This window comes from Haemorhous mexicanus, chromosome 17 (genome assembly GCF_027477595.1).
Source record: "Haemorhous mexicanus isolate bHaeMex1 chromosome 17, bHaeMex1.pri, whole genome shotgun sequence".
Taxonomy (NCBI): domain Eukaryota; kingdom Metazoa; phylum Chordata; class Aves; order Passeriformes; family Fringillidae; genus Haemorhous; species Haemorhous mexicanus.
In genome coordinates this window covers 2840373-2955804 of record NC_082357.1, presented here as the reverse complement: position 1 = coordinate 2955804, position 115432 = coordinate 2840373, and the positions used below count along the sequence as shown (strand labels likewise).

At 49.0% G+C, this 115432-nt stretch overlaps 7 protein-coding genes across 15 annotated transcripts; 6 read left to right on the top strand and 1 right to left on the bottom strand.

Annotated features, from left to right (window-relative positions):
• The first annotated feature begins 11106 nt into the window (after nt 1-11106).
• Nucleotides 11107-24776, top strand: MPG (N-methylpurine DNA glycosylase). 4 transcript variants are annotated; one of them, XM_059862253.1, is made up of 6 exons: nt 11122-11201; nt 11540-11642; nt 15143-15290; nt 15880-16105; nt 19115-19319; nt 24256-24776. In XM_059862253.1, the coding sequence occupies exons 4-6, from the start codon at nt 15884-15886 to the stop codon at nt 24648-24650; spliced, it is 822 nt and encodes a 273-aa protein (XP_059718236.1). In that variant the 5' UTR covers nt 11122-11201; nt 11540-11642; nt 15143-15290; nt 15880-15883; the 3' UTR covers nt 24651-24776. The 4 variants fall into 4 exon arrangements, with proteins under 4 accessions (XP_059718237.1, XP_059718238.1, XP_059718236.1 ...); XM_059862252.1 differs by having other exon boundaries at nt 15140-15290; XM_059862254.1 differs by lacking the exon at nt 11540-11642 and having other exon boundaries at nt 11107-11201.
• A 1645-nt stretch (nt 24777-26421) lies between these two features.
• NPRL3 (NPR3 like, GATOR1 complex subunit) lies at nt 26422-68092 on the bottom strand. Of its 5 annotated transcripts, none has more exons than XM_059862247.1 (14): nt 67935-68092; nt 66228-66297; nt 61286-61324; nt 57751-57880; nt 54508-54582; nt 52322-52475; nt 51423-51504; nt 45217-45354; nt 44334-44490; nt 42376-42482; nt 41068-41197; nt 33299-33488; nt 31976-32168; nt 26422-27097 (listed from the first exon to the last, which is right to left on the bottom strand). In XM_059862247.1, exons 1-14 carry the CDS (start codon nt 68050-68052, stop codon nt 26932-26934), a joined length of 1749 nt encoding a protein of 582 aa, XP_059718230.1. In that variant the 5' UTR covers nt 68053-68092; the 3' UTR covers nt 26422-26931. The 5 variants fall into 5 exon arrangements, with proteins under 5 accessions (XP_059718230.1, XP_059718233.1, XP_059718232.1 ...); XM_059862250.1 differs by having other exon boundaries at nt 68017-68070; XM_059862249.1 differs by lacking the exon at nt 61286-61324 and having other exon boundaries at nt 68017-68076.
• A 5843-nt stretch (nt 68093-73935) lies between these two features.
• On the top strand, nt 73936-76084 carry LOC132335400 (hemoglobin subunit pi). Its single transcript, XM_059861928.1, has 3 exons — nt 73936-74156; nt 75094-75298; nt 75871-76084. The coding sequence occupies exons 1-3, from the start codon at nt 74062-74064 to the stop codon at nt 75997-75999; spliced, it is 429 nt and encodes a 142-aa protein (XP_059717911.1). The 5' UTR covers nt 73936-74061; the 3' UTR covers nt 76000-76084.
• Nucleotides 76085-78357: 2273 nt separating this feature from the next.
• On the top strand, nt 78358-79271 carry LOC132335231 (hemoglobin subunit alpha-D). Its single transcript, XM_059861527.1, has 3 exons — nt 78358-78517; nt 78632-78836; nt 79090-79271. Exons 1-3 carry the CDS (start codon nt 78426-78428, stop codon nt 79216-79218), a joined length of 426 nt encoding a protein of 141 aa, XP_059717510.1. The 5' UTR covers nt 78358-78425; the 3' UTR covers nt 79219-79271.
• Nucleotides 79272-81471: 2200 nt separating this feature from the next.
• LOC132335230 (hemoglobin subunit alpha-A) lies at nt 81472-82317 on the top strand. Its single transcript, XM_059861526.1, has 3 exons — nt 81472-81629; nt 81785-81989; nt 82091-82317. The coding sequence occupies exons 1-3, from the start codon at nt 81535-81537 to the stop codon at nt 82217-82219; spliced, it is 429 nt and encodes a 142-aa protein (XP_059717509.1). The 5' UTR covers nt 81472-81534; the 3' UTR covers nt 82220-82317.
• Nucleotides 82318-89677: 7360 nt separating this feature from the next.
• PGAP6 (post-GPI attachment to proteins 6) lies at nt 89678-107962 on the top strand. 2 transcript variants are annotated; one of them, XM_059862023.1, is made up of 13 exons: nt 89678-89811; nt 93826-94003; nt 95493-95700; nt 95812-95912; nt 96257-96522; nt 97868-98187; nt 98876-98969; nt 99543-99666; nt 100307-100443; nt 102918-103096; nt 103888-104034; nt 104386-104502; nt 105360-107962. In XM_059862023.1, the coding sequence occupies exons 1-13, from the start codon at nt 89715-89717 to the stop codon at nt 105654-105656; spliced, it is 2265 nt and encodes a 754-aa protein (XP_059718006.1). In that variant the 5' UTR covers nt 89678-89714; the 3' UTR covers nt 105657-107962. The 2 variants fall into 2 exon arrangements, with proteins under 2 accessions (XP_059718006.1, XP_059718005.1); XM_059862022.1 differs by having other exon boundaries at nt 95779-95912.
• Nucleotides 107963-108587: 625 nt separating this feature from the next.
• MRPL28 (mitochondrial ribosomal protein L28) lies at nt 108588-113685 on the top strand. Its single transcript, XM_059862024.1, has 5 exons — nt 108588-108931; nt 109016-109168; nt 111739-111873; nt 112729-112815; nt 113309-113685. Exons 1-5 carry the CDS (start codon nt 108644-108646, stop codon nt 113390-113392), a joined length of 747 nt encoding a protein of 248 aa, XP_059718007.1. The 5' UTR covers nt 108588-108643; the 3' UTR covers nt 113393-113685.
• The last annotated feature ends 1747 nt before the right edge of the window (nt 113686-115432 follow it).

Here is a 115432-nt window from a genome sequence, read left to right as displayed (position 1 = left end):
TCCCGCAGTGCCGTGGTGCTGGGCAGCTCAGCCAGCCTGGCAAAGCCATGGGCCTGCAGCCATCCACCACCATGGGGCTTCATCCTGGTTTGCTTTTCCTCAGCCACATAGAGACCTCCTGCATCAGGACCCTGCTGCCTAAACTACATCCTCATGCTCAGAAATTGAGGTTTGGCAAAAGCTCTGGGGAAAAAGAATCCCTTCTCCTCCCCAAAATATCACACATGGTCTACAGTGGGCTAGTCTGGCAAATCTCCCATTATGTGGGCACAGGTTTGGAAGGACTGGGGTTCAACTTAGCTCCAAATATACACAGAGTTTACATCTTATTTTAAAGCTGCAGGATGCCAGCCCAGTTTAAGTCTCAAAGCCCTTTCACTGCCCCACACCCTGTCCCTTTTCAGGTGGGGGTCTGGTGGTCCCCAGAGGGCACAGAGATGCAGCCAGCTCTGCAGCCAGTTGAGAGATGGCACCACACCAGCTGAAGGCCTGTGTCCAGTTTGGGATGCTGGATGAATTTTTTTTGGACAGATCATTGGGTATATGCCCATGCTGCTTCCCCAGGGACACCCAGCTGGCACTGGGGATCACTTGCACACAGGTTTCCAGAGCTGCTTGGGCAGAGAGGCTCCTTAAGAAAGACCCTGGGATGCCCAGCTGCAAAAGCCCACAGCAGACAGCTTCCAGGGGATGCATTTCACCAGTGTTAAACCTGTTTCACCTTGAGCACAGCTCTACACAGAAAACTGGGAACTGAAAAAAATATATTGTCCAGACAAGTGACCCTCACCTGCAAGGTAACATCCTCCTGTGCTGCCCATTTTCCAAACCTCTTAGAAAATACCTGCTGGCAAATGCAAGAGCAGCCCTGGAAAGCCCCCAGGCCAGGCCTGCTATGTGCACAGCTCATAGGGGGTCTCAGACATAAGGGATTTTTCTGAACACATCACAGTGTGCATGGACCAAGCAATTTTGACAGCACTGGGATAGTTAAAGAAAAAGCTTGGAGTTTTGGAGGGTTTTTTTGTTTTGCTCAGATTCTGTGGTCTGCAATGCCACTTTAGCACCTGCCTTTAGCTTTGGGAAGAACCATCCCATGGACACCACCTGGGTAAAATGTTGCTCAGCAGTTTCTTTAATGCCCCAGATTTTTGGTTACTCTAGCCCACTACGCCAGTGGCTCATTTGTTTCTCATCGTGGAATTTTTCCATATCCCAGGCTTGTCGCTGCAGTCCCCATCACTGGTCCCACCCCTCTCTGCTGGCATCCTGCTCTTTCCCCATAGTTCTGAAACTCCCTTGACCTTCCTCCCTGCAGTCCCTAAAATAGTTTAACTCCTTTCCCTTTTTAGAGGTCAGGCTCAAAATCTGTTGTGGATTCCAGCAGCAGAGACCCAGGTGCCAAAGCAGCCTCACTGGGAGCACCTCACAGTGCCATGGCCAGGAGACCACAGGAGAGGGCTGGCATGGAAGCTCAGCTTCTCTTGTTCCCACCCACAGCAAATCCCCAGAATATACATTATCCCAAAATAGTGGGATCAGCCACAAGGATGTACTTCTCCTGGGAAAGGGCAGACCAACAGCACGCTGTAGGGTGACAGGGCAGGACAGAGGAGTTACTCATTGAAGCATTTCCTTTCTCATGATCACTCAGTTTATCTCTGATTAGAGCAGGGGTTTTTTAAACTTCAATCAGTCAGCCTGGGAAAATAGGATGGCAGTTCCTCTAACTGTCCAGCAAATTGCTTGTGGAAAGCATTTGTGAGAGCTCAGCTAATCCACAGAAATTGCTCCAGACAGGCAGCATCGACTCCAAAAATTGGTTATACAACATTTAACTTCTAAACCTCTTAGTCAAAAAACTTAAACTCAGTTCCAATAGGAGCTGGGTTGTAATGAATTTGGTGAGGATGCCAGTGTGAGGTGTGTAAATAGCATGTGTAAATAACACCTCAGCTATTTGGCTGTAGTCACAGCAGCAAATACATCAGGCTATTGTGCTTCCCTTCCAAACCTGTCATAACATGCACCACCCCAGCTGCCAAAGCTTCTGCCTTTTTTTTTCCTCCCCAGATGTTTCAATCCCCAGTTTGAAGCTGACATCTGGAGAAGGGATGTTGTAGAAATGCTACACATCAGCAGGCCAAATATGGGATATGCTATGGAAATGAAAATGACAGAAGTGACAGAACAAAATTAATGAGCATCCAGATGCAAGTCAATAAGTGATAAAGTGGCTGTTAGGAGCCTCTTAATGCAAAAACAGGCAAGAAACCTTGTTGTACTGCAAGCCCTCCCAGGAGGGATGTGACATCTGGCCAGTCACAGTTTCTGGAAAAAAGGCACACTCTGCAATCTGAGTCCCCCAAGTCACTCAACATTTCCAGTGCCACTCTCACTCCCACATGCTTGTTAAACCACCCTGGTCCTCTCCCATCCTTTCCCCCTTTGCAGCCAGTTCTGCCAAGGCAAAAGGACATCTGAAATACCTCCTCCATGGTGTTTTGGGGCCTTAGCCATCCCACGAGATGAGACTGCAGGTAGGGGACATGGGGCATGGAGGTAGGAAGACCTCCTTTAAGGAACAGTTTCACAAAGAAGGGCTTAGAATAGTCCCTCAAGCAATAGGCAACTGCTCTTTGAGTTCCACCGTGGGCAGAAAGAGCAGATTTTCTTTGCATTCTTTGTAAGAAACCTGCATTCATCAGGCTCGTGAAAGATGAACATTTTTGCTGGAGCAGCAGCTGCCTTTTTGGTGAAATCAAGGAAACCACTGCTGGTGGGATTCTTGCAGCAAAGGGCCTGCAAACTGCAAATCTGTGTGCTTTGAGTTGGGTAAAGTGGTGATTGTGGTTGACTGCAGCAATGGACTGCTTGATCTTTAAGTCATACAAAAAATTTACTGAAGGAGCTCTGGAGGTCTCCTCTGCAACCTCTGGCTCCAAGCAGGACTGGCTGCAAAGCCAGAGCAAGTTGGTCAGTGCCTTGCCCAGTTGAGTTAAAAAGTCTCCAGGTATGGAGGTCCCACCACCATTCCAGGCCTTGTCTGGGGCATGGCAAGCAGAATTTCCTTGGTTACTACTAGTGGCTTCCTGCATTTATGAGGTCCTTGTATGCTCCAGGAACAGCTCAAGGTATGATTTGATCCCCCTCCCTCACCTCCTCCAGGGTGACCAAAACCACTCTCCCAGTGGCCACTGAACTCCTAATTTTGTCCTTGTCTCTCCAGTACTGGTTGGTTTACTGTTCAGAAAGGTGGAGAGAAAAGTGAAACAAATGTGTTGACTGCACTTAGGCAATTTTAAATTTTTCTTTTCCTCTGCAGACACACTGAAGAATTCTCCAGCAGTTCAGACCAAAAAAGAAAACCCCAAACCCCAACTCTGGTCATTTTATATACACAAGGAAGAATGCAGGAATTCTGACTTACTCCAAAGTATTTTTGGTTACTGTGTGTCACTACAAATTTGTTAAGAGTAGAACTAACCCACAATCCCACTAAAGACACAACTTCAAGCTTTGATTTAAATAGCTACTGCAACCCACAAAAGCAGCAAGTCACAGCTCCTGATGCACTTTCTGAAACACATCAGCAGAGAAAAAACAGGTAAGTAGGAAAAAGCCATAAGCTAGGCAAGTGTGATAAATTTTCAGGAAGCAGGAAGAAATAAATTGGGAGTTTAGCTCTTTTGAAAGTAATTCCTATTTTTTCAGTGAATATTTATATTGGCTCTGTGTTCCTATGTTTCCAGTCAAAATTCTGTTTCTCACCACGTGATGATGTATTTTAACATGAGGCCAAAAGGGATTCGTATTCCAACTAAAGCAACATGGATGTGCACGTTGTACACACAATTTGCCTTCAGTGAAGCTGCTCAGAGAAAGGCAAGAAAGTTTCAGATCATTGCAAGCAGATGTGGTATCGATCTCAATCAGCTCCTAGACCAGAAAGGGAAACCAAACTCTGATGGGCAGCAATCCACAGTAGGGAAAAGGGATTCCTGCTTGGAAAGAGAGCACAGTTTACATCCCTTATGGAAATTCACATATTCTACTATGGGAATAAAACCTGCTTCTGATGCCAGTTCTTACATGTCCTCTTTGGCCACCCATGACACTGAAGCAGATGGGGAAGCAGTAGATTCAGCAGAACTGGTTAAATTGGCTGCTTCACGTGTGTCAAGGCCTTTGGTTAGGGCAGACATGCCCCAGGGAATTGCTTATTTCAGTATAATCACCCCAAACTGCACAGGAATGCCAGGAGAGGCTGCCTTAGCCATAACTTTGCTTGGCAGAGAAGGTGCCTTGGGTTTAATCTTGGTAACTTAGACAAGGTCATCTGAAAGTTGGTTGCAGAGAGGCTTGGATGGCCCAAAAGAGCTGGAGCCCAGTCACCATCTTTGCCCAATTTCAGGAGAAATCTGAGCAGTGATGATTCCTTAGGCACTTGATTTACCTCTGAAGCTGGATACAATCCACTTACACAGAGATCAGGCTTATACTGCCAAGAAGCATTCCTGGTTACTTTGGAGGAATTAGTACCTCAAAGAGAGTAAGATCCCTTAGCAAAGGGACTCATTTTTCATTAGCAATTACATTTATGCTGGGACTTTACCAACATTGTTTTATTGGTAAGGATATGATCTTTTCTTTCTTATTTTTTTAAATTTATTTTTTACATTTCTAAAGTAAAAGATAGCTTTGCTGCCTTGCAAAGCCACAACAAAGACCCATCCTGACTGAAGCAGCGGGTGAGGATGGAGATGTTAAAATGAGTGAGCACTGCAGAAAGCATTAGTGATTTACATGCAAAAGCAAACTTTACCTATATTGTATTTATGTCCCTAGACCGTTTTTTCCCCCCCCTGGGAATATATGAGTTCCCATCTCTTCAAAAGAAGGAGTTTGTTTTCTGTGGCAGTTCTTGGAACTGGAACATTAAGTTTGATGCCAACTGAAAAATTGATATGCAGAGGGTGCACCCTGCTGCTTTCCAGTTACTTGAATTCTTACCCTGGAGCCCTGGCTGCCTGTGCTTTTCTGGGAAACAAATAATCACATCAAACCTAAGGGATTTGTTTGAAGACAGATTTGAGGGTTCAAGAACCCTTTTGTTTAAATGGGGCCTCAGACAGAAACTGGAGATCCTTCATGTTTAAGTTGCTCTTAGAGCAATGGAACAAAGTACAGTTTCCTAGGCTCCCCTGTACCATTTCCTTTCCCTTCCTTCCCACAATAATCTCTGTCTCTTCTTGCTTTCCTGAGGACCTGGTGATGCTGACAGCTCCTCGGTCCCCAGCCCTCCCACACCAACCACCTCCTGTGTCCCACAGGCTGCATGCCAATGCATGCACTAGCTGGCCAGTTCTGATCACCTAGAACACTTCAAACACTGTAGGGAACTGCTGAGCACATTCTTGTTTCTTTTTGGAAGGAGGGGATGATAACAGATCTTTTCCCTCTTATCCAGAAACCAGGTTTTATTACAGAAACTACAGGAACTCAACCTGCAGATTTAAAAGAGAAGGAGATAGACAAGGTGCGTGTGTAAATTTTCTTACCCTGAGAAATAAAGTTAACAGGGAAATGTAGCAACAATTTAAGTTACAACAACTAAACTTGAAATGCAGACCCCAAGAGAAGAGCTCTCTGTCTTTTGCTCTGCCTTGTGAGTTTAGATGAGCTTGTCTCTTGCAGCATTTTAATTTTTCTTTTAACCTAAGAGGACAAACAGGCTGGAGTTACAAATTACTCCAACTATAATTAACTTGCAGTGTATGCAGAGCTAATCTTTGCGTTGGCAGCACAGATACAGGCAGGAAAGCCTTTCTCAGACCAGGTCCTATGTGCCAACAGTTCTGGTCAATGATTATCCCTTACAAAAAGCCTGTGACATACTCCCTCCAGTCACCTGTTTACATCCCAAATGTTCTCAAGTTCTGCTATTTCAAGCTTAACTCTTGTGACCTTACTCAATGATATTCAATCCAAGTCTCTTTACAATATCCTGCAAGGCAAACAACTTCAGGTCAGTTTTAGTAACCAGTGCTATGTCATGCCTGTGGTCAATGACTCTAAGTATGCCCACGCCCATATGTTTCCTAAATCTGGATGTCAGTGATAGCAAACACCAGGGGCTGGGTGGGCAGTCCTGTTTCACCAAAGAAGAATTTGGGGCATTTTTGCTCTTTGAGCATTCTCTTTCACCTTCTGAGCATTTCCTGGATGAATTCAGATTTACTAGAAGATATCAGCTAAGCAGATGAGCAAACCAATTATGACTCCTGCAAAATGTTTCTAAGAGGGGGATGAGTCAGATAACAGATCCACAGAGCAGAAGATATCCACCCCCTACAGCAGCCAACTGTCAAAGCTTACAGACAGTATGAAAACAGATCATGTATGGAGTAATATTTCTCCTAAATACTCCACCAGACCCAGTGGTTTGTGGCTCGGGGACTTCCTGAAGCAGAGATGCTATGTCTGTGTGTAATAGCCTGGACAGACTTTTCTTCCTGGTATTTCTTCAATAGGTTCTTGAACCCAAACATTTTAGTACTCATAGCATCATGTGGAAAAATAAGCTCCTCAGTCTATATGTAAATTGTCCCTTTCTTTTTGATCCTGGCACTTTCTAGGCAACTTTCTTTCCTTTTCAGTCTTTGCCCACTCTCCATGCCAAGTTTTGTAATGAACCTCTGAGACAGAGAGTGAGCAAGTCCCACTCACTACTTAACTTCTGGTCTCCTTTGGAAAATGCTCTGACGTTTTATCCCAGGGGAGCCAGTAAGTATGTGACCAATTTTTATCCCAGTATACTCATACACATAAGTATCATCTTTGAAAGTTCCCTCCCAGCAGCATTTCTATATTGCAAAAGGTACAGGATTACTCCTGTAAAAACAAATTATCATCATCAGCTCAACTGCATCCTAATTTGCACAATTTTTGATCTGAGGCACTGCAGGAGCTTATCTGAACTGCTGCTGTCTGCTGGCATGCTGACATTGCACAGGACGCAGAAAAATGGTGATTCCTCAGTTCCTGACCTCAGCTTTGCACTCCATTGATGCCTGTTTCTGCTCTTACTGCTCCAGGCCACCCGTGTCAAAGGTGAGGTGCTGCTCAGTCCAGAGGGCACAGACACAGCAGCAGCAGCAGCACAGAGAAGGGATGCGACCCTCTTCCAGCTCAGGGACCTGGTTTAAGCACAGCTCTGCACGTCACTGTACTGGTACACTGGAGAGGAAACTCTTCTGAAGGAGAGGCAAGAATAAGTGGTTAGGGGCAAGGAGCCAGAGGAATTTCTTTAATTGGCTTTTTCCCTGCATCCAGCACATTCTGAGCACTGTCAGCAGAGGGGCAGAACTGGAGATGGCTAACAGCTCTCAGGCTTGCAATGCTTTGACTGGACAAACATTTACATATTTCTCCACAAATCCCTCCAACACTCTCATGTATACCCTTTCTCTGTTCTGACTGATTTATAAGCATGACTGCATCTTGATCTAGAAAATACTGAATGAACTGTCTTTAACCCCTTCAGAACAGGAAACTACCATATTTTAAAAAGCTTGGCTGATTGTTAGTACAGCTCCATCACATCATTCCTCACCTCCTGCTAGTTTAGCTGAGCCTTTGGTTTCACTCTCTGGCTTCCCATTGCTCCTGTGCAGCTAGGAGAGGCTCCCAGACATAGCTGTACTATGTAAGCTCTCAGTCCTATAGACATAGGAAGCAGAGCCCAGCAGCCCAGCAGTTTGCTCTGCTCACTTGGGTTTTTAGCTTTTGTTCTTTTTTAATGGTTTGGGTTGGAAGGAACCTTACAGCCCACCCAGTTCCACCTCTTCCACGGGCAGGAACAACTTCCACTATCCCAGGCTGCTCCAAGACCCGTCCAACCTGGCCTTGGACATTTCCAGGGACAGGACAGCCACAGCTTCTCTGGGCAACCTGTGCCAGGGCCTCCCCACCCTCACAGGGAAGAATTTCTTCCTAATATCTAACCTATTTGTTTCTCTGCATTGAGAAATCCTGTGAAGCCAACCATTTCTGTCTTGTTAGAGAACAAAAATGTCTTTCACACAAAGGAAACAAACAAATAAGACTGAGTAGAATCCATTAATAGGTTACTGAATGCTTGCCCTCTCTGATCCAGAGCCGAGGCTCCTAGAAGCTGTGTTGCTTTACTGGGTTTCCCCATTGCTTGCAGTGCACTTGGAAGGATTCCCTGCATCCTGAGTGCAAAGCGGGTGGACTGGTACCTACCATGGATATCCCCAAATTTAGGATAATACACACACATCCGCTTACATAACGAATTGAATGGGCTTGGTTTACAGAACTGGACATTTGATCTGTGGCTCAGCTTGGGTGTGGGAGATACCAAAGTAGCTACAAGCACCTCTCCCTCCTAGCACTGGGTTTTGGAGTGCTGTACATACCTCAGACGCTGGTTGGAAATAGCTCTGGATAAGACACACTGGCAGTTGCAGATAAGTAGGAAGCGGCAGCCAAGACTGGATGTCAGGAGAGGCCAGGAGGGGATGTCATAAAAACCCTGTGCTGCTTGGAGTGCTTTCATCCACGGGAATTCTTCAAGAATTGGCTCATGAAGAGTTGCAGCTGTCCTGTGCTCCTGGCAAGAGCAGCATGGCCACGTGAAGTGTCCAGGCGATGGCCGGTGGGGAATTCCATGTCTCTTCCTAACAGGACAGAGGAGGCTTTCAACAGACTGCTGAGCTTCATTTGGCACCTTACAAAGAGAAAACTTGAAAATCTGCCCCTACTGCTTTGTCCTGCTTCCATGCTGCTCTGCTGTGCTGGCTGTAAAAGGATGATAAGTCAGGGCTCTGCACAGCCTGGGAGCTGTAGGGAACCACTCTGCAAACAGTTTCTGCTCCAAGAAAAGCCTGGCGCGCTGTATGCAGCCGTTGTGCCACAGACCCCAGGGTCTCCACCAGCCAGATTTTCTAACCACAGATTCCAAGTCATTCCTCTCACATTAAAAAGTTTTTGCCCCACAGGGAGGGGAACTTTAATCTTCTCAAACAGATCTGCTTTTACAAGAGGCTATTTTAGGCATTGATGCTGTAACAGTGAAGTTATTGGACAAACGAAGAACATGGCATATGCTGTCACTTGGAGCAATCTGCATTCCTCAGGTGCTAAAAGCTTTAAATACTTCCTTTGGGCATGAAATAGATCTGCTGCCAAAGAAGCCAGCATCCTGAGAGTGCCTGTCCCACAGACTCCCACAGGGGAAATGTCTGCAGAGCTGAACTAGTCTGACCCCAGGAAATCCTCCTCACAGCTCTCATTATTGCTCAGCTTCTCCTTTAGGTTTCATAATTCGCTGAAAGATCAGTCTGATGTTTGGTTATCTTCCTTTTCACGCACTTTCTTGGTCTTCCTCTTTTATATTAATACCACATTAAAGCTGGGATGTGAACCATGCAAGTCAGGAAGTCCGAGATGCTCTTTCAAAGACACTCAGTCAACACTGTTAATCATTTTTAAATGATTGTTTTCTTTGCTAATACACAAATGGCTCGTTTCAGACTGGAGCTAAACACGTCTGTGCAGCCAGCAGGTAACCTCCCTCCAGGGGTTCCTCACTCTTGTGAGCTTATTTTTATCTATTTTAACTAAAACATCATACAGAGATCTCCAGTATCAATACCTTTAAGATTTATTCATGTTTCCTTCTCTTTTCATTTTTTTTACACCATTACAGTAGCAGTGCTATCATGCTTTACAATGATTTAAGGGCTTTTCAGTGCATTCTTGAAGTTGCTTTGGGTTCCAAAGTATATCAGCTGCTTTTTCACGGTCAAAAAGAATTAATATTGTGTAACAGACACTATGTTTGCTCCATTCATGGTTTGTTTGGGTATTTTTTTACACCTTCCTATTAAACTGGAATAGTAACATTTGGAAATTCTGGGCTCTGTTTGTGGTTTACAGGAATGTCAGTTTTTCCTCTGGCCTGCTCACATTCAAGCATGACTTCATGCTCAAATTAACTGGTCCCTATTTCTGCCTCCATAAAATCCTTTAGCTACTCATACTCCTGGCTGCACTTCCAAAGCTGTCAATGTCCCCTAAAATTATAGTCAGTAATTTATCCTTCTCCCTTCCAAATTCACAAAAGGGGTAGACAGTGAATGTCTATTCAATGCATCACTGGATCCTAGCTGGTGCTATCCTGGTATGAGTATTTTATTACAAAAATGGGAATAAACCCACTTGGATTCATCAGACTTTCCCTCATACGCTTTCTGCACTGTTTATGAATCAATGGCCCCAGCTTCATGTCCCCAGAATGTTGTGAGGAAAAATCGTATTTTGCCCCCATTTTTACCATATGCTCCATCTGGATAAAAGCTGAAGCCAAGAATTTTTTCTGCAGGCCAGATACTTGCTATTTGGGGAACTGAGGGAGTAATTAATGTAGCTCTCTGTAAAGCCAGCTTGTGACCATCCATGTTCATTGGAATGCATGCTCATGCCTTTTTGGACTAGAACCACTAAATAATTTGGGTCGGAAGGAACCTTAAAGATTACTCAGTTCCACCCCCTGAAATGGGCAGGGACATCTCCCGTTATTCCAGGTCCTGTCCAGCCTGGCCTTGGACACTTCCAGGGATGGGGCAGCCACAGCTTCTCTGGCACCCTGTCCCACAGCCTCTTCACCCCCACAAAGGAAGAATTCCTTCCTAATATCCCCTCTGTCAGATTGAAGCCATTCCCCCTTCTCCTGTCACTCCAGGCCCTTATCCAAAGTCTCTCTCCAGCTGTCTTGAAGGCCCTTTATAGCCACTGGAAGGGGCTCTGAGGTCTCCACGCGCCTTCTCTAACCCAGGCTGAGCACGCCCAATTCTCTCAGCCTTCGTACTGATGAATTAATAATTAACATGAAAAAACGAGGAGTGGATGCTGAAAACCAGCGAGAGTTCAAACGCTGTTTTACAGAGGATCTGTGCTCCACAAAGCAACACCCACAAGGAGACACCCCTGAGGAAGAGCAATCCATACATCGGGGCCGCAGCGCTCCCCACGCCGACAGAGGCTCTTCCCCGCCACGGCCGCGCCTCCGCCCCGGCCCGGCCCCTCCCGCCCCTCACGGCGGCTGCGGGGCTTCCGCGGGGCCGCGGCAGGGGCTGCGCGCGCCCCTCCCGCGGCGGGAACGGGCCCGGCAGGTGCGTGAGGGGGAGCCCGGGAACGGCCGGGAGCGACCGGGAATGGCCGGGAGCGACCGGGAATGGCCGGGAGCTGCCGGAAATGGCCGGGAGCGACCGGGGCGGGCGGAGGAGGGAGCTCGGATTCCTGGGGCTCGGCCGCGGTCACGGCGCCAGCAGCACTCGAACGGGCCTGGCCGGCCTTGCCCAGCACTGCCGGGCGCGCCCCCCGCTGCAGCCCCGGATTCCGCTCCAAATCACGAGTGTCCTCAACCAAAATGTAATTCTGCTGAGAAGGCTTTTTGTTTGCTTGTTTGTTTTTCGTCATTGCTCGTTGTTGCCTTCTTTATTCTTTACAGAAGGATGAGTTAGGTTTCATCCCAGAAAAGCTCAAGATGCCCGGTAGGGAGTAGGAGCGAGGGCTTGAATTGCAAGGAAATAAGATCCCCAGCACTTAATAAGGTGAATAAAAGCATCCCTTTTGGCTTATTTTTGCACTGTTAGGATTGCACGTGATGTCAGAATCTGTGGAGAAATTGACTCTATGTAGTTATATTAGCTATATGTTATATTAGCTCATGTTTGCAGTCTTTTTTCAGTGGTTTTTTTTTTTTTTTCCCAGTGTTTTCTCACACTGTTTTCCAGAAAACTATACATTATTAACTTACTTCTGGTTTACTAATAGGGTAGACTAGACAGGAAAGGCAGAGAGACATCATTCATGCTGAGAACTCATTGAAGGATCTGCCTTAAAATGTCTGTTTAAGAGGTTATGGAACAAAAAAGACAGGACTAACTGGCAGGAATAAGTTGCTAAACTGGCAGAAACAAGAATAAACTACCAAACCAGATGCAGCCCCCAAGGACATGTTGCTAGTGATGGTTTCAGCAGCAAATGTGTCACTAATTTTTAAAGAGGGTTCTAGGGCAAATCCAAGGACTGCAGACCTGGAAGTTTGACCACCAATAAGTGAATTAATAGCAAATGTAGCAAAGTAGGATTATTGGACAGCTGCATAAGTATCTAGGGGGGAAAATCAATGTGGTTTATAAGTCATGCCTTAAAAAAATGCTGGAATTTTCTGCGGGTCTAAATAAGTGTGTTGTGGTCTGCCTCACAGTCTGTACTCAGATTTCAGGAAGGTTTTAAACGGGAGCTCTTTACCTGGACATCATAAGGGAGTTCCCCTGCCATACATACACAGTTGTTGCAAAGATAGCAAAGAGGATGTGAGTAAATGGGCAGCTCTCCTGGTGGCTGGAGGTCACCATTGGGGTGCTGCAGGGATAGTTTGTGGAAGACATGGAAAATCAGTGTTTCCAGCTGGCTTTGCCTTATTGAAGGTGGTAAAGAGGGCTGAGGGTGGTGAAGTGCAGGTGTAAACTGATTCATATGGGTGGGGAGCAGTGCAAATTCCCCACACAAAATGAAGTTTTTGGAGCAGTAATAACTGATTCTGTGAAGTTTTCTTTCTTGGTCAATCTCCCTTTGGCTGGTGTTAGAGAGATTCAGGGAAGACTGTGCCTGGATCAGAAGGTTCCAGTCCACAGACGTGGAGGATGTGTGGAGGAGCCCTGGATGTTTATTCTGTTCTTCCCCAGGCTCCTGCTCTTGACCTGGGCAGGAGAGCAGGATCCAGGGAGAGGTATCCTTTGGTCTGACCTAGCATCTGTTCCCACTTAAAATCTGTACAACTGGGAATTGCTGTGAGGAATTGTCTCTCCAGAACTGGCAGTGTTTTATGTACTCTTCATTATTCTGTCACAAAAATTGATGTACCTGAGGAAGGTTGTGCAGGTATCTGAACCTGGGAGCCAAAAGTACATGCAAATTGCCAGTGGGATATATTTTTTTTCCTTCTTTTCATGAAAAGTCATTAAATACCTAACAAAATGCCTGCAAATGCAGTCTTGTTAGAAGGATTAAAGAATCCTCTGTAGACTCTGTTGTGCCTTGAGTACAGGGTGTCTCTGCTGCTGAGCTGGGTTTTGCACTGATTTGCAGTGTCTCTCCAATTCTGGCTTGCAGGCTTCTGAACCACTTGCCTGAGATTAGCGCAGCAGCCCTGAACACTCCAGGCACTTGTGCTGATTCTGCTCTTCATCTTCTTTTTCTGACTTCCATACCCTTTTTTTTGTATGTTTTTACCAGATGTGCTCAACAACTTGTAGTTAATTTGGTTACAACAGGATTAGTAAACAGTGATGATACCCATGGCTCATTATTTGAAGCCCAGGAGTGGGATTTGTTTATTTTACAAGCAGGAAAATCTAGATAGGAATGAAGAGCTGCAGAATTTGTATGTGGATTTACAGAAGAGGTTGAGCCTCTTGCTTCCCTAATACACAGGGCTTGGCTCCATGGTATGTGTTGCCTTCTACAGTGTGATTTTTCTTGGGCAAGAAGAGATTTGTATTTTCAAGCAACATCTTTCTAGAAAGTGTAGATAGGCTTTGAAGCACAGGGCTTTGTGTTTCAGATCTTGCTATGAACAAGCAGGGGGACAGAGCATTAGGAATGTGGGGTTTTTTCTGGGTTTCCAAGCTGGTGTTGCAGCCCCTCACTCTGCACTCACGTTTCTGTACTGACCCATTTCCCCTGGCTAGAAGGCAATTTCCTGCTGCTGTTTCTATTGAAGATGCTGAGATGTGTCAAGGATCAGCCCATAGCAATGAAGTTACAAGTGCCCTAAGGCTGCTGCTATAACGTGTCAGTAAGAGCACTTGCAGATTTGGGAATGATTTAATTGGAAGTGCTGTAGGTGCCAGGCAGCTCAGATCCTGTTTCTGGTGTCGCATTCCATAAGAGCACAAATTACCAAATGAGTTAATGCTCCCCTCGAGTCAGCCATGTTTGCAGCATGTCTTTATGTGTGGCTGATGAGCTGGAAGTTCCAGTTAATGCTGTCAGAGAAGTCTGGAGGTATTGTCTTCAGTGGGAAGTACTGCCTTGACTGAGTGTTTCAGGGGGTCAGTCTGAAACGGTGAGGTTTGCTCCTCTGCCCCTTCCTTCTTCCAGCTCTTTCTCCTAGACAGGACTCACTTGCCCAGGCCACCAGACAGTTCTGTCTGAGGCAGGCTGGTGAGTTCTAACAAAATTTTTAAGAATTCCTGCCAGCTAAAAGCCACAGTTCAGAGCAGAGTACCTGGCATGGAGCTGGTGGTTCTGTGACAAGTCTCTGACACCATTGAATTATTGCAATAAAGAGTTAGATGTCAAGAAAAAAATAAAACTCCTACCTCCCTGCCAGTCATGCCAATGTGATACGATTTTTTTCCTACCTATTTTTATATGTTTGTGTCTGGATTCTTCTGAGGTGAAACATGACACTGTTGGGGAATTGGCACTGGTGATTCAGATTGTAGCAATGCTGGATTTCACTGTAGTGAAAATAAACTGTTGCTGGTGGAACTTCATTGTGAGAATCATCAGATCAAGATAAAGATTGCTTTTGATATTGAAAGTTTTTGTAGTAATTTTTAAATGCTGATATCTGGTGAAAAAATGAGTGGCAGCAGTTCATTACTTATGTGCATACTTACTTCCAGGTTCAGCTATAGGATTCTTTCTCCATTGCTAAATCTGTTTGACGTTGGATCCTTAAATCTACATGGGGTCAAATTTAGAATTGGTGTCTTTGCATTCTCTTGTAAAAGTCCTTTTTTTGAGGCTGACACTTCCCAAATTTAGTGCCAGTGGGGGCATTTTAAAAAGTTTGGTTTCAGCTTCCTGTGTATTCAGTATAGGAAAAGTGTATTCCCCACTGAATAACAAAGGCTTAAGAGCATCTCCAGCACTGCCCGTCTGGGAGATGGGCTTTTTATGGGCCAGAAAAGCAGAAAACTGCAAGTTATTCTGGAGTTTGATCTAATGGTGCACTCTTGGTATCAGATCTCTGGAATCTCTTGGCCTGTTTCAAAGCACTTTATCCAGTGAATAAATGCTTGTACCTGTTCAGCAGGTGTAAGGACTGCAACACTGAAAAGGAAACACCACCTTTGTGGAGCTCACATGGAAAGTGGTGACAGACCAGGAGAACGATGGCACAATTGTGATGTAGCTGCCTCAGGTCCCTGCTCTTGGCTGGAACAGTAGGTTGACTCTTTCTGGTAAGTTGAGTCATTTTGGGGAGATTCTAGCACAAGCACTTTTACAGCACGATAAACAAGTTTGTGACTGAATAGGGCATCTCTGAATTTCCTGTGGAGGTTTAGATTCTGATCCAGTTACGTTACCTTTGAAAATGATTGATACACAGCTTCTGTGGGCTTTCTGAGGCAGCACAATTTTTGAAGTACTTGTTTTGTAGTTTTTCTGTCTGCTTAAAAGATTTTGTTAGCTTTAGGTAAAAAGTACAAAGTACTGGTTCATCTTTGCTTTTACTTTCTGAATTTTCAAACCTAACAGTAAACTTATTTCCAATGCTTAGTGGAGCAGAGTTGCTTTTATCTGCAGTCCTTAAAAGATAACTACTCAAACTGTTTTCTGTTTGCTCATCAGGAGAGCCCAATATTTGCCCAGACTGGTGCAAACACAGCTAAATCTGTCACCTGCTGCTGCAGTTTGCATAGGTTGTCCATGTAGTCATAGGTTTCAGATTCATTGTTGTGGAGAGATGTGTAAAAACAGAAGTTTGTGGAAATGAGTTGCTTTTAAATAAGCTTTATAATCCTAATGATACTTATATCCATCTTCTAGAACTATGCCAAGAAAAAGAAAGCTCTTGGCTCAATTAAGTGCTCTTCAAAACACCAGCAGTTCCCCTCAGATCAATGCTGTGGAGCAGCTGAACACTACACCTGGAGCAGACCCTTCTCCAAAAAGCAGCAAATATTTTGTGGTAGAGAAAAAAAATTCTCCTCAGCTACAAGAAGACTTTTTCAACCAGCCCTGTGTTAGTCTGGCCAAGTCCTTTCTGGGACAGGTAAGGCATGAGCACTGAGATTCTTGTACTGGATTATGTGCTAGCTAATGACTTAGTGTAGAAGGATGAAATTCTTTTTTTGCCATTTGACTCCTGGGCTTGGCTATTTTAGGAATACAGCTCTCATTCCTTCTCTTACTAAGAGAAGTGGAATTTTAAGACCAGTAGCTGAATCTATTCTGGATGAAGTCAGAGAAGAAATTTTTCAGATTTAGTCTGTCACATTTTTAATTGGGGTTTTTTTGGTGGAGTTTTCCTTCCTTTTTTCTGTTTACTAAAATGTACTTAGCTACTTGTGGTTTGAAGGCTGGTTCAGGCCCATTATCTTCCTTTCAGCAATTGTTTTACTTGTTTTTGTTTCTTGCTTAGCCCGGTGGAAAGCAATGCTTTTCAGTCAGCAACATCATCTTTGCCTCCATTTTACTGTCTTGTTATGCTAAGGATTGCACAGTCCCACAGTTAAGCTCTTTTCACTCCAAATATTTCTGTTCCTATCTTTTGTTTCTGAGTTTCCAAGTTATTACCTGTTCATGCAAGGACTTCTCCCTTAGCCCATTGCATAAACTTTGAGAAGTCTTTGGACCTTGCTGAAAGCCTTTGGAAATCAGAGTGGTGGAGATTGACTCTTCTGCTCAGTGAGTCCTTCAGAAAACTCTCTGGTTGTTTCCAGGGGAGGGAGTTCCTTAGCATTATTCCTATAAAAAAATTCCAGTCCTGGGCCTGCTAAACTCAACTGCAAAATCTGTGTTCAGTTTCACTGCTGTGCTCTTGCCTTCTCTGAGTCTTTTGTATACCTTTATTGTCTGCAGGGTGAGCAGACTCTCTGGGTTCTCATGGCTTTAGATAACTCCAGGAATTTGTTCCACAAACTGTTGATTTTGGCCTGTTTTGCTGCATCCAGCCTTTTTTTATTTTCTAAGGATATCTTGCTTGTAAGTGACGCCTTTGCTCTGCCTTTTAGCCCTGCTGGGTTTCTTGCTGGTGTGCCTTCACCTCTTTGTGATACTCCACACGTGTTGCTATCTTTGCAGACATCCTGCTAGAGGCTTGCCTTTCAGGCCTTAACCTTTGGCTGCCTCTAAAGCTCTTCCCAACAAGCTCCCTCGCTTTACATAGTCTCCTCTTTGTGCTGCTAGGCAAGACTCTGGTAGATTATTTTTGGACTTTAATGCTTGTGAAAAGACACTGAACTTTATCCTTCACGGTCATGGTACTGAGTTGTTTTTCAGGAGTAAGTCTTTGGAAAAAACTTTGTGTTTTGCTCCAGATCTGAGAACTGAGTCTTTTCTCATGAGGTTCCTGATTCCTCGCTCTGCATGACATTTTATGGTGTCTAAGCAAACATTGCACATGTCCTGCTGTATCTGAGGATGCCTGAAGTCTCCCATTACTGATATATTTATGTTGTCTTATTGGCCCCATCACCCTCATTCAGTTATTTTGGGCAGATGATTTTTGAGTCCTAATTCTGTATTTTTCCTATTTAGGTCTAGTATTCCAAACCACGTGATTTCTGTCTTAATTTTACATTTTCTTAAAAGTATAACCCCCAGTTTCCCATCACCCAGCTTATTCTCTCATAAAGGTAATTTAGTGTTTCCTTCATTACCTTCATTCTACCAAATTTTGGAGGCACCTGCTATATTACTCTTGCTTATCTTCATGATACCCGAGTTCTTGGAAACAAAAAAGGTACATGCAGTGAATGGCCTTTCAGAGGGAACTGCCATAACATCAAGATACATCCTCAATGAGAAAAATAACCTTTATGAAATGGCTTACTGTGAGGTGTTGGGAATTATCAGCATTTTAAAAATCTTTATTCAACAGAATATTTGGTGTGTCTGAAGACAGGGAAATGCCTGGATGCTTTTAAACCCATAAGCTAACCATTGCATTTCATCATACTGAGGGAGAAATGGGTCTGGTTTTGGGGTGTTCCCAGGCACTTGCTGAACACCAGTGCTTTTTTTTTCTCATAAAAAATAATAAACGGATTATTTTCAACAATTTGACAAAGACTGTAGGGAAACTGTGATATATTGGAGCTGCAGCTTTGGAAACCAACTCCTGGAGCATCCATTATGGATCAGATCAATATCTGCATTACCAATCCAGCACAAACATCTGTTAGGAATTAAGCTTTGTTTTCTGAAGGTCATTTTTGAACAGCTGCATAATTAAAGTGTTATAATTAAACTGATTGCTGGTGCCCAAACAAGACTGTGCTGCAGTATTTCATACACGTTAAGTAAAGCACAACATTTAGAAATAAGGTCAAACCACAAATTTCTTTGTACAAAGTTTAGTGGTTGCTTTATTTTTAAAGAGAATATTTTGACTCTCGTGTTTTGTTTCCCCTGCATCTGCTTTGTTTTATTTAAGGAGGTACCAGCAGCAAGAACACACTGTAATAACAAAGATCTGTTGTCTGCCTGAAGCCAATTCCCATCCCTCCTGCACTACCCTTCTCTTTGGTGCAGAAAATACTGAAATAGCATTGATGCCCTCTCTAGAGCTGATTATCTTTGTGATTTGGGACTGGGACTTGTTTGAAACATTTCTAGGGAGGGAAACTGTATAATCATAGCAGTTATTTAGTTGTGACACTGTCATATTTCTTCTGATCTAAAGATTATACAATCATGATGCTTCAAGGTTGATATCAGCAGCGATTTTTGCCTTAAACCTGATGGATTGGAGTGGAGAGTACAGAAAATAACCCCAAAAGCACCTCCGTGGGCTTTAGTATATGTAGGATCATAAATTGGTTCTGTTTCATACTTCCCCATCTAGACACTCCGGGCATTTTGTGGAGTGAGTGACAGTGGGAACTCCTTTTACTGGGCTGTGGAAGCTGAAAAAGTTGGTGTTAGCTTATAGACTGCTCACTGGAGAGGATTTAGTACCATCAGGTCCTTTCTTTCCAAGTTCTCTGTTTCCACAGCTCTTGCTGTGGTTATTTTGTACTGAGAGCTGGTAACTGATGCACTCTGACCTCTCTTTCAGATTTTAGTTCGCAAACTTCCTGATGGCAGAGAGCTCTGGGGCAGGATTGTTGAAACAGAAGCTTATCTGGGTGGGGAAGATGAAGCTTCCCACTCGAAAGGTGGGAAGCAAACACAACGGAATGCAGCAATGTTCATGAAACCAGGAACTCTGTACGTGTACCAGATCTATGGGATTTATTTCTGCATGAATGTTTCCAGCCAAGGTAAGCTGAGGCTGAAAGAGGTGGAATGCCAGCAGGATGGGGCTGACATTTCAAGCTACAGTGGTGTGCAAGTCACTTGTGAGCGCTCTGTGGGCTCTCTGATGGCAGTGACTTGCTGTCATCATCCTCCCTTGGGACCTGGGCTTTGCCACTGTGATCAGGGTGTCCCTGTGCACAGGCAGCACAGCAGGCAGGGCCCATCTCCAGCTGCCCTGTTTGTCCCAGCTGGAAGCTGTGGGAGCTGTTCAGGCACAGCAAGATTGAGAAATGAGGGAGAATCTGGATAGGATGGAGCTTTCAGTTTTGATGACCTGCACTGCTGCCTCAGTCATATGATTCAGTGAACCTTGTTCCTCAAAAGTGGTGATGTAGAGAAAAATTCAGAGTCATTAATGACAGCCTAAATCTTGGTGTCTGTTGCCATGGCAAGAAACTCCTCTGACTCCTGCCTTTTTCTTCAGAGGCTGAATGAAATGTTGGGGAAAACAAAAAGTCTGAGATGTCCTAAGCTTAAGCAAGGAGTCAGTAGAAGCATTTTAGCTGTCTAGCTGTATCTAAAAGCCAAAAAAACCCACCCAAATCAAAATACCCAGACTGTTACAGAATCTTGAATCTTCTTTTATTATTCTCAAGAAAAAATAATCAAGCTCTAATTAAATTATTCTGTAATTTACTGAAACTGTCTTTCACATTTCAGGACTCTTGACAAGCATTACTGAAAACTTCCCTCTTTTTCCTGTCCTGTAAGAATGACAGTATTTGCCTTGCAATGAATCTCTTGTTTAATTAGACACCTTGAAATGACAGCAAGTGTTTCCTAGGTAACTACTCATTCTGTTAGAAAAAATCTCAAACCCAATTTATTTCTTTTTCACTATTTCAATGCTAAAGGTTAAAAAGCTTGTGTATTCCTAAGTGGAGAGCAAATGTAACTGTGACCATGAATGCTCAGGTTTTGGCCTTTGGACAGAAGTCAAGCAGAAAAATAGTGCCACATTATAGTGTGGGGGAAGAGCCTGAATTTCCAGCTGAGGATCTGAGTCTGGTGGATGAACACACACATGTGACCTTCATTACATTGGCTCTGCCACATCTGTTCAGATTATGAAAGCACATGGTTCATTTGTCAGGATGGGATTCGTGGTAATTAAAATATTAAGAATAATACTTTTTATTTTAAAAAATCTGTTTAGCCTTTGAATTCTAGAAAGATTTCTTTGAAATACACACTTCGGGAAAATTTTCCTTATATACCTGTTTTTAGTTTTGTAGCAAAGCAGTTAAAGGGCTCCCCGTGGTGATGGAATTCATTGCAATTTTGTTACAAACTCCCTCCCCATTGCCCTGTCCCACAGGAGTGACACCAGGCAGAGCTGTCGCTGCCAGCTTTGTCAGATCGCTGCAGTCAGTGCCCTGGCTGTGCACCTTGTGCACCCCTGATGCAGCTACACAAACTGGAACTGCCCTTTCTGTGTATTTGCCCACATGCAGAAGTGTTGAAAGAGAGAATGTGGGGAGGAATCACACCCGAGATGTTTTTCTCCAGTTAGGGGGAGGAGGAATTGTTTATTGTGCTGTGGTTTAGTCTGAGGGAAGGATTGAGGGAGTCATCTTCTCAATGGCATCTCACTAGAGGGCAAAAGCATTTCATTCTCTGGATATGGGATTTTCAGAACTTTGGTTTGACTCTAGCTGCGAAAAAACACAAACCCTGAAAAAAAAGAAAAAAAAAAAAACCTCTTATGGCACAGCATGGTCCTTTTTCATAGCTTGCTCTGAAGGCAAACAGCTCCAAGAGACAAGTGTATCCTCTGAACCAGTGGAGTTCTGACTCTTTAGGGATCACTTGTTTTGATACACAACCTCACAGCCTCTTACTCCAGGTGGAATAAACCTTCTCTGTTTATTGGTTGATGCTGAGGTTTAGGTTCCAGTATCCCATCCATTCAGGGATGGGAAGATTGTGTCACCCATAGCCCTGTGTTCATGAAATCATAATGAAATGGGGAGGGGATCCAGTATTCTTTGTCAGAGAGGAAGGGGAAATCTTCATGCACATCACTGAGATAAAGCTTCATTGTGGGAAATTTTACTGTGAGAGGTCCTCCCATCCCTGAGTGAAATACTGCAACTGCCTGAAGCCACAGCAGGCATCACTACATTTGGAGAAATCATGGGTGGTAGAGGAGAAGAGCTTATAGAAAACATAGCCAAAGTCTTTTACTGTGCATGAATCCTGCAGTATATCCTGAGCTGCACAATAATCTCAGTGCTAAGGGCGTTCCCTAGAGTTAAGAGAGATGTGGGGCTTCTCTTGCCTCAGGAAGAGGATAAATGCCAGTCATGCCTCTCTTTGACTTAGCTGTGATCTGTTTCTCTGGAATTTGCCACAGTCTGTATTTTGCTGCCAGATCTGAAAGAATAGCTTGTAAAATGGAGAGCCTGGTGATGTTCAGCCCAGGGTCACACTGCAGGGACTTCTCCCTAACTTTCAGCTCCTAGACTAGGATTTTGGAGGAAGTATTGGGGAGCACTGAGTCAGGTGGGTGAATGGAGGAGAAAATTCTCTTCTCTCCCGTGGCCAAGAGCTGTTTCCAAGCCTGAGAGCTGGAGCTGTTTCGGGGAAGGAGCAGAAAACTGTGCTGTGGGGGTGTGGGACTCTACTGTCATGTTATGAATTCTGGCTGCTCAGGGAGAGAATTGGCCTCTGCAGTGTTGTTAGATCCCAGCTTTTAGCCCTGAATGCTGCTCATTATATGGAGTGACTCTTAACAGGAGAGATAAATATTCAGCATCTCCAGCTGGCCCTGCTGCTGCTGTGTGCACACTGGGCAGATGCTGAACTCAGGTGACCCTTGAGAGTGAGCTGCTGCAGGCTGAGAGGGGGAAGAAGCCAGGCTGAAGCACTCTGGAGTTGACTCAGCCACTCTTTGGGAATTTAAATTAAATTTCTGATGTGGAGGTTTTCTCAGGAGGAGCCAGAGGTGTGAGGGGAAGAAGGCAATAGCTCCTCACGGTATCCCTGCACTCATGTCCTGCCCTGCTGTCTCCACCTCTTCTCAAAGCTTTCTCTGGGCAGAGTGGGGTGTGTGTTTCACACAGTTAGAAGGAACCTGGAAACTTCCAGCTGGAAATGCAGAGAGAGCAGCCAGAGACAGAAATTTTCAGTCCCCCCTGGCTGGGCTCTGTGCTGCTCTGGGAGCACCTGCAGATTTACAAGTGCTCGTCTCTCTTCATGTGAACTCCCAAGGACTCAGTTCAAGTGTGACTGCAGTTTCCACTTGCAGTTGAGATGGGTGAAAGCAAGCAGTGTAATGAGAGATTGCTCAGAATCCTGCAGTTGTTCCTGGCAAGGGAGGCAGCAACATGATGGGAAGGATGTTTCTTTGTGCATTGATAAAAAGCAGAATTAGGACATGGAACATGTTCTTAAAACTCTGAAATGACCTTTGAGCTCTAAATCACTGTTAGGCCAGGGAAGCGGCTTTTGGCTGCCAGATTATCATCAGTCCCCCTCCTTGGAGAAGGGAGTGCCTGGGAACAGATTGCTGACAGCTGTTGGAATCCAGGCTGACTTCACTGAGCTGTAGTCAGGGCAGCAGGGGTTCTGAGATGGTTCAGGGCAGCAGGCACACCTCAGAGAGCCAGGAACCAGGACTTCACTGGGAGCCCAGAGGGGTAATTTAGTGTGGGATTTGTACAAAAAATGAGAGGGATCCTATTTTGGGAAATCACAGGTCCTTAGGGATCTGCCAGTGCCTGCAAAAAAAGCCTTTGCCAGGCATGAGCATGGCTCCAGATGTTTGAGGCTGGAGAGGGAGAGGGGACTCTGGGGAGCAGCACTGTGCAGATGCTGGTGGGAGGAAAGCTGTGGGTGGCCAGCACAGGGGGAGCTGTGTAGGGCTGCACACAGGCCCTGTGCCAGTGCTCTCCTCACCCACGCAGGAGGAGACCTGGGCCCCTGCTGGCCCCTGGAAAATACCAGGAAAAGGTTTCTGTTCCACTTAGGCTGGAGATCCTTGTCTGACAGGGAATGTCTGCTCAGAGCTGCATCTTTGCTTTGCTGTCACCTGGCTGCAACAGCTGGGAGGGCAGGGGACCTAAGGCTTCTGACAGGGTGGCAAATCACATTTGAGAAAAGAATTTGTCCATTTTGTTCAGTTTTTGTCATAGAAAGGTCTCTTCTGCTAAGTGCTGCTCCCAGGGCTGTGCATCGCACAGCCAGACTGAGCAGCCCTGTCCTGCCCCAGGTCCCTGCCTTGGGAGAGCTTCCCTGGCACATGTGTCCAGATCACACTCTGCTGGAGCTTGCAGTGACCCAAGGCCTTGCTCATCCCAGCTGTTACACCTCCAGAGGGAGTTTGGATTGGTACCAGCCCTGGCTCCCTCAGCAGTGACTGCTCCCAGTGCCTGCAGCTCCTTCCCAGGTTTCTCTTTGTGCAGCCTCACTCTGCAAGCTGCCTCTTTCTGTTGGCAGCATCCACACTCATTCCTCCTTGCCTTTGTTAGCTGGAGTTCTTGTAATCAGAGTTTATTAGAAATCCACTGGCTTTGGGAGCAGAGCTTTGGATACCTCTGCCAAAACTGAGCCAGATATATATTTATTCCTGAACATTGTGCTGACATAAGAAAAAGCTCTTGCCCTCTGGCAAGCCTTGGAGCAGCAGCCAGACTTAGCAACATCAGGTGGAGCTGGGAAGAGCAAGTCAGCACTGCAGAATGAAGGGCACAGAGCTACAGGACACTGGAGATTCACAGGAGGAAGGGAGTGTCCTTGGAGCAAAGGACAGTCCCCATGGTTGGGTGCCCCAGGCCATTCCTTCTCCATCGGGCTGAGCCACAGGCTCAGAGCTGAAGTGCTGCTGGCAGTGGGCTGAAAGGTGAAGCATTCCCAGAAAACAGCCCCATACTAACACCCAGCTCTTGTTCTGCACAGGAGAAGGGGCTGCAGTGCTGCTGCGTTCCTTGGAACCTCTGCAGGGCCTGGATGCCATGAGGGAGCTGCGCAGGGCCTCCAGGAAAGCACCCAGCAGGCTGCTCAAGGACTGGCAGCTCTGCAATGGGCCCTCCAAGCTCTGCCAGGCGTTTGGCATCGACAAGGCTTTTGACCAAAGGGACCTGACTCAGGATGCTGCCATCTGGATGGTGCCAGGACAGGACTCGCCGGGGGAGCAGGACGTGGTGGCCACCACCAGGATTGGCATTGGCAGCAGGGGAGAGTGGGCACAGAAACCACTCAGGTTTTATTTACGAGGAAACAGATTTGTGAGTGTTGTAGACAAGAAAATAGAGAGAGAGATGGCAGCAAGGGGACACTCCCCTAGCAGCTGACAAGTCCTGCAAGTGTCCCGGGGACCAGGACTTGAGCTGTGCTCTGTACAATGGCCTCAAGCTGTATCATTGCAGATAAAGGGACCTGGGGGGTTTTTAACAATAAATGTACTTTGTCACAATGAATGGGGCAAGGTGAAGCTTTATTTGCAGGAGACTGGCCAGGGCCTCCCAGCCAGAACTGAGGCTGGGTTTGGACACTTTGGACACTGAGGGCCACTTTCTCCCTTGCCAACGGATCCAGGCTTAATTAGGGTGGGTGAGAGGAGAAGGGTCGCAGCTCTGGGCTGCTCCCATCACTTCAGCCCTCAGCAGAGGCCAGTGCTTGGCTGCTGCAGGGAAATATTTTAAAAATTGGGTGGCAGCAGAGCAGACTGAAAGGATGGGAGCTGGGAGAGAAGGATGTAAAGGGAGGATCTTACTGTTGTCTGCAGCTACCTCAGGGGAGGGGATAGAGAAGACAGCCAGGCTGCTCTCAGACAGGATGAGAGGCAACAGGCCACCAGCTGGAAAACAGGAAGTTCTCATTAGCTCTACGGAAAAAAAATTTCCCCATGAGGGTGGTCAAACACTGGAACAGGGGCCCAGAGAAGCTGTGGGCCATTCACACTTCCACAGACAGGGTCCTGAGTGACCTGAGCTAACAACTTCCCTTTGAGCAGACCCCTTCCAACCTCTACCAGTCTTTAATGTCCAGCTTGGAGAACAAGAATGGGGTTTTGTTCATTTTCCCAGCTGCTTTTGAAACCAGTTCAGAACTTAGCACTGTGTGAACCCCCACTGGTGCAGCAGCCTGGCTTGAGGTACAGAGAGGAAAAACCTCCAGGATTCAGGGCAGGACCTGCAGGACTGCAGCCACACTGGGTGGCCACACGCCCCACCTCCACCCCCACCTTAAGGTTCATATGCAATATAAAAGCTCAAGTTTCTTTTTAAATACTCTTCTCCCCATCCCATGAAAGAATTTGGTTTAGCCCCTTCTGGGCAGCTTTTTTTCTGATTGCAGTAGCTCACCTTGATGCTCAGGTCCTGGGGCTGGTTTAGACAGGGCCTGCAGTGGTGTTGATCTGACTTTTAGGGCAGATATGTTTTTTTGCTCTTCCCTACCATCCCTGTTGCAGCTGCAGGGGTGGACTCACTGAAGGGACCCCAAAGAAGCTCCCCCAGTGGCTGCTGGAAGGTAAGTCAGCTAAAGCTCCCAGTTTCATCCAGTTGGTGTGAGCAGGTGCAGGTGTGGGTTGGTGTGCTCCTGAGAGCCTGCAGCTCTGGGAAAAGCTCCAGCCTCACACAAGCAGGGATGAGCTGGCACAAGCTCCTGCTGTCCCCAGGCCCTGGCATGTCCCAGGGCTCTTGCCTCTTGTTCTGGCCCTGGCATGGCTGGAGGAGCAGTCCCAAACCAGAGCAGGAAACGCAGCCCTGTATCTCACTTTCCTGCTGGATAACATTAACCCAGGCCAGGATCCCTGTCTGGTTCCCTGCAGCCCCAGCCATGCTTGTGGGAGAGGGACTGGAGGGACAAAACAAGCCCTGGGGGACAAGCCTGAGTGCCCTCAGCACCAGTCTGTGGGTGGAACAGGTCCCTGAACTTGCAGCTTGGCCAGCACCTTTCAGTCCTGCTCAACAAGCAAGGTCCCACCCCCAGGCACAAACTGGGAAACATGGAAACACAGGAATACAGAGGCTGCTTGGTGACAGCCCTGCTCCAACAGACACTTGGGAATAAGGATATTGGAGTGAGGAAAGAATGAGCTGTGACGCAGTGACAGAGTCATTCATTCATGATTTCATGTTTACTTGTGATACTTTGCCTTCCCACCTGTCCTCGCTGTTGCGAGATCAAACAATTCCTGGGTCCCCAGGGTCAGTCCCTAGGAGCCAGGCCAGCTCCCCTGTGCCCTGGAGCAAGGCCATGCATGCTGTGCCATGGGGACAGGCTCTCATGGCTGAGTGTCCCATGCTGGAGAGCACAGGAAGCACTCCCAGTGTCCCCCTCAAAGTTCTGCCAGCAGCATCACAGCAGAACCTTTTGTCCCTCTCTGAGGATCCCTGGGAAGGGCTGAGAGTGTGGCAGGGCAGGAATCCAGGCTGAGCAAGCACGCGCTGTCCTGCAGCAGCCCCGGAGCCTTGGAGAGCAGCTGGGACATCGAGGCACGGATGGGGACAACCTACTGTGTGTCACACAGCGAGAAGGAACTGAAACTACCTCCTGCAGTTTTTAGGCATCCTTTAGACTCTCAGATGGAGAGCATGGCAGGCTCCTCCCTCCTCTGTGCCAGCAGAGTCACTTGAGGAGTGACTGGAAGACGGAGATGACGGGGTCCTCGTGGCTGGTGACCACCAGCACGCTGCGGAACTTGTCGAACAGCATCAGCAGCTGCGAGCGCCGCATGTTCTCGTTGTACATGATCTCCTCCAAGTGGTGCCGCCCTCGGAAGTAGTGCAGCAGCCTGCAGGGAGCAGAGCAGGGAGCACGTGGGCCAAAAGCAGCTCAAACTCATACTGCAGCCCCAAGGTCTCCTCTCCCATGGGATGCAAATCATAAGGTTGTTTGGGTTATGTCCCTCATTTGCATGAAAAGGGAATTAAATCATGCCTAGCACAGAAATCCCCTGGCAGAGGATGGGCCTCGCCCACTGTGGGGCTTTGCCAAGGTCCTCCTTGGATCAAGAGGTTTCCTAGTCTCAGGCATTTCCCAAGACTGTCAATTTTCAACTTAGTTATAATTCCAGAAAGTGAACAAACACAAGTGCCAATGAGCCTTGAGAAGTCAGGACATGGCAGATTTATTCTGTGCTCTCTTAGCTAAGCCTACAACTGCCCTTTGTCACAGCTCCGCATCAAGGGCCAGGGTACCTGCACTGCCTTTTAGAATTAAGAGCTATTTTCCCTCACAGCAGCCCAAGGGGCTTTGTAACTACAGGTTCTGCACTCAGGGTTTGAGCAGCTTGGGTTGGGTGGAGCAGTCACAACAGAGAGATGGAAATTTTGGTGCTAGGCACCACAGAGAAGCTGTGGGAGTTACAAACCCCCTTAAGCTCGAGCTTAAGCCACGCTAGCTTCTTAAATGCCCTATTCTCTTTAAACAAAGACAGCAGAGGTACCCCTTTGCTGGCCACTGACACGCTACAGCCATCAGAAAACCATGGCCCTGCATAGTCAGTCACAGTAGGTCCATGACAAGCAGCAGAACTCCCCAGTGGCTGAGGGCCCCTCCCCAGAGTTCCCTCTGAGCCATAACAGGCAGCCCCCCACATGAAGCCTGAGTTCACTGCTCAGTCTCTTGTCTCAACACCTTCCCAAATGTCACAGCCATGCTGTGATTCAAATAGTCCCCACCCCGTGAGGGCCCAAAGGCCAAGAGTCCCTTCCCAGCTCCACAGCCAGCCGTGCCTGCACACGTGTTCCACATCACACTGTGCTCCAGCAGCCTTTGCTCATATTCCATTACCCATCTGCAACTTCATGCCAGCTGACTGTAAAACGAGTGGAGATGACATGATGTGTTTTCCAATCCATTCATACAGCCCCCACGCAGGAACAGCCCTCAAAATACACCCAGTATCCACTGGAGCACTCCAGCCTGTTTTGGAGGATGTTGGTCCTGATTTCCGTGCAGGACCAACACCTGCCTGGCTCCTCCTGCTGCTCAGGTTGGACACCCCTGTCACCGCCACCCTCACAGGTGACTGGAAAGGAGTCACCATGCAACAATTGTCCCTCCATCACATGTCCCACTGCAGAATTTTCACCTCTGGCCCAGTGCCACGTGTGTTTCTCTGCTTCCCAAATTGCCACATCCCTCCTCTCCCCCATGAGCTGTCTGTGGGCTCAGAGCAGGATCCTCACTGGCAGCCTGGGGCTGGGCAGCCCCAGCTCGCTGCCAGCTCTTCCTGCTGTTCCTCTACAGGCTCTCAAGCTGGCACCAGTGTGGAGAAGGTCACTGCTGCCTCTCTGTACCTGCAGCACAAGCAAACAGAGACAAGCTCCAGTCTTTCCTGTGTCTGGGCCGCATCTCTGCCTTTTGCACTGTCTCCCACTGGGTACTGACGTGAGGCTCGCTGGCCACCCCCCTGGGCCAGTGGCAACTGTGTGCACTGAGAAGTGGTCACTCACAGGGACAGTGTCAGTTCTGGCTATGTGAAAGCCAGACTGTTCCTGCAGGTGTGAACAGAAACATTTGTATTTTACAGCTCATGTCACAGTTCACAAAGTGATTTTGGGGATCCCCTCTGCCAGGCTCTTGTGCCCTTGTGCTCATAGCCTGGCTCAGCTCTCTCCCATGCAAATGGTACAACCTGGCTTTCCACAGCAGCACAGACTGAGCAGTTTGCCAATAAATAAATCCATCTTATATTCAGAAAGAGTCTGGATTTGTAACTGGTCAAGACTAAATACTTTCCACTCCAATAAAAGCTAGAGAGGATATTAAAGAATATCACAAAAATTCTAGCTGGAAGACACCCCCTAAGTCTAGCCCAGCATCCTGCTCCAGTAGAAGTATTGCTGCTGCTGTGGAGCTTTTTCAAACCCTTCCAAGATGGAGATCCCTCCAGATGCTAGGGCAATCTGTCTTGGGCTGCACCATGCTCCCAGGGAGGAGGTTTTCCCAAAAGTCCAATTACAATCTACAAGGCTGTCCTTGGGGCTCACAGCTCCAGAGAAGGTGGGCACTGCCTTTGCCTTTTTGGGCAATGAACATTTATGGGACACAATCAGCATGAGATGGCATTTCTTGGGGCACTAGCACTGTGTTTGAGTCCCTCCGAAGCTGCACAGGTGTGTCTGCTGACAGATGTGCACATCCAGATGCAGTGATGAAAGATTATTGCTTTCCATTGCTCAACACTGTTTTCCCGTCCTCAAGTTGCAAGAGCTGCCCCTCTAACTAGCTGCACTGCAGTGTTCCTAGACACTAAAAAGAAAAGAATTCTCTCAGACTAGCAATTCAAATAGAATTAGCTTTTCTGGCCAAGGAGATGTCCCTGCCACAGCACTGCTTGAAACCAGAGCAGAAGTGTCTAGAGCTCAGTGCTGCCAATGAGCATTCCTCAGTGGAGGGAAGGATCTCACCTCCCAATCTCAGAGCAAGACAAATAAGCCCTGAAAGCAACTCCACACCCATGGATTGGGAGAGAAGCCATGAGTGAAGCCTCCAGCTTCTTCAGGCTTCAAAAGCATTGCTTAATGTGCAGGGAGGAAGGCTTGGTGTACATTACTGAGGATCTAGCTCAAAAAGAACTTGTCTCCTTCTCAAGCTTCCTCCTGGATGGACATGCCAACCCTCCTGTAATTGCTCCTTAGAAAAGCACTCGGATTTAAATTCCCATTCAGTGTTAGGAGAGTTAATACAGCCAATGCTGGAGCCAAGCTTTAGTAATTCCTTATTTCCCCTTAAGGTTTCTGCCTTCAAACACAGGCTGTGCACAGCCCTGGACAGGCACCAGCACTCTGGGCTGTCTGTGTAACAAGGGACAGGCACTCAGAGGCACAAGCACAGGAAAATGTGCCAGGCTGAGCTTTATTGCTGCGCTGGAAATAGCCCATCCCTCTGTGTGCACACAGCATCCTGGGAAGGGCAAATACCACAGGATATTTGGGGCACCAGTTGTGCATTTACAGCACTTTGCTCTGGAGGCAGCTGTGAGAGCAGAGCTGTTGGCAGGGCTGGAGCAGTACCTGCATGAGGGTAATAAGGGAGATCAGCTCCTTCAGGCAGCTTCAACATGGCTTTTTCTCTTTCATTGAGAGCATCAGATTTACTCACTCATCTCTGATGGTTATGACACAAAAAGAGAGAAAATACACCTACAGGTTGTGGTGTATAAAAGCAGCAATAACCAAGAGGCTCTGGCATGAACATTCCTACATGTGCACTGCAGCATCTGCCCACAGGACCCATCTGTTTATTGTTTATTTATTGTTTAATCTGTTTGTTCCTCCCTGTTGCCTCAGAGCACTCTGCACTTGTCAATTCAATCTGTAGTAGACTGGAAATTCTGACCTGGTAAGGCCTGGGGATCTGCAGAAGAACCTGGGGCAGGAGCAAACTGCACAATAAACATCACTCAGCTGGTTTCACAAAGAAATCAGAGTCATTTCTTGCATCTGCAATTCCAAAGCTTCCAAATGGCTCTTTTACCCAGCTGAGGGTATGACAGGGGAGCAATCACATCCTTTCCTCTCACCAGGATAACTAAGAACCTGCATCACTGCTGAACTGGTCCAAGGAGTCCCCACAAATTCTATCTTAAGATATTAAATATGATTTTGTTGTTACTTTCCTTCCTCAGTGGTTTTGTAATTACTTAGCTGGTAATAAAAACACTTCAGAGTTCTCAAGTGGCCAATGTTGCCTCCCAGTCAGAGCATATTCTCTGAAGAGTTGCAGAAGATGAAGGAGACGAGTAATTCAGAGAGCAGACCCACAAGTTTTCAGAGCTCTGTCAAAGTCCCTCAGCTGTACTCTGCCACAGACAAGGAAAGCATCTTCCTGCTATTACAATTTCCCTGGACTACCTCTCTATCCACCCTAGGGCAAGAACCAGGTTTCAGGGTATCACCAACTGAATCCAAAATATGGAACAGCTGCAGTCCTTGCCTCAGGTGGTTTTCTGCTCCACAAGTATGAAAACCAGTGGAAGTTGCATTCCAGTGATGCCACTGACTTTTGAAATCCTTTGGAAGAAAAAGTGTTTCCCCCTCTCCCTGCTTCCCAGATGGCTGCTTAGGAAGTCATTCTGCCTTTACCACGTGCAGAACCACATAGTGCCTGGTTTTGTTGAGTGCAAATGTGTAACAACAAAATGTGTGCTACTGATCACACATCCTAGTGCCTTTAGCTTAGCTAAGATAAGCAGTGGGCTCTCATCACTGCTAAACACACCTTGGGACACTCTGTAAAAGTATTCAGGCTGGCTCTGTGTCTCGTTTCCATGGAGTTTACAAACCATAAAATTAAGGAGAGCTGGCTTAGAAATACCAGTGGACACAGAATGGCAGCATCAGCATCACTGAGTCTCTGCTTTGCCTGCTTAGATGGGTTTTTTACGCTGTGCAGTTTTGTGTCTGCCATGTGGACAAGGAAAACTGGCAGGACAGTGAAGTCCACCCATACTCCCTGATGCTCCTTCACACACCCAGGACTCTTTTTTACCAAGTGTTCTTGTGCCACCAATATTAGTTTATATTACAGATGAAATACAGGAGCAAACCCAAAAGAATTTCTCCTCCAAATGCCCAGGCTAACAGGATTTGCTCAGACTCCACTCCAATCCTTCCATAAAGCAGGAGGATAAGGAACAATGGCTGCATCCTGCCCTGCTCACCTTGCAAACATGCGGAGATCCTCTGGATTCTGGGCAGCTGGGACATTCAGGATGGCTTCCCTCTCGTGCTCCAACAGGCTTGCCAGGAGATTCTCTGTCATCCTCTTATTTAGGGGTGAGTCCCCACCAGGTATCAGCTCAGCACTGGAGTTATCCATGCTAGGGCTTGTCAGAGTCATGTCATCACTGCTGGCTATCAGGACAAGAGAGAGACACACATTCACATTAAATTTTTGTATTCCTCAGCAGAAGGGTGCAAAGTTTATCAATTCAGGCTGTTTTATGCAGCCTTTCCAACTAATCCCTCTTCTCTGGAGAGCAGAGAAAGTGGCTCTCCAAGTGCTCCATGAATCTGCAATTAGTCATATGACAACACAGCGATTTCCTCAATAGGAAATTCAAATGTTTCAACAGAGTCATCAATTTGTGTGGAAAACTGTACTTCTAGAGACCATAAACAGTCCATAAAAAACATTTGAAAAGAGAATTCCCACACAGCTGTGCTGGAATACCGTGAAGTGGTAACATGAAAAGCCTAACAGCACAGAAGGTGGGAGCAGGCAGAGGCCAAGAAGCAATATCCTCCTGTGAGGGAGCCAGAAAAAGCAGATCACACACTCATCTGACTCACGTTCCAAGATTTCTGCCCTAATTCATGACTCCTGTAAAGCTCAAAGTTGTACAGAGGATCTCTCCCCATATCCAAGCCCAGTGGTGTTCTGAGAAGGCTGCTCAGAACAGCCCAAGCAGGAAAGTTTGGTGATTTCAGCATTATATCTGACTCATCCTCTTGAAAGAATGCTTTCCTGGAATCACCCTGAAGAATGGCACTGGGGAGATTAAAGAAATCAGAGGACACAAACAGAAATCAATCATGTGTAAGAACAAAGCCAGCTTTGTCTCCTCAGGTGGCTCTAATGGCTCTACAGCCCACAGAAACCAATGCTGTTTGAACAAATTCTCTCATTTTCTTTCTGTCCTGAAAACCAAAATCTGCCAGAGGAACACAGGGGATATTTCTGAGTGCAGCGAGGGAGGACAAAGTTACTTTTAAAAACAAAGAGGTACCTCTCATAAAAATCTTTTACACCACCAGATGAGAATTTGGCAAATTACAAAGCATTACTTCTTTCTAAAAAGAAGTCCAATAGCCCCTAGGAATTTCACCAGTGCCCAGCTCTAAATTTAGGAAAGGCTGGACCAAATTAGCAAGTACTGCAGCAAGAGATGTCTCACTAGCAAGGCCTGATGGCCCTTGGCAGCACTAAGGGAAGCTCTAGAAGTGAGGTGGAGTCTGAAGAGCAGAGAAAAGTGTGCTCATACTTGGAGAGCCAAAGCTGAGAGCATTGGGGGTGCTCAAACTTCGTCCCCCAACCCTGGCAGTGAAGGGCATGTCCTCATCCTGGGCTCGGAGCTCCTCCTCGTTCGGGGGCACCATCAGGCACACGTAGGTGTGCAGCTGGATCAGGAGCCGGTGCTGCAGCATCCAGATCACCATCTGGATCAGCTGGGTCTGCAGGGCAGAAACAAGGGGTTAAACATCTGGGAAATGAGATACAGGAGGAAAACAACACACAAAGGGTACACTTGGTGAGTAATGAGTCACGTGGATTCTAGCCCCACACAAGAGTTTATCTCTTTTCCAGTCACAAAAAGGTGACCAGACACAAACCTTCACCACACCCAGAGCCTCTCTGGGTGCTGAGGGTGCACTGGAGCCTTTCATCATCCACATCTTTATGCAGCACTGACCAGCACAGCCTGAAGGAACCTGCCCTGCCCCTGCCTCAGCTCCAGACCACTTTGTGGTTCTACACAAGGGCCACTAAAATAAATCACCAAAGGGTTAATCCCACATGGTCAGATTGAAGTGCAGGCTCCTCTAGAGAGCCAGAGAGAGGGCAAGGTGATGGGGCAGAGCTGAAGCAACCAGGGCATGTGGCCAGGAGCCCTTTGCTGTCAGGTGGGAGACTGCTGATTAGCTATGGGAGAGCTCTGGAGATCAGAGCCTGACAGGGCTGGGCAATACAGAAACAGCAGCAGCAGCAGCACAAGCCCTGGCAGGCTGAGCTGCCAAGGAGTCCCCTCTCCATGCAGAGTCACCACCCCTCATTTCACCTCCCTCTGCTATGTAGGGCCAAGCTAATAAAGGCACCTGGGTTTTCAGGCAGGCAGAGACTCAAAAGCAATGAGATGTATTAAACGTTGCCCAGCACCTGCACCACGGGCAGAGTGAGGGGCAAGGGCTTGTAGGGTCTGCTTTCAGAAATCTGGGAGGAGCCTTCAAAAATGCATCATTGTGTCTTGATTTCTGAATAAAAAGCCTTTTCATATCACTGCAGGCAACTCTCATAGCAAAGGGCTCAGAAGACAATCACTGACAAGGCTGCTTGGGGATTTCATAGCAACCACCACTGTTTTGGTGAGACAAACACATGCAGCATGAGCTCAGGCTCAGAAGGAAGCTCACCCTGCTGCATTAATCATCAGGGTAACCCGCCAAATGGCAGTAAAAGCCCCAAACCCAAGTTCATCAGCCCACATAATTTTCCTTTTTCCATAAATCTGGTAATTCTCAGTTCCTCCTCTGCTATCAAATCACAAAAGAAATCTCTCTGTTTGCAGACAGACCCACACCCTGTCTTTTCAGAGATTACCACTTCTGGGGGCTCAGTGGATTTTAATCTTAAAACTTTTTATCTGGAATCACCTTCAAACATCTATTTTTTGGAAAAGCCATAATTCATTTTACATGTTTAACAGAAAATCTACAGAAGAGGAAGGTTGGCAAAAGACACCAAAGACATCATGCTTTGCTAACATCTGAAGCCAGCCTGGAAGAGTGAGGTTTACTCCAGCAATTATGTTGCTGAAATCCTTCCTTCCAGATGCAGGCCTGGATGGAAAGATGGCTCATTTATTTTACTTAAATTTCCAACCTGTTGGCACGCAGCGATGTCTGATTAGCAAATGAAAGAGGTCTGCACGTTTCAGAGCACAAAACAACCCTGGAAAAATCCAAGGAGACAGGAAGACAGGCTCTACCAGATCTACAGAAGCAGTGGGTAGGGCCTGACCCAGACCAGCCTCCCTGGGCACTCTGGTGGTTCCATGAATTACAAAAATAGCCAATTTCTTTTGTTGCAGCTCCATGTGCATGGAGAGTCTAATCCTGCACATGCACCATCACCTCCACACCCCTGTGGAAATACCTAGAAAGCCACCCCAGCAGCTATGGCCCAGTGGAACAAGAAGCCAGGCAGCAGTGGTGTCACAGCTCTACAGCCACAACCTTGTGCAAACAACCCCTGCCAAACACCTTTGTGCCATCTCTGGGTGGGAGAGCAGGAGATCTGGGGCTACCCTGAGAACCAGAGGAAACTCTTCTTCCATCCTGAAGTAAACTTGAGCATTCATCCCTAGACCAGAGACTGATGATCCCTGACATTTTTCTGTACTAGCCAAACTTCAGCAGGAATTTGGTACCTCTGAAAACCCAGTCCTAGAAAAAGCCCAAGTGCTGCAGCATCCTGCACTGGTCCCTGCCCATGTGATGAGCTTTGTGCCACCACTGCAGTGCCTCACACCATTCCCACTTCCTCGAGGTTTAGACCCATTTCTTACCAAAGGCTGAAGAGTTTTCCCAGATCAGCTCTAGCAGAGGCTTTTCTAACACATTCTGCTGCCTGTGCTTCTGGACACCAGCACTGCATTTCCATCCCTTCTCCATCTGCTGCTCCCAAGCTGCCATGGAGCTCACCCAGGGCTGCAGGAGCAGAGGCTTCCCTGCACCATGTGTGCTGTGCTGGCTGAAATGCTGCTCTTCCCCAGAGGTGCAGGGTTCTCCCTGTGCCTGCTCTCAGGGCACTTCATTGGAGCTGGGCTCCTTGCTGAAGCCACATGGGCTGGGAGCAGCTTTCCAGGCAGGGATATACTTCATCCCAGGAGTGCTTGCCTCAGTCATGCTCTGGCACAGCAGGAATCCAGAGCCAGCCTTTTTTGGCTGAAACACCAGGACTGTGATGGAAATATAAAGTGAAACATTTTCTGTTGCTTAATTTAACTACCAATTCAGTCTAAATTTTATCCATGTTCCTTTCATGCTTCCTGTCTGCCCGTGCTGCCTCTTTCCAGCCTACTCAGAGGGGGTCCTGTCTGCTGCAGCAACCACATCTGGCTTGTTCCTGCTGGCACAGAGCAGCCCAGGGCCATTCCCAGAGCAGTGCCAGGGTGTTGTCATGCAAGGCACTGGTACAGTGCCCTGCTCCGTGCTCACTGGCACAAGCAGAGATGTTGCAGTGGCTTCCAAAAACACAGCACTGCACATCAGCCCAGCTGGGCACTTCAGGATGGCCAGAGGAAAGCTCAGCCCCAAGTCTTAGAGGGACAAGATCCAGCATTCCTTATTCTCTGGGGCCATTTGTAAAACTCTTGACAAATGTGTTAAATTTCCTGCAAGGATTTTTTAAGGCTTTCCCAGGCCTAAAAAGTTAAGGATAACTGGGAGTAGCAGCAGGTTCAGGACAGGGAAGGGAAAACAGCAGCCTGGAAGCACGCAATCCCAGTTTGTTTCTCACCATGTGAGGAGACAGTGAAAATACAGCTTGTTTTGCCTACTGAAGCACACAAGCCCCCTTTCTGCAGCCTGGATTATCCAGTTATTTGATACAAATCCTCTTCAAGGTCTGACTGGAGAACTGAGGGCTGCCTTGGCTCAGGATGATGACATCTTCAAAGCCACTGGGGTGCAGGGATGTTTGCTGAAATGTATTACCTTCCTTTAGCATTCAAACCATGCTGTTCCATGGAAAATACATAAGCTATGAAAACTTCTCCTTGTTTTACAGGAAATGGACTCTGCAAACTCCTGCTGATGCAGGATGAAACATTTACTGTCTAATATTGCCATTTTAATCATAAGCTGTAAATTCTCAGCTTAACCATTCCCTCCATTCAGGCCTAGCATGACACATTCTTTTAACTTACTGTGCTAAACCCCTGATTTTACACCCAGTCCAACTGAATATAAATGCATCTTAATCCCACTTCCCTACTTCTGCCAACAAAAGCTCCCTGATGTCTTGCAGCAAAGCAGCCCCACGTACAGCATGGCTCCCTGAAGACACAGCTGCCCATTCAGGGTGTGCAGGCAGCTCAGCTCCCCTCCCACTCCATCTTCTGACACATTTTCCTGCCTCATTTTCCATCAGCCCTGCACAAAGCTTGACATGTTTTCAGCAAGCACAAGGCAGAGGCCTCACGTCCCTGTGCCTGACTCCCAGCAGGATGGCCCAGACTGACTGAAACAAAAGTGAAAAGTTAAACAGATTTTGTTCAGCAGCAGCTGACTTTGCTTTCCCATCTGCTGGGGTTTTTTTCTGCATTATCCACATCCCCTCAAGGGAGAGTTAAAGAACCACAATAGTAATGACAATGTGCATTATGATAAAGGAGATGCAGGAAGGAAATGGGATGCCTAATTCACCTAGGAACACTACTTACAGGTGAGAAGATCCCTCCTGCTAGTCCATGTTTGTTCAAGGCAGGGCAGAGAGGTGTTCCAGCTTCTGAAGCAGATAAATTGGCTGAGGTTACAGTGCAGAGGAGGAGAAGCCACAATCATCATCCCTAACTCTTGGTTTGCAAAGCACCTTCATGCACAGTAGCTGGGTAAAGAAATTTGATGCTGGACAAAGAAATCCTTATCCTGAACAGCAGGTGAAAGACTCCCCCTGCACCAGCAGCAGTGCCTGGGACAGATCCTGCCAGTGAACATGTGCTGACCTTAAGGCTTTGGGTCACCAGGTGCTCCTGTGCTTTCCCAGGAAGGGAAAGCACAGGAGCACCTGGTGGAAGGCTTGGAAGGGGTATGCAGCCCCAGAGCTCCAGCCCAGTGTGCCCTGCACTCCCAGCAAGGCTGTGCAACTCACAGGAAGAGAAGAGCACAAGGGCACGAGCCAACAGCCACAGGCAGCAGAACAAGGACAGCTTCTTTGGGCTCGGGGTAGAGGAGATGCAAACTGTTTCTCTTCCAGCAAAAACACCAAAAGGCAAGGTGAGTTCCCTTTGGTGTGAGCTCACAGGACCTCCCCACCCCGTGGCTGCACCTTGGTGAGATCCAGGACAAACCCAGGCACTGCAGCAAGCCCTGGTGACATGACAGGTCACTATGGAGCTAAGGGCCAACTCCCTGTGAGATGGGGAGAACAGCTTCTGCTTCCCTCAGCCCCAGCTGCACAAGCTCTGCAGAAATCACCTCCCTCACTCTGTGCCAGCCCTGGAGCTCACTGGATCTCCTCCAGTGAATTCCACCTGCTCACCTGGCAGAACACTTCTGCAGCTGAAACAGGTTAAATGAACAGAGGCCAGAGCTCTAGGAAAGGGAAGAGGGAAGGGAGGAAGGCTCACGTGTGCACACACCTGGGAGGGAGAAGGAAAAGCAGGGCCTCAGCTCAACAGCACCAAAATCTCTTGAGGTCAGCTGAGCTGAGGGCATGGGCTCACCCTCACCCTGCTGTCCAAGGGAAACACAGAGAAAGGGAAGCAGCAGGGAGCACTGCAAGGATACCAAAATCTTCTCAACTAACAGATACACACTGACCAGGGTTCCACTGCAATACACTGCTCGTCACCTCAGGCAAGAAGAGATCAAGATGACACAATCAAGACTTTCAGTCTGTGGCACAGGGCACACTGAGAGCACTGGCAGGCCTGGCACACACCTCTCACCTGACACCTCCCACCTACCTGACAGGCAGACAGCAAAAGCAGCACACAGCCATGCACTCCCAAGGCAGTCCTGTCCTTGCTCAGGTTGTTCATATCTCCTACCAGACAAAAAATACCTCAGCACACCAAGTAGAAAAATGAGTTCCTTTCCTACCCAAAGGAACAGAGGAATTCCACTCATGTAATGGTAATTGAACAAAAATAACTTTGTCCCCTTTCAAATCAAGCAATATTTTTGTATAAAAGCAGGAAGGGCTCTGAGAACTCTCCTATTTCCTATGGAGGACTTTAATAATGCCTCCTGTATTCTTTACCCATCCAGAAGCACATGCCAAAAGCAGGGAGACAATCCCATGCTGAAGAGAAGAATCAAATGGGATGGATGCCATGGATGCCATGAGGCCCTAGCAGTTTCTGCAGAAGATACACCCCCTCCCACAGTACTGACCCTCAGCACAGTGACCTTCAGGAGCACAAACAGTGCCCTCAGCCTGATGAAAAGCATGAGATAACAGAAAACCACTGGAAATCTTTAAAGCTAAAAAAAACCTCACATCCCCTCCTGTGCACACAAAGAGAGAAGTCCCACCTTTGCTATTTTTTTTTCAAAGGCAAAGCTAATACATTTTGACAATATTTACAGTTCAGAGTACAACATCTTTTATCACAGCACAGCGGAACAAAAACCCACCCACATTTCATTAGATTAATTGCTGTATTGATTAGATCTTTTGTAATTACAACTGGAGCCTGACCACTTCAGGGCAGGAATTGGAATCACATCTGTTAAAAGACTGAAGAACAAAAAAATAACACAAGAAGTCCTACATAGGTAAATCAGAGTAGAAGAAAATGTACTGATACAAAAATACATAAAAACTCTCTCTAATCTAAACTCCCCTAAGAACTGTCACACTTTGCTTTATCAAAAAAGCCACAGCTTTTCACAGCATCATCCTCCATCCTTCCAATAAGGCTGAAAGGAGGATGAAAGCAAGCTGGGCTGGTGATCTTTAGGGACCCCACCACAGACAGGTGAGCAGCAGGGGGAAGGTACACACTCTAAAAAACACTTGAGCACTCCATCAGCTCTGCTAGGCATTTACTGCACCCTTGTTTCAAGGCATAACTGCAGCAGTAAGTGACAGACGCTTATTTATGTATTTTAAACAAAAGTAGGACGTCTGAGAACAACCAGAACTATTGAAGGAGAAGTATTAAGGCAAGTAATTAATTTTAAAAGGATTACTGAGAATGTCTCCTGAAGCTACTGCAGCTATAATAAAATTAATGCTATGACTTCAGCTTCAATTTTCAGGATACTTATTTGTCTGCAACTAGAGTGGAGTCCTGCTCTTCCCCTGCCTCCCAAGGTTGCAGCTGACCAGTACATGCTACTGGAATTAGACCTACATCATTACTTATTTTTATCTCTGATCATCATCTCTGTGAACCTGTAATTACAGCCAATTCTTCCCTCCCAGCTGTGCTGGAGTGCACAGGTGATGGTAATCTTCTCTCTATCTGATGATGGTAATCTTCTCTCTATCTGAGCAGGGGCTAAAGCCATGGAGCCACCAAGGCACCCAAGTCTGAAGGCCAGAAACAAACACCAGGAGAAGGGAGCCAAAGAACTCTGCCTGTGCTTCCTTTGCCACACTGAGGCACGGCCAAAGGTCCAGACTCCTCCATCTGGGAACAGAACAGAGTCAGCCAGGAGACCTCATGGCTCCTGAGCTCCTTCCTATGTTCCACCAGTTCCCAGAAATGCCACAAGCCATGATCGATGCACAAGCAAACCAGCTCACAAATCCCAAATCCATATTTTATTAACACAGTTAATAAAATAACTCTCAGAAGCTAATTCAGTGACACATGGACTTCTGCTGACCCCATGCTGAGCCCACTTCCTCCAAAAGCCTTTTAACAATTCCAGTTTTACAGCAAAACCAAGTGAACAGACAGATTGCTTTTAAAAACAGATTGTGAGCTTGGAGGAGATGGAATAGAATAAAATCAAATGTGATTGTGAGGAATTCACAAACTTGATTCAGCCCTACCAACTGGTAACAGCTTGGGACAGACCAAATGGGGTTTCAGTTTTCCCTACTACATCACACCATGAAAAGAAACATTCTAATACTTCTTTTAGGACTGTGCTTTTCCAGCACAGAGCATCCTCTCACCTTGAACCTCCCCACAGCTTTTTGGCACCAGGACATGAAAGAATAAATCACAAGGCTGGAAACACAGTAACTGGGAACTTGTACATGTGCAACAGCAGGTTCCTGAGCCAGTGCTCCAGGAGCAGCACCATCCTGTGAGCAGCAGAACAAGGAGCCCCTGGGCAGTGCCCAGCTCACCTCCTGCACAGGCGGTGCCAGAGGGTTCTTGAACTCGGCCAGGGACACCGGGAGGGAGAACTTGGCCAGCATGGAGGGCAGGTTGTGACCCCGGAACTGACAGGAGAAGGCATCTGCCAGGGGAGAGTACCTGCAGCAGAGAGGCAAAGGCACAGGTCAGCTCTGCAGTGCTGCTCAGGGTAACTGGGATCCCATTAGGCACTGCAGAAGTGCCAATTCCCAAATGTAATATTCCCTGTGATCTAGAAAACCCCTAAGCATAGTTGATGGCATGTTGTGTCCTGCAGAAGCCAGCCAGGAGCTCATGCACTTTCACCTCAGCCTTACATTCACCACCAACCTTTCATTCACGGCTGGAGGGGATCCAGAGGAGAAAAATGAAAGTGATAAAAAGTCCAGACCTGTGCAGCCTCTGGTGAAAGGAACAGAGCTTGGGCAGGGCTGGGCAGGATACACACATGACCTCTGAATGTGCCAACTGCAGCTGCAGATGTGGCTGTGCCCCCTCCCCGTGCTGACAGGTCAAGAAATAGGACTGAACAGAAGTGAAGGATAGTCAGGTTTAATATCAGGAAAACTGTCTGTCTTAGCATTTCCATCTCCAAAGGTCTTCAGGAACAGCACTGCCATATTTGACACAGGCACAGTTGTTGCTGAATGACCTCAAGGTCCCTTCCAGCCCTATTTTTATACTTCCATCACCAAAGTTTTGATTTAAAACTATTTTCCTATAACTGAGTTCCAAGACAGAGTCTAAAAGCATCTCAAAATCCGACAGAGGAAGGGTTGCCAATCTTCAGCAGAGCAAAAATACCCACCCCTGACTCCACATCTTCCTTGCAGTGGCTCTGCCTCTCTCCAAATGGCCATGGTGCCTCCTGTCTGTGACAAGGCACACAGTATGGAATGCCACCACGTGAAACAACAGAATGGCAACTTCTGCTACTTCTGATTCATGTCAGAGAGCCCTATAAACCACTCCTCTAACTTAATCATAAAGGATTTTGGTTTGTAAATGTTCCCATATTGGACATTCAGTGAGCAGGACTACTAAAAATACTGACAGCAGCTCCACTGGGTAAATATTGCTTCCAGGGCCCTCACCACCACAGAGGAATATTGATCTGCTCTGCTGTTCCTTCCTGCCCACACTGGCTGTGCAGGTTCAGGCTCATGTAATGGTTGGTGTTTTGCACAGTCTCAACAAATTAATGAAGAAAGATGCCACTCTGTATCCAGTCAGGGAAGGAAAGTGCACCGGCACTTCACAGCACTGTGCTGCCACCAACACATTTTCCTTCTACTTACAGGCAGACACTGGCATTTGGAGAAAGCATGTAGACATTGTTTTCACAAAGAGGATAAATAATAATTGCTTTGCCCCAGTAAACAAGATGTGCTGCAAGCTGGAAAACCTGTATTGAGAAAACAGGGAAAAATTAGAGGAGCAATATCACTATACAAACTCTCAGCAAGTGTTGCATACAACAAAAAAAAAAAGTCTCGTTTGAGTTGAAATGAAAGAAGAATGTTCCATCCTTTCACCCAGCCTTCAGAATAAAGTCTTGTTTTAATATAACATGTGGCAGATCAAAAAGCATTTGACAAGGTTATGAATTTCCAGCGATTTGCTTCACATTTCTAAGCAACTTAGTATTTCCTGCCTCAAAGGAATTCCTTCAAACTGTATCAATACAAGTTTAGTTTCTTTTCATGCCCCCAAAAACTATTTTTCTTTATGCACAAAATGCATTGTGTTATACATGAAAAATAAAACAAAAGAATCAGCTTCTACTATGACAGAAACATAAAGGAAACCAACACTGCCTTTTTACTGCACGGAGGTATTTCAGTAATGAGCTACATAAAGTATTTTAATGTGTTAAACAAGTCAGTGGTTGCTAATGGCTCTGGAAAAGCCACATAAATAGTGTCTACAAGACATAAAATCCAGCCTGTATCATTAGATGCATTTAACTGCTTTTTTGTGGAGAACAAAACTACAGAAGCAGTAGGGAATTTCCAGAGTTCATCCCATAGCCAAGTAACACCACAGACCACTGCAGGCAGACCTGGAGTTTTATTACAAAGCAGGACCTTTCCCTTGGAACAGAAGCAGGCACTGACCTATGACCAGGAGAACATGTGATGATGAGCTTTGTCTCCCCTGTCACACAGAGCACAGGTTGTGTCCCTGGGTTTGGATCATCCCTTAGGAGCATGGAGCAGCCCTTCCCTCTCTGGTATCAGCTCATGTGATCATCCCAAATGATCACAGTCATCCACAGGGGTCTCTCAGTGGCCTCACAACTCATGTGAGAGCCAGAGTCTCATCCCTCCACTGGCACAAACCTCCCTTTCCAAGGGCTCATCACATCACCTCCAGCAATTCAGATTTGAGAGCTGGTTGTCACTACTGGAAGGGCATTTGGAAAGAGCTGCTGGCTTGGGGACACTGGCTCAACATCTTTGCCCAAGCCTAAAATAAATCTTCCAATGACTGCTAAGTCTGTGCACTAATGGACTAAGGGAAATGGATGGGAAGGTTTGTACAGGCATTCACAAGTCTTTGGTAGGAAAGATCTTAGCAGCTCCAGGGGTGTTTGGCCATGGCAGCTGTAAGCCTGCACCTGCATTTTGGGTGCTTCATTTGCATGCAGACATCAACCTGGCAGGACCAAGACAGGCCACTGTGGTGTCAGTCAGGAGTACAGCCTGCTCTGGTTTTAGGAGGCACAGAGCAGAAAGAGCCACTCTACTCAGAGGGACACAGGGACAGGTCCTGAGGCAACATACACAAAGAGAACAATGGGAAATTCCTGTTAGATAAGGGGAGAGGTTTCACTGATGCTGGTCAGATGCTGGACCAGAGAGGGTGAGGGAGGCAGCCCTGGCGGTGCTCACAATTTGAAGAGAAGTTTTTCATCAGCCTGCTTTAATGGACTTGTGGTGAGGACTAGTGCCCTGGGATGGGGACCAGAGACCCTGGGATGGGGACTAGAGACCCCCGGGATGGGGACTAGAGAGACCAGGGATGGGGACTCTCATCCAAGACTGTGGCTGCAGGGCTGCCCAGCACTGTCCCTGCACCCCTGCCCTTTGTTTCTCCAGCCTCCCCCCAGGCTCCAGGGCTGGTACCTTCTCCCTGCTCTCTGCTCACACTGAGGGAGCTGCCATGCTCCTGCCCCACACAAGCCCAGGGGCACACAGGAGAAAACACCTCGTGATTTAAAAAGCTCTCAGCAGCTGCTGACAGCTCCCCATACCTGCAGCAATGCCAAGTCAGCATCTTGAGCCAGTTGCTGCAAATTCTTCACAGCAGAGGTAGTTTTAATTACTCTCACCAGGGCAGGAGAGCAGTCCAACGGGAGCTCATTAAGCAATGACTTCTCATCATTTAAAAGTAATAAGGCATGGTAAGGCCTGCAGGAAAATAGAATACATTTGCACAGTAAACTGCAGCTTTTCCTGAAGCCTTTGTTATTCTTACCCCACGATACCTGGGGTCAATGTAATGGTAAAAAAAGAATTTCTAATATCATCCTTTTGCTCTAACTGGGTTCAAAATCAGCTTATTTTTATGTTACAGCATAAGAGGCTCCCTGGGAAAATGAGACAGGGTTATATGATAACTGGATACCCCAGTGACAAGGAAAAAAGACTGCACTGCATTGGCACACAATTGAGAAAAAGTCTGAAAACTGCTCATCTGCAATACTGAAACACAGAATGGAGTAGAAGGAAGGAAGAAAGCAGAAGTTAATTACTTTTTCAGGTAAACAAACACAGGAAATAAGCTATCACAGGACCTGGGCTCTCTTTCTTCCAAAAGCAGAATTACTTCTGGGCCAACAGATTAAAATGAACACACAATTCCTGGCTGCAAACAGTGCAGGCCACTCTTGCAGCATCCCCTCAATACAAACACCTAAAGTGAACACCAAGGCCGTGGCTTCCAACCACCATGAATCCAACAGCACCACAGAGCCACAGCAGCAGCTCCAGGCAGCCCAGTCTGAGCCCAGGGCCCCCTCCTCCACAGCCCAGTCACACCATGCCCCTGCCTGAGCCACCTCAGGCATCTGCAGCATCACCCTTGGAACAGGAGCAAGGACTGGCCACACTCTGAGGGGCAGAGCTTGCTCTTACCTGATGGATTTCAGACTTCTCTCAATTGCTTCTGGGGGTATGAAGTTGGTGGCAACATAGTGGATTTTGTGAGGAAGGCAGAAGCTCACTTCCAGCCAGTTGTTGATGTGTAAACGAACCACCCCTGTGGTGCAGAGACTAAAACAGGAAGGCAATCAATCCATACTGCATTTACCCTCAATCACAAATGGAAACTGTGGTCCAGGGTCACCCCTGCACAGAAATCAGATCAGGACAGGAAAAGACTGAATGCACTCTGTCTGTTCCCAGGCTGGCTGAGAACCAGCTGACTCCTGCAAGGGCCTCCTACAGCTGGACACACAGGGCACCTAGAGGATTGTGAGGGAGATTTGAAAAACTTCACCACTGACCTTCTGCTCCCTCTGCCCTTAACATTGCAGCAGTGTCTCAAGTTAAATAAGTTTATTCAAGATCTACTGCAAGGCAAAGGAAAATTCTCTAGGCCAAAGCTGCAAAGAGCAAAGATGAACTGGGCACACTGTTTGCACCTCCGATTTCCATCTTCCCCTCCAAGCAAAAAGAAAAGAGGATGTCTGTACTGGGCAAGGGCTGTTCCAAGCAGCACATTTCCACAATAACAGCCTCCTTGTGTTCTGCTTAGGTTGTTTGTTTCCTTACTAACCTGTTCCTGCTTGTCACATGAAATCACAAACGTGCCTGTTATGTGGTTTCCTCACTCTAGGAAACCACAGGGACTGAGCTAAGCCCTTCAGCTGACTCCAGACAACAGGACTGGAGTGGAAGCAATGGATGTCCCAGGAATAATAAAGACAATAAAGTCAGACCCTTGCACTCACCCTGAAAGCAACAATAAGCCTCTTTTACTGAAAAAAAAAAAACAGAAAAGCTGGAGATTAGAGCCAGGATCATCATTCAGGTGCTTTTACAGAAGTCTGCAAATCTAGACAAGAGGTGGAATCCACCTCAGGAGGGAACTATATTTACTTAAAATGGGGAATGTACCATAAGGAGCTAAGGCAGCACCACCCTGCAAACCCTCCATATTCCCATTCCACAGGCAGGGCATGCTGGCCTGGGAACAGCTGTGCTGGGAGGAAGCAGTAAGGCCCACCACACCTTTTCATGAGTTAGGAACACATAAACTTATCAATCTCAAGCTCTACACCTGAGAACTGAATTTGTCAACGCCCTTCAATTTTAAACTTTCTTTCCAAACAACGTTTTTGGCTTAAAATCAAATTTCAAAGTTTGCACTCTGAAAACTCCAGCCTGAATTTTAAATTCAAAGTGTGTTGAGACTCACAATTTGACTTTTGTGTCAATAACTGCCATGAGTTTTCCCCCTCTACACAAACAGATTAAAAAACACGCCAGGAACAGGCCAGGAGCAAATACACTTCTAGAAAAATCTTTATGTGGTGATTTAACCATTTATAACCATCATTCAAACTAACATGCAGGTCACAAACTAACATGCTCATTTTCAAGCTCTTCTGGCTGTGTCGAGGGTTTGGAGAGAACAGAAATTTCAGCTTTAAACAAAAACATTGGGGAGCTTTGGCTGCTGGTGCAACTACTCACCAAACCACCACAGAGTGGTGAGAGAGCAAACAGCATCTCCTCCCACCTCACACATGATCAGACTCATTGGGAACATCTCACTGCAGACAACACTTCTCAAAAGGGTTTGTTCTCAAATCTTGCATGGAACTCTGGAAAATGCTGATTTTTTTAAGCTGCAAAGGGAGCACAGACTGTGTGTTTTCCTCCTTTAAAAAGGCACTGAGAGGGTGAATCCAGTGTCTCTCTGGCCCCACCAGCTCGGATCTGCTCAGAGGCTCACATGCAAGGCACAAACACCTCTGGTTTAGTTCATTAAATGATGCAGCTCCAGTAACACTGCTTATCCCACCACAAAGAACTGACAGATAAAGCTGGATTCCTCCAAAATACATCAGGGAAAAGGGCTGAAGCTGTGGTTATCCACACCACCTCCCAGGCCAAATCCTCACAAGAGGAAACATGGCAATAAAGGAATGGGACAAGCAAGTTCAGAGACCACCTGAAAGCTCTTGGGGTTGTAAAAAAAGATTACCCAAGAGCAGCAGAGACACATGAAAGCATGAAACACTAGCAAGGACATTTTCCCTGCAGAGTTTAACATTCAGACAAAGATCCAGTTGGTTCCTTTCATTGTTTAGTCCAAGTGCACTAAGGCAAAAGCTTTAATTACATAATTACACTCTCCACAGCATAATTTTGTCTGCAGTGCACTACACAACAAGAGCCTAGAATTAAAGACAACCAGAAAACCAGATTTTCAGTTCTGATCTGGATCTTAATTTTATTCTTCTGCATTTGCATTCAGCTGTACAATTTCCAGCCCTCATTATAGCTTTATGAACACAATTTCTCTTTCACCTGCCCCTCCTTGGATGCAAAATAATTAAGTGTCTGTAATTTGAGAAGGCACAAGCTGCACCCTCCAGCAGCAACACTTGCAACTGCCCTGGGCCAGTCAGCAGAGTTAAATAATGTCCCCAGTATAGACACAAACATTCAGGGCAATACCCTCCAAGACATTTTATTCCATAAAAACTATGTTTCAACTTTTTTTTTTTAATCTCTGGTTGGTAACACCTGATGAGTGATCTGAGGGATACATGGCCAAGGATCAGGATGATCACATAACAGAGTTTAAAATTGAGACAGGGAGAGGCAAACAGGAAAAAGCTGTTTTATGTCTCTCCACCATAAGGCCCATGAGACATCTCATGCTACAAGAAGGAGCAAAGTTCAGAAGAAATAGAAAGAAACACAAAAAGTAGTTAAAACCATGGACCTCCTTATCTGAGGATGCTGTGGTTGCTCAATATTTACCCTGGCTCACAGGACTGTGGGCTAATCCTGGGAAGTGAGATCAGCTGAAAGCTGCTGAATGTACAGAAACCCCTCCAGAGCTACAGGAAGCTGGGAAATATTTTAGGGACTGTCACTGATTTTTTGCTCTATTCTGCTGTGTTCTGAACTGTGAGCTACTGCCCCAAAATGAGAACATGAAAGTTTGCCAGCATCTCCCAGAACTGCAGCCTTTTCCGTAACTGTTGACAAAACAAAGAAATCCCACTTCACATTTATAAAAGAGTTATGAATTTTTACATATACACACCTCATATCACATCTGTCCTGTTTATATCAGAAATTAGCCCCATGTTTTGAGTGTGGTGGAGGTGAGCTTGTAGCTTTGGAGTTTGTTTTTCATAGAAGTTGTGACTACTCAGAGCTTTGAAATTATTTCACATTTCCTTATAAAGGACCAAAGGCTGTCCTTTGATAAATAACTGTAGTTGGATTATATTTTCCAGCACAGCCACAGAAATAACATTAAGTCTCATAGAATTATTCCCTGAGCTGAGATGGGCTAGATCTACCACACAGCTGAGTCCCACTGGCTAAAAATTTATAAAGGCTCTTTCTGTATGAAAAAGAAGAAACAAACAATCCAAACCTCCCCAAAAACCTCTCCATACTTTCACTTTTATTCCAATGCAAAGCTAAGAGAAATTTGCTAGAATCAGACAGGCAGTTAGTAACTATTAAATCACATATTATCTGCAGTTGCAGATAAAACTATGTGAAAGCTCCTCAAAAGAGACACATACTATAACACCAGTAAGTTTTTCAGCACTGAAAACTTTCTGGGCCTAGAAACCATTGCTTTCTGTTCCACACCAATGCTTCAGTTTGAGGACAAGATGAATGAAGACTCTCAATTTTCTGAATTAATCAAAAAGAAACATTCTAGTTCTCTCCATTAGAGACAAAATGTCCCAGGAAGTAGAAGCTGAAAGCCTCTGAGCTGTCAGTGTAATACCACTCCATTACTAGTCAAGATGCCCTGGGTACTGATCCTGCCTTATGGAACACAGGCATCTCATTCAAAACCAAGGAACACTTTGAACAACAGAAATATTCTTCTGCTTGTGGTTTTGCACAAACCAACTTGCTCAGGGACATGCTGGGTCTTGCCTGAAATACCTCAGCACCATCTACAGGAAGGCAAGGGCTCGACAGCACCTCTGGAGCAACCCTGCAAATTGGGCTGGAATTGCAGAAATCAGCAGGCACTTGGAAATGCTGGTTGGAGCAAATCTCAGAGAGCTGGGCTCCATCTGCAATTCAAAGTGCTCTCTCCACTCCACTGGCTGTTCTCCCACAGCCAAGGGCTATGCCAGAAGTCTCTGTAAATTTAGAACAGCACTTTGTCACTGCATGCATCCAAAGGTTTACCCTTCCCAGCACTCCCTTCTCCTTTAAAAGCAACAGAGCAAATCTTTCCATCTTCCCTCTGAGGTCATTCACACTCCTCCACACTCTCTAGGTGGCCTAAATCCCTCTTGAAATGTGATGTCCAAACTGGATAAAATATTCATTACAGCAGGAGTTTTACAACTGTGAGCAGGATTGATGCCTACCTTACAGACAAGACTTATTTCCTGCATTCTTGTCTATCTGGGTTTTTTTGTAACCCCATGACACTTATGACTAACCCTCACTTCACAGAAGACCACACAGACTTCACTCCAGAGCTGCTGCCACCCAGGAATAATTAATTCATCCTGGAGAAAATTGTATTTCTAGAACCCTTTTTCTACCTTTTTAAAAAATAATTTTAAATCTATGCCTGCCTGCACGGTGCTGTAGCTCCTCTCAGCTGATCTGACTGCAGGTATTACAAGCATATTTCCTATGCTCTCATATGAAGTATTAATAGAAAAACCCTGCAGAACATCTCCTTATCACCCAACAACACTGTCAGCTCCTTTTCAAGTACAACCTTCCAATCAAGCACACAGGCACTTCAGATTTTTACCAACACCAATAAGGTCTTGCATTTGCTTTTGACAGTGTCATACCAAAGTGTCAAAATCCAATTTGCACCACTTCTTCCCCACTCACAATGCCTAAATGAGGGAGAAACTGCCTTGTTTTACAGCTGGGGGCAGCACCAAAGTGCATTTCTCCATCGTCTGTCTATTCCTCCTTATCTCAGGGAAGGCTCACACCAGCACAGTCCATGAGCTCAGGCTCAGTGTTGCTACAGTCACAGCTAAATGCCACAAGATGTCACTGTGTCCCTAAAATATTTGGAAGCACGATCAGGGTTTTGCCCAGTCATACATACATAGCCCTAGAGGAACAGAAAAATATAATTGAAATATTAGAATTACAGGCTGCATAAAAACTGCCTTCCTTAAAAGTTTAGGACTTAAACTTTAGTACTTAGGTTTTGTGCAAGGTGTGTGGAGCCACATACCACATTTCTTCAAACAAGATGAAATTCACAGCTCTGGAACACAAAGAGCAGCTTAGCAGTTTTCTGATGCTCTCTGCAACTATTATATTATTTAGCCTCCCAGTGCTTTCCTTACAGGGCTCTGATTCCCTTTGTACATGAGAAGCCACAACCCAGTGAGGATAAAGGGTTCCCTGAGGAACTCCAGCCTGATTCCCTGAATCCCTGACAAACACCCCAAGCAAGGGGCACAGCATCTTCCCCCCCACATAGAGGTTCTATATCCCTCTGTCCAGTCCCTTCTCCAAGCACAATCCTGGCTGCAGGAGCCTCTGGGCCCCAGGAGGCAGCACTGACAGGCACAGGCTCCTGCTAAAGTTCAACAACAGCCCCACACTGCTTTGAAACCTTTGCCAGAACTTCTAACCCAGTCAAGAAACAGCATGCTACACTTTCCATTCTGCTGGAAGTCTCAGCATCTCATCCAAATTTGCTGTCCAGACATGCACAAATGGGCCCAGGGCAGTACCTGACTTGCCATCAGTGCTCCTGCAGCACTTTCCCCTTAGCTGCAGGTTTAGAGCACTTCCCCAGGGCTATGATGCCCCTGTTATGGCACTTGTCAGTTCTACACTTCACTTGTCAATAGGTGGCCCTGCTCTAAGGAAGAAAATAATAACTCTTAAAGCTGTGACAGACATCATCAGCTTTTAAGAACAAGACACCAAAGACAGACCAAGGTAATGATTAGGATAGCAGTTCTGCAAACATTTCACCTGACTTCCAGGCTTCACATTGCTCTGCCTGGTTTAAAACCCAAATCCCAATAATTAACAGCACAAGAAAGTGGATAATATCCTTAGGAACAAAGCAAAGAGATTTCAATGAGAAACAGCATACTATGAGCTAAGACTAAAATCCCCCTTACCTGTCATATGTCTCTTTGAGATCTCTGGCCAGTTTGCACTTGGGTAGGATGTGATGAAAAGGTGACTGGGGCCCTTCTGTGGCTATAGAAAGATTCAAAACAAGAAAGCAAATAACTGACTTCAAATCAAAGAGTTTCCTCTTCCCCCACTGGGTACCGACTTGTATCTTAGGGACAAAATTTGTATAATTTTAATCTGCAATTATCTTTCAAATCTTTTACAATAACTCAAGTTACATGTTAAGATGGCAATAGTGAATTATTGCCAACTTCTGCTAAACCTCAACTCAGTTAAGCACATGTAACCAAATTTGACAAATGATGACTTTAAATGCTTTGTTTTTCTAGATGTTAACTTTAATTTTTAATGCTTGCAGTAAGATAATGCATCACTGTCGGAGTTCACCTTAAATAGTACATATTGATATGAGCATTACAGTTACAGAGCATTTTCCAAGTTCAGTCTATAAAAATGCTCTGTAACTGTTTGCTAGCCAGGTAACAGCACAAAAAAGTGAAGCTTCCACATAAGGATTCTGGTGACTCAGCAGAGAGATTAAAGCATGCAAAACTTGCTCTAGGTTGGGTGAAGCAGGTCACACAGGAGCTCTTCCATGTCAGCCTAACAGGGAGAGACAAACATGATGGCTCAGTGCAGAGTCCCCAGGGATTGTGCTGAACTTCCCTAGCAAAGAAATCCAAGAAACTACTTCATCTCTAAAACTCACATCTCTGCATAGGGACAGTGAACTTGGCTGAGGCAAAATGCAGGGAAAAGCCATCAGAATGCTACAGAGCACCAACACTTGTTCTCAGGCACAAGAGAAGCAAGAAGGCACAACAAGCACCTCCCTGGAAGAGAGCTCCAGTTCAGAGCCCCTGCTGCTGAAAGCACTCACTCTCTGCCATGGCAGACACCTCGTCCTGGATGGCCAGGATGAGCTTGGCCTCTCGGGTGAGGTACTGGCAGCGGCGCTCCTCGTGCTGCAGGACGATGGCGATCCTGCGCGACAGGTTGTGCAGGCAGCTGATCACCGACGGGTCCGCGTTGGCCTGCGGGGAGCACCACAGCCACTGAGCCAGGGAACTACAGGCACCATGGGGAACAGGCAAATGGTTTCCCACTGAGACCAAAAATCAGCCTCTAGACTGGAAAATGAACAGAATTTTCTCTACCTGCAGCCAAGCGGAAGCTCAGAGGTGTCCAAATGTAATTTGGATTTCTAAGCTCATCTAAGTGCACGAAAGGAGCACCACACCTGGACAGGGATAGCTCTATCTTGTTTGTTTTTCCAGTTGTTAACAGGCCTTCTACCAGCAGACAGCAAAGACCTTGACTTCACACAGTGAGACAAGAAAGTGTCAAGCTTTTTGAAAAGGCAGAATATCCCAATGTTCAGGTTAAACTCCCTGGCAGCACAAGGGCTGCAGTGCCTTTAACATGTCCCACTAACTCCATGTTGCCACACTGGTGTTTGTCCTATGTACTGACAAGGCAGTAACTAGGTAACAATTACCAGCTCATGACCAATATTTTCATCCCAAATCTGGATTAATTTGGATCTATGCTCCCAAAAAATTCACAAATATAGCTTATTACTAACACTGCATTTATGAAAGTCCCAGAAAGAAAGTGCTGGAAAAATCTATCACATCAGTACAGCTGCCAAGGGGGGGTGAGGGGGAATTCACTAACTCCAGCATGAGTCAGCAGCTGCTTCATGTTTGTTAAGACATTTAAAGGACTTTAAAGTTCTGGCAAGTGACCACTTGGCACAGAAACTAGCAAACCATGACTCATCCGTTTTTTGACTCTGCTGTTCTTGCTGAGTCACACCACGCTGGTAGCCCTGAAGCTCAAACACAGAAGGATCAGTGCTGATTATCACACTTGGGCCTTTGCCTGCTCTGTCTGCCCATTGCAGATGGACACTCATCTTTATCTCTGAGGGCCTCCACCCACCTCCTGCACTGCACTGCTCCATCCCAGGAAAAAATTTCCACTTGCTTCTTGCCCAACACTTTGCAGAATCCTGACTGCTCCCTGTGAACTAAGAGTGTCTCATTTGGCAAATGGATTTTGTGCTGCATCACACACAATTACATCAGTATCATCTCATAGCTGAAGGAAAAAGAAAGCAAGTTTTCCTAGAAGCACTAGAAATTAGATTCCAGAAAAATGTGGGCTAGCTTTCACTGTGAATAAAGGAGCATTGGTTTCAACACTTCTGCTGCCACATGGCTCAGAGTGCATCAGTGTGTGTTTGCAGCAAAGCACAGGGCTTTAACAAATCACCAAAACAACATCTCTTAACATGAGAAATCTAAAATCAATTCCTCCATTGCAAATTCAGCACTCCCTGACCCAGGAGTGTCCTTAAGCACAGGAACATTGGATTCCTAGCAGAGCTCTGTAAACAATTTCTGGCTTGATTCAGGTACTTGTCCTGTGTGAAACCTTGCTCCTCATCTGAGGACAAGCCATGCAAGCTGGGGCCATGTCCATGTCACCACTGCAAAGCCAGTGGTAAGAAAAGTACTAGTGCTAAGAGAAAAAAAATTCCTTTCATAAGCAGGGAGCTGGAGGTTTTAAAATTATGACATTACATCCAGTTGAGCACAAATCAACCATTTCCACAAAGATGACTATTCCAGCTCCCTCTTTTATTTTTAAACAACCTGTGGACTGGGAAAAGAAAGCCAGAGCTCAGAAATCAAGTAATGCTTGAACATAATGAAATTTCTAGGGCTTTATACACCTAATTAGCCAAGCCAGGATCCCTTAACACAAGCATCTAGTTAATAGAGGAAGCCTGAAAAAAATTCCAGGCAGAAACTATGTATTTGTTCTAGGTTTTTGCTGAGCATTGAAACCTCTTTATTCTTCACTTGTACCTTCTTCTCATTTAGCTGCTCAGCTGCTGCTCCCTGGCACTCTCCCTTTACAGTGACCTCACTGCTGAGAGGAGGCAGCTTTCAAACACTGGCCATTAATCACAAAACAAGCCTGCAGTGTGAGCCTACTGCATTGTCTCATGCATGCAAGGCACATCCCACTGTCAGATGGAATGGAGACAGTCCTTACCCTTAGTGCAAACACCACGTTGAACAGAATCATGGTGGGCATCTCTCTCTTTGGTGAGGGGTCAGTTTTGGATACCTGAAAAATATTTTTTAGAAAATCCCATTGGCTAGTGTCAGCTGGAGACAGTAAAAAAGTAATTAGAAAAAATTTAAAAATTAGTTAAATAACAAGCTGAGAAAAAAGAGCAGAGAAATCAATATATAACATCAAATATGACTGGCAAAATATAGAACTATGCTTTTGTTTTTAATTGGAGTGTCACAGTTGCTCTACAACACTGCCTTTGCTGAGCAGCTGTGAAGACTTAAACCAAAGCCAAAATTTTAGTCACAAGCACGGAAATGAGTGTCAGTTAAGACAGCACTCTTACTTAGTGTCTCTGTTATTACATTTAGCATCATTAGGGACCTTAGGTTTAATACTTTAGCACAACTGTCAGATATACTGGCAACAGAATTCCACAGATCTCAGGCCACACCTATTCCTTCCTTTCCTAAATCCCCATTCAAATTTCATCCTGTTACAAGCTGCAGCTTTTATCACACAAAATATGCTCTAGAACAGCAGTACTAAAATAAAAGGTTTGATTTTTCCCTTCCTGCAGGAGTTCAAACACATTACCCAGCCCCTCTATTCTCTTTGTAGCAGAGAGCTCCATTCCTAAGGCAGATTCAAACTTCCCAGTGAGAAGAAAGAGCTGGAGCTGAGACAATCAAGTGGAATTTGCACAGCCAGACCAGCTCCAAAGGGAGCACGTGTCACCACAAGATGGAGCACAAAATGCAGAGGACATTCCCATCTCCCCTGCAGCTCCCGGCTCAACACCCACTCCATCCCCAGTGCAAACAGCTGGAACCTGCCAGGCCAAACAATGGTTGGTCTCTACCCAAAGTATGTGCAGCACCTGAGCCAGGGCAAACAGAGCAGCATCTGCCCTTCCCCACAGGTTCCAAGCACCAGCAGTTAAATGCTTGGGACTGAATTCCAAAATCTGTCTGCTTTTACTCAGGAGTCTCAACATTTAGAAAACGAGGGGATTATACATATTTTGGGCTTTTTTTTGTCCTAAAGTGAAAATTACATTCTGTCAGAAAGGCAGTGATGGGAGAGTGGTAAATGCAGTTTACTGTGTTTATCTGTTCTGGAGTTCCAGGTTCCAGGAGATCTAGTGAATTTCCAAGTGTAAGGACTGATCCTGTTCCTTCCTTAAAATCAGAGAAACTACCACCACTAACATCAGGTGGGATGCAGGCTAGATTTCATATCAATTCATGTCCAGAAAAAAAGAAGACTGAGCTGGGAAAGAAAATGCTGAAGGAATTTGAAGAATTCAGAACATTGCTACAAAAAAAGCAATCTGACATAGGATTAAACGTTTGTGCTCTTGTAACTCCTGAATCTCATTGGAGTAAAAATTTGCTGAGCTATCCTGTGGATTAATTTACTGCATGAACTTTGAGGAACTCAAAGCAGAGGCTGCTGGGTTACTCCAGACACTGCCTGAGCTCCATGGAAAAGCAGCTCCATCTGGTTTGCTCCTAACTGCAGGAGGGTCCCAGATTTAGACTGACACAAACCAGCAGAGATGGCTGCCACATCTAGAAGATTCTGGACTCTAGAAAGTTCTGGGGTGCCTCCTAGGGTGATAAGACACACCCAAAAAGAAGTTCCTTCAGAAGCAACAAAAAAGTGTTTACGGCTCCTTATAACTTTATTTGCCCAGATGCAATTTTATTTACACAAACTGAAATTAAGTAATATTTCATGCAATTAGGATTAAACGGATTGGAAAAAATGTACAATAACAAGTGGTGAAAAAAAAATGAAAAGACAAATTTTCAACTATGTGTAGAGCACATTTAGGAAGCTGAACCTTTTAGATGAGATTAATAAAAGAAAGAAAAATTATCTGAGGGAGAACAGGCCACTGCTGTCAGAGCCTTGAGGGCACCAAAAGGTCTTAATGGCCCTGGCCAGGACCTGTTCCCACACAACTTCCCTCGAGAGTCCATGACCTAGGAACGCCATTTAAGCTCAGCCCAGAGCCTGGAGCTGTGCCTGTGTCCAGGATGGACCTTGGATCTGTGCCTGTCTCCTGGACAGACCCTTGGTTTAGTACATCCCACCCTTGTCCTGTCCCCTTCTGCTCCTGGCTGGGGTCCCAATAGAGACCCTGGGCCTGGTTCCCCACTTGCCTTGTCTGGGGCTGCTGATGGATTTGCACAGCGTGGGGACACTTGAATCCTGTCCTCTAAGACAGTTTAACCTTTCAGGACTGAGTCTTGGTGATCCTCCATGACATTTCCAGCAGACTCACAACTGAGTTCCCAAAGTAGCATCTTTTGATGCTTTAGGGCAGCTCCTCACTGAGATTAAAGCACTCTGGTCCTCTAAATATCATGCAGCAGTTACCAACAAGCTGTTTCCACCTCTAATTATAGCTAGAAAGCAGGATAGAATTGGCAAGCAGAGTTCTTTTTCCTCTGAAAAAAAGGAATGACTTAGCAAATTTGATGAAAAATGAGACCAAAGCAGCTCAGTGACAGGGATCAGCATTGGATTCAGAAATTACCAAAACCTAGTTCGTTCCTACAGTTGAGCAGGAAGAAGGAACAGGACAGGGAATATTAGGAACACAGAAACAGGTGAATTCTTTCCTGGATTTAAGCAGGGCCTTTTGCATAGCCCAGACAGCAAACTGCTCACATTTTAAGCACCTAAAACACAGGCCATGGAGGAAGGTCTCAATGCAAACAGCAGCCTGACTTGGTCCACAAGAAAATTCTAGATCTCTTTCAACACCCTACATATTCCATCTAAGTCTTGTGGTTTATCTTCAGCCTCAGGAAAAGTTAAAAGCCAAACAAGGCTGACGCAGCTTTTAGCTTTTGTGAAGGTTTTTGGTGGTGCTTTTTTAACTGCCATACTAATTAGAGGTGCTAAAAGCTAAGTTGCAGTAACTAAAATAGTGAGAAACAGCTTTGTGAGTTGGAGTGACCAGTTTTACTTCTCTTTACTCACACTGCTTCCCTAGAGTAACCAGAAGAGTTTCTGTGATCACTGACAGCTCCCTCAGTTTGCCACTCACTCCACTGACCCAGAAGTAAGTAAAAGAGAGCTTGGAGCACCAGGAAGTAAAAGCAGGATCAAAAGCCAACATGGCCATTCTGAATTGCAGGTTTCCTCCCTAAAGCCAGGCAGTTTGTGAGGAAGGCAGGTCCCCAGAGGGGATCTCACACCTACCTGCCCAAGGGCATGCTGAAGCAAGGTGGGATGGCCAACAAAGCGAACGTTATCAATCTTCAGTTCAAACTTTTTGCCACACATATCTGACTTGGTAGCCAAAATTGTTGCCAGGATGACATCTGAAAACCTTGAAGAGCAGAAGCAGAAGTTATTACAGTTTTCAAAAAGCACACCCCCAAAATAGTCCTCCAAATACAGATATATTTAACTCTGAAGTTTTTAAGGCATTGTAAATTGTGACTAGATTGCTGTACCTGGAGTACCACCAATTATGTAAAATTAAGGACCCCTAAATTACATCCCTCAGATCATCACAATTATAAAACAGGAAGCATTCACAACAAAGACTGCAGGGTCATGCTCATTTAATTACATGCTCAGCAAAATACATTGAAAAGATTAGATGCGGTTTGCTTAACTATAAAAAGAGCTGGAGTTAGCCATTGCCTGGATTTAGCTGCAGGTTAATGAACTTACTAAGCAATTACATATTGACACAGCCTGTCACTCAAGCACAACAGAGATCTTTAAGCCACCAGTATGGCAGAGGGGAAGGCAAGAAAGCGGATTCAATTAAAAGAAACATAGCCAATGCTTGTCCTTCCTTTCCCAAAGCTCATCAGTGACATTCCAAATTCCTCATTTAACAGATCTCAACCTGTGCTCAGAAGACCACTGGCACCTTCCAAGAGCTGCCTGGCCTCACCTGGGCTTTCTCATTTGATAAACCACATCCATGACAGGCCAGGCCCTTCCCAATGCCCAGCCATGGGGTTACTGAATTGCTCTGGACTGGTGAGGGCAAGGCAGCAGCTCTGAGACAGGAGGGCAAGTACCCACAAGGGGTCTGCCCTGTGAAACACAGCCACCGCTGCAAAACCAGCTAAAAATCCTGTGTGACAAGGGAGGGATTCCACAACTGCTCTCTCTGATGGCCTCACAGCATTGGTCTGGTCTCTACAACACTTGTTTTCCTCAAGCTGTCCCCTGGGACAATGAAGCCCAAACCCACAGGGAAGAGGACCTCAGCTGCTAGAGTATACTTGTTGCTCTAGAATAGGAGCAGTGCAAGGCTTATTATTAACAAGTTCTCTCCTCATCTGTTTTACAGACTCTCCTACTTGACCAAATGAATTTCAGACCACTTTCTGATGAGAGTTGGTTTTTAAGAATGAAAATGTTTATTGCATTTTGTGTATTTACACCCCCAGGGATGTGTGCCCCTGCCAGACCATCCCCCTAGAGCAGGCAGGTATCCCAGATAACCCAGTATCACTCAGAGAGGAGGGCAGGCATGGGTGTGTGCTGTGCTCACCTTATCTCTTAGCCACAAGTGAGCCCTCTGTGCCCAGAGAAGCAATTAATGTACCTTACTCCTGCTTCCCTCTGAGTCATGGAGAACTACAGAAATTAAGACAAATGCACTCAAGGCACAGGGGGAATTCCTTTTATTTACAAATACTGGAGAAGAAGGACCACACAGGTCCAAACTGCCAAAGCCCCTGAAGCTTGTACAAACAGGTCACTCTGACCACAGCACGCTGCTTCTGTTTGGTTTATGGAAGGAGCAGCTGTGTACAAACTTCCAAATCCCTGACTGCTCTGCTCCAAACTCCAAGCTAAGGGCAAGTAGAGGCTAGCCAGAGACTTCTGGGGCCACTGAGCCCATGCTCCTCAGCCACTGGGCTGCACAACTTGGGTAGTCTGGGAGGAAAGGGCAAAGCACTGGAACAGGGCCTCCACTGACAGTCCCTGGAGAGCACATTCAAAATAGGAAAAAAAGTCACCATGACAGCAGTGAGTTTCTCCTCCTCTTTTTGCCCTGTTCAGCAGCTCGTTAATAGGCTCATCATGGAGCCAGGAAGATGGGAACAGCAGTGGATCCAAAAGGAGCATATGTTTTGGGGGGTGAAGGGAGAAGGAGGGCAAACTAGAAAATGTCGGCTTCCTGGTAAGAAATTAGTTACCCTTCCCTCCTCCAGCCTTGGCAAAGGATACCTGGGAGCTGATAAACTGATCATTCTGGTAACTTCCACAACGAATTACACCAGCAGATCCTTTAACAGATAAATATGGTGCTAAAGGTGGGAATTCAGCAGTTTCCCAGGGGAGCTCTTGACACCAACGGCCCTGTCTGCCCTACCTCGCATGTGGCTCTTTGGGGAGGAAGAGATTAAAAGGCTGATTTTGGAAAGTCCTCAGGATCTTCTCACTAGCAGGGTCTTCTGTGTCTGGGAGAGTACTGAACTGCAGCCAGAGGACATGCTCAGGGACAGAATCCTGACACAGGTGCACCTCCTATCACCACAGGCTCTCCCAAGGGTCACCTGAACTCCAGCCCCATTCTCCTCCTCTGACAGCCTGGATTTGTAGTTTTGCTGTCTGGGTTTTTTCCCACCCTCAGTGCTCTACATAATTTTGACATTTCTTAGGCCTAAGGACAACAGGGAAATCGAGAAACAGCAGATGTGTTATTCCCATTATTTCAATTAGTCACCTCATCTTAGAAAATGACACCTCTACTTTAAATGTTTCAACACACATTTTCCCATCTTTGCAGTATGTTAAGATGACCTAAAACCACTGACTTCTAAGAGCCCAAGAGTTTGTTAGAAGCAGATTAGGTTTTTGCAGTTGGGCAGTAACCCCTTCTCCTTTTATGAGATTAGTCTGAACATTGTGAATTCCAGGGGGAAGCAAACCTCTTCTGTACTAAGGAATTCAGCAGGCAGAAAGAATATACAATAAACAAAAGCTGTGATTTGTCCAAAATATTCTACCACTCTTCTCCAGAGCACCACATAGCAACAGCACATTGAAAAGAAGGGAGGAAGATTCAAACATGAATTCATTTTTTCCCCCAAGAATGGATTGTAACTTTTTATATGCCACAGGAATTCAAAGCAAGGCTTTTATTAAGAATTTTTCTTTGAAGTAGTTCAGAACAGGACCTGAGTATGTAGGTGAGGTTTATGTTAAGCAGGGACTAGGGATGCTTTTTTTTTTTTCCTTCTGGGGCCCCGACTTAAGCACTTTTCCCTCTCTGTGTGCAATCATTCCATTCAGCTGAATGGGGCACCAAGAACATGCAACCAGCACAGCTGCTCAAACCTGGCTCCTCTAAAGAGTTCTCCATCATTACCCTGGGATTAGATTACTCACTGATCTGTACTTTCAAGCCATTTCTCCTCAGAAAAAAGTTTGATTCAGGGCTCCTTGTTGGAATAACTACAATGCTAAGGCTATACTTGTTGCATTCGCAGAGCCTCCCAGCTTTTCCCAATTCACAGAGGGGACAGTGCCACACCCGTTCTGGATTCCCTACAGGAAGCACAGAAATGTTAGTAGGACCTTGGTAATTATCCTGGCACAAACCTTTAGCAATACATTTCCTACAGACACTGTGATTTAGCATATGATTTTCTCATCATTCAGTGTAAAACAGAAACCAGAAACAAAAGCACAATTAAAAGGATGGTGAGAAAGAAAGCCATTCTAGACAAAGGTGATTGTTTAGAATGTTTGGTCTTACCCTGAAACCAATTGCTCATCAGTTAGAGGACATTGGTCTCTGAAATGGGAACATGGCCATAAACACAAAACAAAACACAACAAAAGAAAATAAACGAGGCAAGTACACAAAATACAAAAGAGAAAAAAAAGAGATCATATTAAAAACTAGGATGAACTATTAAGGGTTAAACTCCTGTAAAGGAAATATAACTGTTGAGGACAGACTAAAGTTAATGGAAGGTGAATTCCAGGGATATACTGCAGGCTGTTTGACAACATGGAGAAAACAGGCTAAGGTAATTTAGTCCTTGCACTAGCAGTGGCTGCTACCATGTGTTTTCCCACAGTACACAGCATTTATGGAGCTGATTTCCATGACACTTTTAATTCATGCTTACCTTAAGAGAAATAGAAGAGGTTGGAGGCTGATTTAGAGCAGATTCTAAACCTCAGTTTCCTTCCTAGACTATTGCTATCACTTCCACCAAAGAACCTCCCATGCAGCCCCAAATGACCACAGCTCTTCCCAGCTGGCTCTAGGGCTTCCATACCCACAAGACTTAGGAAAAGAAGATGCCAAGTGTTTGTTGTTGCAGGATTCTGTGAAGGGCCTGGCAAACACAGCCACCACTGCTCCTGCAGGGACCCACACAGCAGGCACAAGGCTGGCCAAACTCACAGCACACTGAAATCCTTCTCTGCCCCTCTCTGTGCCCCAGGCAATAAGCACAATTTAGGAATAGGAGATTGAAAAAGCTTTCAAGGCAAAGAATCCTAAACCCTTCTTTACAACAGGTGTACAGAGCAGGACTGAATTAGCACCTGTACTCACTTTTACATCAGAAACACCTGTTTCCATTTTAACATTCCAAATGCCACTTCTTCCCCCAATTAAGATTAAGAAAGGACTTGTTTCCTGAAACAACTCCATAACAGTACTGAAAAATGAATCTGATAAAAACTTTATACTAACCCACATGAGAAAGGGGAGGCAAAGTGAAAACCTCCAACAATTACTTAATACAAAACACAGCAGATTTCTGCCAGTGATGATGAAAAGAGAACCTAGAGAGCCCAAATGACAAACTACACAATGAGGTGACATTACAGGAAGGGTGTTTCAAGGAATGGGTGCATGAATGGAAACGCACAGGCTTACAGAAAGGAAGCCTTTCAGAACAAATACAAGAAAGAACACTGGAGTCCAGTGAAAGAGGGACAGAGGAAACAAATGTTATCACAGGAGAACTACTGTTTGTTAGACAGGGACATTTAAACCCTTGTTTGTCAGTAACTTGGGGTTTTTATAACAGAAGTGTTTGCTAAATTTGCTAAAACTCCTCCAGTTAGTCAGCTCTGCTACAAAAAATGCAAAGTCTGCTGTAACATATGTTACTATAAGTGCCTCCTCATTAGAATATTTGCTTGCTGGCTATACCGCCTTCAGAAAAACTACAAAAAAAACTATTCCAAACCAATTTAACATAGCATTATTTTATGGCTTCAAAGGAGTAATTGCCTCATATTTTTTCAGGGGAAAGAAAGAAGACTGGCAGGCCTCTCCATAAACATTGGGAGGGGGTGTATTCCTGGTAAAATTCTCAGAAACTGAAGGATGTTTTTGAAAATGATGAAAGGCTGAGAAGAAGCCAACAAAGAGAGACACTTGACAAGCAATTTGTTTTGACAGTGACAGTCTTCTGAATACCTTTTTGTTGCATGGCCACCATCAACACACCTCAAACACTTCTGCTGCTCAACTTGCTTTCAGCAGGAAATAAAATATGTACTCTGAAGACCCAAACACAGCTCCGTGGAGCAGAAATGAATACAAACAAACACACCCCAGGAACCTGGAGGAAGGATTATCATGAATAGGCTGCCATTGTCTATAAAAAAACCAAAAGCATAACAATGACCAGGAAATTGAGCCTGGAGGCTAAAAGAAATCCAATTATCTATACAAATATGCTACATGGAAATGGAGTTAAGGCACCTAAACTGATCCAATTTTGTCCCTCTTGAGAGCATTAAAAAACACATGCACCTCAACTGCTCTAGGAAAGGTCAGCTCCGAAGTCATTGATCTGGCTTCCAATAGCTCAGGGGAAAAAGGAACAGTAAATCTTACCTAGGACACAATTGGTGCTAGATTACTAATAAATTAAAGACAGCCATCCAGTATAAAAAAGGATGACTCCAGCCCTCTTAGGAACTATTGCAGCTACAAGATAAATCTGAAATAACCTTTGTACTGAGCATGCAGTGGGAAAACCCCAACCCTACAACATTATCAAACTTGCCATACACCACCAACTCAACCTAGCAGTCTGCCCACTCCACAGCTTCAGTTTGCGCCACCAAAAACACTCATAGGTGCTCCTGACATGCAGGGATTGAAAAGAACCTTTTAGCAACTCTTCCTCAATGAAATGTTCCAAAAATAATACAAAACCATTTCATAAATTATTTTTATTGTGGACAATTTCAGACAGAAAATCATCACCACCAGAAAACAGACTGGACTTCATGCTGATGACCTCTCTCCATGGACTGAGTGCACTGAATGTCCAGGAAGGGAACTGCTGCACTGCAGAAGAAGGACCTTACAGGGATGGAGCTGCCACCGAAGGAATGGCTCTCACAAAACCAGCTGCTCTATTCCTGGTCTCTACAACCTGATCTTCAATGGAAACACACAAACTGAAGCAAAAATTCATAATGTTGGTGAGGAAAAAAAATCAATGATGATATTGGTTTCATGGCATATGAAAGTTAAACTCCTTTCCTTTCCCACTTCACAAAGCAGGTGCATCTCTCTCCCTCCAGGGGATCTGCATTTTTCTGCCTCCTCTCTCCCCTTGGAATCTCTTCTATTCCAAGGCACCAACCTCTGTTACTCCTAAAATTGCCTGATACAAATCAAAGTTGGAGCAAGCTGCTGCACAGTTTTGAAGATACCTTTTTGTCTTCTGCTGGATTAAAACTTGCATATTTTTTCCACCTGTACCAGTCAGTGAAAAATATGAACTTTGCCAACAAAGCTCCTCTTGTCTAATTTAAATTAACAGCACTAAGTACATAAAGAGCATCAGCATGTTCTTCTACTAGCAGGTACCACTGAAGAGGACACATTTAACTGCTACATCAGCTGTGCGGGATGCAGGGGACTTAAGAGTGATGATTACACTGCTGCTGGGAAAAAGCTTTCAGTAATCAAACTGGAAACAAACACAATATTGAAAAGGACTTTGAATTTCAGAAAGCAGATGCCCAGCCACATAAGCAGAACCAGCAGTGTGCTAGACTGCAACATCCAGCATCTAGAAGAAATAAACTTTCAGAGCAGGAGAAATGCTGCTGCTCTTCTATTTCCCTTTTCATATGCATGGGAGATATAGACAGATCTGAAAAAATTCTTTTATTAGTAACAAATATCTGACCAGGAGATTAAGCATGAACTTTCATGCCCAGTGTTCTGGATATCACTACAATGAAACAATCTAAATATTTGTTTAGTGTACGTTACATGCCAGCACATTCAATTTAAAAATCTGCTTCAGGAAAACACCTGCAGTTTTCTCACCTGACCATCATTTGAAATTATAAAAGCTTTTCCTACATCTCTGCAGTAACCACATATTGTCTCACACTAATTCAGCAACACAGGCAACATATAATAAACACGGCCACACATTAAGTGCTTTGTCCAACCTGCCTAAACAGCAGAGGCAACAAGAATCAGTGTCAGACAGAAGTTGGTATCATTCCAACACCTTCTTAATCTGCCTAGGGAACTTTTAGAGCCAGGGGTTTGAACAGCCACCAACAAAACCCCTGGGATAACCAGCAAACGTGAGCACTGGACTGTCCACAGCCCAGCCTGAAAAGCCAGTCACCAGTTCCCAACCATACAAATGGTCTGCTCCCCCTGCAGCTGTGCCCTGTCCATGCTGCACTCACTGGACACCAAAGGTTGTGTGTGAAGGTTTCAAAGGCATCAAAAGAGGCAGCAGATACAAATTACCTCAAGCAAAATGTGTTTTCGTAAGATCCCAGTCCTGGAAAATGAAATTAACCGATGATGTTTACAGTCATGTGGGTGATTTTAATTTCAGCTAAATCATTCTCTGTCATAACATTAACAACAATCTTACATTTATAAAGTGATGATTACTTCTTTAGTCCTCTTATAAAAGAGAAAAGCAGCAAATACCTCTTTTTTATTAATATTGGAGATTAAAATACTTATCAGAAAAAAGATCTGCAAGTGAACTATTGGCCAACAGACAAAAAAACTTTTTCTCTCCCAGATTTCTATCCTATCTAGTAGTGATAAATTTAGAACTATGCAGCAGATTTCCAATGTTCAGCAAAACTAATTAGAGGGTCCATAAATACATACATACATGCTGAACACCACACTCCCTATTTTCAGTGCATTTGTTACCCTCTGATTTCCTGTACTTAAAAAACTCTCTTCAAGTGTCAGTTTCCTTTGGAGCCACTGTGTTACTCCACTGACACAACAGCAGCTCTGTCTGGAGAAACAAAATTAATTATTCATTAGTGCACAGCAATTCCATAAGACCACTACATGAGCTAGGGAAGAAGTTGAGACAACTGAAAAATAAATCCAGTTGGGAGTAGGCAGGTAAAGAAAAGTGGGATTTTGCCAGAGGATTAATACTCCTACTTTTGAAAGGGCAACATTGCCTTTCTAACCAGCACAGAATAGCTGACCTTGCCCAGGAAACAACAGATTCAGCAGCATTCCCTGGTGAGACAGTCCTCTTTACTAAGCACTAAGTTGCTCATAACTTGATATTAAAGCATTTTTTGGCCAGGTTGTCTTCTATAGAGTCCAAGAGAATGTGCTTAGGAACTAGGAGGCAAGAGAGCAGGAGGCTGTCTCTCCTCCATTTCAACCTCTTAGGCAGAAGAAATGTTTTCCCTCCTACCTGGAGTCCCCATCTTGATCTTCTGTGGTGTCACCAGAGCCATTCACAGCATATCGACTCCTTGGTTTGTCTGAAGCAAAGAATAAAGATAAATTTACCCAGGAAAAATCTGCTTAATGTGTTTGTATGTTTTTCTTTTCTCACTCAAAAGAACATTAAAAAAATAAGAGACAATTTTTATCATTCAGGGGATGACAAGGAGAAAGTGAAACATTCACAGAAACTGACAGAGGTAACAGCTTGTAGTGCAAGAGTGAAAAGTAAAAGTCTGACCAATGCAATTTCCCTCCTTATTGCTCAGGTTTTGGGACAATTACAATGCTCTCACAGTCACAGGAAGGGAAATCCTTTATCAACAAAAAGCAGGAGGGGGTGGTGGCAGGGAAACAGTCAGCAAAATAAACAACTTTTCATATTCCACCTATAAAAGTGGAAAGGGAATTAGAGATGAATCTGTCTTTATAAACTGACTCACAACCTAAGCAGGGGTTGTGAGCCACTAGCACAGAACCCAGACCACACAGCTCCACCACCCTGCAGCACCTTTAGGCCCTGCTCTGATACTGGTCCCAGGCAGCCACAGGCATTATCCCAAATCACGTGCCTCAAAGCAAGAGGTGCAAGCAGTGCTGGCACCTGAATAATCCCATACTCCTGTTTTCCAGGAGAAATTAAACCTCCTCCAGCACAAAATTCAAGACCACAGACTAAAATTTTTTAATTCCTACTCATTATTGGTTAAAGCTGATAGTGTTTACTGAATCACTTCTTCCAAATCAGTGCCTTCCTTCTCATCCTGCCTCCTCCTTCCCCTGCAGCTCCCAAAACCCTGGTGAATCCCAGGGATTTACCTGCCCCAGGGACAGAGGTAAGGTACCAGGTGGACAGTGACACCTGGCACTAATGTGGTTCAACTGATGGATGAGAGGGATCCCAGGGCACCTGGGGGGAGTGAGGGCACTGCAGGGCAAGGGCTGAGAGGTGCAGAGTCCCATGGGGAGCTGTGAGGGGGGCCAGGTCCTCATGGACAGGGGGAGTGAGGGGAGCCAGGTATAGATAGAGAGTGTGAGGGGTGTCTGGGGGGGATGACAGGTACCCACAGTGTGAGGGGTGTGTGTGGGGGATGACAGATACACATAGACAGTGTGAGGGGTGCGTGGGGCATGACAGGTACCCACAGAGTGTGAGTGGTGTGTGTGGGGGATGACAGATACACAGGGACAGTGTGAGGGGTTGTCTGGGGGGCATGACAGGTACCCAGAGAGTGTGAAGGGTGTGGGGGGGGATGACAGGTACCCAGAGAGTGTGAGGGGTGTGTGTGGGGGATGACAGATACACACAGACAGTGTGAGGGGTGAGTGGGGGAGATGACAGGTACCCAGAGAGTGTGAGGGGTGAGTGGGGGATGACAGGTACCCACAGACAATGTGAGGGTGTGGGGGGGTGGTGGCAGGTACACACAGACAGTGTGAGGGGTGGGGGGGGCAGGGATGACAGATACACACAGACAATGTGAGGGGTGCGGAGTGCCTGGTGAGGAGTGCCAGGCCCCATGGACAATGTGAAGGACGTGAGGGGGGGTTCCGGGCCCCCATGGGGGGTGTGAGGGGTCCGTGTGGGGTGCCAGCCCCCCAGGGGAGGATGGCAGGCCCCGGCGGAGGCTGCTGCGGGCCCGGGGCAGCAGCAGCTCCCGGCGGCGGCACTTACTGTCCTGCGCGGCGGGGTGCTCGGCGCCGCGCTGGAACGGGAAGCGGAACAGCAGCTTGTTGCCGCGGCTGCCCGAGCTCACCAGGATCACGCTGATGGGGCTGGTGCTCTCGCCCATGCCGGCTCGGGCTTCCCGCAGGAAGGGCCCGGCCGCTGTGCCTTCCGCTTCCGCCGGTACACGGTGCGGTCGCCGCTACCGGCACCGGCGGCACGGCGCGGCTGGGGCGGCTGTGCCCGGGGCCGCCTGTGCCCGGGCCCTCCGCCCCACGGCCCGTGCCCAGTGCAGCCAGTGCCTCCAGTTCAGACCAGCACCTCACACACAGCCCCATCCCCAATATAGGCAAGTGCCCCCAGTTCTGTCTAGCATCTCATGCCCCCACAGCTTGTTCCCAGTACAGCCCAGTGCTCCCAGTTCATACCAGCACCTCTGCACGCTCATAGCCACAGCGACATCCCCAGTTATCACCAGTACCTCACACACAGCCCTGTTCCCAGTACAACCCAGTGCCCCCAGTTCAGACCAGCACCTCACACACAGCCCTGTTCCCAGTACAGCCCAGTGCCTCCAGTTCAGACCAGGACCTCACACACAGCCCCATTCCCAGTACAGCCCAGTGCCTTCAGTTCAGACCAGGACCTCACACACAGCCCCATTCCCAGTACAGCCCAGTGCCTCCAACTCGCACACAGCCCCATTCCCAGTACAGCCCAGTGCCCCCAGTTCTGACCAGCACCTGACACTTGACTTTCTCTCAACCACCCCAGTGTCCCATGGACACCACTCCCTGTCCCACACACTCCCAGTTTATTCCCGTGCTTGACATGCCTGCAGCCAGCATCTTCCAGCTCAGCCCAGTGGCCCCAGCATGGCCCAGCACCCCCAGCTCAGCCTCGTACCCAGAGAGCGTATGGTGGCCCCAGCCCTGGATCCCTCCACAGGGGCTGCAGGATCCTGGACCACTCAGTGCTGTTATTTGGCCACTTTGGGTCATTTGTGGGCTTTCAGATGGTTCAGTCATTAACTCCAAAACTTTCCTGAGAGCTGGTAACAAAGAGCAGTGAGAGCTTATTATGTCCCCCACATCCAGACCCCCCCAGGTTATCATCCTCATGGAAAATTGGACAGGTGCTGGAACTGCCTGGGGCTGTGGTGGAATCACAACCCCTGGAAGACTTCAAAAAACATGTAAGTGTGGCACTTTGGAAGGTGGTTTAGTGGTGGGCTTGACAGTGCTGGTTTAACCTAACACCTTGGAGTGTGTGTGTGTATAGGGATTTTTCAAAGTGCACTCAGTCTGTCATGACTCTTCTCATGACACTTTCCCTCTTTTTTTTTTTTTTCCACATCAGCAACTTTCTAGTAGCAACAGGAAAGAAAAGAAGCGGTCCATAAAACAGTATTAAGTAGGGTGGCTCATTGATAATTAGAGTGGGAATGGAAATAAAGGAACACTGGGTAAAGCCTGCTGCAATGCCTCTTTGGGACATTTCAATCAGTTTTTTGAAATAACATTTCTGCCTTTCTGGAGCTAATTACACATGTGCTGCACACTGAGCAGAAGGATAAATTAATTGTGAGAACAAAGGTAATTTGTTGTGGGTTGGAATGAGGCCATGGACGCTTTTTCCCTAGTGAGAGAGGAACTGATGATCTCTCCTGGGTTTGCCATGGACAAAAGATGGGATGCAGGAGCTGAATGTGCATCTCCACCCTCCCTGTGCCAGCCTGGGTGCCACTGAGGTGGATTTGCTGGTGGAGAATCCCTCTGTCTTCCCTTCCAGTCCCTCTCCATTCTTCCACCATCTGGCAGTAGATTGCTTCCATCAGAGCTGCCAAATCCAGTGTGTCAATATTGCAGATGAATGATTGCAGAGGGCTTTTCCAACCTTAATGATTCTGTGACACCAGGGTTCCTGCAGGGGGGCAGCTGTGGAAGTCAGACCTGTGGGCTCCCCATGACCATGGAAAGGCTGGCTTGGCCTTGTTGTCCATGTTTACTTCACTACTCTGATACACCCTGCCTGCCTCATGGTTCCTGTGCTTTTACTCCCGCCTCTGTATTAGGAAGGGTGACATTACCCCCCTGGCAGCAGTCTTAGTGCCTTCATATTTTTTTGTGTCTAAGCAAGATCAGAAGTTATCAGCAATTATATTTGAGGATGCCCTGGGATTTTATGCACATTCTTCTGTATTTCATTGCATTACTTAGATGCTTGGACACTCTGAGATATCCCCACTCTGGGTTTTGCTCTGCAGTCCCCCCAGGGACAGAGGACAGAGGTGGGTGGCTGAAGAGGGAGATGAGCAGCCCCAGCAGGGTATAATCTGCAGGGCCATTCTGCACAAGGCCAGTGATAACAATTGAGCAGGAGAAGTCAATGCTGAGGGGAGAGAGTTGTCCTGGGGTGATTAAAGACCAGTCGTGTTATCACAGCAGAGCACTCCTTGTACACCAGCACCCGGCTGTCATGTTAAAATTTCAGTGTGCCTACTTCAAAATATAATTTTACTTTCTCAAATAATAAATTATAGGCCTATCTGTCATTCCCAGCTCTTGGAAATTTAGTTGTAGTTAGCCTTGTCAATTAAAGCAATGATTGCTAGTTCTTCAAGCCCTGGTAGAAAATTGAAGAGTAAAGCCAGGATTTAGACTCTACTTTCCTGGCTTTCAAAATGTAATATGCCTCAAATATTTCAGAGTTAGAGCAGATATATGTCCCCCCCCTTATCCACAGCATTCTCCTTGAGGGGAAGGCAATTCCTGTGGATAATACAGGCCCGTGGGGAAAGTTATCCCTGATCTCACAGTGATGCCATTCAATTGGATTTACAGTCAGGGCTGTTGGAAATTAGAATCCCGCTTTTACAATTAGCTAACAGGTCTGTTGCTTACTTCTGCTATTTAAAATGAGAAATTCTGGTAGCTGGCTTTTGGAACAGATTTTGGATTTAAAGAGACCTACATTAATTTAAAATAAAAATCCCCTTTGGTGATTTCCTGACAAAGATTCATGACCTGTCCAAAGGCTGACATTCTGCAGTAGAGCTGTGGATCATCATGAGAAGCAGCAGCAAGAGAGGAAGGCAGGGTTGGTGGGGTTTCCCAGAGGACATGTCTTCCCTACTGGCCCTGTGACAGAGGAACAGCAGCAGTCATGTTGTCCAGCTCTTTGCATTCCTGAGGCCAGGACCCCCTTGTCTCACTACCCCATGGGTAGCTGGAGCACTGGAATGAGGAATTTGGCTGAGAGGTTCATGCAAAGTCAGGTCATTTTCCATGTCACGTTGTGTTGAGGAGCAGACTTCTCCCACCAGGCTTGTTCCCACAACAATCCCCAGCACAGCCCTGGTCCTGACTGAGCAATGAGCTTCTTCTAGCAAACCACTGTCACGTTTTGGCTGCTCTGGCATTTGAGATAGTGCAGGAGTAACTCTCAGAAAAATAATTCAAATTCCCTAATGATTTCAGTGATGATGAATTCTCCTGTGCAGACATCACTCTGTGTGCACACAAACCTGCAGCCACAGAGAAGCAATGCCCAGGTTACACAGAATAGGAAGGGATCCTCATGGTCTGTGCCTTATCCCTGTGTTTATCTGGGTCACAGCTTGGTTGAGTAACCCCTGATTAAAAGCACTCTCACTGAGGAGAGCTTGGAGCACTGCTATGCAACACAGCGCATAAGAGGCAGCACTTTGGGGAGGAGACAAAAACATTATGTAAATGGATATTTCACAACAGCATCTATTTTTTCAAAGTAAATTTTCTATGAGAAAACTGCAGGTTTTGGAAATGTGTGTAGCAAGGGATGATGACCAGAGCCTCTCTTGGTACTGCCATCCATTTAAGTTGTATAAACTGAATACCATGTTGTCCTTGCCTTGGCTCTGCCCATGCTGTCAGTGGCACTTTGAACTGGAGACTGCACAGCTCTGCACCTGTGTAGCCAGAGTGAGCTCTGGGTTTTCAGGGGATGTGTATGGCACTGTCAAAGGGAAGGTATACAAAGAGCCCTCTGATAATATTCCCTGTGGTAAAACAATTGTCCTCCTTGTGTCTCAGATGAGTCTGCTTTCATATCCCCTCTTAAAGTGAGTGAATTACCCAGCCCGTGGTCAGGAGGACTAAGGAGGAGCTGTGGCACTGAACACAATCTGAAAATAAATCCCAGAGGAGTTGTTGGTCTCCACGGAGGGGATGATAACTCAAGATCCCCAAACCCAGCCAGGCTTGCAGACTCAGAGGCCCCAAGTGCTTTGTGCCTGCCTTTTGGGAAAGCCCAAGGTTTATTCTAATTTGTGTGACAGATGGCATGCAGAGAAGCTTAAATTAGAGCCCAGTGCAGAGTACAAGGGGTGGGTCAGAGTGCCACTTGCCCCAGCTAAGTGGGGGCACCAGAGGATACAGAAGTTGCTGTCTGACCCCGTCCCTGGTTCTGACCCTACCACTGGTTCATTCCCTCTGAGCCCAGAATGCAGTGGCAGAGGCACAGCCCCAGGAAATGAGTGTCTCTTTGTAGTGTATGGATCAACTCCTACAGGTATGGACACTACCCAGAGAGGAGAGACCTGCCCATGTGACAGCACAGAAGAGATCCCTGCCATAAACACACACAGTGGTGCCACCTCAAACCCAGCACCTTTCCAGCAGCACAGCACAGCTCCCTGTGGCTCCTGAGGGGCTCCAGGGCACGCTCCTGTGTGACACCTGTGCTCTGGTACAGGTCTCCATAGGCTGGGCATGCCCCAGTCCATGCACCACCTAGGGATCATTATCCCTAGAAGGGCTTTCCCGTTAGCAGGATGACCATGGCTGGGGAACACCCTCTGTGGCAGTGGGTAGTGCTGCTGTCAAATGCAGACACAACTCTGCCTGACACACACCAACCTTGTCCACAGGGCTGCTTGGGCAGAGAACATTATCTGACCCCTCTGACTGTACCAGCCAGTGCTCTTTGCACAGCTGCCAGCTCTCAGTGGTGTCTGATGTCTGAGGCTGCTGCAGTTTATCAGCATGGCAAAGAGATTTACCTCAGCTTTATGTGCTGGCAGGATATTTAGTCCCAAAGGTTCTGCAGCAGCCATCTCCAGGAGGGTATTTCTTTGACACTTTGCCCACTTATCTGTGATTACAGATCTGTGCTGGTCTTTGTTTTGCTTGTCGTGTCCTTCACCCAGCCAGGGCCCGTGCCCTGATGGTACCAGCCATCTGCTGTGAGACCAGGAGCTCTTGTGCATGTCCAGCACACAGCATAACACAGCCAGCACTAACTGGAGTGCTGAGGGCTATTTTACAGTGCAGGGAACAACTAACAGTAAGATCACACAGTTAGAAATCAAAGATGTGCAGTTTGAAGATTATAAAAAAGGAAATCTGACTGGGCTTTCTCACACACACTTTTTTCTAGCACCATACTCAATTTCACAAACTCTCTATTCCCGTATCCAAAGTAATCCTCAGGCAGCAATTGTAAAGTGAGTACCTAATTCTTTGCAAGAGGCTGGCAAAGTGAAGTCCTGAAGCAAATGGCAAAATCTGCACTTACTCTTAAAAAATCAGGATTTCATTTCTCCTCTGGGCTGCACTACAGACCTCCCAGCCTGTCCCTACCACTACCTACAAAGCATTTTATGTGAAATATTGCACATATGCTGGAATTGGCTGGGTCAGAAAGGCCCAGAGTCTTGTGTTCACGCCTGTGACCCTAGGGGGAAAATGCAGATTCCTCTCCAGGCTCCTTAGTGTGCTGGAGCCCACTGCTTCTCAGCCTAGAGATGTGTCCTAATGCTCATCAATGGAATTTTGCAGCATTATCTCTCTGCTCATGTATCAATACGTGTCCAGACAATTTCTTTGGACCACACAGCTGTTAGGTTAAGAAGCAAGAAGCTGATAAGGCCAGCAGGCAGGGAGGACAGTGTGCTGGCCCTTGCCAAGGTAGCCATTGCCTCTCGGGAGATAAGTGACCCCCAGTCCACAGTGAGCCTCTGGAGTGACCAATGAGTGTGGACAGGCACCAAGGTCCTCTCCCCCCTTCCCCTTTATAACCAGGGCTGCCAGGGGCGTGAGTCCAAACCTGCTCTGAGCGGTCACTGCAAGGAGACAGAGCCAGCAGCTCCTGCACAATGACGCTGACCCAAGCCGAGAAAGCCGCCGTGGTCACCATCTGGGCCAAGGTGGCCACCCAGGCTGATGCCATTGGGGCAGAATCACTGGAGAGGTAAGGCCCCAGCAGGCCTCCAAAGAGGGCTTTGCTGTTGGGATGCATCTCCTGTAGAACTTCAGAGAGTGAGAGCAGGCTGGGACCAGGGAGACTTGATGAAGAGTTGTGCTGTTTGATATGTTATCTTCAGGAGTTATATCCGTGCTACTAAATGCTTCACAACCTAGCAGTAAACCGTGATTTTTTAACAATTTAATAGGTTTATTTTTTCTTTATAGCCATACAGAAGAATTCATAGCCAGAAGCACTGGTGAGGAATTGAAAGTCGTTCATACTCAGTGTCCTAAACACCATTATCCCTGTTAGGGGATAAACTTGAAGTGGTTTATTGTACAAGTGATGTACTTTCTCTTACAGTTTTTATGCATTAAGAGAATAGCTGTCCACTAAATTCACTGGATGCTCAGTTTCCATTGTTACAGTTGTTAAGTAACAAACTGTTAGGAAACAAGACAGCTGGACCCCCTGCATGAAGCATGGCACAGTAACTCAAAAGTCCATACCAATTAAGCAAGCTGACATAAAAGGATCTGGAAATTATCAGATACTTTTATGTTATTCAAAGTGATTTAAATGCTATTTACAGCTCAGTATAAAGTATTGTGGTCCTCCTTTCAGGATTCTGAGTACCATTCATATAAATTCTTGTTTTTCCATTTTCGTTTGAAGGTCCTAGAAACTTCGTTGTAATATAATACAGGAAATTTGGTGACAAGTTGGGGCTTTATTTCTTAAAAACAAAACCAAACAAAATCAAACCCAAAACTACATTAAGTTTTAAATAATTTTTAACACTTAATTCTTCTCTAGTACATACAGATAAACCTGCTGTCTAATCTGCATGTGCTGCAAAAGGTTTACACTGCACTTGTTCTGATGTTTTACCTCCTCATACCATTTTTCTGCTGACCCTCTTCCTCATGTTCTCCTCCAGGCTTTTCTTCAGCTACCCCCCAACAAAAACCTACTTCCCTCACTTTGATCTGAGCCAAGGCTCAGCTCAGCTCCGTGGCCATGGCTCCAAGGTCATGAGTGCCATCGGGGAGGCTGTGAAGAACATCGATGACATCCGCAAGGCTTTGGCCAAGCTCAGCGAGCTGCATGCTTACATCCTCAGGGTGGACCCCGTGAACTTCAAGGTGAGTGAGCACAGAGACTTTCAGGGGTGGAAAGGTGGTCCTGCCATCACAAAGATGGTCCTGCCATCACAAAATTAGAGACCACAAGTCATGTGGGCTAATGGCAGTTTGATCCCTGACTGTGCTGCACAGCTGGTTTCTCATATCACTTTTAACCTGAGATTGAGTCTTTTAATGAAAGTTCTGGCCCAGTACAGGCAAAGACCTCCTCAGGGAGTTCCTGTGGTTTGTGTTAGATTAGAATCTCTGCTGGTTTTGCTGTAATTCATGAATCTGCTTCATACATCAAGCTCCATCACCTGTCTTGAACAAAATTTTAATAAATTATAAACAGTCCCACTTTGTTGCACTTGAGGAAGGAAAGGGCACATGGAAGAGGGAGTGGGATCAAGCAGTGCCTTTTGCCCTATAAAAAAGACAACTGTTCTTCACTCCCATCTCAGGAAGCAGCACTGCCTGGTTGGGACATGTAGCTGTCATCCCCAAGCACACTGAGCCCAATGTCCATTGCAGACCCCTACACTGATACCTGGCACTCATTGTGATGGATTTCATGCTGCTTTCCCTTACAGCTGCTTTCCCACTGTATCCTGTGCTCCGTGGCTGCCCACTATCCCAGTGACTTCACCCCAGAGGTTCATGCTGCGTGGGACAAGTTCCTGTCCAGTATTTCCTCTGTTCTGACAGAGAAGTACAGATAAATGGCCTCAACAGAGGATGAGGGAGACCCATCCACAGCCCAGCCCTGCTGCCAGGCTCTGGGATATCACCCCTTCCTGGGCAGCTCTTTAAATCCCTGCTGTGGGGGCTCAGTCATTTGCAAAACCAATAAATAATTCAAATGTGAGCTATGGCTCTGTGCTTTCTTCTCAGTATGTTCTGCCCACACCTGACTATTCAGGCAGGGGTGTTCTGAAATGTCTACACAATATGGAAGGGGAAATATTAAACTTTCTAAACTCATGTAGTAATTTATATACTAATGAACTCATACTAATTCATGTGCCAGTTCAGTGGGGATAACATAACATTCAGTGGGAGCAACATAGCATTGAGCAGAAGACCAGAATGGGCTGGAGCCCTGTGACTGCAGCTGCTCACCAAGGTATATCCTCCACAGACTGTCTCCAGGCTGACCAGGAAAGAGTCTTTTACCCTGCTAGGACCTATCCAAAACCCATCCCAGCCTATTGGGACCAAACCTGCATTGCAATGCAGGGCATTGTCCTCTCATTGTGCCTCTCTCCATGGGGTAGGGATGTGGTATCTGATGTGTTTCTTCTGTGGGTTAACCCCACTGTGCAGCCACTGCACCCCAGCTGCCCACTCACCTCCCCCCTGCAATGGGATGAGGTGAAGGGCAAAGGAAGATAAAAGCAAGAAAAATTTGGGTCAAGATCAAACAAACAGAAATAATTGTTTAGTATGTGAAGACTAAGTGGAAGCACAAGGAAGAAAACAAAACAGGGGATGCAAAGGCAATCCCTCACCACATCCCATGGGTAGGCTGATGTTCAGCCAGTTCATGAGCAAAAACCATAAATAACCCCCCTAAAACTCCCTCAAACCCCTTCTTTTCCCTTTCATTGCTGAGCAGGGTGTTATATGGTATGAAATACCTCTTTGATTAGTTGGGCCTATCTGCTTGGCTGTGTCCTCTCCCAGCACCTCAAAATCTATTCCCTGGGTGGGGGCAGGTGAGAAGCAGAGACAGTCTTGATGCTGTGCAATGCTGCTCAACAAAATCTGGAATATCAGCCTTTTACTGGAGCAGTTTGGCCAAAAAACTGAAGCACAGGACCGTGTCAGCTCCTGTCTCAGAGATTTCTGGCATGAAACAGTGGGTGCAAAGCCTTCAGCCTGCTCTGATGGCCACCCTGAGCCAGCACTGCAAGTGGCAGTCCTCATCTCATCCATGGAATTTAGGGACTGTGCTTAGACAAGGGGGAGAAACGTGATGTAGAAGCTCTCAGGCCAGCAAATAGCTCTGAACATCTAAATGTCACCACAGCAGCTTTTAAACATTCTGCATCCATTGCTGTCAGGTAACCTGGAGGTTTAAATCCATGACTTATGTGCTAGGTCAGCATCTGGCGTGTCCCTTACCCTGTGTTTGCACCAACTCCCTCCTGCAGAGGCTGAGAGATGGATGTGAGAGTCAGAGGAAATGGCCTCAAGTTGTGCCAGGAGAGGCTTAGGCTGGATATTAGGAGAAATTTCTCCACTGAAAGCCTTGTCAGGCACTGGCACAGGCTGTCCAGGGCAGTGGTGGAGTCCCTGTCCCTGGAGGGATTTAGCAGATGTGAAGATGTGGCTCCTGGGGACCTGGTTTAGTGTTGGCCTTGGCAGTGCTGGGGGAATGGTTGGGCTCAAGGATCCTAGACACCTTTTCCAACATTAATAATTTGATTATTCTAACATTCTGTTATTGTATGACCAGACACCATGGGGCCTGAGGGATTTCCCAGCATTTCTGGGGAGAGGCAGGAGCACACATTGGGGTGGGAAGAAGGGAAGGAGTCCAAGACTGACAAGCATCACAGGATGGACTTTGGGAAGACCATGAACCCAAAGGGGAGGCTGTTCCTTGCCTGCATTTCTCTGGAAGGGCTTGTCCATGGCTCCTACTCAGAGGCTATGGGGCTCTTGGGGCAGAGAGGGGCTGGATGTGCCAAAGTCTGGAGGGGACATGGGACACTTGTGGGACCTATCTCAACACCTACAGAGCCAAGGAGGACCCTAGCCTATCCATGGAGAATGATGATCACAACAGCAGGTTTGGGGACATGCCAGCCAGGATGGACAAGGCTGTGGCACCCCTGAGACATGCCTGGGGCTGCTGCTGTCCAAGAGGTAGCCTGGTAAGGTGCTGCCCCCTGCCCCATTCTGGTGTTGAGCTGGTGCAGTGGGGCAGGACAGGCAGCTGGGACCCCCAGGGGCCTCCTTAGGGCAGGGCCCCCCGAGGCATCTGGGGCCCCCCAGGCAGTGCTGCAGCTGCTCCCAGGGCCCGGCCATCCCCCCGCCCCTCGGTGTGATAAGATAAGGTTGGGGGAGGTGCTAGGAGCTATAAAAGGCGTCCCTGCAGTGCTGCTGCCACCAATCCCTGCCCACTCTTACAGCCGCCACCATGCTGACCGCCGAGGACAAGAAGCTGATCCAGCAGATATGGGGAAAGCTGGGTGGCGCCGAGGAGGAAATTGGAGCTGATGCTCTGAACAGGTACAGGCCTGGGGACTCCTTGGGAGAGTGGGACCAGGGGATGGGAGCCCCACGGAGGGGCCAGTGTGGTGGGTCTGGCTGGGGTCAGCATCACTGACTGTCCCACTTCCCCAGGATGTTCCACTCCTACCCTCCAACCAAGACCTACTTCCCCCACTTCGACCTGTCACCGGGCTCTGACCAGATCCGTGGCCATGGCAAGAAAGTGGTGGCTGCCCTGAGCACTGCCATCAAGAACATGGACAACCTCAGCCAGGCTCTGTCTGAGCTCAGCAACCTGCACGCCTACAACCTGCGTGTGGACCCCGTCAACTTCAAGGCAGGCAGGGGGAATGGGGGTGGAGTCTGGGGACAGGGATCAGAATGGGGGGACAGGGAGGAGGGGATGGGGAATGGAGACTGAGGGACAGGGAAGGGGGGACAGGCATCGGGATGGGAGCCGGGGGATGGAGGACAGGAGATGGGGGATCAGGGTGGACGGCAGGGGATGGGGTACAGGAGGTGTGAGACAGGGCCCGGGATGGGGACACGGGGGCTGGAGTAGCGGTGCTAAGCCCCGTTTTTCCTTGCAGTTCCTGTCGCAGTGCTTGCAGGTGTCTCTGGCTACCCGCCTGGGTAAGGACTACACCCCCGAGGTGCACTCTGCCGTCGACAAGTTCATGTCGGCCGTGGCCAGCGTGCTGGCTGAGAAGTACAGATGAGCTGCCAGCCGTGCCTGTGTACCATCAATAAAAAAAAATATTCTTTTGCTGCAGCAACGCGTCCGTTTGTGCCGGGCCCGGGGGCTGGGCTGGGGTGGGCTGGGGGGTGGTAGTGTTCCTGCTGGAGGGAGGGGGCTGTGGATGGGATGGATGAGGTACGGGAAGGGCAGCACCAGCCCTGGGCTCCCTGGGTGTCCCCCAGGGCCCTGCTTGCTTCCAACCCTCCCCAGCAAGGGATGCAGCTGATGGCAGGACCCAGGGAATGAAGCTGTGCCTGCATCCCTGCAGGGAGCAGGGCGAAGGCTGTGCCAAGACAAATGTGATCCTTGCATTCCCCTGAAGGATTCCTGGGGGGTGATGGGGGTGTAGGATAAATCCTGCCAGTCTCTATCTATCAAGATGGATTTTTAAGACTTTATTAGGAGTGCTGCAGGAGCTAAGTGCTTGCATGAGCTCCAGAAGCAATCTGAGAATTCATGGAGTGAAAAAGTCCACCGCAGTACATTAAGCACAAAGACTGTTCTGGGATTCAATCTCCTGAACCACAAATCCCAGTCAACTGCCAGGGAAGAATTTCCACACCTGACCCAGGTGTCTGCTCTCCCCCTGGGACCTGGGCAGGGTAGGAATGGGATGGGCAAAGCTGCAGTCCAGTATAGGGACACTGGTGTCAGGACTTTGGAGCCTGAATTTTAAAAGAATCATTGATCACAGGTGGCGGGCTATGAGATACTAAATTAGCCCTGGGTTTGCTCTGTGCTGTGACACCAGAGGAAGGAGATGAGAAGCTGCAGGAGTGAGGTGCCTGAGTGTCCAGGTGTGGGCAGGAGGCAGGTGGGGGCATGCAGGGACCCTGCCTGCTCACAAACAGGCCTGGCAGCCCCTGAGCGTGGCAGCACCTACGGGGGTGAACCCACAGCACTTCTGCTCCATCCTCAAACACACCCCAGTCCACATCCCAGTGGGCTCATGTGCATTTACACCTGCTTGTTTTTGTGCCACCAGTCTGAAGGGCACTGCTGCCTTGGCATCTCTCCCCACGCACACACATGCAGCAGACACTGCCCTGCTGCTGCTTTCCAGAAAAACCAGCCCCCCCAGCCCTCCCTCCCCACTCTGAAATGGTGCCAGACCAAGCTAATCTCCCCCAAACACAAATGATAAGCACCTCAGCCATGGAGGAAACACGGGTGTGAACTGTCACTGCTAGTCTGCGCCACCTGCCGAACCCACTGTGAGCTCCGCGATCCCCCTCACCCTCCTTTTCTTCCTCACCACCTTCATTTTCCTTGTCCTTGTTACATTCATCATTTGGAGCACACAGGGCTCACCAAAGACCACAGTGATCTTCCCGAAGCTCTTCCAGCAGTGCCCAGTGCCCATCCCGTGGCTCTGCCCAGTGTGCCCCCTGCTCAGAAGTCAGGGTCCCCCAGTGCCCCAGAGCAGCAGGGCCAGCACACCCAGTGCCCCAGAGCAGCAGGGCAGTGCAGGGCAGGGGGCTGGGGCAGGGCAGCTTCGGGCTCTGCTGGCAAACAGACCTGACAGTGGCTCAAGGAGCTGGGGCTGCAGAGGACACGCACTGTGGGGTGGTGTGGGGTACACGGGTGTGGGGTGTGCTGAGGAACGAGAGCAGGGGGTGCAGCAGGGCAGCCGTGGACACGGATGGGTTGGATGGCAGAGGGCTGAACAGGGACAGCACACGCGTGTGCAAGGACGTGTAGATGGCAGCTGGCAGTGCGTGTAGGGGCAGTGTGTGTCCTGGGGCAGCTCGGGGTGCGTGTGCAGGCTGTTGGATGGTCAGTCTGTGCATGCAGGAGCACACGGAGCCCCGTGTGGGGGCGTGGGGCACAGACGCTGCTGTCCCAGAGAAAATCCAGGCTGTGCCAGTCCCATGCCAGGGGACAAACACGGGCTCCTCTGCCAGTGCCAGTGCAGACCCTAACGACAACCCATGCCAGCCCTGGCGCTACAGCTAAACCTAAACCGCATCCTAACCCCAGGCCAACCTCAAGCCTAACCCTGCTGTTATGTCAGCCTGTGTCCGCGGGGCAGAGACCACCCACCCGCTCTGGAATAAGTCCTGACCTTAACCTCGAGCCGGCGCCCCCGAGGCAGAGCCGCCCCGCCGGTGCCGGTGCCCGGACGGAGCGGGGCGGGGGAGGGCGGGCGGCGGCCCCTCCTGGCCCGGGTCCAGCACCCCTGGGCCGGGCCGGGCCGGGGCCGGGCGGGGGCGGGCGGAGCTCCAGCACCGCATATAAGGGCGGCGGCGGGCAGCGGGGGCACCTGTGCTGGCGCTGCCGACTCGGAGGTGACATCATGGTGCTGTCCGCCGCCGACAAGACCAACGTCAAGAACGTTTTCGCCAAAATCGGCGGCCAGGCCGATGAATATGGCGCCGATGCCCTGGAGAGGTATCGCGGGTGTCCCCTGTGTGACCCTCTGTCTCTCTCTCCTCTCCAGCCCCGACTCCCTCGCATCTGCCCCCTCTTCTCCCCATCCGCAACTGTCGCTGTCCTTTGCCACCCTGTCCCTGTCTCACCTGTCTCTGAACCCCTCTGTTCTGCAGGATGTTTGTCACCTACCCCCAGACCAAGACCTACTTCCCCCACTTCGACCTAGCAAAGGGCTCTGCTCAGGTCAAGGGGCACGGCAAGAAGGTGGCGGGTGCACTGGTCGAAGCTGTCAACCACATCGATGACCTTTCTGGTGCCCTCTCCAAGCTCAGCGACCTCCACGCCCAAAAACTCCGTGTGGACCCTGTCAACTTCAAAGTGAGTGTCTGGGAAGGGGTGACCAGCCCTGCTTCCCTCCTGCACCTCTTGGCTGCTCCCTTGCCTCATTCCCTTGCTCACCACATCGTTTTGCCTTTCAGCTGCTGGGCCAGTGCTTCCTGGTGGTGGTGGCCACCCGCAACCCCGCTCTCCTGACCCCAGAGGTCCACGCTTCCCTGGACAAGTTCCTGTGTGCCGTGGGCACCGTGCTGACTGCCAAGTACCGTTAAGGCGTGTGCTGTGGCCAGAGCTGGAGCCAACACCCACCAGCCCTCTGACAGCAAGCAGTCAAATGTTCTGAAATAAAATCTCTTGCATTTGTGCTGCAGCTCTGGTGTCCTGCTCTGTGTGCTGCCTGCGGGAAGGGAGCGGGAGGGATGTGCTCTGGGGGTCTGAACTGGAGGTCTCCCCATCAGGTGGGTACATGGAGGAAATGGGCTCTGGTTTTGCTGTTGCTGAGAGGAGGCAGCATCTTGGGAGGTCGTGTCCAGCAAGCAGACACTGCCTTGCTGCCGTGGAGCTCTGGGAGGAAAAAGAACATTTCTAGGCACCAGTGGAGGGGAGAGACTCATGGAAGATCTGGGGTTCCCTACAGCCCCAGGCTGTCCCAACAGAATTCCATGCTGGGACCCCCTCTTGCACCACCAACCCCATGCACCCTTGTTCAGGACAGAGCTGGAGGACATCTCCTCCTGAAAATTTTGCAGGGGACACAGGAGTACAGAGGCTCCGGGCACCTGTGACCCTCTGCCTGGTGGCAGAGTGGGAATAGCCTGAGGACCTCCCTGTGCCAGGATATCGTTCCTTGCACACCCAGCACACAGGGCTGTGCAGGGGTGTAAGATCTCTTCTGCTTCCACCAAATTGCCCATTGCTGGGTGTCACTGTGGAGGGGTCCTGGGGAGCTGCAAGGGGAGCAGATGGGACTCAGCTCCAGATCCAGCAGTGTGGGGCAGTGTCAGGGCCCCAAAAAAAGGAGCCCAGGAGTTGTGCTGGTGTCTGCACCCCCCAGCCCTTATCACAGCCCACAGCAGGGTGGCCATGGTGGGGGCTGATAAAGGAATGTGTGTACTCTCCTCCACCTGTGGGCGTGGTGGGAGACTGGGCAACAGATATTCCCAGGAGGCTACAAACCTGCCAGGTGCTGAGTAAGGGCTGGGAGGTCCTTAGTGAGGAGGGGAAGGTTCAAGGAAGCCCCAGGGTGGCTCATGAAGCCAGCCAAGATTGCCACAGGCTCCTCTGATCCTTGGCACTGGAACGGATGGCCTCTTCCATAATCCCACGGCCTCCAGGCACTGTCAGTGAACACACAGAGACAGGAGAAACTCCAATAACTCCAAAGAGAGGAGGAGACCCTTCAGGGTCTCTTCTGCAGAGCACCACAGGTGTCTTGAGCCCACGCACCCTCTGTTCCTGAGCACAGTGAGGAAGGGAGGAAAAAGCCAGTCAGGGCATCACTGGCCAATCTGATCTACCTTAATATGGACCAGGTGTTGGAGCAGGTTCCACCCTCCCAGCCAGGAACATCACCCAGGCAGAGCTCTAGGCACAGCTTCCTGGGGACCTCGTGGAGAACCAGGATATGCTGGGGACTCAGGGCACACAGGTGTGCAAGGAGGTGTGAACTGGTGTGGAAAGCATTGGGAAGGGCCAGCATCAAACCCAGCACGGACTTGGGCTCCTCCAAATACAGCCACTAAGGGCCCTCATGGTCCCCAGCATGGTGGGTACAGGAGAGAAGGTCTAAGAGCAATGTGGGGACAGTGTGTATGTGAGCAGTGAGAGTTGTTCCCAGCTTGCTTTATCTTCTGACTGCTCCCGAGCCGTGCTGTGACCTCAGGCAGGACACTCGGGTGGCAGTGGGCAGTGTCCTGCCTCTGCAGCACTTTGCCAGGGCTCTGCCTGGCCGGAGAACTGCTGAGCTCGTGTTGTCCCAGCCGTTTGTCCCTGCTGCCACAAGATGGGGACCTCAAGCCGTGGTGCTTTATCGGGGCCAGGCAGAGGGCTGGGAGAAGCGGGGCTTCCAGCCAGGGCTTCCAGGCAGGCCCAGATCCCGAGGGCTTTGGGGACGCTGGTGCCAGCTCGGGGGTGGGTGCAGGACCCCTCCCCATCAGCCCGTGTGCTCTGCTGAGAGTTCCAGCCCCGAGCCCCCCGTGCCTCTGGCTCGGAGCACAGGGGTCCCTTCACTGGGCATCCCTTGGTGGCCGTGGCTGGGCGTGCCTCGGGACACAGCCAGCCCCGAGGAACAGACACACTGACCACAGCTTGGCACCTCCTCAGCTGGCATCCCTGCCCAGCTGCCTCGGGACCCACCAGCCACACAGCAGCCATGCTCTGGAGCAGATATTTGCCCCAGTGCTGGCCCAGGCTGGTTTTGCAGCTGGCATTGCTGCAGCTCCAGGGCTGAGGAGAGAGTTGGAGGCAACTTCTGCCTTGCCACAGCAGCAGCAGCAGCCTGAAACAGCCCCAGGTGACACTGAGGAGGTGGATTTGGACACAAAGCCCTCTGACCCAGGCATGGCAGCACTCAGGAAGCTGAATCACGCCGAGAAGCTTCAGCAGAAGAAAGAGGATGAGTATGTCCAGGTTATGCCTGTTTTGATGTGTCCACTCTCTGCAGGCCTTTCTCAGCTCTCATTTATTCTTGATGGACAAAGCACCCAGGGTTCAGATCTGTTCTGTGGTGACACCAAGGCAAGTGCCATCTCAGAGCTCATTTTTATTGAAAGAGGAGTTAAACAACATCAGGAAATGAGCTTGATGGTAATGACTTACCCAAACACAGGACTTCCACCAGTCTCTTGAGGGGCTGCCAACAGCATTGTCCAGATAGGTTGGATTCTAATCTTATTATGTTGGCTAGATAGTCATGTCCCTAGGGAGTGTGTCCTGGAGAGCGACATAGAAACACGCACTCCTGGAGGAGGTAAAGCATCCTAGGGGAGTTTAACAGGAATTCTCCTTGAATTTTCTATCTTCCCAGCAGCAAGGGGGATTTAGCAAACAAGCTGTGGGAAGACAGAGAATTAATTCCTCACTGGAAGCTGATCTTAGTGAGAGACCAGTTGAGGGATCCTCTTGCTGGAATGAGGAGGGAAAACATCATGTGTTTTACAGACTGTTCTTGTTTATGCATCCCATATTGGAATTCAATATGGCAATAGTGTAACCCATGAGTGGTGCAGCCAATAGGTCTTCTGCTTCTTTGCTGTGTGTTTGGACAGCCACTCTTTCCTAAATGTCAGATTTTTCCTGCTGAAAAAAGATTTTCCCTCCCTGATTTGTCTGAATCCTTTTGAATTTTAAGCCAGTGCTTGCAGGCCCTCCAGCTCAGGAACATCTGAGAACTTAATAAGGATGTTCCCCACTACAAAAGAAGTAATTGATGACAGAACAGTAAATAATAATGGTAAACAAAGAACTGGAATCCGTCACGGAAGGAAAACAGACTCATCTCAAAGGATTCATTCTTGGCAATGGCCATGATTATTACTCATCTCTTTCTTTGATTAAAAGTCCCACTGTTTGTTTTGTTGGTTTTTTTTTTACTTGAACCCAACTGGTTTGTAGTTCCTTGGTTTCCTACTTTTACCCTGCTAACAATAAGAGACACAATGGTCTTGTTTCTGTGACCCCATCCCCCTCTCTCTTTTCCCAGAGATATTGAGTGTTTGGAAGTGGCTTCCATCAGTTTTTGAGGTAGAAAGTATTTTTTTCCCCAGGCAAGCAGTCTGAAAATAAGGAATGATTGAAATATACTTTAATTCAAACTTTTTGGAATCCTCCCACCTCCTCCACTGGCTGTTTTGCCAATGGAAAAAGGAAAAGTGGTAGAAGACAGAAAATGAGCATTGATTAGATTTTCACTACAGAGATGGAAATTGAATAGAAATGCAAAATCTTTCTTCCTGCTGGTTGCTCTGTCTTCCTACCACACAGCAACCACCTGGGAGATCTGATTTTGCTTGGAGCTGAGATGGTAGGCAGTGCTCTGCTGGTGACATCAGTGCTTCCTCTCTCCTTGTGTTGTTTTTCTGCATTTTTGAGCAGCAGGAGATGCCATCTGGGGAGGGCCTAGCTTGGGTTGTGTTCCTCCAGCTCCCACACAAGCAGTAATAGCAATTCCAGAGGCTACATTCCTGCCTGGTACCTTCAGCATCTGTCTGTTGACCTGCTGTCGCTCATGAATTTGCTCTACCTTTTATAAACCTGCTGATCCTATTTGTTTCCACAACCTCCTGTGGCAGTGAGTTCCAGAAGTTCATTCTCCCACCTGCTCCAAATAAAGTCCTTTTTATCCATTTTAAATCAATCTACCAGACTGATGGATGGCTCTAACTCTCATCAAGCACCAGGCCCATGTTCTCTTTATGATTTTGTAGGGCTGGCATGTTTTTCTGCCCCTTCTGCAGAGAAAAATCCCAGCCTCCCCAGAACCCCTTTGTGTTGCAGCTACCCCATCCCCTTGATCTCAGTTGCCCTGCTCAGGGCTGTAAATCCACAATGTCCTTACGTCCTAAGATGTCCCGTTGCCATAGGACAAGGGGTGATGATTTCAAACAAAGAGGTTTGATTTAGATTTGTTGTAAGGAAGAAGTTTTTACAGTGGAGGTGGTAAAACATTGCCACAGGTTACTCAGAGAGGTTAGGATGCCCCATCCCTGGAAACTTTCAAGACCAGGGTTGGATGGGGCTCTGAGCAACCTGACCTAGTGGAAGCCATCTCTGTCCATGGCAGAGGTGTGAACTAGACAACCTTTAAAAGTCCATTCCAACCCAAATTATGCCATGATTATAGGATTCCATGATCAGAGGCCAGACCTGCACAGATGTGGGTGCACCAAGCTGTTACACAACAGGCAGGAGATGCTCTCTTTGTCATTTTGCAAGCCCAAGCCCTTCGTGATGACACCACTGGATTTTTTTTTTTTCCCCTGCACATCAAGGCTACAATTTTGGCAAACCATCAGTGAGGACTCCAGCATCTTTTTCTTGAGCTGTAATAGCCAGTTTAAGTTCAGCCTCCCCTGTTTTAGATCATATTTCCCTATTCAGGTCACCCTCTTTATCCACACTGAAAGGATTGACCTTCTGTTTTTCCTTTTGTGAGTAACACTGAGAGCTGCACATAGCAAAGTTCCACAGAGTACATCAAATATCCTTTCAGCAGCCTCCTGCAGTGATGGAGCATCATTTGACTTTTCTGTCTAAAGCTAAAACTGTGCAACTCCAACAGCAGAGTTTTGGTCCCTAATCCTGAGGTACAGTTCCTCGTTATTCTCTTCCTTCCCCTGTCACAGTGACTTCAAGTCAAGCTGCTGGGTGGACACAATTCAATGAAGATTAGCTGAAAATAGTTAAAACAGAGTTTTCCAGTCAGTGACACTTTTTTTACTCCTTGCACTAGGATCAAACAGAGATGGGGGAGCAGACTGTACCAGCTCTGTGCTCTCCAGAGACCTTTGCACATGGCCAGGAGGATCCCAGCTATGGATTTATGGAAAGCAATACAGCAAAATGTGCATTGCAGCTGCTCATCCAGAAAGCTTTTAGACATCCCTCAATAGCTGAGCAGCTCAGTGCCTTTATTAATAGTAGAAATGTATTTATCAAAATTCATGGGTCAGCACTGTTAAAGCTCCATAAATCCAATTTGCACAGGCCACCATTATTTATTTTTCCAGGTTGTTGCCTCAAAGAGGGATACTTCCAGTATCTAATCCAGACTTCTCCACAGGCCTGTCTGAAACACTGCAGGAAACTCTCCAGAACAGTCTTCCTCTTTTGTCTGATTTCCTGAAGTGAAGGGCTGTGTTCAGGACTCATGGACCAAAGAGCAGGAAGCAGAAATGGTCAGCCCTGACCATCACAGGGACACCGACACCACTTCCAGAGTGTCACTGACTCAGGCAGAAACCCTGGCCCCAGCAAAGCCATGGTCCCTGAGGCTTCAGACACACAGAATCCCCTGTGTGGTTTTCTGAATCCCCTGGGCTCTTGATGCCACACAGGATGAGGCAGATGCCACTGCAGCTGTACCTTCTGCCTGGCTGCAGGTCTTTGTGACCCACAGAGTGGGCAAGTGGAGGAAGCTTCAGCTTCTCCAGCTCCAGCTTCAGCCCCAATTCCAGCTCTGCAGCCAAAAGGAGACCCTCCCTGGCCCAAACTCACCCCTTGTGAGGCTGCAAGTCTGCTTGGCCAAAGGGAAAAGGAGCAGCCCAGACAGTCACTGAGCCGATGACAACATTTGCATGTCCCCATGTGTTTGGAGCAGCTGTCAGTCTGGAGGTGGTGTGTCCTACAGCACCCATCCACACAGTTACAGTGAACACTGGGATGCTTTTCTTGGGAACAAGCAACTCCAAGGGACCCAAGCTGTGGAAAAAATAGATATTGTAACACATTCTGGATCTGACTCTGCATTGTGTTAGATAAGCTTAATTTATGCTCTGGTCTTTGACTTTTTTTTTTTTCCTCTTTGAAGAGGAAAATAACTAGAAATGGCATTTCAAGAAAGTAATTCATAAGGGCTGGTTGGAGATGAGCTGATATCTTTAAAAGTGGAGTTGAAGGCTAAATTAATGTAGAATGGGGACAAAAGGGTTTATTTGCTTTCCCCTTAGAAGGAGAGCTCTGAAAATCCAAGGACAGTATCACACAGGGGCAAGGGGAAGTGAACAAGCAGTGAACAAATTGAAGCTGGAAATTAGCAGAATAGTCTTTTCCCATGCCTTAAGCTTTATGTGCTCAAGCTTGTGGGCTGACTTCAGGGAAGTCTTCTCCTAAATCAGGTGGGGACATTGCCAGCTTTGAGCACACAGCCTGCTCTGACTGGGATTTTGGTGATGTCAGAGCTCCTGGAAAATGACAGGCACTTCCCCGGGGGATTTCCTTCCCATGCCCCAAGAATTTATTACAAAGAGTAACGTCTTGTGAGAGCAAGCAGCAAAGATTTTGAGCTCCAGAAGTAGAAACTCCATCTCCAGGGGGCTTGTGGTTTACTGGAAACAGGTCTGACCAGTAAGGGAGTGGTGGGATTTTTGCCTGAGCAAGGACTCTGAGACTGTCCCCAAGCTGCTTTATTTCTGCTGGGGAACACATCAGAGGTATCCCAAGAAAAACGCGGGTAAAAGAAAATCCTTGACTCTTTTGAAATCAGCTGGAAAATCAGAGAATGACTTGACCGTGCCTATGAAAGCCACATCTCCCGCGAGTCCCATGAACATGGCAGATCCGTGAGAGCAGGGAAGGCAATGGGCTTTGCGGGAACGAGCATTAAATCACCCATCAGCTGAAGGGCTGAGCCTCGCAGTGATTTCCCGTCTGAGCGGGGACACGGTGGGCTGCCCGGTTATGACCGAGCCATGTGCATGTTTGTGATTCCAGCTTCAACTGATCTCCAAGTGCCACCTTCCTCGGCCTTCACGGCGCTGAGAAGCTCACCCGGGAGCCCCACCGGCACCGCGCCAGGGCTCTCTCCCCATGCCGGGGATGCTCCGACCCGCCAGGCGCATCCCACGGGCTCGCAGGACGGAGCGGAGCGGAGCGGCCCCGCCGACCTTCGCGGGCAGCCCCCCTTCGTCGCTCCCGCTTCGTCGCTCCCGGTGCCGCGGGGGGCGGGCCCGGGCCGGGCCGGGGCGGGGCGGGCGGCGGAAGCGGCGGCGGCGGCGGCGGCGCTGCGGGGCGGGCAGGCGGGCGGCGGGGCCGGGGCAGCGGCGGGCGGCCATGGCCGGGGCAGCCGGGCCGCCCCTGCCGCGGCTGCTGCTGCTGCTGCTGCAGCTCCTGGCGCTGCCCGCCGGCCGCGCCGACCGCGCCGGCCCCGGTGAGTCCCGGCGGGGCGGAGAGGGGCGATCCGCGGGGCCGGGGCACGGCGGGGGCGGCCGCGGGGTCTCGGGGGACAGAGAAGGCGGTGGGAAAGCGGAGGGTGGTGTTGAGGGGAGCCCCGGGAGCTGCCCCGGTTGTCTCAGCTGCCGCCGGAGTGGATGTGCGGTGACTTTGGGGCGGTTCGTGCTTTCCCGAGGGAGTCGGGGGCTCTTGAGCATCCCCGGGGAGCAGCGCTTGTGCCGGCCCTGCGGAGCAGTGGGAGGTCAGGCCACTCGCAGAGGGTTCTGCTGTGTTCGCAGCGGTCGTTCTCCTTGGCTTTGCCTTGTTTTCAGGTTACTTTACTTCCAGTGCATGCAGACGGATGGATGGGAGCGGGGCTTTTGGGAGAGCGGTGGGTCTGGGGTCTCGCGGGGATTGTGCCCCCACTCCGGAGCTGCTCTGGGCTGGAGAGGTTCGGGGAGGTGAGCTTGTTCACCTGCTCGCTCCGTCTCGAAGGTGGGCTCGTTGTGCCCGTGGTTGTCCTGTTGATGGTGCTTATCGCTTCCTCGCAGTCCGCAGAGCGTGAGGCTCCCGGGGAGCCGCGGGGGACATGGCCCCGTGCCCCAGGCCCACCCTGCTCTGGCATCCTGCTCGCTGGGTTCCCAGCCCTGGAGAGCTCCCTGCGCCTCAGGTGTGGTGCCGGGTTTGTCCCGGCGCCGTCCCGCCGGCTGTGGGAATGCCTCTGTAGGGAAAACCTCCATAGGGATATGGCTGGGCACTGGCAAAGAGCGGCTGCTCCCCGGGGGAGCGAGGGGTCCTCGCTCTGCAACACTGGCCGGTGGATTTTAGAGCCGGGATGAAGGAAAGGGATTTCTGTTACATTTTAAGTGGGAAAACATCCTGCCACACAGCCCAGGCTTTTCTCGAGTCAGGCTCATCGACTCTGTAGCTTTGCACGGTGTCTGCTTTGAAATGAGGGCTTCATCCCTTTGATGGGGCGCCCTGTGGAACCCACAGCCAAGGTATTACATCCTAAAACTACCATGAGATCATCTTTGCACAAACAAACCCAAGCTGTAGCAGGTGACTCTTTGCTCTGAAATTGAAATAATGTGTCTCCTCTGTGCATCAGGGATTCTACCACGTTCTGTTCCTTGTCTTAAATCACCTCTGGTTTTCGCACAATACCTTTGAAATCTGCTTATGTGAGATCTGTATGGAAGGGGATGGAAAACAGCATCCTCTGGATGGGTCTCTTGCTCAGTTTAAAGCTTGTTTCACATCATGGAACAGTCAAGTGGGACTTTCCAGGTGTTGCCACACTGGTGTCAAGCAGACTGAATAGATGGGGATGGACACAAAGAGAGCACAACACATGCCAGAGAACTCTCTCTTGATGCAAATGGGCTTCCAGAGCACACATTGGGCTGCAGTGACTTGTCTTTCAGGCTTTTCTGTGCTGATGTCCCGCTTATCTGTGGTATTTCCTTGTCACCCTGGGTGGAGGAAGTCAAATACCAGGCTGCTGGTGCAGCTCAAGGTGCCCAGCACAGCCTGTGAGCAGGGGCTCAGCCCTTGTCACCACAAGAAGCTGTTTGTCAGTGGACTTTGTCCACAGCCCCAGCTGGCGCTTACCTGGTGACAGGCAGTGCGTGGGCAGGGCAGGTCTGCCTGCTCTGACCTGGTAATGCTCTTGAGCTCGCTCCACATAATTGACCAGTCCTTAATAAAGAGCACTGCTGATTGCTGCAGTTTTTAATTTTGCAATTTTGGCCTGCCCTGTCCTCCCCCAAACCTGCACAAAGGGAGCTTTGGCTTGGTGAGGACGTGCAGGATGGGTGGTGGCCGTGGCTGACAGCTGGTGGGCTTGGGGCAGGCCAGAGGTTGTCTGATGGGACCTGTTGTGTGCAGAAGGACCAGGGCTCTCCCAGCTCTAATCATGCTCTGTGTCCCTGCCTACCTTCCCCCTGTGCCCAAGTGTCCCCATGGGCTGCCAGAAAGCAGTGTGCCAAGTGTGTGTGGAGTGTGCTGGGGGTACAGACACCTCTGATGAAAGCCTGCTCCTTTCCATAGCCCCAGTGTGGGAAATGTCCCTGGGCTCGCAGGGATCACAGCCAGCTCTTGTCCACAGGACCCACGCACTGTGCTGGTGTTTCAGCCAGGCAGATTTGGTTTGAAAAGCCCTTTTTGTGGTCTCTGCTCCTTGCTGGCTGAGTGTGACCCCGGCATGGGGACTGCAGTGGAACAGTTCTGCCCAGGGGCTGTGCTCTCTTGGCTGTCCTGTTCAAGGCTCACTTTTCTCTATGGCCTTTCCTGCCCCTGTGCATGGAGGTGCTGCCAGCTCTGCTCCCTTGGCTGTCCCCCGGGGCAGCCCCTGCGGCAAGGTCAGAGCCACGCTCTTCCTCCAGGAGCAAATCCTCCAGCTGCCTTGTGTGGCTGGTATTTCTGCTTTCCTGTTCCCTCCTTTCCCTGCTGGGCTCGCAGGATGCCCGCAGGCTCTGCCTTGGGAAGTTGCCAAGGAGTTAAAGCCGTGATTACTGTTCCTGTCTCCCGGCCCTGCCGTGGGTGCAGGCTGGCCAGCGTCCTCCTTTGGGGCATGAATCGGAGTTCCTGCTAGGATTAGATTCCTCCCGGCAGGAACTACGTCCCAAGGATCTGCTCCTGCCTAAGCATTGTTTTCCTCTTTCTTTGCTGTCTTTCTTATACACAGTTGGGTCCTCTGTGTTTGCAGCATGACTCTGTGGGAACGCCAAGTTAACTCACCCTCACTGCTATTCTGTGAAAGAAATGAGGAATCTGCCTCTGAAAGGTGCCACAGTTTCTCCCCACTCTGGGGATTCCACAGTAGGAAAGGAGCCCCAGGAAGCACTCCACAGACACATGAAGACATAGCCTTCTACCCTCTTGCTGAGTGTTAGAAAATTTGGTTTTGGATTGCCTTGGCTCTGCTGTCTCTGTGCAGTTTATCCCTTTCTCAGCTGGTGTGATGCTTCTTTTCCAGCCCGAGCTGCAGTCTGGCTGGTTTGTGTAATGTATATTTTGCTGGGGGGGATCTGTAGATGTGTAGCTGGGCAGAGGGATGGAGGATCGAGTTCATCCTGATGGCACTTGGACTGAGTAGCTGTTGTCCTCTTGCACACCCTTTCAGCCTACCCTGGGGCTGTTCTCACTGTCCATCAGCCTTTCTTCCAGCTAGGAAAATCACTGGGCTTTAGAAGGTATGTCTGAAAGAGTTACATTTGCAGCACATTAATTTGCATAGTGTTGTGTGTCACAGGAAGGCAGTTCCCTGTGTTCTGAGCTGGGTACATGGATAACCACAGAATGGTTTGGGTTGGAAGGGACCTTTACAGATGATCTCATGGGCAGGGACACCTTCCACCAGACCAGGTTGCTCTGAGCTCCATCCAACCTGGCTTGGACACTTCCAGAGATGGGGCAGCCACAGCTTCTCAGGACAATCTGTGCCTCCTCACCCTCACAGGGAAGAATTTCCTCCTAACACCCAATCTAAATCTCCCCTCCTTTAGTTTAAAATCACCCCCCATCCTTTCACTGTATGCCCATGTAAAACATCAGCCCGTGTGCCCAGCTGGAGACAAAGGCACAGCTCTTGGCACCAACAACTGCTGCTGGGGCAAAGAGCACCCCTGTGCTGCCTGCACCCTTCTGCTCTGTGCTGTGCCCATTCCATCACCTTTCCTTCTGCCATCAGCCTTTCCTCCTGACCTTTTCCTCCTCCTTGGTGTCTCTGGTGATCTCTTATCTTCAGGGCATGTTTCTCAGAGTGAAGTTTAGGCATCTGTTAGTGCTCTCTGGTTCAGGGTGATGGTTTTATAGTGGGCATGTGGGTGGTTCTGGCTGGAGGTGCACGGATCACCACATATCTAATGGGACTGGAATGAGAAATCAGGGACACAGAGTGCACTGTTCCAAGAAACATTAAACCTCCTGTGTGCTTCTGTGGGTGGATAAAGCCCTGCAGCCTGCCCCAGCAGCTCCCCCACCAACTGCTGTGCTCTCTCCCTTGCAGACTCCCTGTATGTGTCCGAGTACTTCTCTCAGAGTGCTCAGAAGCTCTCCTTCTACAGCTGGTATGGGAACGCCAAGCTCTTCCACTTCCACGTGCCAGAGGACACCGTGCTGCTGCGCTGGCTCCTGCAGGCGTCCCGGGGGAAGGGCCCTGAGTGCACCAGCATGGAGATCACTGTGTATGTATGTCCTATGTCCCTGTGCCAGGGCTTGTCCTGTGGGCTTCTTGTCCCCTCGTCCTGCTCACTCGTGGCTGGGGCTGGCTGGTTGTGGGGGCTGGGCAGTTCCTCAGCTGCAGGAGCTGTAATTTCTTCAGGCAGCAGCAGTGAGTCTGTGTTTAAACCTGTAGCAGTGTTTGGTGTTCATGTTACCAGTGGATCTGGGGGTGCCTGTCAGGTGTGGTGTCCAAGAGACCCCTTAGGGCATTGGAGAGAGCTTCACCGTGAGGCAGGTGTGGTGCTCAGAGGTGTTCCTGGCCTGACAGAACGTGCACATGGTGCCAAACGATGTGGCAACACTACAAGGGACTTGAGCAGACCCAGAGTGGCTGGAGATGGGCAAATTGCCCAGTGCAGAAGAACTGAGGAGATTTGGGGGCACTTTGTGAGGGGTGCGACCGAGCGTGGAGCAGAGATAGGAGAGGAATGTGGTGTTGTGAGGATACAGGAGCACGAGGAGGTTGAAACTCAATGTCAGGGAAAGAAATGCTGCCTTTAAAACAGTACCTGACTTGTTGAAGGATTTGAGGTCCAAAACTTGGCAGATTTTGAGCTTTATCTTTGGAGGACACTGAGCTTCCTCAGCAAGTTGTGCCCATGGAGTCACATGGGTCTCTGGCACCCATTCCACAGAGATCTGGGAGTGACTGAAACTGCTTGGCTTGTGCTTCCCTGGTCTCTCCTGGGGAGACTGGCACTCTTAGTTGCTCCTGAGCAGCCTGGCACAGATGATCTGTCTGCTTTCTGCTTCCCAGAAAGGTTTCCAGCAGTCTGGGGACGTGAGGGACAAGGCAGCAGCTAAACAATAACCCAAGAAATGATGGCTAACCCAGATAAGCTCAAAGGAGTAATAACATATCACCTGTCATATCTCCTTGCTGGACCTGTTGCAGTGCAGTCCAAAAGCAATCAAATTAAATGCCAAATTGACTGGGTAAATATCTCCCACATTCCTCAGCTGTGTGTGTTTCTGCTACTTCAAATGCTGGGCTTATCTAGAAAGGAGAAGTGCTGCTGTACTGAAGTCTGTAATAGGGGCTTCCTTGGAAAGTGTCTTTTTAGTCTGTTTGCCTTCCTTGAAAGAGGAAATGGGAAGATGCAGATCTTAGCTAGAAAATTAAAGTTCTTTGTAGATGATTTTCCCTATATGGGGAATTTGCTGATGGTTATAAAGCAGTAGTCTGTGGGTGGGCCTTACCCTTAGCAAGTGTTGGAAATTTGCTCCCAGGCTTGATGGAACCATGTAAATCTTTATAAGGTGCCAAGTTAAACCAATCTCTAAATAAATCCCAGATAAGCTAATAGCAGCCAGTCCTCACCAGATGAAAATGATGACTCCGCTTGAAATTGTGGGGGTTTCCAGCCTGCTCCCTTTCCAGTCCCAGGCCAGTTTGTATCCCAGTTTATCTTGCCGGTGTTGCCTTTGCTCTCACCGCCGTTTCTCTCGCAGGCACTTTCGGCATGGAGCCCCTCCCGTCATTAACCCTTTGGGCACCCGCTTTCCTGCCAACGCCACCGTCCGTCCCTCCTACAACATCAGCATCACCCTGAGCAGTGCTGTGCAAAACACCACCTTCGTCAACGTCACCACGCCCGCCGCTGGGGACTGGTTCATCGCTGCCCACCTGCCCCAGGCTGCGGGCAGGATCGAGGTCAAGGTGAGGGGCCTGCCCTGTGCCCTGCCCCTCGTGTCTCACCACAGCCACAGCTGACCCCTGTGCTCTCCCCTCCTGCAGGGTTTCTCCACTCCATGCCCCTATATGTTCCAGGCAGATATGTTTGTGCTCAGACTCACTGATATGCCTGTCCTGGAGCCCGGTGTCCCCATGCCTCACACCGTTGTCTCGCCTGCTAAGCCACTGCATGTCAAGTGAGTGGGAGCAGCGGGTGGGCAGCTGAGGGCATGGCAGGGTGGGACTTCCCACACAAGGTTCTTAGGGGAAGCCAGTGTTGTTCCCACATGGGGCTGGAGCTGGGGGATCTGTGAGCCTGTTGCTGAGCTCCCTGCAGCAGTGCTAGGGTCTGCACGGGGAGCACTCGAGCATCCCAGGTGGTCACAGATTCAACTGCAGGAGTTTTAGTACTTCCAGATGTTTGCCTTGGGAAGGATTTTCACAGCACCAACCAGGGCAGTCTAGCTCTTGTCACAAAGCCCTGGGGACCTGACTGTGTTGGGTGTACAAGCTCTGCAAACTGCTGCTCCCTCCCCTGCAGGGTCTTCGTTCCCAAGCACGCGGCAGCGATGCGGTTCCAGCTGAGCAGCTGCGTCACCAGCGAGCAGAGAGCCTGTACTGTGAGGGTGCTGCTGGGCTCCATCACCCTGCCCCAGTCCTTCCAGAGGAGCCTCACCTGCACGGGGAGCACCAACTGCAGCCTGGCCCTGGAGTCACCTCCCTGGGAGAAGTGGCTGCAGATCATGGTGGAGAGTCTCGGCACTGCCAACGCCAGCGTGTCGGTGGAGATGCTGGCTTCTTTCACAGGTGGGATTCCATGTTCTTTAGCAGTGAGGGAAGGACCAGAGGGAGCTCTGTGTGGGCTGTGTCCCCCTTGGGTCTTTGGGTGCCTGGCTGTGGTGGCCTATGCTCCCCATCATGCTGGTTGCCTCCTCTTGGATGCCATAGTTTTTGCTTTGGGGACAGAATTGAAAACTCCGGTGTTCACTCCAGAGAGGCTTTTGCCAGAGCTGCCTGTTTGGAAACACCTGAAAAGTTCGGTGTTATTTTTCTAAAGGTTGTTTGGGAAGCAGTGGCTGGCTTAAAATTTGGTGGGGAAAATAGTTTTCTGTGGTACACCAGACTAAGGCTGTATTGACTACTAATTGGCCAAGAGCAGGCTACAGGCAGGAAACCACCTCACAGAGGTTTACTTAGGGAAATGTCTGGAGTTGTTGTAAGGGGGTATCACCATTTCCAGTGACACCGTGTGGCTCAGGTGCTCACAAGGTCCCTGTGGCTGTGATAGGCACGTTTGCACCTATTACATGGCCATAATCCCTGTTTGACTCCTGGAAGCTCACCAGCTAGGTACATTTTTAAAGTTTTCGTCTGCTGGGGGTTCTGCCACCTCCTCTTCAGAGCAGAGCCTTGTCCTGTGTGCTGGAAGACCTGGCACTGGCAGCAGAGGTGTTATCAGAGGGTAGCACTGGAGTCTCTGGGAGCAGTCGACAGTTTCCAGCAGTGGGACTCCAAGTGTCCCATGCAGCTCCATCTGCCACAGTGTGCTCAGCTCCACTGGGTTAGCTTCTCCCTCCTGCTCAGCTTTGTTTGCTAACGTTTGGGGAGCTGGGAGAGAGTTTTGTGCAGCCTGTGGCACAGCTGAGTGCTAAGCTCTGCTGGTGGTGAGTGAGCACTCCCTGGGCACCTTGATGGTGCTGTGTTATCCCTTCTTCTGTTCCCCCTTCCCTGCAGCTCCAGGGTGCTTCCACCCACTGCACCACTGCCTGGCTCCCAGCAGTGTCCCAGCTTGTGGATGCTCCTCCTGCAAAGATGGCACCTCAGGGACAGGTTCAGGCACCTCAGGGACAGTTCATGCAGAGCATGAACCACCTGAAACCCCCCAGTTCATTTAGGGCATGAACTACCTGAAACCCCCCAGTTTGTGCAGGGCATGAACCACCTGAAACCCCCCAGTTTTTTCAGGGCATGAACCACCTGAAACCCTGAAACCCCCCAGTTTTTGCATGGCATGAACCACCTGAAACCCCCCAGTTTGTGCAGGGCAGGAACCACCTGAAACCCCCCAGTGTGTGCTGCCTCTTGGAATGCTGGATCTGCGGGGTGAGGTGCTAGACCTGGCTGTGCTGATTCCTCTCCTTTTTGGCTCTAGTTTGCAGACCAGGAAGCACCAGCTCCTTCCTTAACTTCATCAGCCTAAACCAGAGCCAGGCTGGTGCCAGGCCAGGAGCAGCAGGCAGCTCTGCTCCAGCTGCAGCACAGGCTCCACTCAACGTGTCTGGGCAGCGCAGCTCCTGCCTGCAGAGCCAGCCCGTGGTCAGGGAGGACCTGGACGTGGTGTCCGTGCGCTACCGGCTCCTGAACGGCCCCAGCGTGCCCGTGAGCTCCCTGTCCCCCACCCTGCTCCTGCTCAACCTCAACACGGGCATGGACAGCGGGGGATCCCTCGTGGTCAGTCTGCTGCTCAACAAGGTGAGCAGGGTGACAGACGGGGTTGTGTCCCCTTGGCAGGGCCTGTCCCTGCTCCTGCGTGCTCCAGAAGTTGTAGGCACCAGTGGGACTGTTTCTCTTTTTGTTGTTACAAAGTACCCCGAGCCTTTTTTAGCTGCTTGCGGCATGTCCCACCTGCCAGCTCCAATTCAAATGGCACAGCCTGCGGCGTGTGGCGCCAGTGACGCAGAGGAGACAAAATGGAAAGCAGCTGCAGTGCCATCTTCTCCATGGGAGCCTGGCACCTTGCCACCAGGAGAGGAGGCTGAGCAGGGGAACCCAGGGATGTTCCTGTCCAAGTCACTGATTCCCAGCCTCCTTCAGTGACACACCACCAAAGTCAGCCCTCTGAAATTCCATTAAACTGCTTGAGGGCTGGCCCAGGGCTCAGCCCTGATGTTCTGCAGCCTCTGACTTGTGTCTCCCCTGTGCTGGTGCTGAAATGATGAGTGGGTATCCCAGATCTGGGGCAGGGTCCCCCACGAGGGTCTCTTGCCTTTCATCCATGACACAACACAGTGGTAGCACAAGGTCCAGTGAAACAGAAACCTCTGAATTGACGGGTGACTTGACCTGAAGGATTTATTGTCCCTGGGCACCGTGGGAAAGGAGTGGTGCAGGGGGGTGGCACTGGGGCACTCTAACATGGGGCACTGCTCTGTTTGCACAGACGTCTGTGAGCCTGGCCAATGCCACCGTGGCAGCCTGTGTGAGTGCTGCTTCTCCAGTGCTGTCCCTCAACGCCACACGGAGCTGCAGCACAGGTAGGAGAGATGCTGGCACTGCCACCAGCTCAGCTGTGTCATCCCAGACTCTGCTTTTAGACCTGGCAGGCTGTTAAGTGACTCAGGACTTCATGGTGTGTGTCCCAAAGATTTTTGCACAAACCCTCATGAGGTCTTTGTGCTGGCACATTCCCGGGGCGCTGGGGTGCAGGTGGTGGTCTTGGCACCACGAGATAGCCTCCACCAAAGGAAGGTCTGGTTACCAGCTGGGGCTCTTTGAGCCTTGTTGGCAGGGGATGTGGGGATGGTGAAGGTACTGCTGGTGTGCAAAGCAGCTAAGCTGTGCACTGGAGGACCAGCCAAGACACCAGGCTGTTCCAGGTGCCCTGTGCTGCCCAGATATGCACCAGGAACTGAGATGACAGAAAACCTGAGATTTCAAGAAAAAGGGTCTTGAGAGCTGGGGTCCTCTCCATGCCCCTGGTGCCTCCTGAGCATGGGAGCAAGGAGCCACAGGAGGTAGCTGATTCCTGTCTGGACAGTCTGAGACTGGGATTGCTGTGGACCCTTCTCCTCAAGCCCTGGCACATCACAGCACCCTTCTTTTTTCAGCTTTCTCCCAGGGCTACCCTCTGAGCGTGAGCACGTCCTCTGCAGAAGCAATGCTGATTGTCCTGTACCCACAGACTGATGACTGGTTCCTGTCCCTGCAGCTCCTCTGCCCCAAGGGACAGGGGTGAGTCTGGATGTCACCTCACTACCTCTCACTGTCCTTGTGTGAGCAAAACTGACCCCTGTCCTCCTGTCTGGGCTGTGGGCTCCTCTCACCTGCTGGCATTGCACTGTGGCTGCAGAGGGGCAGGGAGATGGGTGGCCCTGCTCACTTGCTCCCTTGTGAGCACCCTGCAGCTTGTTTGATGCTGAGCTGGCACAGCTCACATCGACTGCAGATGGCAGAGGCTGCCTAGGTGAGCTTCCCCTTCCCCAGTTGCATTCAGAGGTGATAAATTGGGAAATAATTGCTGCTGTTACCCTTCTGGGAGGTCTCTAAGGTGCAGAATTCCTGCAGTTTGCCTTCCTGCTGGTTTCCTGTGTAAGGAGCCAAGTGCACAGTGCAAAACAGCACTGGTGACACTGGTCCTGAGGACAGTCATGGGCACTGGGGCTGCCATGGAGGTCTGGGGACAGCTGCCACCCACCTGCACATCAGTTTGGCAGCTGAAGGGGCGAGGGAGCAGGCTCTGGCTCTCGGGAGGGATGGAGCAGATCCCGAAATACCAGGGAGCTTGCAGGCAGGAGCACAGCCTGGCCATGGGGAGCAGGGCAGAGGGCTGTCCCAAGGGCTGTGGCAGCAGGGGGACATACTGTCCTTGCAGGGAATGTGGCAGTGCTGAAGGCAGAGTGTCGGTGTTGGCGTACCTCACCCCCTGCTTCAACGACTGCGGCCCCTACGGGCAGTGCAGCCTCCTGCGCAGGCACGGCTTCCTCTACGCTGGCTGCAGCTGCAAGGCTGGTGAGTGCCCCGTCCTGGGAAGCTTTGCCATCCTCCCCGAGGGGACAGCACAGCTTAGGGTGGTGGGGTTGTCTCGGGGTCTCTCACTGGTCACAGTGACCCCGAGAAAAGTTTAAAAGTCTCTTTTCCCAGCCTGGCGCTCGAAGGAGTCAGAGCTCTTCAGTTCTCGGTCTCAAGGTTGTTTATTGTATCTTATCTATAAAATATTTTCTCCTGTCTTGCCGAGGTCTGCTCAGCAGGACAGTCAGAGGCACTCTGCCTGCCCTGGGGTGGTGCTATGTCTTTATACTAAAAACTACACATACAATGTTTACAATTACTTCCCAATACCTATCACCTATATAAGACAGTGAGCTTCTACTCTAAACCAATCTAGAAGTGCCAACATCACAGCCAAAAAGAAGAAGGAGAAAGGCTGGACACGCCCAGATTCCTCCATCTTGCTCCCTGAACCCCCTTTCTAAAAACCCCAAAAATCTATTTTTCACCCCATGATAAATTCACTATCATTCTGCTTAAACTGTCGTGGCTTGCAGATCTTCATCTAAGGTTGGTAACTTGCTCCACCGGTCATAATCAAAACCACAGGTGTCTAGGGCTCTGTGCCAGGGTCTCTGAGCCCCCTGGCAGGGGTCTTGGCCATTCAGGACAGCCAGAGGGATGTCCTGGGTTCTGACAGTGGTGGAGTGGGGGAGCCTGGGGTTTGCTGTGGCTGGCAGTGTTGCAGTACCCGGGGTAGCAAAGTTCTGGGAAGCACCCAGAGGTGATGGGGAATGGGATGAGGACAGCTTGGAGCTCCCCCAGGGCTTGGAGCAGTGCTGCTGAGCATCTCCAGAGAGATCAGGGTGCCTGAAAATGCCTGTGTCAGAGCCTGTGCCTGTCAGGGTTTGCTGTGTAGGCTCCTGGTATGAGATGTGATGAGGCTGGGCTGCAGTCCCTGTGTCTCCTGCCAAGAGCCTTAGACTCAGAGGTGCCCCTGGAGGAGGAATATCTGTGTCAGTTCCTAATTATCTTAATGGCCTGGGAAGTCTGTGGTGTAGGGAAGATGAGCTCTGCTGTACTTGAGTGGGTCTGTGCACCTGTTCTCAGCAGAAGGACAGGGCAAAGTGTGGTTCCCTGCTGCTCTGGGCCTGAGCCAGGACCTCCCTGCTGCAGTGCTACTGATGGGTGAGGAGGGAGATGGAGAGCAGCATCCCGATTTCCCCGAGGGCTGCCAGGTTCTGGGAAGCACAGAGCACCTTAAGGGAACTGGAGAATCAGGCTGAGGACAGCTTTCTGCTGAATCACCCCAAGCAAAGTGCCCCATCTGCATATTGGTGACCCAGAAATAAACCAGAGAGAATAGGTTCCCTGGGCTCTGCCTGGCAGGGAGCCAGCACCTGGGGCAGAGCTGCTGCTGTGGGTTCCAGTCACTCTGGAATGGGATGGATGCCACTGTTAACTCTGCTTCTTGACCATGGAGTGCCTGCATACCCCAGCTGCCCTGTGGCTGGCCTCCTTTCTTCAAAAGGAGGTCATGGGCATCCAATATTTAATTTAAATAATTTAAATAATTTTTAAAAAGAAGAGGCAGATTTGTGTTCGTAGAGATTATCTCAGTTCAGTACTTGGTATCCAGTCAGGGGGTGAGAGTTGTGTTTTGTGTCAGGCACTGTCCTTTAGGAAATTTTCACTCCTGTGCAGCCCTGGATATCACCATGGGCTGAGGCAGTGGGCTTGTTCAGCCACTGGAAGAGGAGCTGGAGTGGGACCAGTCACACTTTGTGATGCCCAGAGGTTACAGGGACCCTGGAGCCAGCTCTGCAGGGTGAGCAGAGGGAAAGGGCAAGAGCCCACAGACATTGGCTGCAGCAAGGAAATTGTCACCTAATTTGAAGAAGACACATTTTTTCCCCCTTCAGAGCTGTTAGTTTTTGCACAGGTTCCAGGTCTCCATCCTTGGAGATCTTCAAAAGTCAGTTGGGGAAGGTCCAGAGCAGCCTGACCTGGTTTGGGGTCTGCCCTGCTATGACAGCTGGTAGGAGAGGAGCCCAGTGGCTTTCTCAGGGCTGGGGATCATTCTCCACCTGATTCCTGGGATCTGCAGGGATCTTGCACCCAACTTACACCGTCACATGAAGCATCTGAACCTTGAGTGCTTGAAGTTCCATCAGCACATAGCACATGTGTTGAGTTGCTGCAGGGATGGAAAGTACCAGTGTGGATGTAGGATGTCCTCTGCCACATGGGACAACCTGGGGAATGTCCTCAGGGCAGCCACAGGGCTCTGCTGGGCTTTCCCAGCTTGCCACAGCAGAGTGTGTGACAAATAATGAGACACCCTGAGAGCAGGAACGTGAGAGGCTGATGGAGAAGAGGCTTAGGGACAGTCTGGGTGTGGGATTGCTCCTTCTCAGGCACCTCAGGCTCCTGCTGGGTGCTGTGGGAGGACAAGGCAGGGCCTTTGAGATCCACAGAAGCCTCTCTGTCCACAGGTTGGGGCGGCTGGAGCTGCACAGATGACAGCAAGGCCCAGACCGTGGGCACACAGAACCTGGCCACGCTCCTGCTCACCCTGAGCAACCTCATGTTCCTGCCCGCCATTGCAGTCGCTGTCTATCGCTTCTACCTGGTGGAGGCCTCTGTCTACACCTACACCATGTTCTTCTCCACGGTAGGGACTGCCTTGTGCCCCCTGACACCTCTCCTGAGCTCTGGCAATGCTGTGCCAGAATGAAGTCCTTGGTGGAGCAGCCCATGCTGGAGCTCCACAAGGAGCTTCTGGGATCATTGCACAAGCACCTCCATGGGCACATTGTAATATCCAAGAATGTTCAGGTGTTGGAAGGGACCTTAAAAATCACCTGGTTCCATGGACAGGGACAACCCCGCTAGACCTGGTGGCTCAAGGCCTTATCCAACCTGGCTTTGAATACTTCCAGGGCTGGGGCATCAACAACCTCCCTGGGGAACCTGTTTCAGTGTCTCACCATGCTCACAGTAAAAACTTTCTCCCTAATATCTAACTTAAATTTCCCCTCTTTCAACTTGTACCTGTCAGTCCTTGTCCCATCAGTCCAGTTCCTGAGAAGAACCCCTCTCCATCTTCCCTGCAGCCCCCTTCAGTTGCTATGAGTTCTCCATGCAACCTTCTCTTCTCAAGGCTGAGCAGCCCCAACTTTCTCAGCCTGTCTTCACAGAGCAGGTGCTTCAGTCCCCTTGTCAGCTGCATGTCCCTCCTCTGGCCCTGCCCCAGCTCTGTCCCCTGCCCTTTCAGAGCTGCAGGGTGCCTGCTCTCACCTGCTTTCCATAACGCCACAGCAGTTTGGTGGAGCTTCCTGGACCCACTGCAGGATCCTGCCTGTGGGCTGAGCCTTCTCCTGCCTCCCCTTCCCAAAGAGCCCAAGAGCCCTGTGGTGCTGCTGGCTCCATGCTGACCTTTGCTTTTGTCCCCTTTTGGGCCAGTTCTACCACGCCTGTGACCAGCCGGGTGTGGCCGTGCTGTGCATCATGGACTATGACACCCTGCAGTACTGCGACTTCCTGGGCTCCGTGGTGTCCATCTGGGTCACCATCCTCTGCATGGCCCGCCTCAAGAAGATCCTGAAATACGTGAGTGTCAGGTGTCCCCACGTGGCCCAGCCAGATCCCAGCCAGCCAAGCTGAGTGGCCACACTGAGCCCTCTCACCTCTGTATTTAATGACACAGCTGGGTGACAAAGCCTGTTTGTCACCCAGTGACACCCTGAGTTGTTTTGTCCCAGCAGTTTGGCTTTCCCCTGACATTTGGGGTAAAGGTTTGTGGCTTCTGTGGTTTCTCCTTCTTGAAGGTGTTTTTCCTGACTCTTGCATGGATGCAGAGCTGGGAAGCCAGAAGGAGAGGTTCTCCTTGCCTCTGGCATGTCTGGCTGTGCTCTCTCAACAGATGAGCTCCTGCCAGTAGTGGTGGTGTTTCTTTTCCAGGTCCTTTTCGTCTTGGGGACCCTGTTAATTGCCATGTCCCTGCAGCTGGACCGCAGAGGGGTGTGGAACATGATGGGTCCCTGCCTCTTCGCCCTCCTCATCATGGTTACAGCCTGGGTAAGTGAGGGCAGCCAGGCAGGACCTGCTGCCCTTTGCTCCCCGTGGGGAATGGTGGTGGCAGAGCAGACCCAAGGCTCCAGCCCATCCAGAGGCATGGCTTGAAACCCTGAAACACCCAGGTGGAGGGAGCAGGACAAGGGATTCACCTTCCAGCCCTGCAGTAGCTGAGAAACGCCTGGTTCTGGGTCTCACACCTGAAGCAGCAGTGCTGTCCCAAAACACGGGCTGTGGCTTGGCCCTGCGCAGGAGCTGCAGCATCTGTGCTGGCCTCTGCTGCCACAGCTCCTGGGAGTTTTTGCAGAGCAGAGATGAGCCCAAGCAGCAGGGGGGGGCCAAATTCCTCAGGGACAGCAAGCACCCTGGTGTAGCAGTTCGTTTAGGGGGGTCCCTGGGAGGCCCCCTAAGCTGTGTGTTCACTGGTAGCAGCAGGCAGGCAAGGAGACTCCACATAGCTTCTGAGGGTGCTGATTAGATGAGGGTTTATTGGGGATCCCACCCCCGGGAGCAGCATGGGTTCTGAGGGAGAAAGGGGGAACGGAGAGGGAGAGCCTAGGGAGAAAAGGGGCCAAGAGAGAGCTAAGGGCCACGAGAGCCTCTGTGGTCTCCCTAGCACAGCTTACCAGGGAGATTCAAGGTGGGCACAGAATAAGCCTTGGGCCAATCATGGGATTACAGATCTGTGATACTGCAGGGGAGGATCACAGGCTTGGAATAAACCCTACATTTTCGAGGGGTGAGACAGACCATACCATTTAACTAAAATGTGACACCACAGATGCTCTGGGGTCTGTTTCCCCCCTGCCCCAGCCTCTGCTGGGCTGCTGAACCCCCAGAGTGTGCTCTGACCCCCCCAGGTTCACCACGGAGCAAAGCGCAGGCACTGCTACCCCTCCTCGTGGAAGCGCTGGGTTTTCTACCTCCTCCCAGGGATCACCTTGGCTTTCATTGCCATCTCAGTGTACGCCTTCATGGAAACCAATGAGAACTACTACTACACCCACAGCATCTGGCACGTGCTGGTGGCCTGCAGCGTCGCTTTCCTGCTCCCTCCTCGGGACAAGCATAAGAAGCCCTGGGCCTGGTCCCAGAAGCTCACGTGTCGCTATCAGATCTGCCAGAATGACCGTGAGGAGCTCTATGCTGTGACCTGACCTGGCCTGGCCTGGCTGCAGGAATGGGGAGGCTGCTCCTGCCCGTGGCTGCCCCTGGCACGTCATCAGCCCTCTCACGTGCTCGTCCCCTGGGCAGGAGGGCGCAGCATGGACTGGGTTTCAAGGTGAAGATGGTCTGGGCTGGTCTTGTGGAGGCAAGTTTGAGGCCACCTCTCCTTTTCTGCTGGGGTGGGGCAGGCTCTTCATGGTTCCAGATCAAGGAATAGCTTGTCCCCCACCTCCTCATAGCCCTGGGGGAGATCACCAACCCTTCTTCCTCTGCTGCTGCATCCATGAGGGTTGGGCTTAGCCCATATTGAGCTGGAGCCAAAGCTTTGGCTGCTGGGCTCTTCTCTGCACCCCATCCTGGCAGAGGATGTGGGACAGGGACCTCCCCTGCCATCCTGCAGCCAGCACTTTAACCCAAAAGAAAAACATGTTTCTTCGGCTCTGGGGAGCAAATGCTGCCGAGTGCCCTTGGTGCTGATGGGGAGAGAGGGAGCTGATCCCAACACGTGCTGGGCCCTTGGCTGCCATCTCCTTGGGGGTCTGGGGCCTTTCTCCCTCTGAAACAGGTGCTGCTGCTCTTGCCTGGTCCTGATTCTGTGGGGGAAGAATGAGGCTGGGACTTGGGCCCTGCATTCAGGATCAGACCTGTCAGGAATGTGAAAAACCCCACGTGGGGACATGCAGGAGACAGCAGCAGCATGTGACACCCACAGCAGTGCAGGGTTTAGTCTGAGTTTAACTTCAGCTCTGGAAGGAGCCAGGCTGATGGTGTTCAGGGATTCACTGTTTTCCTCCTCTTGGGGGGGTTTGGCGTGGGCAGGGCTCTCTCTGGGGCAGCACAGGTGGTTTGGGGTGGTGCCTGAGCTGCTCTTCCAGCTTGATGAGCCCCGGAGCCTGGATGTGCTGCAGGCTCCTGAGGCCTCAGCAGTCCCAGCCCAGCCAGGAGCATCACCAGGGGCTCCCCAGGTGGCCACGGGCTCCTTTGCAGCGTGTCTCACTTTAGCCTTACTCCAGGGCATGCAGAAAGCAAGGGCAGAACTTGGCAAGCAGGGAAGTTGTCTTTGCCCATCCTTCTTCTACAGATAAGGGCTCAACTCCATCCTTCCAGCTGTCAGCCTGCTGTGTGCTGCTGGGAGCCCCTCCTCAGGTGGCTATGGGGAGGAAAGAGCTTTTAATGAAGGATTTGCCTCCTCGGGGTTCTTTCTCTGCTTTGAAGAGCACCCAGCTCAGCTGTGCACTTTATCCCTCTGCCTCCCCTTCCTCTGCAAAGTCCCCCTTTTTAAGCAGGCTCAGGACAAGTGAGGGACACTTGTCCACACCCAGCAGTGTCATTCCCCCCGCCACCCGTGTCCCCTGCCTTTCCTTGTGCTGCTGCCATCCAGGGCAGCACGGTGGGAAGGGGGACATGGGACCCTCAGGGCTTCCTCCAACTTTTACCACTTTTAGGCACTTTTTTTGTCCCCTGTCTCAGTTTGCACAGCGGTGCTGAGGCCCCAGCACCGTGGCAGGGGACCACTGCTCCTTCACAGCCGTGCCGTCCATGCCAGGCCACCAGCGGGACCTGGGGACCACCAGTGGGAACCAGGTGCCATGAGACTGGTCTGGGTGCTGCCAGCATGACAGGTGCTGCCAGTGGGACCTGGGTGCCACCAGTCTGACCTGACTGCTGCCAGTGTGACTTGGGTGCCACTGGTGTCACCTGGGTACCGCCAAGGTGACCTGAGTGCTTCCAGTGTGACCCAGGTGCTGTTGGTGTGACTCAGGTGCTGCCCAGGTGCCCCCAGTGTGACCTGACTGCTGCCAATGTGACCTGGGTGCCACCAGGGTGGCCCAGGTGCTCCCAGTGTGACCTGGGTGCTGCTAGTATGACCCAGGTACCACCAGTATGACCTGGGTGCCGCCAGTGTGACCTGATGCCACTGCCATGGCCGGGTATTGCTGGTTATCATAGAAAGCAATAATTCCTCATCGGGCCTTTCCCTTCAGGGATTTCTGTGCTGGAAGGAGAAGAAGCTTTGGGGCAAGAAATCCCGCTGACATGATTGTTTATTTTATTTTTATTTTATGTATCATTCATTTTTGCTTTGCCCCCTCCCTGCTGACCTGGCCTTGGTGCCTGCAGGGGGGGGTTAATTATTTTGGGTAAAATCTGAGCAAATTCCTGCATCTGGGGGGGAAAAAAAAAAAGAAAAAAAGGTTATTTTTTTCTTTGCTGTTAATACCTGTGATTATTTTATACAGTAAATTTTAAAGCTTACGGTTTTATAATTTAATAAAGGTGACGGTATTTGCGGGCAGACGCCTGGTGGCTGCAGTCACACAACCACAGGGCTGGAAGGGGCCTCAGCTCATGTCTCCCCTTGCCCAGGCAGGGTCACCTGGAGCCACAGGGACGTGTCCAGGTGGCTTTGGGATGGCCCAGAGAGGGAGAGCCCAGGGCTTCCCTGGCCGGCTGCTCCGGGGCTCGGCTCCCGCCGTGTGTTCTTCCTCACAGGACAACGGGATATCCTGAGTGGGAAAAGACCCACAGGATCATCCAGGGCAGCTCCTGGCCCTGCCCAGACCCCCCCACAGCCCCACCCTGTCCCTGAGCATTGCCCAAGCACTCCTGGAGCTCTGGCAGCCTCGGGGCTGTGCCCATTCCCTGGGGAGCCTGGGCAGTGCCAGCACCCTCTGGCGATGAACCTTTCCCAAAATCCAGCCTGACCCTGCCCTGGCCCGGCTCCAGCCGTGCCCCCGAGTCCACTGGGCTGGAACTCCAGCAGTTCCATCCGTGCCCGTCCCGCCCCAATCCGAGCCCCGCCGGAGGAGCCGGGACTGCCCTCCAACACCCTGAGGGCTGGCCGGGACGAAACGCGGGCGCGGCGCGGCCCCTCCCGGCCACCGTCGCGCTCCTTTCTCGCCGGCCAATGAGCGGCGGCCGTGGGGCGGAAGCGGAAGCGGCGGCGGAGTCAGGCCGGGGGCGCGGGGCCGGCGCGATGCCGCTGCACCGCTTCCCGCCGCGGCTCTGGGCCGCCATGCGGATGCGGGAGGGCATCTGCGCCCGGCTGCCGCAGCACTACCTGGCCTCGCTGCAGGACGACACGCCGCCCACACCCGTGCACTGGGAGCCGCACGGCCTGCGCTACCGGCGGAACCCGCGCACCGGGCAGCGCGAGCGCGTGCAGGACGTGCCGGTGCCCGTGTACTTCCCGCCCGCCGCCAACGAGGGGCTCTGGGGCGGCGAGGGGTGGGTCCGCGGCTTCCGCTACGCGCGCAACGACAAGGTGAGCGCTGCGCCCTTCCCCGGGCCGGGCCGGTGTCACCGGGGCCTCCCCCGGGGCAGCCCCTGACGGCCGGGCCGTGCCCAGCTCTCCACCAGGCTGCCCAAGACATGGAAGCCTCAGCTGTTCAAGCGGCAGTTCTACAGCGAGATCCTGGACGCCACGCTGACCATCACCGTCACCATGCGCACGCTCGACCTCATCGACGCCGCCTTCGGCTTCGACTTCTACATCCTCAAGGTACCGCCCGCGGCTCCCGGGCTGTGCCCGAGCTGCCCTCAGCCTCAACTGGCAGGCAGGGAGTCCTGGAGTTAGGCACAGTGAATCCCGGGTTGGAATAGACCCCCAGGGATCATCCAGTCCCGCCCCTGGCCCTGCACAGACCCCCCACAGCCCCACCCTGTCCCTGAGCATTGCCCAAGCACTCCGGGAGCTCTGGCAGCCTCGGGGCTGTGCCCATTCCCTGGGGAGCCTGGGCAGTGCCAGCACCCTCTGGCGATGAACCTTTCCCAGAATCCAGCCTGACCCTGCCCTGGCCCGGCTCCAGCCATTCCCTGTCACAGGGAGCAGAGATTGGAGCTGCCCTCAGGAGGAGCTGCAGCCCCCACTGAGCTCTGCCTTCAATTTCCTCTCCTCCAGGCTGAACAACTGCTGCTGTTCATGCTTTAGCACAGCTCTAATGCTCCCAGCCTTTAATTCCTTCCTGACTGGAGCCCTTGACTCAAAAACGCAGAGCTGTGATCAGATTGTCAGAAGAAATCCAGCAGATCTTTCCCCACGTGTGTCCTGAGAGCCTGTGCTGAGTGTGGGTGAGCTGGCAGTGCTGGCAGTGTGCTGGGCACTGCTGTGCCCCCTGGCAGCTGCTCCCTAACCCTGTGGGAGCCCAGGGCACAGGGTTTCAGGGTTCCTGTTGCCAGTTCCCCGACTTCTGGGACTCTGGTTGGGCCCTCCCAGGGGGCTCCCCTGTTTGGGGAGACCCTCTTGGAGTGATTTTGTGTCAGGAAAGAGAGACACACTGGATTTTTTTAGTCTTCTAAACACACTGGATTTTTTTGGTCTTCAGATTCTTGTTTATTGTTACCTTATCTAGAGTTTTGCAGGCTGTCCACACAAGGCTCAGTGCACTGGAAAAGCACCACAAAAATGGCCAACAATCTCTTGTTACAAGGTCTTTTAAAGCTAAACTGTCTAATTAAGAGCTAACACCTAGATTATTTCCCTTTTTAACCCCCAATAACTGATCCCACAATGTGGATTTTTCCACCCAATTACAAAATGCCCCCCAAACCCAAGAAGAAGAAAGAAGAAGAAGCATGAAGAAGAAACCCAGGATGACACCCTGTGCCCTCCATTTTGCTTCCATCCACATCATACTAAAAATCCCAAAACTTCAATTTCCCACCTAAGTGATACACTTAACACTACTCTCTACAATCTACTTCACACCTTAGTGGATTCTTGTCTATTCTGGAGTTTAGCAAATATTCTCCATGAATCAAAGTCAAAGTCAGTGCTCCCCTGGGGGTCAGGGCACCCCAGAGCAGACAGGGAAATATTCCCAGTGCCCTGAGTTTCCACAACAGGGAATATTTCTCTGTCTGCTCTGACCCCCAGAGAAACACTGCCTTTAACCTTTGCCCATGGAGGGGGCTTGCAAGACTTTGAGATAAACTGGAGTCTGCCAAAGCGTGAAATAGAAAATAGAGAGTAGTATAGTTTGTCACTGGGTGAGAAATTTAGCTTTTGAGATTTTTAGTATAGATGTAGACCAAAGTGAAGTGGAAGATCTTGGGTGTTGTCTCTGTCTTCTTCTTCTTCATCTGCTCCATGTTCCACAGTATTAGTAGCACAAAAATAATTAGGTGAGTGTGAAAAACCCCCATCACTTGTTTTTAAGATATTCAAAGTTTAATAACAATAAAATGGTTATAAAAATGGGAATATACTTAGAGTAATAATAATTTGGACAATTTGGATTAGGACAATACGAGACAATAAAAACAAAGAGTTACAGACAGTCTGGGTACCCTTTCTGGGCAAAATAAGCCCAAAAAAGGACCCACGTTAACAGAGGATTAACCCTTAAAAACAACAGCCTGTTGCATATTCATGCACCTCATCCATGATGCATAAATTCCACTCAAACACAGGATTCTGTCTGGGCAGTGTCAACTTCTTCCTCTGAATCCTGACGGTGTCTTCAGGGCTGAGCAAGGCAGGAAGTTCATTTCTTCTGATAATGGAGCAATAAATTCTCTTTCTCTGAAAGATTCAGGTGTCCTGTGGCTGCTATCTCAGTGTGAGTTCTTTCTTTAAAAAAAAAGTATCCTACATAGCATAACTTCTATTTTAACACTGTTATAACCTAAAACTATATTTAACACACTACTTAAGAAAATTAATACAGCATAACTTTCTAACATAACATACATAATATTCATTTAATATTTGTGAAAAGCCAATAATAAAATATGCATTTTTCACAGTGAGGAAAGCCACAATGCAAAAGTTACATAAACAGACAAGAGATGAGTTATTAGTAGAAAAGTAGAAGTAAAGTAAAGTATGTTTGAAGAGTTAATTAGATGAAACAACCTTAAAAGACCTTGAAGCTGTACATTTTATAACCATTTTGCTTTCCCTGTGTGCTGAGTCTGGTACAGAGAGCGTGCCAAAGCTTTAGATAAGATAACAATAAACAACAAGCTGAAGACCAAAAAAGTCCTGTGTACCACCAAACTGTTACAAGAGGGCTTCCCCCATGCAGAGAGCCCCTGAGAGGGTCAAACACCTGTGTAACACCTTTGCAGACTCCCCGAGCTGACATGTGCTCCAAGCTGGGCATGGACCTGAAGAGGACGATGCTGCTGCGCCTGGCCCGGCGCGACCCCGCGCTGCACCCCCACGAGCCAGCCCGGAGAGAGGCCATCTATGACAAGTACAAGGTGGGTTCAGCTCCTGGCCATACATTCCTCATGTGTTTCTGGTCAAGAGACAGGGGGAAATGTCAAAAATAAATTTGTAAAATGTTCTCAAAGCCTAACAAAAAACCTTGCATAATATACATCTATATACAAACCTTAAGATAAGTGTGGTGGTGTGAGGTCCCCAGGACGAGGTGAGAGATGAGAATTTAACTCCATGTTCTCAGAAGGCTGATTTATTATTTTATAATATTAAAATAAACTATATACTAAAACTGTACTAAAGAAAGAGAAAGGATACATCAGAAGGCTTGACAAGAATGGTAATGAAAGCTCATGACAGACTCCTCAGAGTCCGACACAGCTGGCTGTGATTGGTCATTAACTAAAAACAATTCACATGTTTGGATAAACAATCTCCAGACCACATTCCAGAGGAGCAAAACATGGAGAAGCTGAGGCTTCTCATCTTCCCAGGAGAAGAAATGCTGGCAAAGGGATTTTTCATAAACTACCACAGTAACAAGCAGGGGTGGTACAGAGGGCACCTAAACCTGTGAAGAAGGAGTAGCTTCTGTTCTAAAACTTCTGTCTGGTTTTATATATATTACTATAATTTAAAAATTTAAGTTTTGTACTATGTGATATTATACACTTCTGTTTAAACTACACACTTATAATTTTGGTTCTGTCATTAAATTTTGGAAGTTTTCTCCATGGCCTCAGGTCAAATGCAGTGTTCTCTTGGGGGTCAGTGGCTGTCAGCACAGAAAGTCTGAAATTCTCAGCAACCAGGGTTCCAGCACTGGGCATGGAGAGGATTTGTATCTTGGTCACCTGCAAAGACTCTGCTACCTCCTCCTCCTTTTATCACAGGAATTTGTGATCCCAGAGGAAGAAGCTGAATGGGTTGGCTTGAGTTTGGAAGAAGCCATAGAAAAACAGAGGCTCCTGGAAAAAAAGGTGATTTCCTGAGGCAGTGCTCAGCACTGAGGTGTTGTGGCTGCACAAGCAGCTTCTCCATGGGCTCCAGGACACACGATGGCAGGCGGGGTGGGGTGGGGTGGGGTGGGGTGGGGTGGGGTGGGGTGGGGTGGGAAGGGAAGGGAAAAAGAGAGAAAGAAAGAGAGAGGAAAACAGAGAAAGAAAGAGAGAGAAAAAGAGAAAGAAAGAAAAAGACAGATGCTTAGGAGATACTGATGATCCTTATCTGCTCTCAGAACTGGAGAAGCTCCTGAATGCAAGAAGCTCCACAGTGCCTGCCCTCTGAGGGAGGGTTACAGAGCTGAGCTGCTGCTGTGGCACAGCAGGTTGCCTTTTTCAGCTCCTGAATAAATCCCAGTCACATCTTCCTCTGGTTTTAGCTGCCAGCACTCCCTGGGCTCCCCGTTGCACTTCCCCTTGCTGCTGCTCAGGTTCACTCCTTTGACATGGTTTATTCTCTGCTTTGTTGCAGGATCCTGTCCCCCTCTTCAAGGTGTATGCTGAGGAGCTTGTCAGCCAGCTGAGAGAGCAGCAACAGGCAGTGCAGAAGCAGTAGAAGGAGGAAACCTTGGCAGCAAAACCCCTGCTGCAGAGAAAGCAGTGGGGTTCAGGGGCTCTGCTGCCTGAACCAGGCTGCTGGGGAAGGGGCCACATGAAAACCACGTTGCTGAAGTGTCATGACAGCCTAAATTCAGTGAGGACCTGCTCCTGTGGGCTGAGGAGAGTTTCTGTGCTGTGGCTCTGAGAGCTCTTGTCAGACTGACTTGGTGTGGATCTTGTGTACAAGCAGCTGCTGTTGAGAGCTCACTTGTGATACAAAATACACATTTTGGTATCAATAGCAGTAAACTTCTCTCTGATACTTGCTTTATCAGTGTGTTGTAGCTGGGGCTGTGAGACACAATGTAACTTAGATCAATCCCAGCTTCATCTGCCTGAGGTGCTTGTGCCCCAAAAGTGTGACCCCAAACCCCTCAGCTGAGCTCCCCAGCACAGCTCACTAACCCCTGGGTTACAGCCCTGTTTGTGTTCTAAGTTGGTGACTTTTAAATCTTATTTTGTAAAGATGTAGCTGAAGTGGGTGTTGCAGTCTTTGCTGCTGTCTGGCAACAAGGGACTGCAAAGCACTTGCCATAATTACAGGCTGATGAGCAGCACTGGGAGTCCCTGGTATTGTCTGGAAGCTTTGTGGTGGTGCAGTGAGTTTCTGGGTGGATCAAGATCAGCCTCTGCCCTTTTCCCCTCAGCTCTGAGATGAGGGGCAAGCACAGAGCCTGCAGGCTGAACCTTGTGTGGGTCATCTCTGTGGAAGAGCCTTTGCCTTACTTCTGTCTTGGGCTTCCCCTTCTTTGGCACATCAGGGCAAGTGCACTGCCTTGGTTGGTGATAAGGACTGATAAGAGAGAAACTGGGCTTGTAGAGCAGAGTGTGGCTCCACCTGGAATGGAACAGGACCCCAGGGGAGTGGAGATTGGCAGTGCCTGGAAGGTTTGGGGGAGAAGTGGTGCAGAAAGCAGCCACTGGGTGAGCACAGGGCAGTGCTGGGGCTTGGGTGAGGGAGGTGCTGGACTTGAATGGGATCTAATCAACATTTCGTGAAAACCAGACTTCTCTGCTGATCTTCAGGACAGAGAAGGGGCTGGAGGCCCTGTAAGGGGTATTGGAGCCTGCAGAGGAGCCTGGCACAGGCTGGTAGGGCTGGCTGGGGCTGCCAGGCAGGGCTGTGCTGTTCTTGCAGGGGCACAGGGAGAACAGGCTGGGTGGCAGAAGCTGGGATGTTTCCAGCCTGCCTGTGTGTTTCATCCCCAGCAAGTCCAGGTCCTCAAGAGCAAACTGGCACAGAAGGTCATATTTGCCTAATTAATGACAGTGCAGCTAGGCCAGCACAATGACATTTGGTTATCTTCTCTCTCTGCTGCAACTGAGCTGAGTGGGAAGCTGCTGCCCAGCTCCTCGGGGACCCTGACACTCTGCCCTCGTTAGAGATAATTAGCTGGGACAAGCTCCTTGTCTGACAGCTCTGCTCATCATTAGGGCCAGCTCAGCTCATGCATTTTAATGCAGCTCCCAGCAAAGCTGCAGCCCGTGGCTCTGTGCTGGCCCCCCTGCACTGGAACGTGCCCCCGAGCCCGCCTGGCGCCTGTCCGGACCCTGCCCAGCCCCTGGGGGTCCCCGGGTGCCCCAGAGCTCCTGGGCACTGAGGGAGCTGCTGGAAGTGGCTGAGGGGACAAAGAGCAGCTGCTGCTCTGTCCCAGAGGTGGGAGGTTCTGGTTCTGTGGAGCTGGGGCTCTGCTTGCGTGTCCTGCCAGGGCTGGACCCTGACTGAGCTGCAGAGCTGCTTACTGGGCATCTGCAGGAGCTGCTGCCTTTGGAGGGCTGGGTGGGTGACAAGGGGTAGCAGGAGCTTTTAGGGAGAGCTCCTGTCCTGCTGGGGGTGAGGGTTCTAAGGGGGGCACTGCATGAGCACAGCTGGAGCTGCAGGAGGTTCTCTGGGGGAATCTATTTGGGATATGGTGAATCCTGGTTTTCTGTCATCCTTTCTTTGTGGAGAAACCTTCCCCTTGCTCCTTTCCTTTCACCCATGTTGGATGTGGCC

Excerpts from the sequence above, each read along its gene's own strand:
- MPG (XM_059862254.1), top strand. The coding sequence starts at position 15,884 with ATGCCAAGAAAAAGAAAGCTCTTGGCTCAATTAAGTGCTCTTCAAAAC. Across the intron at positions 16,106-19,114 it reads CCAAGTCCTTTCTGGGACAG|ATTTTAGTTCGCAAACTTCC; the intron begins GTAAGGCATGAG and ends CCTCTCTTTCAG. Across the intron at positions 19,320-24,255 it reads CATGAATGTTTCCAGCCAAG|GAGAAGGGGCTGCAGTGCTG; the intron begins GTAAGCTGAGGC and ends TGTTCTGCACAG.
- NPRL3 (XM_059862247.1), bottom strand. The coding sequence starts at position 68,052 with ATGGGCGAGAGCACCAGCCCCATCAGCGTGATCCTGGTGAGCTCGGGC. Across the intron at positions 33,489-41,067 it reads TGGCACCGCCTGTGCAGGAG|ACCCAGCTGATCCAGATGGT; the intron begins GTGAGCTGGGCA and ends TCTGCCCTGCAG. Across the intron at positions 27,098-31,975 it reads GATCTCCGCATGTTTGCAAG|GCTGCTGCACTACTTCCGAG; the intron begins GTGAGCAGGGCA and ends TGCTCCCTGCAG.
- LOC132335400 (XM_059861928.1), top strand. The coding sequence starts at position 74,062 with ATGACGCTGACCCAAGCCGAGAAAGCCGCCGTGGTCACCATCTGGGCC. Across the intron at positions 74,157-75,093 it reads GGGGCAGAATCACTGGAGAG|GCTTTTCTTCAGCTACCCCC; the intron begins GTAAGGCCCCAG and ends GTTCTCCTCCAG. Across the intron at positions 75,299-75,870 it reads TGGACCCCGTGAACTTCAAG|CTGCTTTCCCACTGTATCCT; the intron begins GTGAGTGAGCAC and ends TTTCCCTTACAG.
- LOC132335231 (XM_059861527.1), top strand. The coding sequence starts at position 78,426 with ATGCTGACCGCCGAGGACAAGAAGCTGATCCAGCAGATATGGGGAAAG. Across the intron at positions 78,518-78,631 it reads GGAGCTGATGCTCTGAACAG|GATGTTCCACTCCTACCCTC; the intron begins GTACAGGCCTGG and ends CCACTTCCCCAG. Across the intron at positions 78,837-79,089 it reads TGGACCCCGTCAACTTCAAG|TTCCTGTCGCAGTGCTTGCA; the intron begins GCAGGCAGGGGG and ends TTTTCCTTGCAG.
- LOC132335230 (XM_059861526.1), top strand. The coding sequence starts at position 81,535 with ATGGTGCTGTCCGCCGCCGACAAGACCAACGTCAAGAACGTTTTCGCC. Across the intron at positions 81,630-81,784 it reads GGCGCCGATGCCCTGGAGAG|GATGTTTGTCACCTACCCCC; the intron begins GTATCGCGGGTG and ends TCTGTTCTGCAG. Across the intron at positions 81,990-82,090 it reads TGGACCCTGTCAACTTCAAA|CTGCTGGGCCAGTGCTTCCT; the intron begins GTGAGTGTCTGG and ends TTTGCCTTTCAG.
- PGAP6 (XM_059862022.1), top strand. The coding sequence starts at position 89,715 with ATGGCCGGGGCAGCCGGGCCGCCCCTGCCGCGGCTGCTGCTGCTGCTG. Across the intron at positions 96,523-97,867 it reads GATGCTGGCTTCTTTCACAG|TTTGCAGACCAGGAAGCACC; the intron begins GTGGGATTCCAT and ends TTTTGGCTCTAG. Across the intron at positions 98,970-99,542 it reads CACACGGAGCTGCAGCACAG|CTTTCTCCCAGGGCTACCCT; the intron begins GTAGGAGAGATG and ends TTCTTTTTTCAG.
- MRPL28 (XM_059862024.1), top strand. The coding sequence starts at position 108,644 with ATGCCGCTGCACCGCTTCCCGCCGCGGCTCTGGGCCGCCATGCGGATG. Across the intron at positions 109,169-111,738 it reads TCGACTTCTACATCCTCAAG|ACTCCCCGAGCTGACATGTG; the intron begins GTACCGCCCGCG and ends ACACCTTTGCAG. Across the intron at positions 111,874-112,728 it reads CCATCTATGACAAGTACAAG|GAATTTGTGATCCCAGAGGA; the intron begins GTGGGTTCAGCT and ends CTTTTATCACAG.